This window comes from Podarcis liolepis (assembly GCF_965112155.1).
Source record: "Podarcis liolepis genome assembly, chromosome: 9".
Taxonomy (NCBI): Eukaryota; Metazoa; Chordata; class Lepidosauria; order Squamata; family Lacertidae; genus Podarcis; species Podarcis liolepis.
In genome coordinates this window covers 73,443,093-73,561,174 of record NC_139564.1, presented here as the reverse complement: position 1 = coordinate 73,561,174, position 118,082 = coordinate 73,443,093, and the positions used below count along the sequence as shown (strand labels likewise).

General features: G+C 45.2%; 3 protein-coding genes across 10 annotated transcripts; 1 reads left to right on the top strand and 2 right to left on the bottom strand.

The window, feature by feature from the left end:
* Nucleotides 1–2,394: 2,394 nt before the first annotated feature.
* Nucleotides 2,395–31,016, bottom strand: SH3BP2 (SH3 domain binding protein 2; the record flags this gene model as incomplete). Its single annotated transcript, XM_083460509.1, has 12 exons — nucleotides 2,395–3,408; nucleotides 4,378–4,437; nucleotides 4,549–4,630; nucleotides 7,059–7,114; nucleotides 11,913–12,042; nucleotides 13,724–14,309; nucleotides 15,247–15,312; nucleotides 18,432–18,520; nucleotides 19,491–19,561; nucleotides 29,093–29,210; nucleotides 30,062–30,164; nucleotides 30,881–31,016. The coding sequence occupies 12 exons, from the start codon at nucleotides 31,014–31,016 to the stop codon at nucleotides 3,271–3,273; spliced, it is 1,635 nt and encodes a 544-aa protein (XP_083316635.1). The 3' UTR covers nucleotides 2,395–3,270.
* Nucleotides 31,017–45,907: 14,891 nt separating this feature from the next.
* PPP2R2C (protein phosphatase 2 regulatory subunit Bgamma) lies at nucleotides 45,908–90,215 on the top strand. 4 transcript variants are annotated; one of them, XM_083460557.1, is made up of 11 exons: nucleotides 45,908–46,409; nucleotides 48,679–48,801; nucleotides 49,992–50,151; nucleotides 72,782–72,879; nucleotides 74,172–74,337; nucleotides 76,678–76,790; nucleotides 79,806–79,983; nucleotides 82,543–82,707; nucleotides 84,944–85,113; nucleotides 87,114–87,205; nucleotides 87,642–90,215. In XM_083460557.1, the coding sequence occupies exons 3-11, from the start codon at nucleotides 50,082–50,084 to the stop codon at nucleotides 87,931–87,933; spliced, it is 1,344 nt and encodes a 447-aa protein (XP_083316683.1). In that variant the 5' UTR covers nucleotides 45,908–46,409; nucleotides 48,679–48,801; nucleotides 49,992–50,081; the 3' UTR covers nucleotides 87,934–90,215. The 4 variants fall into 4 exon arrangements, with proteins under 4 accessions (XP_083316683.1, XP_083316685.1, XP_083316682.1 ...); XM_083460559.1 differs by lacking the exons at nucleotides 45,908–46,409; nucleotides 48,679–48,801 and adding an exon at nucleotides 63,896–63,979 and having other exon boundaries at nucleotides 48,937–50,151; XM_083460556.1 differs by lacking the exons at nucleotides 45,908–46,409; nucleotides 48,679–48,801 and adding an exon at nucleotides 63,885–63,991 and having other exon boundaries at nucleotides 49,075–50,151.
* A 608-nt stretch (nucleotides 90,216–90,823) lies between these two features.
* Nucleotides 90,824–111,064, bottom strand: WFS1 (wolframin ER transmembrane glycoprotein). 5 transcript variants are annotated; one of them, XM_083460450.1, is made up of 8 exons: nucleotides 110,618–111,064; nucleotides 108,147–108,242; nucleotides 100,693–100,775; nucleotides 99,061–99,205; nucleotides 97,533–97,703; nucleotides 96,569–96,652; nucleotides 94,181–94,326; nucleotides 90,824–93,194 (listed from the first exon to the last, which is right to left on the bottom strand). In XM_083460450.1, exons 2-8 carry the CDS (start codon nucleotides 108,235–108,237, stop codon nucleotides 91,392–91,394), a joined length of 2,523 nt encoding a protein of 840 aa, XP_083316576.1. In that variant the 5' UTR covers nucleotides 108,238–108,242; nucleotides 110,618–111,064; the 3' UTR covers nucleotides 90,824–91,391. The 5 variants fall into 5 exon arrangements, with proteins under 5 accessions (XP_083316576.1, XP_083316578.1, XP_083316577.1 ...); XM_083460452.1 differs by having other exon boundaries at nucleotides 108,147–108,239; nucleotides 110,618–111,007; XM_083460451.1 differs by having other exon boundaries at nucleotides 108,147–108,244; nucleotides 110,660–110,730.
* Nucleotides 111,065–118,082: the final 7,018 nt, after the last annotated feature.

Here is a 118,082-nt window from a genome sequence, read left to right as displayed (position 1 = left end):
GGATTAAAAGCCAGGGCAAAGAGGTGGGTCTTTGGCATTTGCCAAAAGCTGCGTAATGAAGGTGTCAGATGACACCTATGGGGAGTGAGTTCCATAATTTAGGGGCTGCCGCAGAGAAGGCCCAAACCCAAGCCGCCGCCACCCCATTGCATTTATGAGTGCAGAGGAACTACCAGGAGGTCCCTGGCTATTGATCTTAACACCCAAGAGGGTCTGTAAGGGAGGCGGTGGACTTTCAGGTATGTGGGGCTTGAGTCATTCAGGGCTTTAAACACCAACATAAACGCCAACATTCAAAAGCACGTCAAAGTGCAAGTAGATAAATAGGTACTGCTCTGGCAGGAAGGTAAACGGCGTTTCCGTGCACTGCTCTGGTTCGCCAGAAGCGGCTTAGTCATGTACGTCAGCTCCCTCGGCCAATAAAGCGAGATGAGCGCCGCAACCCCAGAGTCGTCCGTGACTGGACCTAATGGTCAGGGGTCCCTTTACCTTTATATGAAGGCCCAGCCACTAATCTGGCCGGTGCATTTTGGAACAATTGAAGTTCCTGAGTTGTCTTCAAGGGCAGCCCCAAGATGTGGGTAGTACAACAAAGAACCAAAGAAAAAGTAACAATTGTCATAATGAGCAGAACATTTTAGGCAGAACAAAGGATGCTATGCTGGCTGAGTAGTAGGAACTACCAAATCTAACCAGAATTGCAGTTCGTTAGCTCACTCACAACACATTAGTCATTGTTTTAGTGTTTTTAAAAGTGTTTAAAGTGCTTTCTTTCTTGCCAATTCAAAATTTCAGTGGATGGTGAGTATACATTGTCTTGATTATTACCCAATGGAAATGGACAGGGTCTTAAAGGATATAAGGTACCAGTGGCTTCCGACAAATTTTTCACAGCATCTGTCTGGCATCCTAGACTGAGAATGGAAGTCATGACATCTGCAGTGGAATCCACAATTGTCCACAGTATCTCAGTAACCATGGACTGCTGGTGGACTGATGGACTGGGGTGGCTGCCATTGTGGCAGTGGGTGGCAAAGACACCACACATGAGGAGGAGGTTGCTGGTTTTGTTTTAAAAGCACCTGACATGCAGTTTTTGAACAGGGCAACTAATATTTAAGACTGTAAAATACCTATACGTAATCCATTTGTCTTGGATATTGGTTCTCTAGAATGTGTCTCAACTATTTCCACATGGCTTCAAACATCAAGCCAACACTTCCTTTTCATTGAAAACTAATGCTAATACTTCTCCTTTCCTGTTTGGTCTATTCCTTTTGAATAGGTTATATGTCTGTTACCACATTCCAGTCATGAGTTTCATGCCACCAGGTTTCTATAATGCCTATTATATCATGTTTGACATCCTGTATTAAGAGCTCAAGTTCATCTTGTTTATTTCCTATGCTCTGTGCACTAATATAGAGGCAACTGTAACCATAAGCCATTCCCTCCAGCTGCTTCATTACTGGTTTTTTCTTGTATATTAGCAGGTTCCTGTAGCACCACCCCAGTTTCCTGTCCATCAATGAAGTTATTATTCCCAGTACTTGGTGTCCCCATCCTCTGAAATATTGTCTCCCTCATCCTGAGGATTCAGTTTAAAGCTCTCCTAATCATGATGTCATATGTTTGACAGGTGGCTTGTTCCACCCACCTGTCCTATTTGTCCTGCCAAAGGTCCTTCATCCTTTGCCTATTGTGGGGTGGGTGGAAGACTTGGTGAGATCTAAGGGGATAGGGGAGTTGGCAAGCTGTAAGGGGTGGGGATGGCAAGGAATAAGCTAGGAGTGGGTGGCTTTTCTGGGACATAGGCAGTTTGTGAGCAAAGTGAGTGGGAACAGCAGCCACTGGTGCTACAATTAATATGCTGGTCTTTAAAGATGCCACAAGGTTCTATACCCAGTGCTTAGGTAGCTGTGCTCCCTTGGGTTGAAGATTTCCAAAGACCTTCTTCAAAAAGGAAAAAAATGTGTTTCCTGAATATTTTATATAGGAATAGCATACAACAGTATTTTCTTTATACCTGAACAGGATTAAATTAAAGTTTGGTGCATATGTGGTTTGTGTACACATAACTACTATCTATGTTAAGTAACTCATGCTTGTTATATATGACCATGACTTGAACCATTTATTTAGTCTGATGCACCGATTTGGTTATAAGCATCTTTGAAGCATCTGCATTCAGCACTTGGTGCACAAAGTCTCCCTTACCTTGATACGACACAACTTCCACAGAAATGCCTTGCCTTCAAGACATACATGGCGCACATGTCTCTTGCACAGCAAATTTCTAATGAATACATTGTGAAGGATGTAGTATGGCACTGTTGACTTAATATTGAACCAAATAATTATACAGGAACCATCACAAATGTATCAATACAAATCACAGATTGAGAAATCTTTATATAAACCCTGTTCAGTAGAGTTCTTCTTTCATAAGAGCCATAGTTTGTTGGTATAGTTCTTACAATATAAAAATAATGAAATATAGGACATTAAAAACCCTTATTTTTCACATTAATTTGCATGTTAAAAACAAGTTGCCATTCTATTTATTCATTGGGTTAATACTTATGATTAATCATATGGTCAACACATTTCTTTAACTTAACTATTTGGTATAATATCAAAAAGTGCATATACGTCAATATTCCTGGTAGATTTTTCCAAAATTACAATTTGGCGTCAACTGAATTTTCACAGTTACTCTTGCACAGAGGTGCTTTGTAACTCATTAAGCAGAGCAAAATACAACAATATTGTGTGATGCGTGTGAGAGTGAGAGAGACTGGTGCTTACTTTGACAATTATAGTGAGGGTCTAGAGGCCTAGGGGGTCCAAATGCCCTTAAAATATCACAATTGTGACAAAGCAAAAGTGGCAAAGCACATTCATGCATGGTTTGTATTATGGTGGAGTTTTGTGTTATTTATAGCTAAATTATAAACTATTTAAAAACTTTGTCAAGCACCAGTGATGAGTCAAAAACCAGCCAGGAAAACACATAGCAAGAAGCCATTAGTACTTTGCTTCTAGACATGTCTCTTAGTAGCTCTGTTAGTTGTCCATATGACCCATTCAAGTTAGGAGGTGTCTTCAGCCCTCTTCTGAAATTGGTCCAGACTCTTTATGAAAAGCACAGGGGGAGGGGGGGAGGGATATCAGTCTATAACCATTCATTAATGAGGAAGGTCAACAGTTGTGTCCTAGGATTCCATAACTGTGCTTGGTGTTAGAGCGAGAGTGGATTAGGTAGGTCTGTCACCTGGGTCCAGAATAGCCGTAAGGAAATTTGAGGACCAGATTACGGTGGCTGGGCAAGACATGGCTGCCGTAGTGCTCAACCAGACTTCCAAGGCTTAGAAACACAACATCTGCCTCCAGGTAAAACTTTGAGTCCTGTTGCGGAAGTAAAATGGACATCTGAAGTCACTGACCACCGCAGGAACATTCCATGACAATACAACAGACATACAACTCAGAGCAACATACTGCAAAACATAACTAATTGGCTACACTCCATAATGTTCGCAAGCCTAATACTGGTTAATGTTCAGATCAGAATACTGTATTTCCTCCCTTCAAACATAAAAAAGGTAAAGGACCCCTTAAAGTTAAGTCCAGTCGCAGACAACTCTGGGGTTGCGGCGCTCATCTTGCTTTACAGGCCAAGGAAGCCGGCGTTTGTCCGCAGACAGTTTTTCCAGGTCATGTGGCCAGCATGACTAAGCTGCTTCTGGTGCAATGGAACACCGAAACCAAAGCAGTGCACGGAAATGCCGTTTACCTTCCCACCGGAGCAGTACCTATTTATCTACTTGCACTTTTTGGCATGCTTTTGAACTGCTAGGTTGGCAGGAGCTGGGACCGAGTAACAGGACGCAGGGATTCGAACCACCGACCTCCTGATCTGCAAGCCCAAGATTCAAACTGCCAACCTTCTGATCAGCAAGCCCAAGAGGCTCAGTGGTTTAGACCACAGCGCCACCCACGTCCCTTTCCCTTCAAACATACGAAGACCTAAATCTGAAAAATCAGATGAGCGCCTTGGAAGTCAAACGTTTTGGTTTTCAAACACCGAAAACCCGGAAGTAACTGCTTCGTTTTCGAACACTTTTTGGAAGCCAAACGTGCCACATGGCTTCCATATTGAGTTTTTTTGCATGTAAATGCTTCCAGAAATGCATGTTTCAGTTTTCAAACATTTCAGAAGTCCAACGGTCTTCCAGAATGGATTACGTTTGAAAACCAAGGTACTACTGTAATCCAAATTCTGTGGAGGAAGATTAGTTTAGAAGCACAGTGAATATTATTTTAATCAAACACATAAAATAGAAGGGAACAGTTGCAAACCATGTTTTTACCCACCTGTTGAAAGATTCTGTAGTTTCTCACTTTCCCAATAGATTCATCCCATACAACCAATACCTTAAAGGAGGAAGGAAAAATCAAGATAAACACCTTACAACACCAACCATGTCCCAAACATCTTCCCAGTTGGTATATTGCGAACAAAATTATTACAGTTTGGTTTATTACCTTGCCAGGATTTGTGGATGAATTCCTAATACAGAATAATCCGCTTTTCGGGTGTCCTGTGGGATTTTCTGATCTGAACATCCTAAAATTGTAGGAAAATACTGAATTGTTACTTTTTTGAAACAACAAAAACAAGCTTCAATATGGCAATCGCAACAAATCTGCCAAATGAATTCTCAGCAACAGCACTCATTTTCAGAACAGGTTAAAGATTTGCATAGCCACTCAGAACACGGATATTTGAGGAAACCACAACATGCCCATTATGGAAAACAGATACAGTAGTGCCCCGCAAGACGAGTGCCTCGCAAGACAAAAAACTCGCTAGACGAAAGGTTTTTTCGTCCGCGATTTGCCTCGCATCACGAATTCCCCTATGGGCTTGCTTCGCAAGACGAAAGCCCATAGGGAAATCTCCGGGGACCTCTTTTAAATGCTAGCGGTGGGGAGCAAAGCCTTTCCCCCCCCTCCGGCCTTCAGAAGAGGTCCAGGAAGGCTGGCGGGGGCCAAAAGGCTTTGCTCCCCAGGGCCAGCATTTTAAAAGCAGTCCGGGATAGCAGGGAAGCGCTTCCTGCTATCCCGGACGGCTTCTGAAGGCAGGAGAGATCCGCGAAGCCTGGGCGCGCTGCGCACAGGCTTCGGCATGCCGGCAAGTCTCCGCCAGCAGCGGCAGAGCTGCCGCTGCTGGCAGAGAGATCCGCGAAGCCTGGGCGCGCTGCGCACAGGCTTCGGCATGCCGGCAAGTCTCCGCCAGCAGCGGCAGAGCTGCCGCTGCTGGCAGAGAGATCCGCGAAGCCTGGGCGCGCTGCGCACAGGCTTCGGGATGCCGGCAAGTCTCCGCCAGCAGCGGCAGAGCTGCCGCTGCTGGCAGAGAGATCCGCGAAGCCTGGGCGCGCTGCGCACAGGCTTCGGGATGCCGGCAAGTCTCCGCCAGCAGCGGCAGAGCTGCCGCTGCTGGCAGAGAGATCCGCGAAGCCTGGGCGCGCTGCGCGCAGGCTTCGGGATGCCGGCAAGTCTCCGCCAGCAGCGGCAGAGCTGCCGCTGCTGGCAGAGAGATCCGCGAAGCCTGGGCGCGCTGCGCGCAGGCTTCGGGATGCCGGCAAGTCTCCGCCAGCAGCGGCAGAGCTGCCGCTGCTGGCAGAGAGATCCGCGAAGCCTGGGCGCGCTGCGCGCAGGCTTCGGGATGCCGGCAAGTCTCCGCCAGCAGCGGCAGAGCTGCCGCTGCTGGCAGAGAGATCCGCGAAGCCTGGGCGCGCTGCGCACAGGCTTCGGGATGCCGGCAAGTCTCCGCCAGCAGCGGCAGAGCTGCCGCTGCTGGCAGAGAGATCCGCGAAGCCTGGGCGCGCTGCGCACAGGCTTCGGGATGCCGGCAAGTCTCCGCCAGCAGCGGCAGAGCTGCCGCTGCTGGCAGAGAGATCCGCGAAGCCTGGGCGCGCTGCGCACAGGCTTCGGGATGCCGGCAAGTCTCCGCCAGCAGCGGCAGAGCTGCCGCTGCTGGCAGAGAGATCCGCTGGGAAGGAATCCCTTGGACCCCCGCCGGACTTCAAAAGAGCTTCGGGAAGTCCAGCGGGGGGCCAAGGGATTCCCTCCCAGCCGCCCGCATTTAAAAGCATTCCGGGCAAAGCAGCGAAGTGCGCTGCTTTCCCCGGAGTGCTTTTAAACGTGGGCGGCTGGGAAGGAATCCCTTGGACCCCCGCCGGACTTCAAAAGAGCTTCGGGAAGTCCAGCGGGGGGCCAAGGGATTCCCTCCCAGCCGCCCGCCTTTAGAAGCGCTCGGGGGAACACCTGCCCCCGCCGCCCCACTTCGGAATGCTGTTCCGAAGTGGGGCGGGGGGCGGGAACACCTTCTGAAGGCGGGCAGGGGGCGAAAGTCTTTGTCCCCCCTGCCTGCCTTCCCAGGGGCTTTTAAATCGCCCCGGACAGCGGAGAAGTCCTCCGCTGTCCGGAGCGATTTTAAAATGCCGCTCGCCAGCATTTTAAGATAGCCCCGCACAGCGGAGAAGTCCTCCGCTGTCCCAGGGTTTTTTAAAATGCTGGGGGTGGGAAGAAAAGCCCTTGTCCCCCCCCCCCCAGCCTTCAGAAGAGGTCCGGGGACAGACTGTCCCCGGACCTGGTCTGAAGGTGGTTTCCCTAGGAACGCATTAATTGATTTTCAATGCATTCCTATGGGAAACCGTGCATCGCAAGACGAAAAAACCGCAAGACGAAGAGAATTGCGGAACGAATTAATTTCGTCTTGCGAGGCACCACTGTACATACTGCACATCAATGAGAGCAACCTAACCTAATCATAAGTTGCCACAGGATCCCATCTTCAAAGCTCTCGGCACCCAATAATCAATATTACAATAGTACATATCAGTACGTATCAAGTGCCCAGAATTCTGGTTTTCAGCCCTTTGCCAGCAGCTATTTCCCCTCAGTTTTCCATCCCTTTTACTGACTGATTTTTGCAGCAAGCACTAGGAAATATCGACATACCACAACGGCTTGCAATAAATGTATTTTACCTTTCAACTTCAAGGGATTCAGAGGTGTTCACAAATACTGAATTAGGCAGCTCAACCTGTGTGAAAAAAGGGTTGTCAAGCCAAAAGAATAAAAAGAGTACAATAGGTAAATAGAATAGAATAGAATAGATTCTTTATTGTCATTACACAAGTGCAACATTGCACAAAGTGCAACGAAATTGGATGCCATCCCTTAAAACAACAAAAGCAAAACAACAACAACAACCAAACAAACCACATTCCATCCACACCCACACCACACCCATCAAACTCCCAGGTCACACTATCGAGTTACAGCATTCAAAAAGGCCACAGCTCTTGGATAGAAACTGTTTTTCAGTCTATTTGTCTTTGTCTTGATGTTTCTATATCTCCTGCCAGAAGGCAGTAGTGCAAACAGACCGTGTCCCGGGTGAGATGAATCCTGCAGGATGTTATTTGCTTTCCTAAGACAACGGGAACCGTACAGTTCTTCCAAAGATGGGAGAGGATGACCAATAATCCTTTGGGCTGTGTTTATGACCTTCTCGAGCACCTTCCTCTCCCTAGCTGTACAACTGGAGAACCAAGCACAAATACAGTATGTAAGAATGCTCTCTATGGAGCTTCGGTAGAAGGACACCAGCAGTCTCTCACTCAGATTGTTCTTCTTTAAAAGTCTGAGGAAATAAATTCTCTGCTGGGCCTTCTTCACCAGAGCAGTGGTATGTGCGCTCCAAGTCATGCCCTGATCGATAGCTACTCCCAAAAACCTGAATTCCGCCACCCTCTCCACCCGTTCCCCGTTGATATACAAGGGCTGAATGTCCGCCTTTTTTTTCCTGTAATCCACCACCAATTCCTTGGTCTTAGCCGTATTAAGAGCCAGATTGTTCTCTCCACACCAAACACAGAGCCGCTCCACCTCGTCCCGATAGGCGGACTCATCCCCTCCTGAAATGAGCCCTACCACCGTAGTGTCATCAGCAAACTTGATGATTTTGTTGCTGGAATAGATGGCTGTACAGTCATACGTATAGAGAGTGTAGAGCAGGGGACTCAACACACAACCCTGTGGTGAGCCGGTGTTAAGGCTAAGGGCTGTGGACATGTGTGACCCTACTCTAACCCTCTGGGAACGTTCTGACAAAAAATCCAAAACCCAGAGACAGGTGGAGTTGGAGAGTCCAATCGCCTCTAGCTTGGACACCAGTCTATGGGGGAGGATAGTGTTAAAAGCAGAGCTAAAATCCACAAACAGCAGCCTCACATAACTCCCCGGCTGCTCCAGATGGGACAGAGCAGCATGGAGAGTGGTATTGATGGCGTCTTCTGTGGATCTATTTGCTCTGTATGCAAACTGGTAGTTGTCAAAAGTTGATGGAAGACAGGACATAATGTGACGGCGCACCAGTTTCTCAAAACACTTCATGATGATTGGAGTCAGTGCAACTGGTCTATAGTCATTCAAACTACTGATTGTGGATTTTTTAGGCAGAGGGACAATAGTTGACGACTTCAGGCAGGGTGGGACAATAGACTGGTGTAAGGACTTATTGAAGATCTTAGTAAAGACCCTCGCCAGCTGATCCGCACAGCCCTTCAACACCTTTCCAGTGATGCCATCAGGTCCAGCCGCCTTCCTCGGATTCGCCATCCTCAAAACCTGTCTCACCTCATGTTCCTCTACCGTGAATGAGGGGCCCCTATGGGCTGGTGGCTGTAATACCGGCGTCTCAGGTGGCTCCTTCTCGAAGCGAGCAAAGAAGAGGTTAAGCTCCTCTGCCAGCAAGGGGTCACCGTCGACAGCGCCAAGGTTAGGTTTGTAGTTGGTAATATGCTGAATCCCCTGCCACATCTGTCTTGTGTTGTTGCTCCTTAAATTATCCTCAATCCTCAGCCTATAATCCAATTTTGCCCGTCGAATACCCCTCCTCAAGTTTGCTCTTGCTACACTGTAAAGCTGCACCTCGCCTGACCTGAAAGCCCTGTTCCTTTCCCGCAACAGGCACTGGACCTCTCTATTCATCCAGGGTTTCTGATTGGGGTAAAACCGGATGGATTTATTTACTGTGACAGTGTCTGTGCAGTGATTGATATAGCACAGAACTGCCGCCGTGTGCTCCTCCAGGTCTGAACTATCGAAAATATCCCAATTGGTTCTCTCAAAACAGTCCTGCAGCTGGTGAATAGCACCTTCAGGCCAGATTTTAACAGATTTTAATATTGTGGGAGCCCGTTTCCTGAGTGGGATATATGCTGGTACCAGGAACAGAGACATATGGTCGGACTGGCCCAAGTGTGGCAGCTGTAAAGCCCTATAGCCGTGATTTACATTCGAATAAACTTTATCCAGTGTCTTGTCCCCTCTTGTGGGACATTTCACATGCTGATAGAGCGTTGGGAGCACTGTTTTAAGTTCAACATGGTTGAAGTCTCCCGCAATGATGTGCACAGCTTCAGGATACTTGTCTTGCTGGCTGCCGATAAGGTCCTGCAGGCATCCCAAAGCCAAGTTGGCATTGGCATCTGGTGGCACGTACACACCAGTTAACATAACAGCTGTGAACTCTCTAGGGAGATAGGCTGGTCTACATTTAACAGCCACATATTCCAAATCCGGTGAACAGTGACTGCCCACAGTCTTCGAATTATTGGACCAGCATTTGTTCACATATACACACAGCCCCCCTCCTTTGGTTTTTCCGAAGTCCATGCCTCGGTCATGACGATGTACCGCACAGCCTTCCAACTGAATAGCTGTGTCTGGTATGGACGGTTGAAGCCATGTCTCAATGACAAATAAAACGCAGCAATCTTTTACAAGGCTGTTCTTTGCTGCCTGCAGCCTCAATTCGTCCATCTTGTTGGTAAGAGATCTCACATTAGCAAGAAATATGCTAGGGAGCGGTGGTTTAGATGGACTCCTCTGCAATCTTACCAGGACGCCAGCCCGACAACCCCGCTTTTGCCTCCTGTCTCTACGCCGCCTTCGCCTCCTCCCTGGAGGCATAGTAATCCATGGAGAGCCCGGTGGCCTGGCTACTCCCACAGGAACGTTATCTGGGCGAAAATAATCAGCTCTTACAGCTTGTTCACACTGTAACCCGACCTTCAGAAGTTCCTGCCTGCTGTAAATCTTTCTTGCCCGGCCAGACATACTCAGACCAAGTAAAAATAATAAAAACAAAAACAAAACGCTGAGGGAGAGCACTAAGCCACAGCGTCTATGCGCGCTGCCATCTTGTATATCTTGTATCTGGTTACTGGCTATTAGATTCCCATTAAACCACTCCTTTCCTTATTCGCTTGTTCAAGGCTGAATTAATTTTCGGTCCTCTTCACAATCAGGAAGGTGCAAATCCCGTGTAGACAAATGGCATCCCAAAGCCAGCGCCCTACAGCAGCTGAACTGTCAGTTGGACTTTAACTGCCAGTTGGACTTTACCTGGCTACTCCCACAGGAGCGTTATCTGGGCGAAAATAATCAGCTCTTACAGCTTGTTCACACTGTAACCTGACCTTCAGAAGTTCCTGCCTGCTGTAAATCTTTCTTGCCCGGCCAGACATACTCAGAGCAAGTAAAAATAATAAAAACAAAACAAACAAAAACAAAACGCTAAGGGAGAGCACTAAGCCGCAGCGTCTATGCGCGCCGCCATCTTGGAATCCCTATCAAAAGCAACTTTATGATCACACGTGACCACACCCATCTGTGGATCAAGCCCAAATCACACACATAGGGAAGCATATGTGACATCAGGGCAACATTAAAAGAGTTGAATTATGAGTTGGCAGTTCATCAACCCAAGTTTTTTATTACTATATGTCTTCAATGCCAAATTACAGGAAATGCAGAATACTGCCCCTAAGATAATAAAAGGCAGATGCCGCAGTACCAACAATTCTGTAACTTGACTTAGCACTCAATAAAAGCCTGGCAGAGTGCCCTCTTTGTGCCAGGCTTGCGGGAGGGTGAGGTGCCACCAAGCATGGGCTTGGGGCTGCTGCTGCCAAACTCTGTCCCTCCTCCCTGTTTCTTAGGACTGTAATCACCACGAGACTCTGTCTGCAGCCACTTACGGAATCAACATCCTGCACACATCTACCAAATGCTTGGCCTTCCCCCACCCCACTTGAGTGGAGCTTATGTGGCAACGGTTCACAACCGGACTTGCTTGGCATTGGTAGGATCTATTGTCCAGGGTGCGTAAGGGTGGGCTCCCTGCTTACCTTCTGGAGCTAGATCTTTAAGGGGCTTGAGGCTGTGGACTCAAAGCCTGAGAGATGGCTAGCCAGCCATACCCTTCAGGTCAACAGTGGCGGTCATAAGCCATTTGCCACTACTTACACTTGCGATTACTTTCTTGCCCTAATCTGCTACTTGCTGCAAGTACAAGCCCACATTTTCAAACACTATGGACTACATACTTGAATACTGTGACACACATTACAACATTCCTACCGCATCGATTTTCCAGATGTTTCTGGATTACACCTCCCATCATCCTTGACCACTGGCTATCCTGGCTGGGGCTGGTGGGAGTCGGGTGTCCAACAACTTTAGACTGTAAACTGCCCTGTGATCTTCAGATGAAGGGTGGCATATGAATTTAATAAATAATAATAAATAATACCACTGCATTTTTTTGATGCAAAGGCAATATCATGGTGAGCTGCATGTGAATTTAGTGTATACTTTACAAGTGCTTTTGCTGTAGCCACTCAGTAACATATGAAGCCGTTCTGCTTGTTTAAAGATCATTAGATGATTTGCCCATCAATTCCAAATACAAGGTATATCAGGGTTCTGGTACTAGCCAACAGGATAGGACTGTATAAAGCAGAGCAATCTTACGGAATGAGCTGCCTTACCTTTTCATAGTCACCATCGGAATCTTCTCCAGATAAGTCTGATTTTGAAGGCAATAGTGGATTCTCAAATGAGGCAACTCGGAAACTTTGTCCATCTGGAGAAGATCTTCTAGGAGAAGCAGAGTCTAAACTGAAATTAGAAAGGAAATATTACATCGTTAACAGATTACGTAAGGAGATTCACATATGCCCAGTGCTTCATATGAACTGAGCCTGGGATAGATCTACTGAGTCTTCATAACTGAAGCATATGAATTGAATAACGCAATGCAACCAATAAATACACATGTAACACTTGTGGCTGCACACAGCAGGCAAAAATTGGCAAAAGCAGACAAGTCGCTTTGCTCACCATTGTTGATCTTCCATTGAGAAACTCCCAGTAAAACTTCCAAGGGACCCTAGAATGCCTGGGAACAATGTCTGAAAGCTAATTATCTAAAGCCATTCCAGATGTTTAATTAGCATTAAAGGTAAAGGACCCCTGACAGTTAAGTCCAGTTACGAACGACTCTGGGGTTACGGTGCTCATCTCGCTTTATTGGCCGAGGGAGCTGCAGACAGTTTTTCTGGGTCATGTGGCCAGCATGACTAAGCTGCTTCTGGCGAAACCAGAGCAGTGCACAGAAACACCATTTACCTTCCCGCCAGAGTGGTACTGTCACGGGAATTGGGGTTGCTTGTGTGTAAACCTCTAGCTGTTCCAAACTGCTTAGGGGCGGTTGTGTCTTTCCCTGACTGAGCAGCTTGGGTGCTGCTGCTCAGTCGCTCGACGAATCCGTGAGTGGGCGTCTCCTAAATTTCCTCCAGCATAAGAATTCCTTAACGGACAACCTTCGCCTCGCCTCTCTGCGCGGAAGCCTTCTGCGCAGAGTGGGCGTGCCTAGTGGTGGTCCTCCACCCTCCTCACTGACTTCACTGCCAGAGTCTCGGAGCCTCTCCTCCGAGATGCTCTCTCCCTCTCCCTTCTTCCTGGTGTCACCTGGACATTCTTCCCCAGATGACGTTCTCTCTCTACCCTTACTCGTTCCCTCTCCTGCAGAGTCTGGAAGCCTCGCCTCCCCCCTCTGCTCTGATGTCAGTTCCCTGACAGGTACCTATTTATCTACTAGCACTTTGACATGCTTTTGAACTGCTAGGTTGGCAGGAGCTGGGACCAAGCAACAGGAACTCACCCCGTCGTGGGGATTCAAACCGCCGACCTTCCGATCGGCAAGCCCTAGGCTCAGTGGTTTAGACCACAGCGCCACCCGCATTCCATTAATTAGGATTAGGGGACCATAAATACAGTCACCAATCAATCAGGAATCGAATTCAGGCAACCAAGACAGGGGTTTAGTCAGCAGCCTGGAAAAACTGCAGTATTTTGCCATTTGTTAGAATCTGTGAAGCAGCAGCAGCAGCAAGCAGGGGCTTAAAAAAATTATGTTCTTCTGCCACCTCTGATGTTACATCAACAGAAAAAATAGTAAGAAAAAATTTTCACGAATGTTTTCCCTTTGTGTTGTGTTTTTAAATTTTGCATTCCTGGGACAACTTAGTTTTTTAATCCATTCCCGCCCCCCCCACTAAAATCTGAAGTTATAATGGGCTTTTAAAAGTTTTTTTATTATTATTCACTAGTTTATCTATAAGCAGACTGTGAGTATTATTTGTAGGCTGGTAACTTAGCAAATTGTTTGCAAGACTGCTCTGGCAGCTTTCCATTCCAAGGCAAGGATTTGGGGGAATGGCAAATGAATTACTACCACATAACTGAATTAACATCAGAATCTCCAACATGATCAATACACATTTGTTTTCCAACTTACTGTGGAGGCAAAGGATTCTCTGGTTTAGAAACAGGCACACGTGGTTTCTCACAAGGCACTTGAGGCTTAGCTGGTACTTTTGGTGTCAAAAGTCCAGGTTTCCTTGGTGCCTGGGTATTTACCAGTGGAGTCACAAGATACTGTGGTAATTTGGGCTTGGTGCTTGGCAATGAAGGAGGCACTTGCGCAGGAAGTTTTTTCTCTTTAAACCTCTGACTCTCTTCAGCAGTACGTAAAGTGCAGGTCAGTGGCAGACGTATACCTGAGGAAGAGCAACTCTCTGTGAGGTAGGTGGGCTTTTTGGCCAGAGGAATAGGAGGCACTGGTGGACCCTGGTTAGGGATTTGATGACGTGCTGGGTAGGGTCTCACATCATGCTCTGCTTGGCACTGAAAAGGGAATTCTCCTCTCCTGCTTAAGAGGACTTCAGACCTCACATCCGTTAAGCTTTTTTTCAGGGAGGGCGCTGGAAGCACCGGCACACCACACCTGCCAGAGAACGAGTGTGCTTTTGTCTCTGGAAAGAAAGCTTTTCCCGGCGATGGAACCGGAGGAGGCGGGTACACTGGTGGAGATACCACATGATCTGTGTAAAAAAGAAGCAGAACAAGCCCGTCATTTAAATGGAAGTGTCTTCTACTCAGAGGAGAATACTGTGTAAGTATACATTATATGCTTAATGTAAGTTGCAGCTGCATTGTTCGTGTTGTTAATAATTTCTTCTCCTTGTTTATATTTGGATTATTATTATTTTTTAAGTAATGTATTTCTTCAGCACAGAGGTGAGCACCCTTTTTGACCCTGAGGGCCACCTGCAGCGGTGATCACTTACAAACTGCATGCACACACTCATCCTTTGAGATCGCCCTTTAAAGTATAGCATTGCTGGAATGGAGAAGAGTAGACCCCTCTCCCCACCAGAAGGGAGACATCGCTCACCTCAGTTTGGCAGGCTGAGTGCAGCATGATTTACACAAAGAGGAAGGTGCATGAGGTGACTCTTCCTGTGTGCCTTCCTCCCCACTGGAATCAACATTTCTCTGGCATGCTAACCTGATGTTTACCAGTGGCAGCAAAAAGCAAAAGTTTAGAGTAGACAATGCTAGGATAGGTAGAGAGTTTGAAATCTGTCTACCCAACCCAGTGTCCTGATAGGTATGGGAATTGGCCCATTTGATAGGCAGGGAGGCAGTGATACACTGAGAATGAGGAGCTATGTGTTCATGCAAGTGTGCACATGTTAAAGTCTAGGGTAGTCACACCCACTTTCCACACACACACATTGCTGGGCTGTGGGTGCCAAACGGTTTACCAATGGTGAATGTAACTTTAGCCATTCCTGCTATAGATATTATTTTCATTAAACCCTCAAGGTTTTTCTCCTCTTACCAAGTACCAATAAATCTCTTCATTTATTTCAAGCTTTGCACCAACAAATTGCACTAATTAGTTACAGGCTGGCCAGATTTCTGAAACTCATCAATCTGGTTTCTGTGGAGATGTAACTTCCTAGTTCCACATACCTTCACACTTTATACCATCCGAGTTATCTGGCTGTAAATATTCATCATCTTCATCCTGGTCATAATCTGAAAATCAAGGTAATGCATTACCGTAAATAGCACAGCAAAGTTACTTGACAGTACATGTCAGGGGCTCTGCAGCAGCTTGCCCAGCCAGAGGAAAACATGATTGGGCTGGAAATGACACAAAGCCAGTAGCATTCTGCTCACATCCTTATACATGGCCTCTCAAAACTTGCTTTGGGGATGGTAAAACTGCAGTGCCCCTTTAAAAGGCAAGCAACCAACATAAAGACAGAAGAGAAGCCCTGCTGGATCAAGACAAAGGCCCATCTAGTCCAGATTCTTATTCTCACAGTGGGCAACTGGAATTCCACAAGGGGCCAATTACAACAGTGCTCTCCTGACTTGTGGTGGCCAGCAACATGCATCCTCCACCACTGGAAGTGCAGCATAGCCTTATCCTTCAGGAATTTGCCTAGCCCTCTTTTGAAGCCATCCACATTGGTGATCACCATCACCGCTTCTTGTAGAATTCCACAGTTTAAACTATGTGCCATTTGATGGCTTTTCTTTTTTTAAAAAAGTAATATTTATTACTTTTCCAACAATTCAAACACACACAAAAATAAGAAGAAAAAAGAACAACACAACACAATACAAAAACACTACACAACACACTAAACTAACAGAACAAAAACAATTTTTAAAAAATCAAACAATTTCCATATCTTATCTTTCATTCACTTATTTCAGTGACCTCCTCACACCTCCCTTTTTTGCATTCCACTTCTATTAATTGTTTCAGCAATTCCTTTCCATCTTCCTCTGCTTTCTATATTTTAATTATCTTGACAGATTCTAACCTTATTTTCCCCTTTAATACTCTATTAATCTATTTATACTTAATTCCTTATAACATTTCTACTAAAGCCATATAACTTCATTCCAACATTTTTCTAACATTCATTAATTTTACGGTGTTTCTGTAAGTAGTCTTTAAACTTTTTCCAGTCTTCTTCCACCGACTCTTCTCCCTGGTCTCGGATTCTGCCAGTCATCTCCGCCAGTTCCATATAGTCCATCAACTTCATCTGCCATTCTTCCCGGGTGGGTAAATCTTGTGTCTTCCAATACTTCGCGATAAGTATTCTTGCTGCTGTTGTTGCATACATAAAAAAAGTTCTATCCTTCTTTGGCACCAATTGGCTGACCATGCCCAGGAGAAAGGCCTCTGGTTTCTTCAAGAAGGTATATTTGAATACCTTTTTCATTTCATTATAAATCATCTCCCAGAATATCTTAATCCTTGGGCATGTCCACCAAAGGTGAAAGAATGTACCTTCAGTCTCATTACATTTCCAAAATTTATTGTCGGGCAAATGGTAAATTTTTGCAAGCTTGACTGGTGTCATGTACCATCTTTAAATCATTTTCATTAAATTTTCTCTTAAGACATTACATGCCGTGAATTTCATACCTGTGGTCCATAACTGTTCCCAGTCAGCCATCATTATGTTATGTCCAACATCTTGTGCCCATTTAATCATAACTGATTTCACCATTTCATCCTGAGTGTTCCATTTCAACAGCAAGTTATACATTTGATGGCTTTTCTTTTGCCTGTCCTGAATCTTCCAACATTCTTCATTGGATGACCCCAGGTTATGAGAGTGTTATGAGAGATGGAGAAAAGCTTCTCTCTCCTCACTTTCTCCACAACAGTCATAATCTTGAACGCCTCTCTCATGTACCCCCCATTGCCTTTTTCTAAACTAAAAAGCCCCAGATTTTGCAACCTTTCCTCATAGGAGCTCTAGTTACTTGATCGTTTTGGCTGTCATTTCCTAAACCTTTTCCAGCTCTATAGTACCTGTTTTCCAGGTGAGCTGGCACAGTATTCCAAGTGTGGTCTCACTATAGTATAACAATGCTATGATTTTTCATTTTCAACTTGTTTCTTAATGATCCATAACATGAAGTTCACCATGTTAGGGACAGCCATGATACATTCACGTTGAGCTTTGCTAATAATTAGGGACTCTGTCTGTTCTCTTTCCCTCCATGTACCTTTAAGAGTTCATGTCTTGGCAGTGGTACAGGTTCTCTGGGGTGAGCCAAAGGGCAAGAGCTCTAGGGCTCTTCTTTGCCTGGGGTTTGTGCACCTGGGAGGAGAGAAGGAAGCCAGTCCAAAGGGACTGTGGAAAGGATGCTCCTAAGCTTCTCGCATGGAGAAAAGATATAGACAATCTGGATCTTCTTTGGAACCTGTTGCCCCACCCTTCCAAAAACAACATCGTTTCTTTATTTGATCAGTTTCTTTATTTGAGGGTGAAACAGAAGTGGAGACTAAAACCTAAGAAAAACTAGCTGCCTCGGAAAGTGAATTCTCCCTTCCCAGAGAGAATATATCAACTGCCCCAGAGCTGGTGCCATTTCTGATATTTTTTTTGAATCACTACAAGTTCATATTAATGTGCATTAACAGTTTGTTTTTATGGTTTGTTTTCTGCCTTATTTATATGCTATCATGTTTTTGATATGGTTATAGTGATTGCAACAGTTGCTAATTTAAAACGTTATTGCTATTACTGTGAGCAGTTTGAGCTCAACATTGTTGTTGGAAAGGTGGAATGCAGCTGTTAAGTCAAACCTGATTTGGATAGGGTTGCCTTCCCACAAAGGGCATCATTCACTTCGGAGGTTTTCCTGCACTCACTGCTGTCTGTGGAAGTACAGGTGGCAGCTGTGCCTAAGGAGTGTGGCTGCCAACAAATGATCAGGAGACTTAACGTGTGCTCCTGTTTGTTCCTTGGCAGGAGAGGCTTGCTGCCACAGTCAATCAGCTGATCGCCAGTGAAAGAAGCCTGCGGGGATTGGCTGTGTTAGAGAGTTCCATGTTGGGAACTCCATAATGTGGAGCTTGAAGTCATCATCTGTCAACTGACCAGCAGTGACTGCAAAAGCAGCATTTGAGTCCTAGCTGTGCTGCAGAGGAAGATCCAAGGTGAAGTCAGGTGATTGATGGTGGGCAGGCCAACCCACCTGTCAAAGTAGCCCTGTTGGGGAACCTAGGATCTGGCCCAGCCACCGGAAAGGTTCTTCCCTCTGCCTCACTCCACAGGAAAAATGTCTACCAGCTGCATCACCTTTATGAAAAGGGAACTTCTAAATTATCTTCTTACCTGAATTTTCCACTGAATGTTGAGAGTAGTGTATATTAACGGGTCGTTCTACTGAGCCATAGAAACTGTCAACATCTGAACCAGAATCACTAGAGAGAGAGAGAGAGAAGTTTTAGAGAGGACACTTGTACATTGGACTTATGGGAAGAGCAAAACTAGAGCACATTGATTGTGGAAATACAAAGCAACTGGGAAACTATTTATATCTTATGTTACTGACAAAATGATATTGTATTAACAGGCAACATTCTTATTTTAGACTTTATAGCAGCCTTCTCCAACCCTGTGGAACGCCCTCCCACCAGATGTCAAGGAGATGAGTAATTATATAACCTTTAGAAGACAGCTGAAGGCAGCCCTGTATAGGAAAGCTTTTTAATGTGTACTGTTTTATTATGTTTTTATATATGTTGGAAGCCGCCCAGTGTGGCTGGGGCAACCCAGTCAGATGGGCAGGGTACCCAATAATAAAAAGGTATGTACAGTGGTGCCTCGCAAGACGAAAAGAATCCGTTCCGCGATTCTCGTCGTCTAGCGGTTTTTTCGTCTTGCGAAGCAAGCCCATTGATTAGCGCTACAGCGGTCTAGCGGCTTTCCGTGATCAGCTGTTAAGCGGGCTTTTCAGCGGAACAGCTGATAGGCGGCTTAGAAAAAGGGGGGGAGCGAAAAAAACCCGCGGGGACGCGCAAGATTTTTTCGTCTTGCGAAGCAACCCCATAGGGAAATTCGTTTTGCGAAGCGCCTCCAAAACGGAAAACCCTTTCGTCTAGCGGGTTTTCCGTCTTGCGAGGCGTTCGTCTTGCGGGGCACCACTGTATGTATGTATGTATGTATGTATGTATGTATGTATGTATTATTCTCCCTACTTTAGGGGTAGCCCGTGTGGCACCCTCCAGATGTTTTGGAATACAACTCAGATCAGCCCCAGCTAGCATGGCCAATGGTCTGAGAAAAAAGGAGTTGGCCCAAAGCTTCTGTAAGCACCAGACTGAGGAAGGCAGCTTAAGGCAAGTTCCTTGTCATTCTTCTGCCATGATGCCTGTGCCAGCATGTGCTGACCTTAAGTCAGTAACAGTTTCCTTCTTCTCATGGTAGTGATCTATTTCTCTTCTAAGTGAGGCCATCCAGTCCTGAAAGACAAATGATGCATTATTTGGTGGGATTTGTAAGGAACAAGCATTCTGAAACAGGTATGTTTCCAAGATATAACTGCACAAACAGCTATGAAGCATGTAACATTCTATTAACTAATTTGTATTTTCAAAGCAACTATTATACAAGATTTATACAGGGGAGTAATCTCACATGGGCCAAGCTCACCCCATGGCCAGATTTTTAATAGTACGAATGATACAACTGCACTGTGGTGCATGCCTGCAATGCAGCACAGACCCTAAGCTTTCATTTTTTAAAAAAAGAAGAAGTAAACCTCTCACCCTACTAGAAGGAAAGTGATGAAGAAAAATATGCAGGCACCCTTCTAAGCAATTTCTGTGGCATATGCCAGCCTGGCTGCTCCCATCTTTCAGTGTTTTTAGCCAATGAGTGAAGTTAGAACTGGGAATGATAAGTGAGTCATTTGGACACCCTACTGGGATCCTAAAGAGCTACTGCTTTCCCCTCCGCTCTAGTGCACTTCTCCTTCCTGCTTCTGTTTCATTTTCTAGTCTTTCGAATCTCAGTAGTTCTAAAGACCAACTTTTGCCCTTCCCTCAATCACCTCTGTTGATTTTGTTTGAGGTAAGGTAATCTCTAAAAGTATTTTTTGCAAATGCTGCTACATACCGTATTTTTCGCACTATAGGACGCACTTTTTCCCCTCCAAAAATGAAGGGGAAATGTGTGTGCGTCCTATGGTGCGAATGCAGGCTTTCGCTGAAGCCTGGAGAGCGAGAGGGGTTGGTGCGCACCGACCCCTCTCGCTCTCCAGGCTTCAGGAGAGCCCCACCGCCAGCCCCGCAAACTCGGGGGACAGCGGCAGGGGCGCAGCGCGCCTTTGCCGCTGTCCCCCGACTTGGCTACAAGGCTGGCGGGGGGAGAAGCCTGCTCCTCCCCATCGCCAGCCCCGCAAACTCGGGGGACAGCGGCAGGGGCGCAGCGCGCCTTTGCCGCTGTCCCCCGACTTGGCTAGAAGGCTGGCGGGGGGAGAAGCCTGCTCCTCCCCGTCGCCAGCCCCGCAAACTCGGGGGACAGCGGGAGAGGTGCAACGCGCCTTTGCCGCTGTCCCCCGACTTGTCTAGAAGGCTGGCGGGGGGGAGAAGCCTGCTCCTCCCCGTCGCCAGCCCCGCAAACTCGGGGGACAGCGGCAGGGGTGCAGCACGCCTTTGCCGCTGTCCCCCGACTTGGCTACAAGGCTGGCGGGGGGAGAAGCCTGCTCCTCCCCGTCGCCAGCCCCGCAAACTCGGGGGACAGCGGCAGGGGCGCAGCACGCCTTTGCCGCTGTCCCCCGACTTGGCTACAAGGCTGGCGGGGGGAGAAGCCTGCTCCTCCCCGTCGCCAGCCCCGCAAACTCGGGAGACAGCGGCAGGGGCGCAGTGCGCCCTTCCCGCTGTCCCCCGACTTGGTTAGAAGGCTGGCGGGGGGGGAGCCTGGTTTTGCGGGAGGCGGGGGAATCCCCCCGCCTCCCAGGAAAGCCAGGAGAAGCCGTGCAGCCCTTTTAAAAGGCGCGCAGCTTCTGCCGGTTTTGCGGGAGGTGAGGGAATCCCCCCGCCTCCCAGGAAAGCCAGGAGAAGCCGTGCAGCCCTTTTAAAAGGCGCGCAGCTTCTGCCGGTTTTGCGGGAGGTGGGGGAATCCCCCCACCTCCCAGGAAAGCCAGGAGAAGCCGCGATCTCTTTAAAGGGTTTGCACGGCTTCTGCGGGCTTTTGGGAGAGGTGAGGGAATCCCCCCACCTCCCAGTAAAGCCAGGAAAGCCCTGTGCAGCCCCTCCGCCAAGGAGAGGCTGCACGGGGCTAAAGGGGAAGCCAAAACAGCGAGCGGGATCCATCCCGCTCGCTGCCTTGGCTTCCTCCATAGCTGCGCGCAACCCCTCTGCCAAGGAGAGGCTGCACGGGGCTATGGATTCTTTAGCCCCACGCAGCCTCTTCCGGGAGGGAGAGGCTGCACGGGGCTAGGGGAAGCCAAAACAGCGAGCGGGATCCATCCCGCTCGCTGCCTTGGCTTGATCCATAGCTGCACGCAACCCCTCCGGCAGGGAGAGGTTGTGTGCAGCCTGTACGCTGCTCTTTGGGGCTGCGGGGGGGGGAAAAAGATTTTTTTTCTTGAATTCCCCCCCTAAAAACTGGGTGCGCCCTATGGTCCGGTGCGCCCTATGGTGCGAAAAATACGGTAATAGGTAGCTGAAGTCCAGGCAGCCCCTAAAAGTTCACCATATGGTTAACATACAATACAGTGGTCTACATGACTACTCAGAATTAAGTCTCTTTGTATTTACTGCTGGCCACATGACCCGGAAGCCGTATGCCGGCTCCCTCGGCCAATAAAGCGAGATGAGCACCGCAACCCCAGAGTCAGTCACGACTGGACCTAATGGTCAGGGGTCCCTTTACCTTTACCTGTAAGTGGGAATAGGATTGCAGGCCTTTGCTTGCTTGTGGGGAAGGAGCATAGGGTGAGGGGGGGTCAGTATCAATACAAAACAAACAGATCTTGCATAAAGGCATTTATTTAAAAATTATGAAAGAGGAGTATAAAATTAACAATAATTTTAGCACAATTAAATTATTAATAATTGTCAGGGGTTCAGGAGCAGAGACGCAGAGAAGGGAGGAGACAGAGAGCGAGGGGGAGGAATACGAAGGAAGGATGAGTGGGGATGACGACCCGAGATCACCGAGCCTGTCTAGCGAGTCCGAGGATTCCCAGAAGGGAGCGCCAGCAGTCAGAGCAAGGGGGGAGAGCAGGGGGGCACCCCAGGAAGAAGGGTCCAGAGAGGGATCAGAGAGCAGCAGTTGGAGATCGGGACCCACGTGCCCAGCCGGGAGTAGCGGGGAGAAAGGGGAACAGATATCGGGTTCCGGAGACTTTCAGAAGGAGGGAGGGCATGAGTCAGGAGTAGTCACGCCCACCTCGGGGAGCGAGGAAACGGTCAAGAGGAAAGTAGAGAGTTGGGCGCGCGCGCCAAGTTCAAATGTAGCGGAAGCTGGCGCAGTTAGCAGCCCAGAGAGTGAGCCGAGTCCCAAAGCCCGCCGCAAGGAGGCGGAAGGGACAGGGGGGTCCACGTCAGAAGAGAGGAGGAAGGGAGAGACCCAGGGGGGCAGAAGGACCCAGAGACGGAAGGAAAGGCGCAGGAGGTGGAGCAAGGCTAGGGTATTAAGCTGGTGCGCTAGAGGCGGAGACTCAGACGGGTCTTCGTCGCTCTGACCTAGAAGAGGTAGGGCTGCACATTGCAGTTTGGAAATGGAACCTGTAATCCAATAAAGACTCTTTTAAACTGAACGCTGGATGACTTGGTCCTATGTGAGCTGGGACTGGGTGGCAGCCCTGACAGTAAGACCCGTCTCACTAGCTTCTGACACCTGATACCTCGCAGCGGAGACAGAAGCAGCTGGAGGAAGAGATCGGTGTTTGGGAGCAAGCTCACGACGTTTAGCAGAGATGACGGAAGCAGAGAAAGTTGCAGCGCTGCAACAGGCAGTTACCCAATTGAATGCGGAGGTACTGGCATCCAAGAAAAGGGAGGAGGATGCGGCAGCCGCCTACAGAGATCTCCACGCCAGGTTTGAAGCATGGGTTAAACACGGGCAGCCAGGACCCCGACCGGAGGGGGTTGGGTTGGCACGGAGAGCAGGAGGGCTTGTGGCTCACTTCGATGGGAATTTACAACAGTACCCCAATTTTCGAGCAGACGTAATGTGCGCACTGCAACTGCTGGCAAAAGACTTTAGAGATGAGGAAGAGAAAGTGGGGTTCATACTGTCCCATTTGCATGGGGATGCTAAAGCGTGGCTACGCAATTTGTGGAGGGATAAAGATCCGGCGCTTCAGAGTGCAGATGCCTTTATCAAAGCGATGGATGGGTGTTTTTTATCAAGTATTGACGTGGATCTTGCACGGAAGGAGGTGCATGGGCTGAGACAAGGGAGGGCCAGCGTCAGGCAGTATCATGCCCGCTTTTTCGCCTTGGTCAGTGCCCTGGAATGGGACAGAGATTCGGCTCCGGTAAAAGACCTCTTTTGGGAGGGGCTGCACAACTCGATTAAAGATGAGATCGCGAGGGGGGAGAGACCCCGAACCACCCAGGAGGTCGTTCAGAGGGCACTGGCAGTGGGGGTGAGGCTGGAAGGACGTCCGTGGAGCAGGGACGAAGGGCGTGGAGAGCGCGAACCAGCCAGGGGCCCCTCCTTCCTTCCCAGAGAAGCAGCACGGGCGCAATCCACGCCTCCGCCAGGAGGAGGAGTCGAACCTATGGAGGTTGGAGGTGCAAGGGCTCAGTCAGCAACCAGAGCCCTAGCACCGGCAGCAGTGAAAGCGAAGCCTCCTAGAGGGAACAGGAAGTGTTACGTCTGTGAGGAGCCAGGGCATATGGCAAAAGAGTGTCCCCAGAGGCTCCACAAGCTTACTGCAGCCTCGGCAATGGTGACTGCAGCACCGCAGCAAGGGGAACCACTGCAGGGAAACGACGCAGTCTGGCTGGAGACAGAGGCACTGGGGCCCAGCCAGACGCATCAGTGAAGCAGTCCCCAGCGATATTGCAACCCATGGACCCCCTCCCACCCAAACCAGTAGTGCAGCTCACAGCGTCTCTCCAGCTACCCAATGGCGTCACTATCGAAGTGCCGCTTTCTGTGGATTCTGGAAGCAACGCAGACTTTATAGCACAGGATTTTGTGGAGCAGCACGCTATAAAGCTACTGCCTGCCACTCTGCCCCTGCAAGTCGTCACAGTGGATGGCAGAGAGTTGCTAGGGGGGCAGGTGGTGAAGCAGACGCCACCAATGGTGATGCAACTTGGTAACCACAGGGAAGTCATCAGTTTTAATGTCACCCGACTGTCGGACACGCCCATTGTGTTGGGCATGAGTTGGCTGGACGGGCACAGTCCAACGCTGGCTTGGTACCAGAGACAGCTGATCTTCGGCTCCTCTTACTGCGCAGAACACTGCATCCTGCCCAGACAGGAGGGAGAGGAGGAGGACTCACAACTGCAGTTGGGAACGTTGCAAGCAGTCCCCCACAAATACGTGGACTTTCTGGAGGTCTTCTGCGAGAAAGAGGCAGACAAGCTACCACCGCACAGGCAATATGACTGCAAGATTGACCTCCTGCCAGGGGCAACGCTGCCGAAGGGGAAGCTATATTCCATGTCTGAGGACGAACTACAGGAACTCAAACAGTTCATAGATCACAATTTGCAGCGCGGTTTCATCCGGGAGTCCAGAGCAGTGGGGGGCAGTCCTGTTTTCTTCGTGAAGAAGAAGGACACGCCCCAAAAAAGATTGGTCGTGGATTACCGCCTCTTAAACAGGATGACCAAGCCCTCCGATTTCCCCATGCCCAGGATTGACGACCTGCTGGCGACGGTGCGCAAGGGACGCGTGTTCACCAAGTTGGACCTGCGAGGAGCGTACAATCTCATCCGCATGAGGGAGGGCGATGAGTGGAAGACAGCCATGTTCACGCCTCTGGGCACCTACGAATACAGAGTGATGCCGTTTGGTTTGCAAAACGGTTCTCACTGTTTTCAAGCTTTCATGCATCACGTGTTGGCGGGACTCCTCTACAAGAAGTGCGTCTGCTTTCTGGATGACATCCTGATATTCTCTGACTCGCAGCAAGCACACGACCAGGACGTTAGGGAGGTGCTGGAGAGGCTGCAGCAGCATAGACTGTACGCCAAACTGGAGAAGTGCCAGTTCGACACGACGGAGGTGGATTTCTTGGGTTACAAGCTGTCGGACAAGGGGCTAGCCATGGACAGCGCCAAGGTTCGCGCGGTGTTGGATTGGAAGAGCCCGCGCAACCGGAAGGAGGTCCAGAGGTTTGTCGGCTTCGCCAACTTCTATCGCAAGTTTATCAAGGGGTTCGCGATGCAGACGGCGGCTATTACGGACACGCTAAGCTCCAAGAAAAAGAAATTCATCTGGACGGAGCAGGCGGAGCGGTCCTTTCAGACACTCAAGCGTCTCTTCGCGTCGGAAGAGCAACTGCTGCATATCGACCCCAGCAGACCGCTGCGGGTAGAGACAGACGCGTCCGATAGAGCAGTGGGAGCGGTGCTGCTGCAGAGGGACCCACAGGGGGTCTGGAGGCCGGGGGCGTTCTACTCCAGAAAGCTCAGCAAGTCGGAGCAGAACTACACCATCTGGGATAGGGAGTTGCTTGCCATTCATGCAGCTTTCAAGGCGTGGAGGCACTTCCTGATTGGCACCAAGCACACGGTGCAGGTATGCACGGACCACAAGAATCTGGAGCACTGGCGCACGGCTCGGTTCCTGAACCAGAGGCAGATACGTTGGGCGGAGTTCTTTGCTGACTTCAATTTCCGAATTGAGTACGTCCCGGGCGACACCAACATCATGGCGGATGCACTGTCCCGAAAACCGCAATACCTCGAAGAGGCGACGCCAGCGGCAGCCATGCACATCTTCGCGCCAACAGCGTGGGCGTGCGCTTCAGCCACAGTAGACCTGGATGCGGTGCGACGGGCGTTGCAGGACGACTCATTCGCGCAGGCAAAGATGGCAGAAGTGCACAAGGGCACGGCGACGGGCGACGAGTTCCAGATACGGGACGGCTTGCTCTTACGTAAAGGGGCCATCTACGTGCCGGGAGACGAACTTCGCGCCAGGGTACTGCAGCAGCTGCACGACGCACCCACGGCTGGGCATTTTGGCACAGAAAAAACGGTGGAATTAGTCGCAAGAGACTTTTGGTGGCCCAGACTGAGAGGGGAAGTCGCGGACTACGTCGCGAGGTGCGACACCTGCCAGAGGGCCAAGCCGGTGCACAAACCACCGACGGGACTGCTGGAACCGCTACAAACGCCGTTTGAACCATGGGAGAGAGTGGCCCTGGACTTTGTCACGGATCTACCCAGCTCGAGAGGCAAGACAGCTGTACTAGTGGTGGTGGACTTGTTCACCAAGATGGCACATTTCATACCGTGTGCGAAGGTGGCCACGGCAGAACAAACAGCCAAACTGTTCATAGATCACGTGTTCAAAGTGCACGGGCTGCCGCGGTCTATACTGTCCGACCGCGGCCGCCAGTTCATCTCGAATTTCTGGCAAAAGCTGATGGGCTTCCTGAACGTCAAGATCAACCTGGCATCAGCGAGACACCCGCAGACCAACGGGCAAGCGGAGAGGGTCAATGCCATCATGCAGCAGTACCTGAGATGCTATGCCAATCAACAGCCTGCGACGTGGGTGGATTACCTGCCGCTCGCCGAATTCGCCTACAACAACATGAAACACGTGTCCACAGGGGTGACGCCGTTCTTTGCCAACAATGGGAGGAATCCCAGAACCTTCCCGGGACTGGACAGGGTGGGGGAAGGGGAACCGCAGACGGCGGACGCTTTCGCATCTGAGTTGCAAGAGGTCCACGATCAACTCAGACGGCAGCTGGAGCTAGCGAAGCACGCATACAAAGTGCAAGCTGACAAGCACAGGCGAGTTGGCGAGGAGATCCGAGTGGGAGACTGGGTCTGGTTGGCAGCCCACGCGGTGCCGACCCGATCGTTAGCCAAGAGGAAACTGGGGCACAAGCAACTCGGTCCATACAGAGTCGAAGCGCAGATCAACCCGGTGGCTTTCCGGCTGGTGCTACCGGAGGGTTCCAGGATGCATCCGGTGTTCCACAGGTCGGTGCTCACTCCCTACAGGGCACCGCACAGGTTCCAGGAACCAGGAACGGCACCGAGTCAGTCTCCGGAGCGGACGGAGGCGGAAAGATTGCCACAGCAGGACCCCATTAACGAAGTCACGGAGATTTTGGACTCCAGATGGGGGGAAGACGGAGTAGAATATCTCCTAGCAAGGGAGGGCACCCGGGCCAGCGCGAATAGCTGGGTGCCGGACTACGCCTTGGAGGAACCCCTGCTTAAGGACGAGTTTCATGCCCTTTTCCCACACAGACCTATGCCAGCGGGCTTCTTTGACGACTGGTTGTTCACTCCCACGCTTTCCTCCAGCACGTTCCATGGCTTCGACTCGGACGGGGAACCCGCACAGCGCACACGTTCCCCAGAGGGGTCACCGGAGGGTTCGGCGTCCGACAACTCGTATTGGTGGGACGATCGGCCAGAGGAGCAGTGGCGCCGGAAGTGGCAGGAGATACCAGGTCCAGCGACAGACGCAGAGACTGACATGGACGTTTGCGGGGAGGATCTCGGTTTCGAGCACGGCGGCACCGAAATGGAGGCGGAGCAAATCACCGTTGACGAACGCGGGGAGGAAGACTCGGAGGTCTTCAGTTGGCGGCCAGCAACGGGGAGCGAACTGTATCCGACATTCACTCCCGTGATGACGGAGCACCCACCAACCACCCTTGAAAGCGGGGAGGGGGGAAGGGGGGGCTTCGAGGGGGGGATGGATGTCAGGGGTTCAGGAGCAGAGACGCAGAGAAGGGAGGAGACAGAGAGCGAGGGGGAGGAATACGAAGGAAGGATGAGTGGGGATGACGACCCGAGATCACCGAGCCTGTCTAGCGAGTCCGAGGATTCCCAGAAGGGAGCGCCAGCAGTCAGAGCAAGGGGGGAGAGCAGGGGGGCACCCCAGGAAGAAGGGTCCAGAGAGGGATCAGAGAGCAGCAGTTGGAGATCGGGACCCACGTGCCCAGCCGGGAGTAGCGGGGAGAAAGGGGAACAGATATCGGGTTCCGGAGACTTTCAGAAGGAGGGAGGGCATGAGTCAGGAGTAGTCACGCCCACCTCGGGGAGCGAGGAAACGGTCAAGAGGAAAGTAGAGAGTTGGGCGCGCGCGCCAAGTTCAAATGTAGCGGAAGCTGGCGCAGTTAGCAGCCCAGAGAGTGAGCCGAGTCCCAAAGCCCGCCGCAAGGAGGCGGAAGGGACAGGGGGGTCCACGTCAGAAGAGAGGAGGAAGGGAGAGACCCAGGGGGGCAGAAGGACCCAGAGACGGAAGGAAAGGCGCTGGAGGTGGAGCAAGGCTAGGGTATTAAGCTGGTGCGCTAGAGGCGGAGACTCAGACGGGTCTTCGTCGCTCTGACCTAGAAGAGGTAGGGCTGCACATTGCAGTTTGGAAATGGAACCTGTAATCCAATAAAGACTCTTTTAAACTGAACGCTGGATGACTTGGTCCTATGTGAGCTGGGACTGGGTGGCAGCCCTGACAATAATAAAAAACAATTATTCTATACATTTAAAAATCATGTTATTTATCCCAGTGGGTCTGCTGTTGGAGTAGAATATTGAAATGTAGGGCTTTTTGTTTTTTTACTGGGCCATTAGGAAACATACTATCTTTACTATCTCACCTATAAAGAATTAAAATAGTAAAAATGAAAAATAAAATTAAAAGTATATCACTCTGCTTTTCACAATTATTAGTATATAATTATGGCTGTGAGGGGGCATAACTGTGATTATCATGGAGGGACCCTAAACTTCTGAATTTGCCACTACAGTACTGGTAGACATGGCTAGGAATGTAGCATTGATTGCCTTTCAAATATTTTATTTCAATAATAAATTTTATTTCACCTTTCTTTCATCTTCAGAGGCGGCAGAAAAAAACCAGGTCCTATGCTTTTTGCTAATGTGAACCAACTTGAAAGGAAATACATTGTTTGATGTTGTTTCTTCTGCTGCCCGCATAACCCTGTGTAACAATGAAATTATATTTAAGCTAAAATCATGTTTATAAAGATAGCAAAATTGACAAACCACAATTGCAGATAGACTTTTCTGTCCCAAAGACCAACCAAATCAATGCACAACACAACATCTGTACTGCTTTGTCTAAAAGAGCCATAAAAATGTAACCCTACTAAACTACAGGTGGAAACAACCTCCACAAATTATGAGGACCACATGAAATAGTTTCCAAAGGGGTAGCCATGTTAATTGTTGCAGGTAAGAGCCTTGCAACCCCCTTAAAATACATTTATTATGGCATGCTTCTTTGTGGACTACAGCCGACTTCATCAGCAGCATGAAGCATTCTCCGAAATAGGCAAGTACTACACAAGCGTAAAACAAAATGCAAATGCAAAACAAGCCACACTGTGGGAACTATATTAAGGCTTAAATATATGTAAATAATTACAACAACAATTCATAAAACTATGCTGGTGAGAACACAAATAACCTTGTATTGCTAAGCTAATTCATGCATTATTAATTGAATTTATTATATAGCTACTCCATACCATAAGCTCTCTAGGCAGCTCCCAAAGCAAATTCAACAATTAAAATACATTGATAGACAGATGCTCCATGAATATGACTAATGCTCTTTTAAAGTCATCCACACTGATGGCCATCACTGCATCTTATTGGAGCAAATTCCACAATTTAGCTATGGGCTACGTGAAAAAGAAGTTTGACTCTCCTGAATCTTCCAACGTTCACTGGATGGCCCCAAGAGTTCTAGTATCATAAGGTAGGGAGAAAAACTTCATTTCTATCATGATGAAATACTGCAATAGGATAAACTATATTTCCACTTACCTATTATAGCCCTTCAGTGAGAAGGCACCCTGAGGAGCTGCCGAAGTGCTACTCTTAAAGTAGTAAATACATCCCTTATGGATAATCACAAACCTCAGTGGCCCTGGACCAGTATCAAGGACATGAAAAGAAGAGGGGGGGAAAGGGACTTCATGTATTATTAGATTACCAAAAAAAAATGTACTTGCTTACATCAACACTGATGGACTTCGGATCTATAGCATTTCCAGATGCCTATCACAATGCTAGGGGATGCCAGCGGTCTTCCCCCTTCCCATCCCAAATACTCCCTACGTGGGGCAAAGTAGTATTTTATAAAAGTTAGTGAAAACACAATTCTGGCTCCTTGTGAATGGTTTTGCAAGTCAGATACCTGCCCCTGAAACACATGCTCCCTCCTTCCTTTCCACCCTGGAAACTGCTTAAACAGGAATCTGGTTAAGTATCAGAAGTAGCCATAAGGCCAACTAGGGAAAGGAAGGGGACATTTGTGCCAGAAAAGGGACATGCTACTAACACATGTACCTGGTTTGCAAACCCTATTTTGCAGGGAGCTAGTGTTACATCTGCACCAGACTTCATTGGCTGACGACTCAACCACATTCTACACAGCTGCAACAAAAGCACAGCAATAGGATGTGGGGATGAGTGCATTTACTGCACTAAAAACAGATAGTGAAATAAGGCATGCCAGTAAAATTAAGTCTAGTCCACTTTGACCTAGTGCAGATATAGCCTCCGTACAAATATAAGCACATACTTTATCACAGTTTGGAATGAAAGCATTTGAGGTTGGCACATCCTTGTTTTCCAACTTACATTTTAAGAGCTGGAACTGCGTTCCTCCTTTTTTGTGCAGGTATCCTGACTTGGTAACACCTCCAGGCATTGTCAGTAGGTTCTGTGCGCCAATAGCTTTCATTGGGACAGGCCACAATGTCTCTTCTGAAGTCATTGTTCTGAAATTTACAAAATGAGCACATCAGAGATATCATTTCATTAACATACACCAACACCAATTTACATGTAATGCATTATCTAATTTGATACAGCCTACAAACACTGATCTATTTTCTGGAAACAGAGAAACTAGTCTAGCTTAGACTGCTGCAGTGTGTTGTAAAATTGTGTTAGCTCCATACAAAGACAGCACACTAGTAACTGGAATTGAGTACTGAGAACCATTTTGCCAGTACAGTGGTACCTCGGGTTAAGAACTTAATTCGTTCCGGAGGTCCGTTCTTAACCTGAAACTGTTCTTAACTTGAAGCACCACTTTAGCTAATGGGGCCTCCCGCTGCCGCCACGTGATTTCTGTTCTCATCCTGAAGCAAAGTCCTTAACCCGAGGTACTATTTTTGGGTTAGCGGAGTCTGTAACCTAAAGCGTCTGTAACCCGATGTACCACTGTACTTAAAAGCTCCACTGAATTCTGGTTTCTTTCCAAGCATAGTTCAGAGTGCTGGTGCTTACAAGATGCTACAGAATACTGTTAACAAAGGGCCTATTAAACTTCCCACCCTAGTGATAAAGAGTACCCCCTGCCCCATCCCAATATACAGACTGCAACTGTAGACATTACCAAAGAACAAGCCTCCCTGAATGAAGTGCTTACTTCTGAGTAAACAAACATAGGATTTAGCAGCAAAAGGAAAGTTTCAAGAACAGTGATGGGGTGGAGGGGGGAAAACAAAGATGACAAACAAAAAGCAAGGGAAGGAAGTCTTTCCTGTGGACCCGGAACCAAAAGCCAGCATTCATTCTCACCAAACAGTCGGGGCAGGGATTGCCTAAAACAAACCATAATCTCCTTCACTCACACCCTCCTCATACTGCACAGTCAGTCCACACCCTGCTCCATTTTGTTTTGGTTTCTGGTACACTTTCAATCAAAGGGGTAGCCCACTAGTCCTAGCTTACAACAGAAACAAACAAGAGTCCAGAAGCACTTTAAAGGCTAGAAAATGTATCACTGCATAAGCTTTTATGGATTACCAAGAATGGTGCATCTGACTCTAACCCAAGGTACTTTAGCCATAATAAATCTGTTTCCCATAAGTGGAGGTTTATGGGGAGGCCCTGTAAAGAAGTCCTGAGTGGCACCTTTAAGGCTAACCAATTCAGGCTACGAGGCTGTGCATAGTTATCATGGAGCAATTCCCATGGAATTCAGTGTCGTCTGCTTCTGAGTAATGTACAGTTACTGTACAGTAGAATCTCACACCCTCCAGCCTTTCAATGAAAATAGAGGCATTCAATCCGTGCCTCTTCTGAACCAAAGCAGGACACCTTTCAGTTAACTCAGGTGTAAAACTGCAATGCTGAACGTTCCACAATATCTTTGCAAGAGAGGAGAGGGGGGAGAAAACCAGAATGACTTCACCACACTCCTATGACCTCCATCAGGCCCAGCTACCTGGGAGTAAGGTAAAGGTAAAGGGACCCCTGACCATTAGGTCCAGTCGTGACTGACTCTGGGGTTGCGGCGCTCATCTCGCTTTATTGTCCGAGGGAGCCGGCGTACAGCTTCCGGGTCATGTGGCCAGCATGACTAAGCCACTTCTGGCGAACCAGAGCAGTGCACGGAAATGCCGTTTACCTTCCGCCGGAGTGGTACCTATTTATCTACTTGCATTGGCATGCTTTCGAACTGCCAGGTTGGCAGGAGCTGGGACCCAACAATGGGAGCTCACCCCGTCACAGGGATTCAAACCGCCGACCTTCCGATCCGCAAGCCTTAAGCTCTATGGTTAAACCCACAATGCCACCCAAGTAATCCCCACTTAATTCAATAAGAGTTTCTTCTGGGTAGACAATGTTTAAGTGTGTGCCACATATCAAAAACCATGACAACATGGCACTCATCTTGAAATTTTTATTTTTATTTTTGCTTTCAGTGGGTTTATTGTTCCCAGTTGCAGATGTGTGCTTTCAGCTGCTGAGTGGCATACAAATTCTTCTGCTGGTAGCAGAGAACATGCTTGGTGTCAAAACGAGTCAGAAATTCCAGGAAGTTTGCAGTCTATTTAAAAAACAACGACAAAGCAGAAAGTCCCAGTTTATTTATGTACTTCGGAAAACAGACAACTGACCAAAGCTGAAAAAAGGAACTTGAAATGCACACAGTATTTCCAAATGCAGTCTTCATTGCTTCTCTGCCCTTGCGTGACTCTGTATGATCTCTTTTAACAAGACACAATTATGATCTAATCAGTCTTCTCTGCAACAGTTCCATCTATTGCCATCTTTTTTTTCCACGACATTTTTCCACCTTCGCCGCATCAAGCAGTTGGTCCCTTACCTTTCCCGCCCCGACCTGGCCACAGTGATCCATGCGACGGTCATCTCCAGGCTTGACTACTGTAATTCGCTCTACGCGGGGCTGCCCTTGAAGCTGTCCCAGAAACTCCAGCAGGTACAGAATGCTGCAGCAAGGCTCCTCACGGGGTCTCTGCCATGGGAGCATATTCATCCAGTGCTTTTCAAGCTGCACTGGCTCCCGGTGGAGTACAGGGTCAGATTTAAGGTGCTGCTTTTGACCTTTAAAGCCCTTCACGGCCTAGGACCCTCGTACCTACGGGACCGCCTCGCCTGGTATGCCCCACGGAGAGCCTCAAGGTCCATAAATAACAATACCCTAGTGGTCCCAGGCCCTAAGGAAGTTAGATTGGCTTCAACCAGAGCCAAGGCCTTTTCAGCACTGGCCCAAACTTGGTGGAACGCTCTGTCTCATGAGACCAGGGCCCTGCAGGATCTGATTTCTTTCCGCAGGGCCTGTAAGACAGAGTTGTTCCGCCTGGCCTTTGGATTGGAGCCAATTTGATTCCCTCCCCCCCCCTTTCTTTTTTCTTTTCCTTCTCCTGCAATGAGGCTACATTTTAATATTTTAATGTTCCATTATTTTAATGTTGTATTTTATTTTTGTTTTTAAGTTGTAATCATTCATCTTGTTTTTATTATTGCTTGTAAGCCGTTCTGAGCCCGGCCTTGGCTGGGGAGAGTGGGGTATAAATAAAAATTATTATTATTATTATTATTATTATTATTATTATTATTATTATTATTATTATTATTATTATCTTAAGACTGAAAGCTAGCTGCATACAAGGGTTTAATGCAGGCGTAGGCAACCTAAGGCCCGGGGGCTGGATCCGGCCCAAACGCCTTCTAAATCTGGCCCGCGGACGGTCCGGGAATCAGCGTGTTTTACATGAGTAGAATGTGTGCTTTTATTTAAAATGCATCTCTGGGTTATTTGTGGGGCACAGGAATTCGTTCATTTCTTTTCATTCAAAATATAGTCCGGCCCACCACATGGTATGAGGGATGAGGGACTAGCCCATGACTGAAAAAGGTTGCTGACCCCTGGTTTAATGCATGGGTGTAGCCAAGGCGGGGGTGTAGCCCAGATCAAGTAAAAGAATAGAAATACTTAACCAACTGACCAATCACATCAGTTCTGTCCGCTCTAACAAAACTCCTGCCCTCCCCCAACAAAAATCCTGGTGATGCCCATGGTTTAATGCTATACCCTGTTAGAAATATTCTTTCCCCTATGAATTATTAGGTTTCCAATAATAAGTATATACAGAAGCAGAGTTAAGGATGCTAATGCAATTTCATTACACTGTTATACTTCCCCCACTGAACAAACAAACAAAGCATGCCTGCAACTTTCCCAGGGTTTATGTTCTGGCGATCGTGCCTAAAGCCAAAATCGTGTATAGTCAAAACACATTGGGTTTATTGGCGGGTGGGATTGCCAAAGTCATTTTTCCTGGGTGTCCACCCCCTTTTTATTTATTAATTTTCCCAAGCATGTAAAGTTGAATGCACACAAGTAAATTGTGTTTAAGTTGTGGACTTACTGTGCATGGAACCACTGTAAAAAATAAAGTAACTTAATTAAAACTAAATTCCCCCTCTCTCACCAACAGACCCTTCCAACTCTACAATTCTATGATTCTAAGTGTCACACAAATGTCCTCAACATATCAGTGCAGAAAAGAAATAACAATTTACATGCAAATAATAACATAGCAAAATATAATTAATCTACCAAAAGAGCAGTTTACTTCACTATGCCCAAACAGCAACTCTTCATAAATTATACAGTGGTACCTCGGGTTAAGAACTTAATTTGTTCTGGAGGTCTGTTCTTAACCTGAAACCGTTCTTAACCTGAAGCAACACTTTAGCTAATGGGGCCTCCCGCTGCTGCTGCGCCGCCGGAGCACGATTTCTGTTCTCATCCTGAAGCAAAGTTCTTAACCCGAGATACTACCGGTATTTCTCGGTTAGCGGAGTCTGTAACCTGAAGCGTATGTAACCTGAGGTACCACTGTACTGTTATTAACAAGTTTCACAGCATAAAAAACAACCAGCACTGGTGCGGGATTTGAAGATTAGATACATAGATAAGGTCTAAGGTCAAATCACATCAAAACAGATTTTCAAGTATAGTGACAGCAAAAGTACCTATATACAACAGAATCCCTCCAAAATAATCACTGAAGAACTAAATAAAAAAATTCCTTCCAGTAGCACCTTAGCGACCAACGAAGTTTGTTATTGGTATGAGCTTTCGTGTGCATGCACACTTCTTCAGATACCTTGCATGCACACAAAAGCTCATACCAATAACTAACTTAGTTGGTCTCTAAGGTGCTACTGGAAGGATTTTTTTTATTTTGTTTCGACTACGGCAGACCAATACGACTACCCACCTGTAACTGCAGAACTAGTAAAAGCCCCTCCCTATGAGTTAAAGTAAGTAAGAAAAGGGAACCACATATCCATAAAATTGTATCCCCCACCAGCTAATCTACACTGAGAGTTAATTTTTCTTCTAGAGCTAACAGCCACTCTACGATATGAACGCTCAATCAAGATTTTCTCTAATACTGTACACTACTCTTTTCAATTATTTATTTAAGGCATTTATATACCTATTAATCATTAGCATTTCCCACGATGCACAATTTCCATACTCACTGCCATAATGATCTCTATGAAGCACTTGATTGTTACTGACTCTGAAAATACTGAGAAGTGCTAAAACTGGATCTTAAATCCTTTATGTGGACAAAACATTTTCTCTACAAGAAAGAGCAAAGAGACTTGATTTGCAGAAAATCAGTGCAGGTTATTATAAAGAAAATATCCCTCATTCCCTAGCTGAAGATAAGCTTAAACAACTCTCACCATACCTGGCCAATTGGGGGTGTAATGAATATAGGGGTTGCTCGTGCGTAAGTTGCCGCCACTCCTGCCTATGTTGCCTTGTTCAAGACAAGTTTATTAAATTTGTGAGGTCCATGCCTTTACACAAAATAGCCCACTTTTATAATTTTATTGTTTATCTTTTAATAATGTTTTATGGTATTTTGTGTTGCCTTGTTAAACCTTTTCTGTCTGGACAGCCCTTCACTTCGTGGCTGCCTCAGTCGCTAGCAGAATCCGTCAGTGGGCGTTTCTTAAACCTTTTCCAGCATAAAAGCTGTTTGACACCAAGTCTCCTCCTACTCTCCCTGCGCGGAAGTCTTCTGCGCAGGGAGGGTGTGGGTAGCGGAGGACCCGTACTCTCCCCGCTGGTGTCCAGCGAAGAGCCCTCTCGCCGATTCCCCCATCTGCCCCCCTTTATCCCTGGTGTTGCGCTGATTTCCTCCCCCCCCCCGAGCTACCTCTCTCCCTGCTGGGTCCCTTTCCAGCATCACTTGTGAGCCTTCCCTCCGCCTCTGGCTCCGATGTCAGTTCCCTGACAGGGGGGTAAAGGGAGCTGATATTCAAAACATCTCTGCTGGGCACCAGGTTGAGGGAAGCTATCCTAGGCTACAGAATCACAAGGTTGGAAGGGGCTTCAAGGCCAATCTAGTCAGTGCAAGTAATTTTCTGGTACTGCATCCACCTCAAAGATTTTAAACTACAGGCTGCATGACCACCTGACAAACAAAAAGTTCACAACTTTCCAGGGCACTCTGTCTCACTGTCAAACTGCTCATACACACATGAAGATTTTTCTAATATTTAGTCAAAATTTGTTCTCCTGACATTTGAACCAGTTCCTTTGAAATGAGGCACAGAGGAGACTGTGGTGCCTTTATGATATATGGTTTATTTACACATATACAACCTGAGCCTACAGTGGAGGGGCTCGCAGCATTAACTCCTGTCGCCACAGCCTTGGATTCAAACAGACATCAAACGCTGCTCTCTGACTCTCTTCTGCTTGCTGCTTTATTTCTAAGTTCACATCACAGCCCCAAAACTCCATGTCAAATTCAGCTTTGTCTGTTGTGGGAGAGGCCCCCCACCTATTTGCTGTCTCGCACAGAGCCCGTTAATCATTTGCTCCCTTAAGGGCCAGGCGATCATTCGCCAGGAAGCAAGCTTGGCTTGAATAGATTTTAACATTTCTGGATCGAGGGATTAGAGGGGGCTGGCACCCAGTTTAACACAATGACACACACACATCTAAACTCATAACACCTTCAAATGTTGAAAGATAGCTATCAAATTGCCTCTTCATTTCTTTTTTAGGCCAAATGTATACAACTCCTTTAATCTTTCCAGGGCCTTCAGCAACCTTGTCACATTCCTCCAGACACTTTCCAGTGCCCCCGCACTGGTATCCGTCTTAAACTATGGTATCGAGTTTGGGCACAGAATTCTAGGTGAGATCTGACCAAAGCAGAATAAAAGGGTGTCATTACCTCTAAAGATCTGGTAGCTATAATTCTGTTGATGAAGCACAGAGTTACATTAACTTTCTTAGCTATCATATTGCCCTGGTGACTCACCTTTAACTTGTGGTGTACTAAAACCTCTTCCCACATGCACTGTTGTAAATAAAGCTCAGTATATTCCATTCAACATTTATCCACCTGATTCTGCCTAATCAAATGCAGAACTTTATATAATCTGTTAGACCAATCTTTACTTTTGGCACAGTTCTCCATCTCATCATGATAATTCTTAAATTTTGTTTCTGTCTTTAAGGTTGTTAGGTAGCTCTACCAGTTTGATGTCACTTGCAAATTTGATAAGGATCCTCTCTACTCCTTCATCCATGTCATTTATTAACTATGTTGAAAGCCACTGAGCCCAAGACCCAACTTGTCAATTCTCACCACAGATGGGCACTCTTACCAAACAGCTTACCATAGCTTACCAAACAGCTGCAAATTTACTTAACAATAGCACAATCTTGCCCACATTTTGCCAGCTCATAAAGAATAGTATGGGTGGGGAAGAAGACTTTTCACAAGGTATACCATATCTACAGCATTCTCCTTAGCTACCCGGGCTAGTAATTATATTTAAAAAGAAGACACAGTTACTCAGGCATAAATTATTGTTGAGAAACCCTAGCCAGCTCTTTGTAATGCATGTACTTTTCTGAGTCCAGCTTTCTTTCTTTTTTCCAAAGTTTTTAAAACTTCATTTTATGATGTACATAAAACAGAGAGAAGAATTATAACAGCAGATTAAAATTTGAAGGTGAAAAACAAAATCATAAAATAGGCAATATAATGAGTACAGTTGCACAATGCCTTAAAATGACAAAGTCCAAGTAAAGACTACCAGGGTTATCAGATCAGCAAGAACATTTCCAACTATTGACATTATTGACATTATGCTATTGACACAGCAGTTGCCTGGGTCCTCTTTCCCTCTTTTTGTAGAGGGAGGGATTTGCTTGCCTCTACTTCTCTTGTTCTCTAACAATTCTGAAAACTTGAATGGACAGAGGCTTTTGAGATTACAGCTTTAGTTCCTTGAGTAATTGTCAAGCCCTGGATTCATTTAGAGAGGCTGCTAGCTGCTCCCATACTGCTTTACCCAACTTGGACTGCAGCACTCTCCCTTGTCAATTTGCTATATTTTTGCTGGGTTAACCTGGTGGGAGAAAACTGAGGCAAAGTAGAAGTTATTATTCGTTAGTTTATTCATTACATTTCTACCCCACCCTTCCTCCCAAAAGAGCCCAGGGCGGAAAACGCACCTTGTATCACATTTCTCCAGCAAAGCTACTATTTCCTTGTTCTTTCTCTTGCGTTGAACACAGTAAAAAAAATCAGTCTTCTTATGAGCATCTCTCACACACCAAACCTCATTCTATGCTTTAGCTCTCCTGACACTCTACCTACAAGCTTTGCTCACTTGTTTCGTTGTCTGTATATTATATTTAACATGGTGTCCTACGAAAAAGATGTTTTTCATTGATGTCTACTACTCAGTGAAAGTATATAATCATTTCTTGGTTCTGTTCTACATGAGCCAGCCCCTCCCCACCCAGTTCTTCTTGCTCTTTCAACATCTGCCACAGTCAGAATACATCCACAATTTAATCTGCAAGCTCTAGCTTTCTCGTAATGATCTAACAAAGGGACTATTCGCCCAACAACTAGCAATTACAGCCCTCGAGTAAAACCTCCATGAATAGAGCAGAAACCCTTATCAAAAGGCTGTATTATCTCCAGGAACATTTCTGCCAAAAAGTTGGCCCAGTGTTGCTCAGTATTTGAAATTAAAAAACTATTTAAAAAATCAATTCATATGTAGTGTCTCATGTATTATTTATTATAGTCTCAAGGATCCGTACCATATAAAGATTCACTAGTTTAACCGACTTGTGGGCACAACAACCTCTTTCTCCACATCCACATGGAAAGTTTATACAATGCTAACGCTATGGCACTCCAGTTTATGACCAAAATGGTGGCTTAACAACAGACACCAAAACAGAGAAATAGAGTGTTATTTTATTGCCACCCCACCCTTTGCCCAACTTTATGGATATCACCTATCCATCTATAATCTGGGGCTGTATTTTGTAAAAGCAAGAACACTGATTCCCATCTACAGCGCTTAATGCAGTGGCAGCTGGTGCTTCCAAAATGTGGGGCTTGTCCAAGTCACACTTATCCTGCCAAGCTATTCAACCCTTCAGTCTCACCCACACAAAGTTCCTCTTAGGAGTCAGGAGACTGCAGTTGCTCTCATGCTTTGCTTGTAAGCTTCCTAGAGACATTTAACTGGCTGCTGCTAAAATGCTGGACTGGGCTAAGATGGAGACAGGCAACTTGTCTAAGTTAGTACAAAGCAGAGCGAAGGCCTGGGCACCAAATACCAAATGCCTATACCTTTTATTTGCTACACCACCACAGAATGCTGTGCTCTGAATTTCTTCTCTTTCCTTCAGCACCCCCAACCCGGCTTTCCATGGTTCTGGAAGCAAGAGGAAGGGGAATGAATGTAACTTTGTAAAACACTGCACATGTTATTTCTCTTCACTATATTAATATGACCACTATATTAATGGCTTTAAAGAGGATCAGACAAATTCATAGAGTATCAATGAACAGCTATTACCCATGTACACTAAATGAATCTACTGCTTTCAGAGGCATAATACCTCTGAATACCAGAAACTAAGGACAAAAAGGGAAATATTGTCATTAGCTTCACATCCTCCTTGTGAGCTTGTAGAAACACCGGGCAAGCTACAGCTGGAAAAGGCTGCTTGATGAAAGCAATGTATGAACATGCCTCAACCCTTCTGATTATAATTTACACTTTCATGTGGTCTTTGAATTTCACTGCAATTGCTTTATTTTGTGCAAGTCTGTGTTCTGTTGTGTGCGAAAATATATGCAGTTTGAATTGCAGTATATGTGTTATATTTTACACATATGATTTTTTTTTACATAGCACACAATAGACATGCATATCTCATATTAATTCAATATTTACAAATGAATTTATTTCCCTGCATACTCCCTTCAAAGTTAATGAATTTTCAGAAAGTAGCCCTGTTACTCTTTTTGAGGAAAAACAGCAAAGAGCCTTCTGACACCTTAAAGACACAGTTAACGAAGTGGTTAATTGCTCACCACAAAGCCATTTATGACTGTAAAGCTAATCTACTCCCAGGTAAGTGGGGATATTTTGATTTCACAGCTCACTATAAATTTGTCATCCTAGCTCACTTCCCTCACTTGGGCATCAGGGCTGGTCAAGTTTAGTTATGTCAAGAAAACTGCAAGGAAGGGGGAGGACATTTTAGATTTAATTATACTTTTTAAAAAAGTATACAGTGGTCAAATATGGGTAGTCAAATCAGGATGGTTCTTCCCACGCCGACAAAGAGGCTAGGACTTTAATGGAGGATCACAAATAAAATCCACAGATATTGAGAGATTATTCTTCTCCATGTAATAAGAAAAGCAAAGAGGCACCTGTATACAGCATTGACTTTCTTACATTTTAGAAACCCTTCTGTCAGCCAAAAACCAATACCTTGTGCTATTTACCTCCATTTGCATTCTGTTTTAAAGTAAATGAAGCAGCTAACGTCCAGCCATATCCCCTCATGCTTCTAAACCTCTGTTGTGCTTCATGATACAGTAATAGTGTTAGGAAACATCAAGTAAAGCAACAAGCCAAAAATTACCATATTAATTACATAAAATCTTCACTTAAAACAGTGTGGATGAATGAATGTGGATTCCATTCACTTCAAGGAAGTACATTCCTGAGCATTGACCAAACATGCAAACAGGGAATTTCTGTATCTGCCTCTACTTAGAGCGGAATTCTCCAGCATCCGTATTGATGACTCAAATGAATTTTGAACTGATTCAGCAAAGATCTTATACATAAAAGCCCAATTACAATTTCCTGTAATAAAAATATTTTCTTTTTACATATTCACCTTCCCCAGATTCCTTGAAAATTAATTTTCTGGCAGAATTCAGTTCTCACCAGATTCCTTCTTCTAAACTCTTACCTCCAAACTATTTCTGCCCAAATTACATTTTTCTTCACCTCTAGGAAAATACTGGTTTTCCCCCTCACCTCGCTCATGCCAGTTCCCACTTCAATGAAGCACAATCCTGTTATGCCTGTAGTCACACACACTTTATTTTTTCAAAACAGATATGGCAACAGGCAACAGTTATCCAAACAGCAGCCTTCCATCAGAATATGCTAGCTTATTCCCATTTCACATTATCCTGCATCCATGTTTATAGACTGTGCAAGTACTAGCATGCCATTCTGCTTTCAACCACAAAGACACGCCAGAAGCAAAACCTTTTGCATGATGGGTTGGAGTCTTAAAGCTCCTCTGCATTTATTTATTCATTTGCTACTGTTGGAAAAGCAGTGCAAACACATTCACTCAGCAAGTATATCTTGTTCAGGATTGCCACACACTGATCTGTTAGTGGAAGAGACTGTCCTAAGTAAGTTCATTATGCATCTCTCACTATTTAGACGTAGCATAATCTAATACTACTGAGTGGCTCTATGAATATATCAGGAAGCAGGGATGACAAAGGGCACACCTGCTTAGGACCCCAGGCTACTCAAGTCATCTTTTATCAAGTAATGAAGTCACAGGAAGTTTTTAATGTTTGAAATTTTATTTTATATTTTATATTTTGCTGGAAGCTTCCCAGAGTGGCTGGGGAAATCCAGCCAGATGGGTGGGGTATAAATAATAATACCAATACTAATACTAATACTAATAATACATATGGCTGTACTGGATGAAGGGGTTGCATACCAGCAATGTCAGAGCCAAAACATACAGACTTCCTACTACAAAAGGGACTTCCTTTCTTTGCTTCTTCACTGTGTGCTTGAGGAAAAACCCCTTTCTCAGCACAACCAAAGGAAATGCAGCAAACTGGAGATGCAGGAAGAGGAGAGCACTATCACATTGCATTTACTCCCCGTTTCCAACCAAGCTCTCGGCACTACACAGCTCCACTGGCCCTGCTTCTCAGCTGCCAAAAGCTCACCAGTCAAGACCGTCAATGGAGGGGATGGAACAGAGGCCAGTGGCAAGTCAGAGAGCCAGAATGGGGTATGGCCTGCAGACAGGCTGGGAGACCTCATTTCTGCTTTTAAAAAGGTATCTAGGGATATGATTCTGGCAGGGACTTCATAGACATTCCTCAGATATGCTATTCTATGTACAGAATTTGAGAGCTGTGAATTACAAATTCTTTTTCATATTTTAGGCTATATAGGTTGCAATAGTCAGATTGTAATGGCTTGACAAATCCATGTTTGAGAAAGGCAGCTTTCTTCAAAACTATACTCTAAATTGCCTACCAAGTACCCTCACAAGCACCTTATGCCCAAATGGCACATTTTAGACTAGCCAATATTTGCTCAAGTCATCTTGGTTTAATGCTCTTCTTCACCAAGAAGGGATTGAACAGCCACATATCCAACGCTGAAAAGCAGCATTGCTATCCTATTGACCAGGCTGGGCAGGCTTTCCAGCCAACAAGGGCCATACCTCAGATGTCTCCAAGACCTTTCCTGCCTCTCCAGGCAAAACCAGGAGAAGCAACCACAACTATTAGAAGCCATGGGGTCAACCAATGCAGACTTTGCTTGGTTTTCAGGTTACTGGTGACGAGATCGCTAATTCTCAGCTTTCAAAGCAAGGCTACTTACTAATGGAAATATTTCCTTGATTTGTAAGCCCAAGCAAGAGGAGGCTTCTCCTTGCTATCACCCGAAGTCTCAGGAAAGGAAGAACCCAGTGCTCTACAGCAAAGTCATAAGCAAGAGGACAGTTCTCTAAGCAGGTTTCTGGTCATGAGGAGGATGCTGAAGTTGTCAGGAATCCAGTCCAGATGTTAAGGTACTCCCTACTGGAGACCCATTTTCTTTTGTACCAGAGACAGCCTTCAAATACTGTCCCATGTCAAGAACACAGCAGTCGCTCAAATGTCAAGCTTATGCACAGACGCCTAAAAAGATCAAACCACATTTCTCCAAACTGAAGATGATGAATGCTTCTTCTGGAATATATATATTTTTAAAAGTCACAAAAGTTGAGCTATCAATATAATTTATTTTTATTTATTTCATGAAATTTATCTACCGCAGTTGCAGGGCGTTTGATTTTCGTCTTGATTTTCTATCTCCTGCTGTTAGGTGTGTGCGCGGCGGACACCCGCCCTAGCCTCGGGAGATCTCCCCGCTGCAGTCGGTCCCTCGGCCTTCCTTCTGGCCTTATCAGCTCGCACAAGCGGAAGAAACTTCCCCGAGCCGAGAGAGACCGAGGAGGAGCCGTTTCCCAAGTGTGAGGAGACGCCTTCAAGCGGCCATGGCGCGCAGCTCAAGGGCGCCGCGCCCACCAGGCCCGCCCGCCCGCCCGCCCGGAGAGAAGCGGAGCCCGGCGCCCGTCCCGCGCTCGCTTCCACACGCGGCCTGCCGCTTTCCGGGCTCGCACCTGGGAAACGCCGCCGAGGGAGAGGCGGCCTGAGCACCTGCTGCGAGCGCAGCCAACCCCCGTCGCCGCTGAGCAGCAGCAGCAGGCGGGCTGCGCTTGCCGCCGGTCCCCAGCCTCCGGGGGCGCAAAGGCCGCTCCAGCCTTCCTTACCTGCGCGCATAGCGCGAGTCCCCTCAGGGGCGCTTCTTCCCGCCGCGGCGCCGGGAGCCCCCCGGGGCCGCCATCCTCGCCGCCGCCTCCGCCTTCCCGCCCGGCTCCTCCTCGCGCGCGGACTTGCGCCTCCCTCGCAGCGCCCGGCGGGCCCGGCTCCTCCTCTGCGCGGCTGAGGGAAGGCGGAGGCGGCGCGGGACACCTTCGCCAGAAAGAAGCAGCCTCGAGGGGCTCCGGGCGCCCGTCGCAATGGCGCCCCGCGCCTGCCGGCCCAGCGCCCGAAACCGCCGGGCTGGGAGTCAGGCTCCCCGAAGCGCCTCTTGCCTCAGCCCGAATTGGAAACGCAACTGTGAAACCTTCTTCTCCTCCTTTCTTTGCTGAATTGCACGTTCACGTCGTAAATCCATCTCCCTCCTCCGCGTTGGTTTTCCCCCCCCCCCTTTTGCGCTACCAGTGACATAAATAGATGGAGGTTCATATGCTGAAACCCCTGATTCGTAAACTTTCAAGAGGGTCCAAGTCTGGGAGGTTTAAAGAGCGCAGTCTTGGTGACTCTGAAGAAAGAACTCGCACATTTGCTTTGCTCCATGGCGAAAGCTACCCTGGGGCGAAATGTAAATGGGTCCCTCAGCGCTGCCTCATTTGCAGTGACCCTGAAAATTCTGGCTACGCGGAATGGAAAACTGCTTACCAGCACTGAATTAATAGGAAACCGGCAGCAGCTTCAGTCATCCACCACCTGTAGAAACACCTTCGAAGAGCTATGTTAAATATGATTTCCCCCCCTTAAAAATAATCTCATACATTTTTATTAATCTTGACTTTAAACACTTTTGTGGATCTTTATTGTTCTGAACATTCTCTTTGAGGGAAACATGGCAAAAGGAATTCATGGTTTGCCTTAAGAACATGAGAAGAGCCTTCTGGAACAGGCCAGGGGCCCATCTAAGTCCAGCACTCTGTTCTCACAGGAGCCAGCCAGACCCCCCAGTGGGAAACAGGACCTGAGCACAAATAGTGCTTTCCCCTCCTGTGGTTTCCAGCAACTTGTATGCAGAAGCATTGCTGCCTGCAGTTGTGGAGGGAGGGCAGAGCATAGCCAACATAGTTAATAGCCATCAATAGCCCTCTCCTCCTCCATGAATTTGTCCACTCCTCTTTTACAAGCCATCCATCACTGCTTTCTGTCGAAGCAAGTTCCATAGTTTAACTACGTGCTATGTGAAGAAGCAGGGCTTTTATTCCAGGGGAACTCACAGGAACTCAGTCCCGGCACCTCTCAGATGGGTGCCATTGCCATTTTAAGAGAACAAGGGAGGCATTTATGGTGAATTCGAGCACCTTGTTCCCTAGAAAAATAGCACTGTGAATAAGTATTTTCTTTTATCATCCAGCATTCAGCTTCACTGAATGTCCATGAGGTCTAGTGCCATGAGAGAGGGAGAAATACTTTTCTCTTTAAACTTTTTTCAAATCATGCATAATCTTATACACCTCTATCATGTCCTCCTCCTTTACTTACTTTTTTCTAAACTAAAAAAATCCCCTTTTCACCTTTCCTCATAAGGAAGTTTCTCTTTCCTGCACATTTTCAGCTCAATAATATTTTTATATAGGTTTAGTTACCAGAAGTTTACAGATTATTTAAAAATGTAGTCATACCGCTGTTTTGTATAACGGAATTATGATATTTGTACTTTTATTTTCAGTTCCTTTCCTAAAGTTCCCTAACATAGAATTCACCTTTTTTCAGGGCTGTCACAAACAGCATTTTCAGGACAGATGAAAGAAAGTAGTGAGGTTCTGATCACATCAAAAAGGATATTGCAGAGTTAGAAAAGCTTCAGAAAAGGCCAAGCAAAATGATCAATGGCTAGAGCAACTCTCCAGAAACGAGCGGTTGCAACATTGGGGGCTGAGGGTTGGCTTAAAGAAAAGGTGAGTAAGAACTGACTTGATAGTACACTATAAAAGTATGCATGGCATTGAGAAAGCGGATAGAGGAAAACTATTTTCCCTCATAAGAACTCAAGTGGGCACTTATCCACCAAGTCCTCTGGTCTGGCAGTGGGACTATGAAATGCCAGGTCAGTACAAAATAAGGCCATTCTCAGCCATTCTTTGATCATGGATGAAGGCGCCAACTTGCCATGTATTACTGAGACCTGAGTGGGTCAGCTGGGTGGGTCTGACCTACTTGGTGCAGCACCAGGCCATACTGGAGAGCCAGGGCAGGAGCATCACCAATAGGAGTCCCATTTCCTTCGCTATAAAATGTCTAGCATTATGCTGGCGGACCTCAGGGCAATAGTTCATAATGAGTCTAACATCCATATAGAGGCTGCTGTTGGGCCAGCTTGGGACTTTGTGGTTTCCATGACAACCATGTGGCTGTCTCAAATGTTCATCGGTCTGACACACCAAGCAGATCATACCTTCAATGTAATCTCTCCCCTGAGTGATGCAAGTTGTGGTCCAACGGTACTGGGCCTGGTGGTCGTAGTCTGACCAATATCTGGTGAAGTTTGGGTTGGTGGAGGTAATTCACATTAGAAGAGTGGTGTACCGGTTTGAATGGTCTGCCCCTGGAGCCTGATCAATTCCCGGATGCTCCGGTGGATTTTACAGCTGAGAAAGCTTGAACATCCTGTCAAAGCCCTGATCTCACTGTGGAATCGTGAGTTGAAATCAGGGCCAAGCCGCTCACCCATGAGACAAGGTGAGGCAATTGCCTCAGGCAGCAAGAGCCGCAAGAGAAGCAGATCCAGCCTCCGAGGAATGCATCGCCGCCTTCTGTTGCTGTGGTGGCAGCAATGACTGCGACACGCTGCCAGGAAGCCAGACAATCTGCTTCCTTGGCAGCCCCCTGCTTGCCGCCTCCACAGTGGCCTCTCAGTGAATAGGAGGCACTAATGGCATTGATGGTCTCCTTGCACCCCTAGGGAGGAAATATTGGGGTATCCTGGGCTCTGCACATGCCCAGTGTGATTCACAGAAGAACCCTTGCCCATGATGGCCTTTGATTCCCACTGTTGGGTACGGTTGATTAGATCTTCACTCCCCACCCCTTCTTCCTGAAGTAGATCTTCACTCCCCCCTTCTTCCCTGGTGGTGCGGTTCTATTTTGTGGTTCGCCTCAGGTGCCAAAAATATTGGGCCAGCCCTAGCTGAGATGGGTGGTTGGCATAATCACCCCTGAGTATCTGCTCTGGCGTTGTGGAGCACATTTGGTTCCCTGGTATTCTGAGGAGCTGTGGGCTATGAAGACACATGGCAGCACACAGAGCTGGCCCACAGCTGAGGTGGGATGCAGCAGCCGCATCAGGCAGCGGAAACGCAAGGGGCAGCATCCACCCCACCCCACCACTTCTGCCGCTGTGGAAGAAGCTCTGTTTTGGCACTGATGTCCCTGTGACCCTAGAGGTGGAGGGAGGTCAGTGCCAAAGCTCTCTGGAATGCCCCCCTCTCACTGAGTATTGGCCAGAGGGGCGGTTCTGGACACCCTTGTGGATTTTGCCACACACACCCCAATCTTCCAGCGAGGCTTTCTAAGGTCTTTTCCTTGAGGGGAAGCCTTTGCAGAGCCTCACCCATTCCTATCACAAGGGTGGCAGCAGGACGTTTTGCTTTGAGCGCAAAAATGTATTGGGATTCCCTTGCTGGCAGAAGCCTTGCTTTGAAGTTGACCAAGCTCTGGTTAGTGTGCATAGTCATGCCTACCGTGCAGCAGTGTGGGCTGCTCAGAAGGCATGCTTCACAGCTTGCATTGCAGCCTCAAGTAGCTGACCACCAGGGCTCTTTTGGGTGGTTCTGAGGCTACTGCTAAGCGGGAAAGACCACCGCAGCCATCAAATACTTGCTGTGATCAACTGAATGCGCATTTTAAGGATAAAGTATAGGTGACTGTTTTTTAACAGACAGCTTCTAGCACTTGCCATGGAAATAATCCAGTCCAAATTTTAAATGGTTGGACAAATCATCTTGATTTTATAGATTATAGCATAGTTGAGACCGCATAGTACTAAAACCTGTTGAACCTCTCTTCCTTGCCCATATAAAGTTGACAGTGTTTGTGTAATTCAAATTCAGATTTTCACTTGGAAGTTACAGTGATATTTCAAAAGGCGATGTTTCAAAAGGTGATATTTCAAAAGGCACCAAGTGAAGCTTCATCCACTGCATCTTTTACTCTGTATTTCTCCTTCAGGCTCCAGCCTGATGACTTCTCCAGCTATGTTAAAGCTGCCACTGAACTGGGAAGCAAGAATTTGTGAATACTTACCTCTGCTGGTCCTTTTGTTTGCTGTTCCACTTGCAGAAAGGACTCCAGGTATGCTTTGAATTGATAACTGACAACCTACTTCCTCCACTGCTTGTGTGTTGAAAAGAATGATTAATTTTGCCCCATTACAGGTGAGCAAGATGTGTGAGACAGAACTGGTGGATAAATGGGGCAGGATGCACACAATCCTGCTCAGTTTGTAATATGGCTGATTCAGGATATTTGAGTTGTGTGATTGTATGAAACACACTGAATTTCAAAAATGTGGAATGCATCTATATACAATGAGTATTATAAGCAACACCCCTTTGATAAAACCCCCCATTTTTGCTGACTTGGGCCATACAGAAGTTGTTTATTTGAACTTTTCTGCCTTGGGTTCATCACTGGAGGTTCATCTTCATTGCTGTGTTGGAGATGTTGAAAATGCTATGAACTAGGGACCTATGGACTTGCACCATCCCTGACCATTGGCTATGCTGGCCGGGGCTGATGGGAGCTGGAGTCGACAACGTCTAGAGTGTGAGGCTTCTCTCCCAAGAAGCATGGGAAAGCAAATAGGGAGGGCCTCCTACCTTAGAAATCCAAGACTGCAACATAATGCAGAAGGAAAGAAGTGAGCACAGGAGAGCGCAATTGCTACAGCTATAACAAATAATGAATAAGATCAGATGAATTGTATCCTAGAATGGGATAATGCAGAGCAGGTTGATTTTAGTATTTTTGTTTTATTTTCTCCCTTAAATTTCAAGGCCTGGTTTCCAGGCACACAAGCTGAAATCCTCGCCTGCATTCTCATTTTTCAGTTTTACTTCCATGCAAATCTTTCCTGGTTGGATAGTGAGAGGCTGGCTGGGAGGGGCTTGCTCGGATGCAGCATAGGCAGATGACAGCAGTAGCTGCAGCAACAATCACTGAGCTAGTACCAGGCAGCGTTTGCTGCAGTCAGCTGCCTGCCACTTTCTTCACATTCTGCAAGATTTCTCAGCGGCAAGCTTTGGGAGCTGCCTCTGCACAGGAGCTCATTTAAGGAGCAGCTGGCTAGAGAATTTAGCTATGTCAGCAGGGCCTCTTTGCTTTGCATCTGGACCCCTTCTGGCATTTTGAGTTCTGCATTGTTGATTTTTGGAGCCGATCTTGTGCTTGTTCTTTCTTTCATTCACCTTCAAATCTTTGCTGCATCGCAAGCTCTCATTATGCTGTACATCATACCACAGTCTGTTTCTTGCCTCTGCTAGGCAGTGGCAGCATGGATGGTGTTCTTGTGACGACCTCTGCTGATTCTATCAGTCCACTGCGGACAGGCATGCTGAGTAATCCTGCTGTAAATGGGCGAGGACACAGACACACGGAAAATTAACCATGGCTTTCTTCGAGACCACAACTATGTGACTGAAGGTAATGCAGATGCTGACATAATTTATCTTTTTGTTTTTGAACGCTAGTGCATTATAATAAAAACCTGTATTCACTTGTTTGGGTAAGTTATATATAATGAAAAGCAAATTTTTTATGTTTAGCAGATGAAGAAGCCAAATCTCTCTGGTCTTGCTAAAATGCAAGGAAATTTGCTAGGTTCCTGTAAAAATCTGAAGTAAATGGAGCACTTGGATTAGCTTGTTGAGAGGAATGTGAGCAGCTGGAACTGCGTGCCTAGGAGATAACTTGAGAGATCAATTAATATGATAGGCTGAGCTTCCGTACATCTTTGGAAATATGTATTCTTTACCTTGCACCAGATCTCTTTTAAATGAGCCCTTCCTTTTGAGTCTCTTCTGACTTTCTGTCTGGAATGTTATGTAAAAAGCTTGTTCCTGTAAATGTCATGGATGCTAAAATATTTATAGTGAACAAATATATTTTACAGGCAAGCAGGGCTTATATCCATAACAATGTATAGCTGCATAGCATAATGCTGGAAATATGGTTTTAAAAACGTCGGTCACGACTGAGCAACATGCCTATCAGTCACTGTGTGACCAGGTTGTGAACTTCCCAAGCATGTCGTTGTCGTTGTGTGTTGCATGTAGCCTGTTTCTGTAGCATCTTCCGTGTGGTATTTTCTCAGCTAGGATGGCAGCTTACATAAATTTAATCAACTGGGCCATGCTCGATTATTGATGATCTGCATTTTTCTAGAAGTATAAAGCAGTTTTATTGCTGGAACTACAAAGATAATTTTGGGAGAAACCCCCATCACTTGCCTGCACTTAAGGAGCAATATAAAAATGAAGTCAAAACAGCAATTTCTACAGCATTGACTCCAAGGCCTTCTGCTTTTATGTTCTGAATTGTTGTTTGAAGTCTTGCATCTGTGCGCTTTTTGTCCTATGCATGTCAATTTTTGTTTTATATTAAATATTATTTACACATATTTTGCAATCAGGTGGTAAGGTCGTTTTTATTGGGGATGAAGGATGGCAAAAATTGTGCAATGTGACAACTGTGGTGTGCTGACTTTAGCCATGTAGGCTTGTACATGTGGACAGCTGTAGGTTAAATAGAAACTGAATTCTTCAAGGATCCAGAGCAGTATTTGGTGTCCTCAGTAATTACCACTGAAGAAAATAATTTGCTCAGTTATATCTTTATATATTAAAAATATCTCATGCCCAGAAAATGGCTATTGTTATAGCTCTTTTTCATTTTGCTGAGCATACTGCTGATTCATGGTGGCTAATACTTGAGTTGCATTTATTTTTAAAGTTTAGTCACTTTCCTGCTAGAGTAGCCTTGAAGGAGAATGTAGAGCTGCCTTCCCCCACCATACTGTTCATAGAAATATTACTACAAATTAACTGTTGTTTTCTCATGGCAAAACAGGTTCGAAGTGTCATATTCTTCATTACTTCCTATTTTATTTTAACACGAGGGGTGTTCATGCAAAATACCCTTCATGTGATAAAAGAGGGAATGGGTATGGTACCCAGCGGCCGCATCCCCCCCACTTCTGACGCACTCGCACACCGTGTGACCATGTGTCGGTGGCTTTACAACATACAACATGCATTATTATTATTATTATTATTATTATTACCTCGCCCATCTGGCTGGGTTTCCCCAGCCACTCTGGGTGGCTTACATCATATGCAAAATCTTAGTATAGATATGTAGAATCTCTTCACACACATGCCACAATTGTGTGTTTGGGTGGCGGATCTGAGCACCTTTAAATTGATGGCTGAAACAGAAGTTAATTTGGGAATAATTCACATGTCTCAAGTTTTCTTCCTTTTCTTTTGTTACCTCCACCTACTGTTTGGCTTGTTTGCCCCTTAAAGAGAACCTTAAATCTTCCTGAAATACCGTATTTTTTGCACCATAACACTCACTTTTTTCCTCCTAGAAAGTAAGGGGAAATGTCTGTGCGTGCTATGGAGGGAATGCCTATGGGTGGCATGCCTACGGATTTTCCTCCTCTAAAAACTACGTGCGTGTTATGGTCGGGTGCGTGTTATAGAGCGAAAAATACGGGTAAATAAATTGTGGTGCACATAAGTATTCTGTATGGAAAAGGAGAAAAAATAATGGAGGGCATCCACCATCAAACATCAGTGTTTGGCATCTCTGTTACCTCTTAGTTCTATCTGGAGATGTAGATGAAAAGTGTACCTAGGTTATGAATATAGAGCAGCTGATTTAATTGGACTCTTAGCGCCAGTCTTGCCACAGGAGTGCTTTGGGAATTATTCCTGTTGAGACAAAACATGGAAAATGTTGCATCAGAAACTAAAGCATTGGGGTCGGGGGGGGGGGCCTTTCCTGGGGGAAAAAACATAGATTCCTGCAGACTTTTCTTATTAGAATATCTCTCAAATTTTAGGAATTAATGCTAGCCCAAACTTACTAGGGATTATTTTATTTATTTGATGTACTGCTCTTTGTTCAGAAATAATACTCCGAGAGGTCTAGCAAAGAAGTTTGAAGCACTATCAAAGAAAAATAAATATGATAAAATAAAACATTATAATTCAGTAAATAGCAATGCAGATTGAAAAATAACATGTAATGGCTCTAAAGTCTGGGCAATTAAGAAGTTATGCACCTAGTGCCAAAAGAATACCAAATATGGTGCCATGTACAGCCAAAGCACTGGGAAAGGGGATAATTGTAGATAATGATTGAGGATATTTATGGAAACTTATTTCCCTGTAATTATGTACCTAACGTATCCACTGAAGCCAAACGTGGGAATTTTTAAAAATGCTGAGTGATAAATGCCAACTTCACTCTAGATACAGTGCCAGTACCAAAGCAGTGTTCCTCAACTTTTTCAAACAAGATGACCCTGGTTTTCTTCACAAGGGTCTACTGAAAGAACTGGACTGCGTTGGAAATTTCCTCAGCAAGCCTTAAACCACAATGGATTAACAAAAGGTGGGGTGCTGCGTATTAGTGCCAGGTCGATCACTGAAAATATATCTGCCATCTGGGATTTGATTGTCGTTTGTGGATGAGTCACAACTTCAGCAATAGTTTGGTGAAACTGGTTATTTAGATAGGGTTGCCACATTAAAAAAAAATTAAACAAAAATCGCCCTACTTGCCATACGAGTCCTGTCCTGGACATTTTGCAGATTCAGCAAAAATCTGCCCGAATGCCATTTCTCAGCCCGATTCCCAGATTTATGGCAGCCCTAATTTAGATCCATTCCAATCTGGCTTTTACTCTGATTTTTGTTACCCCAGTGGACCATCGTTACCCTAGTAGATCACCTGACCAGGCAACAAGCAAAGGAGATTGAAGCCCTGTTGAGTATCTGTAGTATCAACATAATATGCTTCTGGCTAGGAAAGGCACTACTTTGTTTTGTTGCTACCAAGTGGTGTTCAAGGTAGCTAGCAGCAGTAATGCAAAGCAAAATACAAAATAAAATGAATCAAATCATGAAAACAAGGCAGGTTAATCACATCAATAAAATCAGTCAAACTGGTACAGACAGCAGCCAAACCAATGGCAGCATGATTCCAACAAGTTGCCTTATGAGACAAAAGAGCCTGTTTGGATGAAAAAATATTTTTGCCTCAGATGAGGCTGGACAGCCTTCCCTTGGCAGGTAGTTCAAGAGCCTGGGAGTAGCCACTATGAAAGCTGTCTCTCAGGTTCCCGCTTCAGATGTCAGGTCCCACTCCCCTCGTCCTGGTCAAGCCAGCTCCCCACATTGGCATCTCATCAGGGCCCATGACAAATAAAAAAGAGTCTGTGAAGGCCTCCCAAAGAACCTCTCCCAAACTGAGTGAATGGGTGATAAAAATGGCAAATGCAGCTCAGTGTAAACAGGTGTAAAGTGATGCATGCTGGCACAAAAAAAAAAAAATCTTAATTTCACATACATGCTCAGGCCAGGCCAGATCAGGTACGAGACCTTTGGGTCATAGCTTGATGAAGATGTAGACCCCGCGTGCAGCAGCTGTGATAAGGACAGATTCTATGCTAGGGATCATTAGGAAAGGAATGGAAAATATGTCTGTCAATACCATGGCATTATACAAATCTATGGTGTGACTGCATTTGGAATACATGCAGGTCCCGCTAGGTGAACCTAATCTGTTCATGAGAAACAGTTCATAAGGTGAGTGTTTGCATAGTGAGCTGACAATTTCCATTCTTAATTGGGAAAATCCCAGTGAATTTCCAAACCCAGAATGGTTAACCCCCAAATGATTAAAAAAAGATTCTCCTATCCTTTCATTTCATTTTATTTTCCTTTCATTTTATTTTCACCGACCACAGTTCCATAGATTGCACTCAGTCAGGGCGCTGAACAACTTCTTGCTGATCTGTATACACACAGGTCCTGCTGTTCGGATATTTGAACCAGACATTCATTTAGTGACCTTAGAGTAAAGATCCTTCACGTGCAGATAACGGAAAGTTCATATAACAAGTGTTTGCGTAGCTGGACCTTCATGTAATATGTATGGTTCACATCACCTCACATCAAAAAGGATTCCTCCTCACTACTATGAGCTGAATAAAGAGCATGAAATCCACACTCGACTCCGAGTATATTTCAGGCAGAGTTGAAAAAGGTTCAGAAAAGGGCAACCCAGATGATCAAGGGAATGGAAGGACTCCTGTGAGGAAAGGTTGCAGCAATCGGGACGTTTTAGTTTGGAGAATAGGCAAGTAAGAGATGACATGATAGAAGTTTATAAAATTATGCGTGGCATAGAGGAAGTGGATAGAGAAAAGTTTGTTGGCTTTGAACGAGGATTGGACACTGGGGTGCGCTGGTGTCATGAGAGCCCGGCCCGGGGCGTGCTGACATTGTGCAGCATGCTCAATTGCGGGGGCAAGGTGGCGCGTGTGATCCACTCAAGCCAGATACAATATTAGGATAATTCCTAGTGTTGGGGCAGAGTAGTGTGCTTATGGAGGCCTACCATATTACTGGAGTTTCCAAGGTTCAGATAACAAGGACCGTATATACACGAGTATAAGCCGACGCGAATATAAGCCGAGGCACCTAATTTTAGCACAAAAAACTGGGAAAACTTATTGACTTGAGTATAAGCTGGTTCACCATACCACAAGCCTGGTGGTGGTGGCAGCAGTGGAGGAAGAACAAGCAGCCCGAAAGGGCTGCTTTTGGGCTTGCTCATTCCTCCGCCGCTGCCAGCGGCAAAGGCACTCGTCCCTCTACCACCGCCACCGCCCACCTCACTCAAGTATAAGCCGAGGGGGGCTTTTTCAGCATACAAAATGTGCTGGAAAAGGTCGGCTTATACTCGAGTATATACGGTACATACTGTGTTGAGTACATGATGTTAAGCACTGCTTTTTTCTAGGAAAAAAGGTGCCAGTATTCGCCATGATCCTCTCCACCCCCCTTCTCTCTCTCTCTCTCTCTCTCTCTCCCACCCCTTCCACTTTGCATGCCCCTCCCCCTTCCTTAACCTTCCCCCCATCTTGCTCCATCTGCTGTTCAAACCCACCCAGCATTCTGCCTTTTTCCTTCTCCCTTCCCCTCCTTCTAGCCACACTGCCCATGCTCACCTCTATGGTTTGCCCCAGCCAAAGAATGGAAGGTGGTGGCACTAGCAGCACAAGATTTAGCGGGGGCGGGGGGAGGTGCCAGTACTGTGTACCATTGAGCACCGCCAGGAAAAAAAAGCCCTTAAGATTTCTGGCTGCTATCTTTCATTTCTTGCTAATAGGGATTACAGTGGTGCCTTGCAATACGAAATTAATTCGTTCCGCAAGTTTTTTCTTCTTGCGAGTTTTTCGTCTTGCGAAGCACGGTTTCCCATAGGAATGCATTGAAAATCAATCAATGCGTTCCTATGGAGACCGTCCGGGGACAGAAGGGAAGCGCCGCGCGCCTTCCCCTCTGTCCCCGGACCTGTTTTAAAGCAAGACAAGGGGCAGCGGGGAGAATCGCTTCTCCCCGTTGCCGCCCCTTGGTTCAAAAGGGGTCCGGGGAGAGAGGGGAAGGCGCGCGCGCGCCTTCCCCTCTGTCCCCTCTTTTGAAGCAAGGGGCAGAGGGGAGAAGATCGCTTCTCTACATTGCCGCCCCTTGGTTCAAAAGGGGTCCGGGGACAGAGGGCACGTCTTCCCCTCTGTCCCCGGAGATTGCGGGGCTGGCAACGGGGAGAAGCGATCTTCTCCCCGCCGCCCCTTGCTTCAAAAGAGGTCCGGGGTGCGGGGGCAAGCTTCGTTTTGCGAAGCAAGCCCATAGGGAAATTTGTCTTGCGAAGCAACTCGAAAACGAAAAAACCTTTCGTCTTGCGAGTTTTTTGTCTCGCGAGGCGTTCGTCTTGCAGGGCACCACTGTATCCGTTGTTGTTTCCTGAATGACTGAAAATCCCTTTAGAAAATGCCACCTTTCAACTAGCGGAAGGGTTTGCAGTGTGAATTAAAAGACAGAGTGGGGCATTTTAGAGCTTGGTTTTATCTGGACTGGAAGCAGTCGGGGCTTGGCTAAGGATCCCACGCACAGTTGGGGAATCTGATGCAATTTTGCATCTGCTTTTAGAATGCATTTGCTTCCACTCTGGTGTGCTCAGCTATGGCCCTACAGTTACGAAGACTGAGACAGCCTCTTTGAGTGCTGAATGCTGGGGAGGGCGGATCTTGTGATGGATGCTGGGGCTCCATTCCTCCTGGGCCCCCTGGCCATTTCCTTCTGTTGGAAGACAGTCATGGGTGTGCCACACAACCTGCCCCGTGTCCCTAAGTTAACTTGCTGATCTCAAGTGTGGTGAAATTGAAATTATATTCAACTGTCAGATTGATCTGCCTCTGTATTTAAAACTGGGAGGTGTGCCATCTTGTCCTTTGTTTTAGGCAGCAAAATGTCTTGGCTCAGCCCTGGTTCTGCTCGTGTATTTGTAAGCAGAACAATCTCCAAATCTCCAAACCTCTCACTATCAAATGAGACCTTATAGCATCAACCTAGACAGGTGGTGGTTCAAGAAAGTGTGAAGCACTGAACTATATTGTTGAAATCACACCAGTTGCTACATCTGAAGGGTGAGGTCATTATCTTGTCTAAAATGCTAATCTCTTTGTAATTGAAACTGGCAGATCAAAAGCATTGAATAATGCAAAACGAAAGAACACACAGTTCATGCAGAACACTTCCTGTTGCTCCACTGCAGGGGATTTTTATCATCACATCATTCTGAAAGGGAACACTTACGTTTTGTATCATAGTCATCTAGAATATTTTTATTTGATAACCGGGTCTCCTTCAGAATGGATAAAGAAATTAGAGGAAGACAGACAAGTTGTCAATTCACGTCTGTGACTGTGAAATATGGTTGAATAATACTGAATATTTTATGGTAGAAAAATTAGAAATGACTGTATTTTATTAAACTCATAAAAAGAAAAGCCATCACTACTGGGTGTATCACATAACTTCTCATCTTTCAAAAAAATGAAAATGAAAAAGGCAATTCACATACTATAAGTTATCAATGTACAAGGAACATAGCTGTCAATGTTTCCCTTTTTTTAAGGGAAATTCCCTTATTCCGAATAGGATTCCTCGTAAGAAAAGGGAAAATTGGACAGCTATGACAAGGAAACATCCTTCCTTAATGCCTGAGTGAGGGAAATAAGTTAGGTTGGTGTGTAAAATCAAGCTGGTGAGGCTGGGGAAGAAATTTGATTCAGTTGAGAGTTAAATTAAGCTGAATTTGTCAAATTTGCAGTTTCCAAAACAACATGAGAAGTGAAACATAGCCGTTTTTGCACTTACAGTACCTGAATTTTGCAGTGCAGTTTTCCAACCAACCAGTATTTACAAAAAATCACAAATTAGGTAAACGTATACATAAACTTGAATATATACAAGGTACAAAATGCATTATAAAGGTAGAAAACACTTGCAAAAATGTGTACATTAGTCAAAACTGCATTACAAAAATGTGTTCTTAGGAGAAATTCACTCTAAAATGCTGAAGGCATTTCATTAGGATTTTAAAAAATTAATAAATGGCTGCAGAAATAAGGAAAACTGAATTTAAGATTTGAAAAATGGGCAACAGAAATTGAGAACAGAAATTGACAGATCCTTCTATCCCTGTCTGGTAGTAAACCCAACTTAATTCATTGGGGCTTACTTCTGAGTAGACATGCAACTGTAGATGGTTTTTGAAAGGCCATTAGCCACTGCATTTCATTTGTGTTTAAAATTCCATAAGATCTTTTGCTGCGAAAGACTAACAGAGCTATCCATCTGGAATGTCATTAACTTTGAAAGGAAGGCAACTGATTTGTAAATAAATAGTTGAGGGATATATGTGTATTGTCCAATATATGTAAAAAATATGTTTATTTCCTCATCAGCAACGAACTGGAAGAAAGACTTGTACAAAATATACCAGTTGCAGTGAAACAGAAAATACTGGATGAAGGTGCAATTAATTAATTAAATTTCTATACTGCCCTTCATCTGAAGAACATGGCATGGTTAACAATATAAAGACATCTACAGGTGATACCTAACACCATGTAAGCTAGCGATGATACATCCAGGAACTTCACCTAGGTGCTGGGGAGGCTGCACCGCCAAGGGCACAAAACTCCACATACGGTGGGAATGCTCCAAAATTCAATCCTTCAGGATATCAGTTTTACAATAGATCTGCAAAATAACAAAACGGGTAATAGAAGCAACTCCAGAACTGGCCCTACTAAATATCTCCCAAGACAATATCACACAGTCACATGACCAAGAACTCATTAGTCAGCTCCTATGCTCTTTGGCAAAACATGCAGTAAATAAAAGTGTGGAAATACAGGCTTTAAATCCTTAAAAAGTGCTCCTTTCAGTTAATTCCAAAGTATTCCACATTAAAATCTCCTTCCAAATTTCCTTCTTCCCCTAGCATAGAAGAAGACCACACATTTGGTAAGTTATAAAATGGTTTACTTACAAACTCCCCAAAGATCATATTCACGTACTTTTCCATACGGCAGTAAGCAAAGTTCTGCAGGCAGTAAAATGTAGCTTGGTTACAAGATGGTAAAAGTCCCTATACTATTGGTATAGGAAAACACTACTTTCAGATTCCATTCTTGGTCTGAAGCAAAAGTGACAGGTTGAAGTCATCTCCCCCTTCAGCCTGCCTGCTACATTTTTCGCCACAGGAAGTTTCTGCATTGTGTTCAAGGGCAGCCCCGCATACAGTGCATTACAATACTCCAATCTGGATGTCACCAGAGTATGGAGCACAGTGACCAAGTAACCGTTGTCTAAGGGGCAATGGAGCCAGCAAACCAGCCAGAGACGGTAATAGGCACTCCAGATGGCATTACCACTTGTTGCAAATAATCTGAAAACATATATTTTGTTTTTCTACTACACAGTTTGTGCTGGTCCGGGGGGGGGGTACCATGCGGCGTGGTCTAAGTCCGGTCCTAGGTCGAGGGCAAGGAGGCTGTCCATCAGGGGTGAGGCGAGGTCCAAAGCGAGGAGTCGGGCATGGTCAGGAACTCTGGCAGGAGAGCGGGTCAGGGTGCCGGCAGGAACAGGTTACCAGCGATGTTGCTCCCACAACCTGGGACTGGGCTGACTGGCCTTTATCTCCTCTGAGGTCTAGGGTGGTCCAGGCCCACAGGTGACTCGCCTCTCCTGGCCTTAAGGCGAGCACTCCTCCTGAGAGAACTTAGTTCCCTTCGCCTCTCTGCCCTGAGCCTCTGCAGCTCAGGAGAGGCTGGAGGGTTACTGGACCCAGAGGCAACCTCACCTTCTCCTGACAGGGCTGGGAGAGGAGCACCTGCAGGCAATGGGTCCTCGATCATCTCCGGAGCCAGAGCGGATTCAGCTGGTGTCTGCTCCTGAGGATCCGGCACAGGTGCGGGCCCTTCAGATTCAAGCCCCTGCCCCGGCTCAGCCGGCCCTGGAGGCGGGGACACCTCAGGTTCAGCCTCTGAATCAGATTCCCAGGCCATCACACGGTTGCAACTCCTGGACCTACTCCCAAACTTCATACATTGACCAGGTCTTCTGCAGACAGCCTTTATGCCCACTACCTGTAGGCTGTGTCTGTGTAATCTGAGTAGAAGTGTGCACAGGCACCGTGAAGGAGCTCTGAACAATGGGTGGTGAATAATCATGCTTCCTCTTCCACATATTGAAGATTGCCACTGTTAAGTTGTGGGTGAACATATCAGACGACACAGCGATTCTTCAAACAGCTCTTCTTTATTCAGAGGCCAGAACAGAACTGAACTGAAGGGCTCAGTCAGCCTGCTTATATAGAGCTCCAGTACAACGTTACTGTAGCAACTTTCTAAAACTATCCAATCACTGAACGTCACTTTCAATCCTTCATTTGCATAACTATCTACAGTATCCCCCTGCTGGCCCAGGGTGAGAACTTCAGTACATAACAGCCACACTGTAGTCATCTGCACAGGATTAGTAAAAACTCTGTGTAAGACAACCGAGTGCATAATTGATACCTAAGGCTCAATACACCCATGTGTCGTACCTCAGTATACAAACTGCCCTCACTGAAGAATATTATGCTTGAGGTGATTTGAAAGTTGTCTCTGTTATTTGAGCTTCTAAATGACATAGCATCACACCTTGTGATTCAGTTGCCAGTATATTGCCAGAAACTATCAGTACTGTATTATTTCTAGAAATCCTTGAGAGATACATGCAAACATGCAAGAGATAAACAAAAACGTGTGTAACAATAGGAATTATCAGACTTTGTTGCTTGAGGACAGCTTCTAGCTGTCTTGTATCATTTTTTTTTTAATAGCACGGGTGGGAAACATTTTTCAGTCTGAGAGCCCTGCATGCTCAGGGGGTGGGGGTGGTAAGAGGTAGGCAGGGGCAAAAGCCAGGGAATCAATGGATGTACAGCAGACAACATTTCACCCATGCAAAAGTCAGACGGTCACCCCCACCCACTGTTCCCCATCTTTGTGCAGGCAAGGAAGAGGCATTCAAAGACACAGTCCAAATGGGGGGGGGGAATCTAAGGAGGGTGTGGAGCAGGACTGGCGAAGGGTGTGGCTTGGGCAGGGGGGTTGTGACCTAGAAAGGCCTGGAGGGTTGAATTCATCCCCCGGACTAAGGTTCCCCACCCCTGATTTGCAGGCTTAAACATAGCATACGAATTAAATGTTGAAATAAAACAGAGGATGTTGATTACAAGAGCTGAACATTCTCATCGGGATCACGGAGAAAATCACTTTGGACTTCTGGTGGAATAATTTCTAGTGCAATACACAAGGCATTTTAGATTAATTTGTACTTGGACTGTTACAGGGACATTATAATTGGAAGATTTCCCACAGACCTAAGTGCACTTTTGCATGATCTTTGAAGACTTTCAGAAGCAACACTTCAACCATTTATTTTGTTGAGGTCGGAACTGACAAAATTGTGGGAGAGGGCTTGGAGTACATCAATTAGTTGGCAGAGCAATCCTACCAGGGGGTTGCAAGAGCCCCAGCATCAGACAATACAAACCCTTGCCAGGCGCAAGGTGGAAGGAAAGGAGGAATGGCATTTCCCCTTATCTTATTTCTTTCTGGGGGCAGATCATACCACACACTTAAAGCACACAACTTCTGCCAAAGAATCCTGGGAATTGTAGTTCTCCCCCACAGAGCTACAATTCAGTATCCTTAACAAACTACAGTCCCCAGGATTATATTGGGGGGGGGAAGTCATGTAGAATCATAGAATCTTAGAGTTGGAAGGGACCCTGTGGATCATCTAGTAGTCCAACCCCCCGCAATGCAGGAATATGCAGCTGTCCCACACAGGGATTGAACCTGCAACCCTGGCCTTATCAGCACCATGCTCTTACCGACAGAGCTATCCAGCAGTGTACTATCAATGTGTATTACATGTGCTTTAAATGTTTAGTGTGGAACTGCCCTGTTGTTGTTTTCTTTAGAAATGTCTCTCTCCCATGGTTTCCAAAATATATATGCCATATCCTGGGCTTGTATATATTTGCCCCGGTTTTGAGAGTGTGCTGCGTTGAGTGGGGAGGTTTTGTGTCGAGTTACAGCTCGGCATCCAAAGAAAAATCAGTCTCACACCAAGATAGGTTCCGAAATATGGCTGCCTCAGGGCTAATGCAGCACAGCTTTTATTGTGTGAAATCAGAAAGATACAAAATACAAGCCAAGCAATTTGTTCTAGCCAGCAGATAAGGACATTCGCACTAGACTATGCGAGCATCAGGCCATGCTACGTTAGCCAATCATATAGGACAGCACGAGCTGTTCACGCGCTGTTCATGCTCCAAGGATGCTTCTAGCTATGAAATCACCCTGCAACAATAAGAACTTTGCTCATGCTCCAGTTTTGGATCCTTCAGATTCAAACCTTCCCCCTAATACGCTTCCTGAGACGCTCAGCTTTTGTTTCTACTGATGCCAGAGCTCTGGTGTTAGTGAGGCAAGGGCCACTGAGGTTTCTGAGGCAGCGGGGAGAGACCCTACACAGTCAGATCACCCTCTCAGAGAGGCAGGTCTTGAGCATTCAATGACCCCCTGGGACACTCTTCCAGGGACCATAGGAATGCGGTCTATAAAATATTAAATAATCAAGGCAAGCTCATGAGTTGTCTCATCCTCTTTTAAAGCCAGGGGCCACCACATCCTGTGGGGGTGAATTTTATGTAATGTATAATTGACTTACAAGATCCACTGCCACAGCCACAGGATGTGCTGATAGCCTCTAAGTTAGAAGACTTGAAAGGGAGATAATTAAAGAGGCGTGTCATTTGCAGTGGTGTTAAAAGGCTGATCAGCACATGCTAGAAACAGAGAACAGGGCAGGGCATTTGTTTCCCTGCCCTTTTGTGTAGGCAGCTCTCTTGGAAAAAGGAGGCCAGACAAGGTGGTGCCTCTGTCTGATCCACCAGAACTCTTTTGATGTAACAACCACACATTTAAAGGCCTCGAGTAGAACCCGGGACCAGAAAACTTGGGTTTTATCTCCTTAGAGCAAGCATGGCCAAATCTGGCCCTCCAGATGTTTTGGGACTACAACTCCCATCATCCCTGACCACTGGTCCTGTTAGCTAGAGATGATGGGAGTTGTAGTCCCAAAACATCTGGAGGGCCAGGTTTGGCCATGCCTGCCTTAGAGTATGCCCTGCATCTCCTCATTACAGGAGAGTCAGTATCAAAAACAAGTAAGTCACGCTAGCAAACATGGCACATTAATGGGTCAAATCTGCTTTCTGAAAAGGCAAGTCACAGCTGAGGTTCATGTAGAAATGTGAGGATTAAGCTTGTCATATTTGTTCTTTGTTCTTAGAAAATCATATATATATATATATGAGGATATATATATCCTCATCCAAAGATTTTACTGGAAGAGTTCATCCCATAAGAAATATTTTAGGGAAGGGGAAAGGCACAAAGTGCCATTTTCCTTATTGCAAACAGTTTCCCCCAACACATCCTTTGCAAACACATGTTGCAAACTCAATTCATTAAAATAATGGTGTTTGCAAATATTTTGCCTAAATGTTGTTCAAAAAAAGAATAGTGCATATGAAGTTAAGGGCTCTTCATCGTTGTTTCTAATGAAGATGGGGCTAGAGAATTTTGTTTGTTTTCTTTTTCTGCACATGTAACCTGACAGGTGCTGAACTGGCAGCACTGGAAATTGAAGTCCTCTATTTCTCCACAGGACTGGCATAGCATGGGCGGCGGCAGCCATGCAACCTTCCCCACACTGCCATGCCAATGTGTCTGAACCCTCTTCTGAAGAGAGCACCTCTGGAGGTGAGTGGGAAGGTCAGTCTCTATGTCTGTCCAGTCAGTGGCCTGCATGCCAGTGACTCATGAAGCTGCCCAATGTGTTAGTATTCTGTGGACACTTATCCATTTGGATGAGAGGAGGGCTGGCCCTCCCATGAGGCAAGGTGAGGTGACCACCTCGGGCGGCAGGATCCACAGAGGCAGCAGATCCGGCCTCCGAGGAATGCATCACTAATAATAATAATAATAATAATAATAATAATAATAATAATAATTTTTATTTATACCCCGCCCTCCCCAGCCAAGGCCGGGCTCAGAGTGGCTTACAAACAATAATAAAAACAAGTTGAATGATTACAACTTAAAAAAGTAGAAGATCTTTATTCCCTGCTTGCTCCCAATGTAGAGCTTCGCTCCTCCCTTCTTCCCTGGCAAGGGGAGGGCGCCATTTTGTGATTCGCCTCAGATGCCAAAATGTCTTGGGCTGGCCCTGGATGAGAACACCACCTGTACTGTGTGAGCCATGTAATGGGCTTGGCTTATGGTGACAGTATAGTCAAAGCTTTTTGTTGCTGGGCTACAAATGGTGGGGGGGAGAACAATATTAATTGACACTTATTGTATGGGCTGCACAAGAGTTGCACTCACTCTCTGAGTGCAGCTTGCTTGCAGCTAGCCCGGGCTTTTGTCTCCTCGCTATCTTGCATTATAGCTGCCAGTAAGTGATGTTGGGCAAATTCCAAATTCCATTATTGTGCATATATGCTCATTAGAGCTAACTAAGCGTCTCTTCTGAGGAAGAACCTGCGAGTTTGCATAAATCCTCAAGGCTGGATCACTGCAATGTGCTCTATGTGGAGCTACCCTGGAGGTTCGTCTAGCGGGTGTAGCGAGTGCAGAACATGGTACCTGGAAGGGGGAACAAACTACTCAGTGGCATAGGAAGGGAGGTGCGGTGGGTGCAGGCTGCCCCTGGTGTCATCACTGAGGGGGTGACAAAATGGCAATAATATGTGTTTTTGGGGAAAAAATAACTCCCACCCCCACCTACACCACTGCAGGAGCCCTCTCCCCTCAAGTAATTTCCAGAAGCGTTGCTTCCTCCAACTTTGCAGGCAGAGCACAGCCTTTATGGCTAGTAGCCTTCGACAGCCCTCTCCCCCATGAATCTGCCTAATCCAGAGGCATAGCTAGGTGAGGCGGGGGGGGCACTGGGTGCCACACCGTGGGGCCTGCAGCGTGCCTGAGCCACGCATCTCTCTTGAGGGGGAGGTGGTGGGTGGACTGCCTGCAAGCTCCACACCGCTTTTTTGAGCAGCACGGGGCTTGCATCTGTCCACCACCTCAGCCACCCTGCAGTTGAGGGGGAGGTTGTAGAGAGGCTCCACGCAGCCCTGCCTTGGCTTGCCCTGCCCCATGGGTGGCTCGCTCCGCCCCCAGCTGCGGGGTGGTCACTCCACCCCAGGCACCCGCGCAGCTAGCTATGCTGCTGAAACTACGCCCAGCATATAGCATCTTACCTGGGGACTTACACTGACTACCAATATGCTACTGGGTCAGGTCAGGTTTAAGCTTTGGGTACTATCCCATACGCAGGTGGCGCTGTCGGTTAAACCACAGAGCCTAGGGCTTGCCGATCAGAAGGTCGGCGGTTTGAATCCCTGCGACGGGGTGAGCTCCCGTTGCTCAGTCCCAGCTCCTGCCAACCTAGCAGTTCAAAAGCACGTCAAAGTGCAAGTAGATAAATAGGTACCGCTCTGGCGGGAAGGTAAACGGCGTTTCTGTGCGCTGCTCTGGTTCGCCAGAAGTGGCTTAGTCATGCTGGCCACATGACCCGGAAGCTGTACACTGGCTCCCTCGGCCAATAAAGCGAGATGAGCGCCGCAACCTCAGAGTCAGCCACGACTGGACCTAATGGTCAGGGGTCCCTTTACCTTTACCTTACTATCCCATAAAGTCCCATTCAGCTCAGGACCAGGTTACATGAGGGACTGCCTTACCTATTATATACCCAGCAGATCACAGCAACCCCTGGGAGATTTTTCTCCTAATAGTTCCAAAGAGATCAGAATCCTCCACAGTAACTCGGAGCAGGGCTTTAGATGTGGCACCCATTCTGTGAAACAGCATCCCTGCCGAGATACAACAGGGGCCCACTCTCTGCATTTTTGGAAAACATCTGAATTCATTTTTGTTTTCCAACGAGCTTTCCCAACTGGATGAATAGGTCTCTGGCATGAGTGTCTCATTTTATTCTTTTTTAAATTCATTTGCTGTTACAGTATTTTCTGTGCTGGTTTTTAACTGATTTTATCATATTGCATATGTCACCTTGAGACATATATGTGGAAGGTGATTAATTAACATTTAATAAGTTGTCTATGTGCACTGTACACAATTATGTTTAGTCATGTTAATCTTTCCTTGAGCACATTGGTGTTCAAGGTCTTTGGTATTACGAGGTGACAGTCTCTTGCAGATGGGAGCTGTAGTCCAAATATCTGGGGGGCATCTTGGAAACTCCTTTTGCTTTACACAAATCATTTTGTCCAGGGTAGGTTTTTGTTACTTAAGCACGGGCAGCATACATGGTGCCTACCAGGGTGTTTGGGACTGCAGCTCCCATCCACCCTAGCTAGCCAGTAGTCAGGACTGATGAGAGTTTTAGTCCACAACGGCACTACATCACCTGCCCCTTTCATAAAAGATAGCCGTAGGTGTGCTGTCTTTCGTGGGTGGAGGTCACCATTCCACGGCTGGCCTGTGAGGGAGCTAAGGCAGTCCAACAAGGAGATGTGGCTAAAGAGCTTGGAATCCCTTGTTTTCGTAGGCAAGGAAGATACCCAGCCTGAATTCTGATGGTACAGCCTGTAGTAAGTTCCTTTGACGTTTCCGTTAGGCTCCCTGTGTCCACTGAGTGTTGCACAGACTGAAAGTCTTCTTCTAGATTTTGGCTGCTTTCATGTATTGTGTTATGCACCATGTTTCCCTCCCTTATTGTGTGTGTGCAGTCTTCAGATTATGGCAAGTAACTCAGCATTAATGTAATCTATTATACCGAGCAATGATAGTGGTTGCAAAGTGGCAATATACCAAGTGCATAATGATCGCTTGCAGATCCTGTATACTTCCGTAAGGGCTCAATAAATCTTAGCAGACACGACTGATGCAAAAACAAAGCACACAAAAAAGAGTTCGGCTAATACCAGCATTTAGCATTTGCTGCTATGATATCTCTTGCATTAGAGATCTACCTAGGAGTCTTGGAAATTAATCATGTTGTGTAAAGAAGCCATCACACTGTTGACATAGATTCTGTAGTGATGAACATCTGTAATGCAGGAAGTATGGGTATTATTAGTTTATTTGGGTGGTTGAATAGCTCTGATAAATCTGTGTTCTCATCTCATGATTTGCACACTAGGTTTCAAAAGGCAAGTGTGCTTTTGTGAGCGTGAAAGAGAGGTGACTTGTTGGGAGCACTTTGTTTCAGCTGCTCTGAGAGAAATAATAACCCCGAGCTAATTGAAGTGATGCTATAATGTCTTGTCAGGCTATAAAACCTGAAAAGTTATGATTGGGCAGACATACATAGAAGGTTGGATTTTGTCTTGGAGACTTGTGATCCTCAGTGAGACATGGTGGGTAGTTAGCTCAGTTCCTTTTTGTTCTCTTCCTTTGGACAAATTAAAGTCTTGTTCAGTTCTAGTGACCCGTCTCAAAAAGGGTGTTGCAGAGCTGGACAAGTTTCAAAACAGAGCAACCCAATTGATCAAAGGGATGGAGCAGCTTCCTTATGAGGGACGGTTACAACATTTTGGGCTTTTTAGTTTAGACAAAAGAGTAAGAGACAAAATGATAGAAGTGTATAAAATCATGCATGATGAGGAGGAAGCGGAGAGACATCCAGTGAAACTGAATGTTGAAAGATTCAAGACAGAAAAAAGAAAGTACCTTTTAACACAGCACATAGTTAAATTATAGAATTTGCTCCCACAAGAGGCAGTGAAGGCCACCAACTTAGATGGCTTTAAAAGCAACAAATTAATGGAAGACAAGACTATCAAGGGCTATTAGCCACAAGGGCTGTGTTGGAGGCAGCAGTGCTTCTGAATACCAGCTGCTGGAAACAGGAGAGTGTGTGCTGAGGTTCATGGGCTTCTCATAGGCACCTGCCTGGCCACTGTGAGAAGGTGGTGTTGGACTAGATGGGTCACTGGCCTGATCCAGCAGGATCTTCTCATGTTCTTAAGCTACAGTCCAACCATACAGAAGTCAGAATTCCCAATTTTTCTATCAAGAGAAGGAAGATGTATTATTTCAGTGAAGAGACAGATTTCAACAAAGCAAAAGCCCCAAACCTGGATTTTGGCATCCAAGGATTCTCTACTTTTAGACCTATTTTCACCTTAACTAACCAAATTCCAATATTTTGCAAGCTTGGCCACCTCACTGAGGGAACAGCGGGTCCTGGGGCATCTAGGTGCTGCGTTGCGGACCCTGGTACTATGATATTCAAGCTAGATATTAAAGAAGAAATTGAATGAATGAATTTATTATTTCGGTCACAGACCAGTTCCAGCTCACATACAAAATCAGGGGAGTCATGAACCACAACAGGGATACATTTAAATTAGCAGAAATTAAGGAGGAAATTACATACATGCTTCTGTGGAATCCAAGGACATAACCACAGGTTTACCTGGCATACTTTTCAGGCCATAAAGAAAAACCACAGGACACAAAACCAATAGCTAAGCCATTATCCTTCAATTCTAATACTGACTTTTTTGTACAATCTCATTGGCATCAGTCACTTTGGTGCAATAAAGCTGTGATTCAGGCATGTGGTAGCTGGGCCACTGATTGGTTGCTATGGCAGTGTGCCTGTTCAGACCAACCAGCCTCCTCATTCATTTTCACTTGAGAAACACAAAATACGTGTGTGTGTGGCATATCACTTTTTGTTACTGGAATAAAAACATCAGCCCATTACTTTGGGAATCAGAATGATGTTAACTGAAAAAGAATCCATGTGGCTATAGTACAAGTAAAACGGGACACCTGTCTTGCAGAATGTAGTAGTTTATTTTTCAAAATAAAGTACAAGAATACTTTGTGGTTTTTTAACAAGCAAGCGATGTATAAATTTTATGAAACAAACAAACAAATCACAGCTCTAACTTCACATAATGGCTAAAAACACTGAAAGGCAGGAGGAGTCAGTCTGAGGTAAAAAGGTAAAGGTAAAGGGACCCTTGACCATTAGGTCCAGTCGTGACCGACTCTGGGGTTGCGGCGCTCATCTCGCTTTATTAGCTGAGGGAGCCGGGTACAGCTTCCGGGTCATGTGGCCAGCATGACTAAGCCGCTTCTGGCGAATCGGAGCAGTGCATGGAAATGCCGTTTACCTTCCCGCCGGAGTGGTACCTATTTATCTACTTGCACTTTGACATGCTTTCGAACTGCTAGGTTGGCAGGAACAGGGACTGAGCAACAGGAGCTCACCCCGTTGTGGGGATTCGAACCGCCAACCTTCTGATCGGCAAGTCCTAGGCTCCGTGGTTTAACCCACAGCACCACCCTTGTCCCTCAGTCTGAGGTATCTCCCAGAAATTGCTTAGAAGCTGGCCTGTGCATTATGCTTCATAACTTTCTTTCTAGAAGGGCTCGAGATACGTTTTTTAAAGCTCAGAATCTGGGGCACCTGCTGGCATAGGCCTGGAAAGAATTGCTGCAATAGCACTGTCATAAATTCAGCCCCAGTAGTTACCACTCAAAGTACTGTGAGCCCAGGGTCCTGTGGCCATCAGGCGGCTGAAAGCATTTGAAGCAGAGATGGAGAGATGGAGAAAATTATGACTTAAACACCTTTTATATTGATCGGAACCCGGACCAGGAGGGTGAAATCTCCTATATTTCACATAAGTTTCATGACTTATATAGGCTAGTCTATTTAAGAAGTAGCCTGTGGATGACTACAATCAGTGTAACTGGGATACATTTTGGTGCATTCATTTGAAACTTTAACAGTCTTTATAATTTCATATCCAGTGTGACACTGTCATTCTTCTCTTCCTGTTCTTTAGCATCTTTTCAAAAGGTTACAGTGATGGTATGATGTTGTCATTAATCTTATTGCCATCCAAGTTGCCAGGGTCTCATGTGACTGTTACTGAGAGTCAACAGTCGTTTCCACAGGCCCACACAAGGGTGGTTGAGCACTGAACCTCTCATCCATGGACATCCATCATGGCTGCTCTCCTGCTTCCTGAAGTCTGTTGTAGCTGGTAGTTTGGCAGGCCTAGCACAGTCCAGATTAGCAAAAGTGACTGTTTGTAGCATCGGGAACATATATTTTGAGAATGTTTATTATTTATTTTACTGATACCATTGGCCTGTAAAGTGTTGAACAATACTAATAAAATACTTCACTAATCCATAAAAGCAGCCCCTTTATTGTCCAGTAATCCAGAAAAAAATAGCCTACGATGACATTTATGCTATTGCTATACAAGCAGAGAAAGATCTTGCCTTAACACTTCTTTCCAAGCTGGAACTCATACTATGCTGACATACAAGGATCATCTATTCAAATTAATGGTAGTGGTGCTCATGGAAATAGTGGTCAACTGGAAGGATGTGCGCAGTCTTTCTACCCACAGGTGTTGCGCCTGAATATGGCCACTAGTATTTGATGAAAAACTGACTAAGCAATGTAGGAAGGCATGGAGTGAAACCCAAAGATGTAGGTTTCAGGACACTTGGTTTCAGTTTATTAGTTATGTCAACTTTAGTGATCATTTGATCCATTGTCCTCGCTCTCAGTGTCCTCTTTGGAGAAGATACCCTTCTTCAATATGATCTCTTTAACGGTTTGCAGTGTAAATATTTTGCTGTGCTTGAGAATGATTATGTTTATTTCTTTGTGCAGGACACATGTAGTTTGAAGTTTTGTTGTTCAGAGTTGGAAAAATTAATAAAAAGTATTTTAATAAATGCAAAGTAGTTGTGTTTGATGTTTTTGCCATAATTCCACTGCTGCTCATTTTATGTGTACATATTTCTTTAATATTGAAATCATGACCGTATGAATTTAGATGTGCTAATTAGCTTTCGGTGATGTCGTGTCAGCATCTGGGTCCAAGCTGTTTTATAACCATCGTCTCTTAATGCGCTTCATCAGACGTTCACCTCCTCTTGATCCAATTACTCTCAAGGATCATTGGGGGTTGCGCCAATGGGTGTCAGAAGCGATAAAGAATAATGAAAGTGGCTGTGCATTTAAGTGAATGTGGAATACTATTCAGATAATTAAATTCAGAATAATTTGCACTGTTCTTGTGTTGTATAGCATACAAAGTATTCTCCATCAGTTACAAATAGATTAAAAATTATTCCCCTATAGCTAGAGTATTCATAGCAAGTGAGTGAAAATATTTGACCTTTTTAGTGCTCTGAATTAGTCAGGGAGCTTGATATGGAGGAGTATTTTGGTGGTTTAGTTCCTGTTACCATTTAGTGGCCTGTATTTAATGAACTGGTTTCTAGATGGGTGACATCTGGCTTCTCAGCAGCACAAGTCAAAAGGATGTCAGTGTTTTAGAAAACAACAAGCTAAGCATGAATCAGCTGTGTGATCTGGTGGCTTAAAAGGTTCAAGCAATTCTAGACTCCATTAACAGAATTATAGATCACAGTAGGTATCACTCTATTCTGCTTTGGTCAGACCTCACCTAGAATATTGTGCCTCCTTCTGGGCACCGTAGTTTAAGAAGGATATGATGCAAACAGGAATGTGTCCAAATATGGCAAGGTCCTATAAAGAGAGGCTGAAAGAACTGAATATACTGTATTTAGAATGAAGGAGGTCTCTTTGGTGCCTGCTAATGCAGAGGTTTGACCCCCAGAGGCGTACTCCATTGTCTCTCAAGATAGATGCCAACAATTAAGAGGTAATAGGATAGGTAAAGGTAAAGGGACCCCTGATCATTAGGTCCAGTCGTGACTGACTCTGGGGTTGCGGCTCTCATCTTGCTTTACTGGCCGAGGGAGCTGGCGTACATCTTCCGGGTCATGTGGCCAGCATGACCAAGCCGCTTCTGGCGAACCAGAGCAGCGCACGGAAACGTTTGCCTTTTCGTCGAGCGGTACCTATTTATCGACTTGCACTTTGACGTGCTTTCGAACTGCTAGGTTGGCAGGAGCAGAGACTGAGCAACGGGAGCTCACCCTGTTGCGGGGATTCGAACCACCGACCTTCTGATCAGCAAGTCCTAGGCTCTGTGGTTTAGACCACAGCGCCACCCATGTGGTTTAAGCTACAGCGCCATCCTATCCCTAATAGGATAGCCATCTTCAAATACTTGACATACTACAGATACATAGAGGATGGAGCAAATATGTTATCTGTTGCTCCAGAGGATATCACTTGAACTAATGGATTAAATGACAAAAAGCATTACTTCCTGACAGAACTCCATGAAGAGCTGCATAACAGTGTGAGCTGTTCAAAATGGAACAGATGATTGAAAGGTGCTGGGCTTTTCTTCACTAGAGGTTTTTACATAAAGGTCAACTAGCCATCAATCAGGCGTGCTGTTGGGGATTTTCTGCATTGGCAGGGGGTTGGACTAGATGGCATTTGAGGTACCCACCAGGTCTGTAATTCTGTGACTTAAAATGCTAAAGTTCTCTTGTGGCGGAATGAAGGTGGGGCTCAGGAAAAGAAAGAAAAAAAACCCCAAGTAACTCATTGGGAAATAATTGGTATTTTGGATGGGCGGTTTTTTCTGTAATTTGATTTTTCTACTTTTTCTTTCACAGCTGACATTATTTCAACTGTTGAGTTCAACCACACAGGAGAGTTGCTGGCAACAGGGGATAAAGGAGGTCGAGTTGTTATATTCCAAAGGGAGCCAGAGGTATGAATTTTTAAAAAGGTGTTCTGATTGTTGAAGGAATGTCTCTTACTACAGTATTCAACAGCAAATAACCCCACCCTCTGTTTGACCATACTGTTAGCTTCCATGTCCTGATCCATAAGCCCTGTGCGCACACAAAATGCTGATACAGTATTCTCCAAAGCTACTCTAGCCGCCCATAAGTGTTTATTGTGGCATTGGTGCTCCTTGCTTTTGCAAGTTCTTTTTTGCAGCATCTTCATGATGTCACTGGCAGCAAAATGCCAGCTCATCTGTGCGCGCGCACACAGACACACGTCTACGAAAATCTGATATCTACAAAAACCCTCTTTGCCAAACACCTGTTTGCAAATTAAGCTGCTGACTGCAAGCACCCTGTGAATATTTTTTAAAAACATCATGATACACAAGCTGCTATTCCCCTGTTGTTTGCAGGACAATAGATGTGACTGTTCTGGGCTTATTTTAATTGCACACTGGCTATTTTTGTCGTGCTCAAATGCATGCTTGATAATGTAATGGTTACATGTAAAGGTTCTTATTTGTGGTTCAAATCAAAACTTTCCGAAAACATTGCTTGCGATTGCTGGAAAGAAAAACTATGTTAAGCCCTAGGTTTAGAAACAGTGAAGCTAAGGCTTGGAAGGCATTGGTGCCTTGTATTTTTAAAATTTGGTTTGTCCTCTCAAAGTGAGATAGTATTGGCTTTTCCACTAGCAGTAATTCTCCCTGGTGCAGCTAGGTGATGCTGCAAGGCAACATTCAGAATGGTGGAAAGAGGAATTTTCTCCTTCTCTTGTAGAAGCTTTGTGCAAATAAATTGATTTGCAATAGGTTGAGAACAGTCAAGAGAGTGGGTGATATTCAACTAAGTTTTACTCAGAATACACATAACTTAGTCATGCTCATTGATTTCAGTGGGTTTGCTTTGAGTACAGCATAGCTGAATGCCAACCTGTACTTTTCCATATAACAAATTACCTTGCAGAATGCACCACCACAAGGGGAGGTGGTCACTAGTTTAGATTAAAAAGAAATTATTAGCTAACGTCATGGAGGGCAGATCTAGCAGTGGCTATCAGCTATCAGAACTAAATGGAAATCCTGCGTTCTGAAAGCAGATGCCCAGCGAAAGCCATGGCCTGACCTGTTGCTGTAATGGTAAGTATATTGGCTCCCTTCCTTCTTGGTTGCCACTGGACATATGGTTTATTTGGATCAAGTCAACTTGAAAGATCAGATAAGCTCTGAGGTCAACAGTTCATTTTTTGTTTGTCCTATGTTCTTCACAGAGTAAAAATGAGCCTTATAGCCAAGGTGAATACAATGTTTACAGCACCTTCCAGAGTCATGAACCAGAGTTTGACTATCTGAAGAGTTTGGAAATAGAGGAAAAAATAAACAAGATAAAGTGGTTGCCGCAACAGAATGCAGCCCACTCTCTTCTGTCCACAAATGGTAAGACAGCAGGAACAATACAGGATTGACAGTTTTTCCTTGTCTCTGGCAGATGGGCTTCAGCTGAAAATTTGATGAATTACATGTAATGTTGAATATAAATTTTTAGTGTAAAAAAGAACCTTGGAAGTGGCAGCAGGTTATGATGTGTCTTCACTTTATGGGAGTAAAGATGGGCACAGGGGCGTACGAAGTGGGGGGCGTGTCACCCCGGGTGCTACTCGGGGGGGGGTGACAAGATGGCCCCTGCATCCCCCCCCCAGCTGTAGAGCGGCTGAGGATGAGCAGTCAGTATGGGCGCCGCTTGCACGGTGTCCTTATGGGCTGCTGCTCTCGCGCATCATCAGTATGGGCTGCCGCTGGCACGGCGTCCGCACATGGGCAGCCCATATGGTTGCCGTGCAAGCAGCAGCCCGTATGGCAGGAGTGCGCACGCGTGGCAGCCCGTACGGTTGCTGCACATGCGCAGTCCGTACAGACGTCATGCAAGCGTCACCAGGCAGTTCACCCCGCCCCGGGTGCCGGAGAGGGTTCCTCCGCCACTGGGTGGGCAGCCCTCATGCACCTGTAAGGCCATCTTTTCCCCATACTGTTATGCCCCCTAAAATGTTCCATTTTGATGCACATTTACCTACATAACATAACATAAAAATCATGGGTTATTTAAGCCCAGGATGAGGAACCTATGGCCCTCCAGCTGCTCTTGGACTCCAGGTCCCATCACCTCCAGCCAGTATGGTGAATGGCTAGGGATGGTGGAGAGTTACCTCCCTTCTTTTCATGGACTCAGCAGGCAGCGTCCCTCCCCAAATTAAAGAAGAGCTCATTCAAGCACTCACTGAAACACATGTGAGTTTGAGCTGGGAACACGGAAGCCGCTTGCCACAATAACAGATGTCATCAGTTAGACCTTTGCACATACAGTCAAACCTTGGTTTTCAAACGTCTCGGCAGCTGAACGCCCAAAAACCTGGAAGTTAATGCTTCCGTTTTCAAATGCGCCTTAGAATTGAATAGCTTCCAAGGTGTGTTTCTCAGTTTTCCCCATTAAACTTGCTGACAGCCCTTTGATCCTTGGTTTTCAAATGTTTCGGAAGTCGAATGGACTTCCGGAATGGATTACATTTGAAAACCAAGGTTCCACTGTATAGCAACAAGGTCTAAAGAGGAGTCAGGCTAAGGGTGAGGCAAGGAAATGGATCAAAAGTGTGTAGATTAACTTGGGATATGTTTTATATAAAGTGAGAATCTTAGGACAGGAAGAAGTGCTCAGAAATGTTTGCTGCTGATAAGAGGTGCAGGAACAGTTGCCCTATCTCATGGGTAGGCAAACTAAGGCTCAGGGGCTGGATGCGGCCCAATCGCCTTCTCAATCCAGCCTACGGATGGTCCAGGAATCAGCGTGTTTTTACATGTATAGAATGTGTCCTTTTATTTAAAATGCATCTCTGGATTACTTGTGCCTGGTGTTTTTACATGAGCGGAATGTGTGTTTTTATTTAAAATGCATCTCTGGGTTATTTGTGAGGCATAGGAATTCATTCCCCCCCCCCAAAAAAAATAGTCCGCTCCCCCCCCCCCAAGATCTTGGGGACAGTGGACCGGCCCCCTGCTGAAAAAGTTTGCTAACCCCTGCCCTAGCTCAAGATTTTCAAAATTTAGAACCCTGGGGCTCATTGAAAATTACTGAGGCCCACTATTAAAACAGTGGCACATGGGCAGAACCAGTCATAATATGGCAGTGGAGCCAGTCACAAAATGATTGTGCAGAAATAAATTGTATAATCTCTTCCTGTTTCCTAATAGTGGCTACACTGGTTATACCAAACAATTTGGGAAGTGATAATTTTTTTTTTTAAAAAAAGAATGAATAAATAAAAAGTTTGGCAAACAGCACAATTGACTACATTAAAAGTGTGTGTAATATTAAAAGATGGAAGACATGGGGAACCATCTGGCGCAGATCTGGGGAAAGCATAGGGGAAGAATGAATCATACCCCCTCCCCAATTCCATTGAGAGGTGCCTTCTGCTATATGGGGAGCAGCAGTCCATGTGTCTAAACTAATACATACAATATACATGTTGTTCCTTTTGTAGAACAAATACTTCTTATACAGTGGTTTAGGGAAGCTTTTAATGTTTATCAAACTGCTGTATTTTAATATTTTGTTGGAAGCCGCCCAGAGCGGCTGGGGAAACCCAGCCAGATGGGTGGGGTATAAATTTATTATTATTATTATTATTATTATTATTATTATTATTATTATTATTATATTTTGAAATGAGGGGAAATGTGACAGTTACTTCTCATAACAGTGCTGATGTCTTTTTTTAAAAGATAAAACTATTAAACTGTGGAAGATCACTGAACGAGATAAGAAACCTGAGGGGTACAATTTAAAGGATGAAGAGGGGAAGCTTAAAGATCTTTCTACGGTGACATCACTTCAGGTGGGTAGATGGAGAGTTGTTTTCTTCACTGAAAGAACAACTCGTGATGTTCTAATATTTTATGTGCTGCGTAGCTTCAAACAATGGAAAACACTTGAAATGCCACACAACAACATGGGAATAGGCATGTGAATGCACAACAGCAGCCAGGGAAGCTGGGAGCTAAGGGTGTCAAATTTCTCATGGTTCCCATTAGCCCCTGGATGTTACCATTTCCTGTGTCTAAAGCCTACCTGAGGTACCTGTGCAGACACAGAGATGAACCAGGCAATTTGGTCTGTTCTATTAGTAAAACTTACATCTTAGACGCCATCTTAGGCTCCAATGCCTGGAAGATGAAGGGTTATAAAAAAATCAACAGGAGATAGTCTATTTTAAGGCCACACATAACCAATGTTTGGAGAGTAAATAAAGACACTTACCCATCAGCCATATGCTATGATAAGAAGCACAGGAATGGGGGGAAAGATAAAATCCAGACAGATTAGGGAAGCAAGATTGGAACATTCAAAGGAAGCTGGCATTTTACATGAAAGAGTGGAAAAATTTGTGGCAGACCCTAAGTAATGAAGCCAAATTTTGGAGACTTAGGACTGTAGGAGAGGGTGAAGGGAGAACCATAAAGGAACCCTCGATTTCCCCACATGAATGGTTTCTGCATTGTAGTAAGGGTTTTGGAGAACCCTCAAATGTCTATTCCCCTATTCTTGATCTTCCTATGGAACAGGGTTACATTAACTCAACAGGCATTTTAATTCCAGGCTAGTCATCTAGTGGTGTTGTTCCAGTCTTTTAAAAAAGGTAACAGACCAATAACCTGCTGGATGTACCTTCTAAACGTTCTCCAGATACCTTCTGAGCAAGCCAATAATATTAAAAATTATTTCCGGCCTTTATAGACCTGACCACAGCTTTCAACTCAGAAAACAGGAGCCTTTGGGAGAAGCTTGTTATTACCAATTTTGACGGAAAATAGCTTTGGTGAATTCAAAAACTCCATCAGAATAATGTTACCCATATCTTAGTGGGTTTAAATGGGCATCTTATGGAAGATAAGAATATTTGTCAGGGAGTCTAGCAAGGATGCATTTCTGATTAATTACCCCTCCCTTAAAACAAGCACGGTTCCAAACTTTATGTACATGAGTTACTATACTTTTTCGTCCATAAGACGCCCCCTATTTTGGGGGACTCAATTTTAAGAAATTGAGGGGAGATGGCCCAAAGTTGTTGAGCTTCTCCCCCCCCATGCAGCTGCGGGCAGAAAACACTCCCTAGATTGTTTCCCGCACCTAGTGGCCTCGGGGGAAGTTGCGTTCCTGCCAACTGGCTGGCTGGCGTGTGCACAGCTTCTCCCCCCCCCCCATGCCACTATCCGTGTATTGGACGAACCCAGTTTTTTTACACGGTGTTTGAGTCTTAAAACATCATCTAATACACAGAAAAATACGGTATGTAGTTCTGCTGTCGGTCAGTTAGATAGGATTGTGACGCATGCTAACTAAGCTCTTTTGCAATAAAGGACATCACTTAGCATTGATTACCGGAAAACTAATATAGTTGTTTTTGGGAAAGGACACAGAAAGCATAAGTGCACCGTGGATGTCTCTGCTGTTGAGCAGTGTAGCTCTTTTATATAAGCAGTCAAAATGACGGTATGCAGAACTAGACAATGGATGTTAACAGCTTTTATTTCTAAAGGCGGCTGATTGGTGGAACATATTTGTAGGAAAAGCAGTTGCTCAAAGGTGTTTTGGTCCAAGATCTGGAGTGAAGGCAGTGTCACTTCACTTGAAATACTTCAGAATGGGTTCTTGAGAAAACTACTTCCTTTAATCCTGAATACACCAGCAGCTTTGGGAGCAGAGAACGCTGTGTCCTCTACTGAATCAAGAGTTATAGCAGGTTGATCCAGTATTGGTGCAGACTGAATGAAATGGGCAACTCAAGACCCCCAAAGGAGAGTTGGGATGAACAAGTGAGATTGTGGGGGGATAGGCGAAGATCTGCCAGGGCAAAATGAACATGTATTCAGAGAATTAGAAAATTCAGTTTATCCCGGGATAAGGAAGTGATTAATGACCTTAATAAAAGCCATTTAAAAAGGGCCATCAAATACAGAGATATTTCTCTAACATTACCTACCAACAACTGAGAAAAGTTTTTACAGAATTAAGATTTCAACAGATGCTTTCCACAGATTTGACTAGCAGGTGTCATCATATTCCTGTAAGAAACAGACATAGTACAGTATTTATTGCATTACTGAAGAAATTGTTGTCTTGTGTTGCAATGTAGTGGGTAGCCAATATACAACGTAGTAATTTACCATTATCTGAGGAATATGTGATTATCTATATGCGGGTGGCGCTGTGGGTTAAACCACAGAGCCTAGGACTTGCCGATCAGAAGGTCAGCGGTTCGAATCCCCGCAACGGGGTGAGCTCCCATTGCTCGGTCCCTGCTCCTGCCCACCTAGCAGTTTGAAAGCACGTCAAAGTGCAAGTAGATAAATAGGTACTGCTCCGGCAGGAAGGTAAACGGTGTTTCCGTGTGCTGCTCTGGTTCGCCAGAAGCGGCTTAGTCATCCTGGCCACATGACCCGGAAGCTGTACACCGGCTCCCTCAGCCAGTAAAGCGAGATGAGCGCCACAACCCAAGAGTCGGTCACGACTGGACCTAATGGTCAGGGGTCCCTTTACTTTTACCTTAATATCCCGTCAAGTTGTTTACAACTGCAGTGAAAAAAAATCCAAGTGAGAATCCTTGAATTTGTCAAGGTGACTTGTTCATTTGAGCAAGCTAAATACAATTGGCTTTATGATTCAAATGTGTGTTCATACTTGGAATTTTTTTTAAGCTTTATGTATTGTCTTGTATGTTGTATGTATGTTTTGAGAAGTTCTCAAATAGTGACAAATGTTTTAAAATATACCAAGTTCAACTCACAATTCACAAATCTATGAAGTTTGAAATGTTGTTTAAAACACATTTATTCATTACTTTTTTATGTAGGTGCCTGTACTGAAACCCACGGACTTGATGGTAGAAGTCAGCCCCAGAAGAATTTTTGCTAACGGCCACACCTATCATGTCAATTCAATTTCTGTCAACAGTGACTGTGAGACATACATGTCAGCAGATGATCTTCGGATTAATCTCTGGCATTTAGGAATTACAGATCGAAGCTTCAGTATCCTTTCTCATGGTTACGTGCACTAGTCAGCTACTACGGTTTTTTGTTTCAATGCATTTCAGACATCTCAGTCTCTGGCTGGTTTGTAACTAACGTACTAAGCAAACAGACCAATAACAACGACGCCTGGAGACTTCTGCATTGCCAGCCCACTCAAGCACACCCCCTCGCCCCCGTGACTGAAGGGGGCAGGGCGCTGCTATGTGCATCCACTGTGCGCACATGCTGCAGGGCATGCTGACGCCACTCACACACGAGAGCATCACACGGTGTGTGCGCACAGCCGGCGTGAAATTTTGAGGGGCCCCGGCCCCATCCTTGAAAATTTGGGGGGCCCTTAGCTCCCCTCCCCCAGTTGGCACCCCTGACCCCACCAGAATATCCACTCTCTGCTGGAAAGTACAATGAGATATCAAGTCTTTTTCACTACTAACCCTCTTGTCAGGGCCAGCTCAAGAGATTTTGCCACATGAGGCAAAATCACCAGTGCTTCTCCCTGTCCCCCCTCTTGATTTTTGCCCCCTGCCACCACCAGGCACCCGCTGCTTGCAACAAATGGGTGCCTGCTGCCTCCTCTGCTGCCCAACCAAGGCCATGACCCCCGGCTGCCTTCAGCACACCAGGGCTTCCCCTGGCCACCTCCAGGACAGCACAGGAGGACTTGGCCATTGTGGCAGAGCGCAGCCACCACAATGGAGGAGGAGGAGGTGGTAAAGGCTCTGCCATGGTAAGTGGCAGGTGCCCAAAGTCATGAGACAGTGGCAGTGCTACCCTAGGAGCCTGCCACCAAGGCCACAGTCCAGTGGCGTAGTGTGGGGGGTGCAGGGGGGTCGTGCGCACCGGGCGCAACATCTGGGGGGGGGCGCGCTCGCACTCGCAGCTCTCTGCCCCTACCTGGATCACTCACTCTCTCTCACTGCAGTGCTGGCTGTGCGAATCCGATCCGAGCCACCGGGTCGCCGCCCACTGTGGAGGGGGTGGGTGCCAGGCGTGCGGTGCGGAGAGAGAGCGAGGGACTATCTGGGGGAGGGACAGTGCAGCGGCCGCCCAGCACAGCGCTGAGCACGGGAGAGCACCACACCAGACCAGCCCAGGCAGCAGTAAGAAGAAGCTGGCAGCGGCGGCAGGTTAGGGGTTAGGGGGCGCAAATTCCTTGCCTTGCCCCGGGTTAGGGGGCGCAAATTACTTGCCTTGCCCCGGGTGCTGACAACCCACGCTACGCCACCGCCACAGGCTCAGTACACCTCATGGCACTGCTTATGGTGACACCCTCCCCCCCATCTCACAAAACACCATTCCATTTCCCCCAGAATTTAGCTAGCAGTGGATAATATCTCAAGAAGCAGCTGACCTTGTATAAAAAAATGGGCAGTCATGCCAAAATGACGTTTAGGTCCACCATCTTGATTAAAAATGACATCCAGTGTCCAAATGGTGACAAAGTCTGCCACGTTACCTTGGGAACCCTTGTTCCAAGTTTGATGATGATATAGAGAGAAGGCCAAACCTATGCTGTGATAGAAAACAGGTAAAGTCCCACCAAACTCACATTTTGGTCTACCATCTTGATTCAAAATGGTGCCTGGTGTCCAAGCATCAGCAAAGATCATTGCCTCCACTCTGGGAACCCCCGAGACAAATTTGGTGGCAATATCTCAAGAGGCATCCAAAGGCAGAGAATACAACCAAGCAGACAAACTATTTTCTAAAATATCTAGTAGATAGTGTCTGACGGTTATGGCCAAAGTGACAAATCAGCAATTCTCTCTAGAAGTCTAGGCCAGCAGAAGAGTTAATGTAGCTTTCTCCTGGCAGGTGCTATAAACTGGATTAAGGTCAGAAAGATATAACTAAATTGGTCAATGAATTAAATCCCTACAAAAATACAAAATAGGTTGCTGATGTGGCCTTATTAAGGACCCATAATGTTTGAAAAACTACATTTCTCAAGGATGTTGAAGCTCAAAGCAGTAGCAAAAGGTTATGACAAAGTGCAATTATAGTTCTTCTCATTGTCACACACAGATAATGGCAGATATATATTAGCAAATAATGGGATGAGTGCTGGCGCCTACGGCAGTGGTAGGAGGTTCCTGCTGAGTCTGAATCAGCCTAGGAGTTCTTTCAAAGAGGCTGATTGTGGACTTCAAAATCCCCAAACAGAACTTGGATCACTACTTCACAGACAAAATCATATTTATCTGAACATTGGAGGGGTGAATTTCACCCTGGTTGCCAAGGCAATACTTGATGCATAAAAGGCCCAGTTTTTCCTCCTCTTTTTAACGGGTTTTAATGGAGTTTTCAAACTCTCAGATTTCACTGTCAGTCCCATAACTGTATCAATTGAATCCTCAACAGCTTAGCAGAACAAGCGGTTTTGACTAATAAAATGTACATAGCCGATATGATTAGCTAATAAAAGGTATTTTTAGCTTCCTGGCTGTAATTCAGTAGTGTTTTCAATGAGAAATCAGTAATGTAGCATACATGAAAAGATGGTAGAGAATAACAGTTTGTCTCTGAACATGTTCCTTACTAAATATTTCCACTCAGACATTGTAGATATAAAGCCAGCCAACATGGAGGATTTGACAGAAGTTATTACGGCATCTGAATTCCATCCTCACCACTGCAATCTCTTTGTTTACAGCAGTAGCAAAGGGTCTTTGAGACTTTGTGACATGAGGGCATCAGCGCTCTGTGACAAGCATTTTAAACGTAAGTTACCGAGTGAGATTGTCATTAAAAAAACGTTGACGTCTGCATATGGCAGACTCGAATGTGGAGGTTATTGCTTATGCGCTCAGTAGAAGTAGAGATGGCTCACTAATAAGCGGCATGACCATTCCAGCCCCCCCCCTCGCCACAGCCACCTGCCCAACAGCCAACAACACTGGGGCAAGAGGACAGGTTTACCGTATTTTTCACCCCATAAGACGCACCAGACCATAAGACGCACCTAGTTTTTGGAGGAAGAAAACAAGAAAAAAAATATTCTGAATCCCAGAAGCCAGAACAGCAAGAGGGATTGCTGCGCAGTGAAAGCAGCAATCCCTCTTGCAGTTCTGGCTTCTGGGATAGCTGCGCAGCCTGCATTCACTCCATAAGACGCACACACATTTCCCCCTACTTTTTAGGAGGGGGAAAGTGCGTCTTATAGAGCGAAAAATACGGTAAATCCTGCACTGGCTATAGGTGAGACTTTTCTCAGCATGATGAGTGGGAATTGAATCATGCTTAGTTCAAGCAACCCAGGAAACTAGAGGCTCGCCATGGAGAGTGTGGGCTGCCTGAAAGCCCTTGTGTCGTGTCAGATCTGACCCCTCCTCCCCCCCGATGGGCACAGGGGTGAAATGGACGAGGAACACAAGCTGAGCTTGAATCCTGGCATGATGGAGGCACGGTGGGTGAGTAGCTCCCATCTCCGAGAAATTGGCCCATTCCCTACCCTGAATGGAATTGCACTCCCACTGAAGGAGCAGCTTTGCAGTTGGGAGTGCTTCTGGGCTCATGTCATGGTCTGGTTTACGGGCAGTTGAAGTCCTGGTGGAGGACATCGGGACCGGGGGCAAGACGGCAGGGTGGGAGTAGGAACAAGAATCTGGAAGCCAGGAGTCAGGAAGCCAAGGGTCAGAGAGCCGGGAGTCCAGAAGCCAAGGGTCCGAGGATCAGGAAGCAAGGAGTCAAGAAGCCAAATGTGGCAAGGCAGGAAGCATGTTACTGTGGCAAAGAGCCAAAGGGAAATGCTGACCTTATATCCCTTCCCAGTTCTTGCCACCAGGTGCTACGAGTTACCAATCGGCCTCACCTGTGCAGCCGTACCTTGCCTCTTGAGAACAAACTTAGGAAAGCCCCAGTCCTGCAAAGCCCTACCAGTCACAGGGCCTGGCTCCTGCACGCACTCCACCCCTGGAGGCTCAGGGAGCCTCAGTGGCTGGAAGTGCCTTGGACCAGCAGCAGCTGGTTTGACAGCTATGGCCATTCCTGGACCAGGAAAGCCTTGCCACAGTAGTCCATGCGCTGGATACTTCAAGACTGGGATTCCTGCAATGCGTTCTACGTGGGGCTTCCCTTGCGCTTGAGTGCAGAATGCTGCAGCACGATTGCTGACAGGAGTGAGGCCTCTCCAGCATATAACATCCATGCTCAGAGATCTGTCCATTTGCTACTGGGCCAAGTTCTAGGTTTTACTATTAGTACATAAAGCCCTTAACAACTTGGGTCAGTTTACCTAAAAGATTGCTTTCCCTCACAATTACCCACTTGACCAATTTGACTGGAGAAAATGGCACCTCTACAGGTGCCTCATAATACACTTCTTGCCTTTGTAAGTATTTGTTTAATGGCAGCACCTGCACTGCGGAACTCCCTGCCTATTGGTACCAAGCAGGCGCCTTCACTGAACTCTTTTTCAGCGCCTGCTAAAAACATTCTTGTCTAGACAAGCCTAAGCAGGTGCTTAGAAAGTTGGGGTAATTTTAGTCTATTTTGATATTTTAACTTTTGTATGTTTTAAAGTAGGGTTCTCTCCCCACCCCTGGTTTTAATGATTTATCATTTTGTAAACTGGTCTGAGTTACTTTGCAATTAAACAAATAAGTAATAAAAAACCAGAACCTAGGCAGTGATTAGGCACCTTGGAGGCACTGTGTGAAATGTTAGCATTTTAAACATTAAGTCAGTTTTACATTAACAGGACAATTCTATAGATATATGTCTTGTTTCGTTTGAGTTAGCAGAGCTGTGTTTGTTATTTGAGCCAGCTATTAAAAATACATTTTCAAAAGACTTTTATTGTGCCTTTTCTTTTGAGAATTTCAAGATGGATAACAAATTTTAAAAATCAGATAAGAAATTACAACGTAATATTCTGATCAATTTGAAAATGCCATGGCAAAATAAGTGACGTGTACTTCTTAATAGGCATATTTTTCTCTTTGTTTCACCTCATCAGTTTTTGAAGAGCCGGAAGACCCCAGTAGCCGCTCGTTTTTCTCCGAAATTATTTCTTCTGTGTCTGATGTCAAATTTAGCCACAGTGGGCGATATATGCTAGCAAGAGATTACCTCACTGTCAAGGTTTGGGATCTGAACATGGAAACAGTGCCAGTAGAGATATACCAGGTAAGTGTTTGTTGTTTCTATTAGACCATGATGGTCTAATAAATGGCAGTCTAGGATAAAATCTTTTCAAACTCTGTGATACAGAGGAGACTGGAATACCTTTGACATGTACGAGAATGTTTTTAAAGGAAGGGATGTGGTAGCAGTAAACTCTTCCAGGGCCAAAAGTCAGCGCTTTTTCTGACATTACTTAAAAGTAAGTAGCTACAACTGCTATATAAACCGTTAAATAAACAGAAGGGGGTTACATAAAGAATTTATAATGATTCAGAGCCACTGAGAAGGAAAGCTAACTGACAGATTTTGCAATTTTCCCATCACTCCCATGCAAGAGGCAAGTGAATCCTCTGGAACAGGGGTAGGAGTTGTGAATGTGCCTGTCATTAAACTCCAACATATATCCAATACTATCTTTTTAATCCTAAACCTAATGCCTCTTTGTTGCTGTTGTTGTTTAAACTGCACCTGTGATGTCCTTCAGCTCGCAGGGATGCTAACTTACTTCAGTCTCCTCTCGTCTGTTAAGCCAAGCCTGGGAACATGCCAGTAGGGCTTGAAATATATAGAAACGCTTTGAGAACCATGCAAGCAATAGGGGCTTTGGGATCATCCACACTTTTGCTTGTCCTGCCACTTCCCCTTGGAGGAAACCTGCTCTTTACTACTGAAGTGGAGCAAACGTCCGTTGGGTTTCCTGCAGATTAATGTTTGTTCTGATTCAGCAGTAAAGAGCAGGTTTTCTCAGGGAAAGCAGCAGGGCAAATGGAAAACTGCTTTCTAGGCATGCGACAAGTGGAAGTGCAGACAAGCCAAGAGAGCTGCTATTGCGAGTGTTTTGTGTGGGAGAACATGGCTATCGAGATAAGCACCAGCAAACTGCAGTGGAAACTGCACTTCACATTGCCCCTTTCCCTGGGAATTTGGGCTGAAATCCTGTAGCTACTTTCCTAGGTGTAAACCCCACCTACCAGGAGTATTAGGGTTGTGCCATTACATTGAAACTGAGCTCAGGCCTCTTCTAATTTCACCTCTGAAGCAGGGATGGCAAGGACATTGAGCTGTGTAATTCAGCTTATTACAGAAGTCTCTTTCAGGGAAACTAGTGCCATATCCCAAATAAATTAAATATAGTTCAGAAAAGATATGGGATCTGGCTTCTTTTATGTAGTACTGGTTTAAGTTATGTGCAATTTTTCCACAAATAATGAAAAGTTGGTTCAAAGATTAAAATATTAATTTAGGTCTGTAAATCTATGAAGAGTCTTTAAAAATTATCCAAAATGTGCCCTCCTTGTTTTTAAAAGATATTCATTTTAAATGTTGAAGAGAAAAACTTGTTTGGAATTAGCAATAGCACAGCTAGGAACTTAAACAAAATAAATTAATCAGCAATGTCAGGTTTGCTGCTAGGGACATTGCTTCAAAACAGAAATAAGCTCACAGTCTCTAAAACTAAGATAGCCTGGGAGCAGGCCCCATTGAACTCAATGGGCCCTTCTTCTGAGCAGGCAAGAATAGGATCAGGCCCCCAAGTGCTTAATCACATATATAATTTTGTCCCATCTAACTCAGTGGGATTGACTTTGGCTCCGTTGTGCTCAAAATAATATTTTTTTTTTAGGGGTCAGAGGATCACTGTAGGTAAGGGAGAGTCTTCTTCACGTTCACTATTTATTACAAACGTTCTTATGCAGTTAAGGCCCTAAGACTAATGCTCCAGTTCAGGGCTGCAGCCAGCCTGGAAGACCAAAGCTGAATGAAAGCATATGTAAGTCCTAATAGCGAGACCAAAGCACGTTGAGAGACATGTTTGGATCTCTTAACATAATCCATCAATAAAGTTACTTCAAGAAAGATGTTCTGTTCTCTTAATTTTATTATCAATGCTTGTGTACAGGCAACATTTAAAAAGCTGTTGGCAGTGGTGTTCTTTGAGGGCAAATAGAAAAATAAAAGGTCTAACCCTGAAATAACAAAGCTGCTTTTTGCTCACAAAACAGGTTCATGACTACCTTAGAAGCAAGCTGTGTTCCCTTTATGAAAACGATTGCATCTTTGACAAGTTTGAATGTGCATGGAATGGATCTGACAGGTAATATAGCCACCCAACTGTCTTGTTTACCATACAATACTACTTTGATAAGATGAGCCAGTCAAGAACACCATTATAGGAGAAAGGCTTCTCTGATGTGCTAGAATATGAAGAGGAACATTTCATGCTCTAAGAGATGTTTGGAAAGTCCGAAATATATTGCTGCTCCCTTCAGTGGAGGGTGGGGGCAAGAAGAGTGGTGCTGCAAAGCAAAAAAAAACCTCCACATATTATCTATTCATATAGTTAATTGATTTTATATCCCCCGCCCTGCCTCTCAAAGGAGCTTAGGGCAACAAACATGGATAAAATAATGAAAGCCATCTTCGAATGATCTTAAAAATAATTCCAACACTGATTTCAGTGGTTCCTGCGCAGAGGCTTTCCCTACTGGGTTCTGCCCTTCATAACGTTTCCCGTTTTCCTTCCTCTGCAGTGTCATTATGACAGGAGCATATAACAATTTCTTCCGAATGTTTGACCGGAACACTAAGCGCGATGTTACCTTGGAGGCCTCCCGAGAGAGTAGCAAACCCCGAGCAATTCTCAAACCTCGGCGGGTGTGTGTCGGAGGCAAGAGGAGGAAAGACGACATCAGCGTTGACAGCTTGGACTTTACCAAGAAGATCTTGCACACGGCATGGCACCCAACAGAGAACATCATTGCTATCGCGGCTACAAACAATCTGTACATATTTCAGGACAAAATGAACTCTGAAATGCACTAGGATTCCTCTTTGTAAACAGCCGTCCAAGAGGTGACAGGTGTGGTCGCTGTTTGAGATGTGATGCTAACCCTTTTACTTGGAAGCAAACACCACTGAATTCAATGGGTCTTACTCCCCATTAAGTGTCTGCAGGTGTGATGGAGATGGATTTGCCCTTTTAACTACCCCTACCACCCCTTGAGACAACCACTCAAATGTTTTAATTTATTGCAATTGCTGCAGATATGTTTCAAAATAAATTCTGTTAAGAAGGGCCCTGTGTCCCACTCATCACTAATTATTTTATATTGTTTCTAAAAGACTGCCCACAAGAATTGGACACCTACGTAGTTCAAGGTCCTCCGTGATTCTTTTTAAGGATATCCCCCTTGTGGGGGAGGGGTTTAATCCCAGTTTTTATATTTTTTGCGTTAGCCCACTAACACAGTTGTAGTTCCAAGAGCAAGGGGTTACTGAAGCACAGAAATGGCCCCAAAGATGCCTTAAGCCAGAATCTGGGGCATAAGGAAACCTTGCAAGAAGCCACTGCTTGGGCCAGGGCAGCTAACAGCACACATGCAAGCAGAAAGAGATGTGGTGGAGATCAAAGGTAGGTAAGAAGGCTTTTAGACTAAGGACCGCATGGTTGGCACTATCATAAGGTATCAGCTAAGGGGGTGGGACCATTAAGGACACACACAGAGGACCGCTTGCAGCCTGTCAAGCAAAACTGCTGCATTACTCTTTCAATCCGCAGCTCTCCCCCACTATGCAATACCAGAGTAGGTTGATGGAGGGACTGGCAATTATTCTTTAAGGAGAACTATTTTCCGCTCAATTTGAGTAAGGTGGGTAGAATATGATAACAGCTATCTAATGACTTTTCAAAATATCTGCCATTGTTACACCTGCAAGTTTCACTCTGAAAGTTCAGAAAGTAAAAGGGCCAGGACGACAGGCACGAGCTCACCTAGGATACACAAAACAAATAAATGACTATCCCAATTAATGTCACAACGCAGCCATTTAAATCACTCTTCCTTCAGAACTCGGCTCTTCCTGCCAGAACTCACTGAGTCGGCAATGCTTGCCCCTTGGACACCAAATGTGGAGATTTAAAAACCTGCAGCATGCTCAATGAAACCTCCAAGAGTGAGTTGTCTCATGTCAACCATCTCCAAGTTATTTCTTGGCCTGACTGAAATGGAAGAAAGCACAATCACCTAACTGGCCAGGCTGCCTTTCTCAAGATCCCTCTGCTGTTAATTAATTTTGCACTATTCTGCATAGACCTTTCGATAAATGAGAGGAGGGCGTCATAAAGAAACTTGCATGCCTTTGCACTTTGATTTGGAGGGGGGCGGGGAAAGAGAAGGGGAGAAAGTGAATCCAAACGGATTCTGTGACACCATGATTTTAATCAGAAGCTTTGTTAACACTACATGAAATGAAGGACACCTGCCATTTTCTTGATGCTGGACATTGTGTACAGAAGCATCAATTCCAATAATCCACATACAGTATGAAATGTATACAGTAATTTTACCTGGGAATGAATGTTTGTTTATAAAGCTACTGCATACTCTAGGAGACACTGGCAGTATTTACGTACACTGTATTCTAATTGAAATTTGAACAATCCAGTCTTCTTGTAAAAACTTTTAGGAATATGAATACTGTATAGAATTCTTGTTAAAGCCAAATAACCATTTTTCTTTTTTTAACAACAAAAAAAAACATTTTGGCTTTATTCATTAATCAGAGTAATTTAAAAAATGATAACTGCACACTGGAATTTTATGTCTAAAAATTGTATTTTGGGTGGGGGGTGGCGGGGGCACTGTCTGGCAGTAACCAATGATGCAATTGTTCTTCACACTCTTTCCCCCAGTTTCAATTCTATTATCTTATTCATCAACTACCGAACTGGTTTATGCAGGGATTATATAATATCTTTCTAACTACATAAAATGGGTTTTCAGGCCACATTAATACAAAGTTTTCCGTTAAAAAGGAGGAACTAAACTCAAGACAGTAATGATCTATCTGGGTCCCCGATATCACCATTATAATCTAATTTTGTGAATGTAAGAAATGAATGTCACTCATTCCAAATCCATGAAGAACATCTTTTTGCTTTGGTTTTGAACTTAAGAAGGTAAATAATGATACAGTTGGTAAATCCAGTTAGTTGGAAAGCTTCATGGCTGTATTCTTGTGTTGCACAAATTAGCTGACTGTTGTTGGAACATATATATAAATATGTTGATACTGGCTTTTTCAATAAACACTTTCTTTAAAAAGCTGAGCTGTGCTTAATTCTACTCCAGCAGTTGCTCCTTTACTCCTTTAAATCAAATAATTGCACCTTTGATTCAATTATTGTTATCAAAGCACTTGAAATGTACATTTAACGACAAGATCAACCCTATTCTATTCAGAAGTATGTGAGGAGCAAAGAAGTTGCACTCACACACGCAAGACACTTCCAAATTTAATAATTATGCTCTCCACCAGCTTCCTCTCATCTGTCCCCACCGGCAGAAAGAACACCCCACCCAATCCTTTACTTGGAAAGTGGCAGCAGAAATGGTTTTGAGTAAAGGACAGGTGCCATATTTCTTGAAGCACAATTTAAAATGCTGGGCGTGGCCACACTGCTATCCAAATCTGTGGAGTTGCCCTCTAATTGTGGATTTCCTTTTGGCATATTCAAGAAGTTCGCACAGAGCAGGAGAGAAGTACCTGTTAGTTCATACTGGAAGGCAATAAGGAGGGAGAGGTGCAGGCCTCTATAGTAGTCCATTATTGAACGTAGTCTGGGATACTGCGCTTATTAAACGAAAAGTGGTGTAAAATCTAGAACGGTAGTTGTGTGAGACAAAAGTTCATTCAAATAAGACTACAAATCTTTATAATGTAGATTTTGAATCCTTGTTTAATTTTGTGTTTGTATTCATATATACAGACCATTAGCCAGATGTCCATTTCCACCTTCAGTGCAGATTCCGACACATTAGCCATTCAGACTTTCCACCATGATCACACAAAGTACTTTTCTTTCCTGTTCAAGAATACTTTCAGCAAAACTGATGACTGATTTAAAAGTCTGTCATTCTCCAACACCGAATACACGATTTCTATCTCACAGCACAGTTAATATTTTTGTATGAATCACTACATAACTGGCACTAGACAGTTGTCACCCATGAAGTCAGCTTTAAGTACAGAAGAGTGGAAGAGTGAATTATCTAAATAAAGTGCTTTTAATATCTCTGACTGATGTTAAAAATCAGCTCTTGTAGAAACTTTTTCATGCTTTTAATAGGCAAATAATGCTTTTCACATACAGACATGTCCAGCACAGAAATTACTAAGATGGCATTGTGCATTGTACTCAAAACTAATTTCATTCCTTTGAAACATTTTTATAACTTGTTTTTAAGCCAAATCTTTGGTTGTGCAGATATGATTAAAATTCAGCATGCAACTGACAAAAATGGGGAGAAGAAAAAATCAAAGGCAAATCTGAGCGCTTTCTGGACGGTGCTTCGCCAGTCATGCTCTAGTTTCACATGCCTTCCTGCAGGAGAAAGTTTAGACATGCAATTCAAGCAAGAAATGGCTTTCAGCTCAAATACAGGCCATTTGCTGCCAAGACGGCCTTCCAGGATGGTACTGAACTCAATGACACTCCCTTGCCTCAAGTTCAATAACACTTTCTTAAACTCGTTGCTTGCCTTCAGCACAATATCTTTGGTTACATCGTCCTCTTCCATAACCTTGCTTCCATTGAAAGGCATGCCTACCGTTATTTCAAATTTATAGCGGTCAAACCTCTTCATGTGGCAGTCGTGTTTCGTCAGATACTTTAGACGACAGAGTTCCTCCTCTTCCAGGGTTACATTTTGGGGATCACATGCTGGATATGTTTCACCGTACAAGCACCTCAACCAGTCACCAATAAGAAAAGGAAGCATATTTACGGCTGATTCCGCGCTATTGTCGATGTCAGTAACTCTCACGTATTTGAACCTTCCCATCCAAGTCACTCTATGGCCCTCCAGATGACTACATAAGATTTGGGTGCGCGCCATGTTAGTTTCCTTCCAAGCCCGGGGACCACACAAGAACCCATACTGATTCCATGTCAAGGTAGAGTTATACACCTTCATCCCCTCTGAGCGGTACACATAAAACCAGCAAAACAACACTATGGCAGTAATCCACACCAAAATAAGCTTAACTATAGAACTCTTTGTTAGGGATTTCACAATTTCAACCACAGAGATGCTGGCCTTTGTCCACCATCGGAAAAGCAACGGAACAGCACATAACAGAAGAGTTACCACAATTTTCATGAGCTCTAATGTTATGAACCATTTTATGAAGTGGACGAGGCACATCAGTGCAATGCCTACCATGAGAACAGGAAGAGCAAAGAGGAAAAGGAAGTAGCCAACGGAGGCACGAATTAGCCCAATGCCAGAGGATTCTTTCAAAATCACCACTGACAGTTCACACCACATGAAGCACACTAAATAAGGAACCAGGTAGCAATAGGTGCCTTTGAAATTCCTCATCTGTGCCATTCTGAAGAAGAGATAAAACAAATACAAAAACAAAAGGCAGGGAACGCTCACGTTCAGGACAAAGAAGTGGCCAACAGGAATGCTGTAAAAGGTTTTCCCCAGTAGCTTCAAATGGCCCAAATGAACAGGTATAACCGGCAATAAGGAGAGGGAACCTGCCGCGACTTCTGTGAGTAACGCTCTTCGTGTGTAGGGCTCGGCACTTGCGCCCAAACTCATGTAACTTGTCACCATGAAGAAAACAGAGATAGTGGCCAACTCTGAGCAGGGGATCCAGTCCTTACTAGCTACAGGGAAGGAGAAAATGACAAAGAACACCGAGAGGAGGAAGTACAGGTAGGGTTCTAAGTGGTTCCAGCCAAAATTCACTTCCGCTTCCTCGACATCTAGGTTGGGTTCAAAGCGAAGGAGCAAGTCGGTGAGGGTGCGGAAGTTTTCCCAGGCTTTGCTATCTTGGAAGACTTTCAGGGTGCAAATCACCATGGAAATGAAGGACAGATAGAAGATAACTAGTGGGATAAAGAATGCAAAGAAGTCAATGGTCAGGTTACTGATGATGAAGAAGAATATGAGAGCATTGAAGTGGTGTGTTGGGATAATAGTGGACAGCCAATGCATTCCTGCTTTAGATGCAAGATCTATAAGGTGCTCTTTGATTTCCATAATGGCATGAAGTGGAAACTTTATCACCTGGAAAGAAAGAAAATGCAGTTCACGCAACAACTCTTTAGTAGCATCGCGTATCACCCCACGTCCCCTGGACAGAATGGACAATCAAGCCAAACCTGATCAGCTGTTTCAGAAGTTTCTTCTTCTTTTTAACAAACAAGCTGATTGTGATAGCCATTGTGTTGGGCTCTCAACTAGTGCCCACAGACATTGCAAAACCTGTCACCATTTCATCCCATTGAAATGGTGAACTCAGGTGATCCAGGTACATACGAGATGGAAGTGAAATGAGTCCTTTTAAAAATATATGTTTTTGCAGAGACAACCTGTGTTCTACACACTGGGGAAGGGGGGGCTCCCCAATATGAAGAGGTTTGCAAATTAAAGGAATTTTTAAAAACCCAACCCCCAAATGCCTGACAAGGACCAGGTGGTAGAAAGTCTATATAGAGAAAAAGAAAGAGTGTAAAGAAACCAGAGGCAGATTCTATGAGTTTATCAATTACAGTGGTACCTCGGGTTACATACGCTTCAGGTTACAGACTCCGCTAACCCAGAAATAGTGCTTCAGGTTAAGAACTTTGCTTCAGGATGAGAACAGAAATTGTGCTCCAGCGGCGCAGCAGCAGCAGCAGGCCCCATTAGCTAAAGTGGTGCTTCAGGTTAAGAACAGTTTCAGGTTAAGTACGGACCTCCGGAACAAATTAAGTACTTAACCCAAGGTACCACTGTAAATGTATACAGTGGTGGGAAACAGATGAGACACAGAATTTTGGCTGCCAGTAGAAAAGCAGCCTCTTCAAAAGGAGAATGAAAAGTGTAGAAATGGACCTGCTAAAGCTTTTTGCAACAAGTATCCTGGAATGAGAGTTGTGATTGGGGAAGGATGTGCGCACACACATGCGCGCGCACAGAGCAATTGAAAGGAAAGGAAAAAATGAGGCTACATTCAATTTTCACACTTTAGAACCTTGGCCCTCCTCACTTATTCTTAAACAAAATTTCACCTTGAGTCGAAGAGGAAGGTCTTCTGGACTCTTTCCTGCCAGTTCATCGTCATCGTCATCCTGCACCAGAAGGTTGGTTGGGATGATGCCTTTTGCATACTTTTTGGTAATTTCAACAAAGTCATCCAAGGCAATATAATTCTTAGCTGAAAGTTGTAAACACAAAACGCATTACTAAAACATTTTTTAGGGGGGGGATTTTTCTTGAGAGAAAATGGTTAACGGTGGATTATTAACCAGTGACAACACATATAAACCAGCAAGACTAGATTTAAAGTTGGTTCCGATATCAACATTTTAAACGTGGCAAAACTCTCTTCCTTTTGACTCTCCCATTGAAGTCATGAGTTCAAGATTATAATGCCCTTAACTATGCAACTTTAAGCCTACTGTATGACTGCCGCAGGGGCCTGTGGAAATAAAATTCTAGAAAATATTCAGAATTATCATGGCGATCGAAGGATGAAGAGCAAAATGAAACTCTGCAAAGCCAGCCAGTCACATACAAATGCAAATCCTGAACGATGGGCCTGAACTGCTGATCTCATCAACCAAAGATGGGGAAGTTGTGGTCCTCCAGATCTTGGACTCCAGCTTCCATCAGTCCCAGTCATCATGGCCAATGACTAAACTAAATGTAGATGAGCCCGTGACTCCCAAGTTCCAAACAGATAATTAAAATACTGCTATGCCTTTATTTTTAAAAAGTGGATTTCAGGAACTCTGAATGAACTAGCCCTTTAAACATCCTGAGAAATAAACAGGATCTTAGTCTTTTTAGTTCTTGTCTGTTTTTGTTGTTGTTGTTTACATTTAGGATCCAAGTGATAATCCTAAGGAAGTTTCTCGACTAGTAATTATGCCTTTCTTGTCAGTCAAATTGGAAGAATGTATAAAACTAAGTTTAGGACTAATAACTTTATGAAAAAAGAAAAAGAATTGCAACTTCAAACTTAACAGTTATGGTGGAAAATATTGAGCAACAGCTGTCTTTACACTTGGAATAAAGAAGGCTAAGAGAAAAGGTTCATCTCCCCCTTTAAGGTGGGGGGGGAGGTGGCCCTTTCCCAGAGGCTTAAGGATCCTATTGGTGGGTCCCGATGATTATCCTAACCCTTAAATGGCTGGAAAAGGGCAATGTGCACTGCTCAATGAGAATGACATTCCCTGCTTAGCAGCACACAACCCCCTGAGGGGGTAAGTGGCAGGTCAATTCAGATACTCAAAAGAAGCTATTTGCTCATCCTCTGCCTCAGTGAATGGGCACAAGGCCCCTCCCTCTCCCTTCTGCCCTTCCTTCAAGAAGCAAAGCACCTGAGGTTTCCCCCATAAGAACCCTGAGAGGTAAGGTTATGATGCTATTCTATCGTATGCAACAAATAACTTCTAGGAGACGTGATCATGGTTTATTGTATTTGCAGTGCCTGGTGTTTTTATGTACAGATAGGTAGCTGTGTTGGTCTGCCATAGTCAAAGAATAAACGGACATAAATCTGACATCAAGAATCACAAAACAGAGAAACCAGTAGGAGAACACTTCAATCTCCCAGGACATTCTATACAAGATCTCAAAGTAGCTGTTTTACTACAAAGGAATTTCAGAAATAGACTGGAAAGAGAAGCTGCTGAATTGCAACTCATTACCAAACTTAAAACCATGGAGAGACCTGGTCTGAACAGAGACATTGGATTCTTATCTCATTATACATGACTAAGCCATTTTTCACCTTCTCACCCCTTGCCTTTTCCTGTAAGACCTATTGCAGTCGTTAAGAGACGTCAACAGGCTCATCTCAGCTATCTGCCAATCACCCATTCCCACCACCCTTCTGAGTAATACCCCTCCCCACCTTCTCACTATATAGAAGGATCTGGCAACTTCTGTTTCAGTGTATCTGAAGAAGTGTGCATGCACACGAAAGCTCATACCAAGAACTAACTTGATTGGTCTTTAAGGTGCTACTGGAAGGAATTTTTTAATGGTGTTTTTATGGTTATTGTTGCTTTTCTTTTTCTTCCCTTTGTGAATGCTGCCATGCCAGTGCAATAAAGTTGATGATGATGATGATGATGAGAGTGTGAATGGTCAAAGGTCACTCAGCGACCGTGCACCAATTCCCCCAACAAAGTCTCCCCCCCTGAACATTGCTGGCTCTTTATGGGAAGTTTTTGCTTCCCCACTTTGGAAAAGGCTCAAACGTGAAGGACAACAATTTGGAGCAGCGCAGCAGGACACTGAAGGGCAACCGTTAGAAAACCGCATCCTGAACCCAACTGAAAACATTCTGAGGACATGATCTCCAACATCTTTCTCACAAGGTAACTGATAAAAGAATTAGCCCGAACCGTGTATAAGATCCAATTTTAACAGAAGAAATGCTTCCTTACATTCGCTGCTCACCAGCCGTTCCAGCATCCTTCTTTGCTTCTGTACGGCTTTTGGAACTGGGCCGCCAGTCTGTTCCTCGCCACCTGTTTGTTCAAGGTATTTCACACAGCATCAGTGGGAAAATTCAAAGAAAGAGAAACTCACCCAAATGATATACACACTGCACCAGTCAATTGTGTAGCATAGGAATCTGCTCTTTCAAAATAGCTGTGGCCCCCATGTTTTAAAAAAAGCAATGTAAAGGCTGATTCAATAAACAGCTTTCAATGGATTAGAATGTAAAGTTGATTAATTATCCAAAATGCCTCTTGTTTAAATGGAAACCTTTTTGCCACAGGAAGGAGCAATTTTTGAGAAATCAAAGAGAGCGAAGATAGTGTGAAAAACTAAAGACTGTCACTTAAACTTTGAGGGCCACTTTATATTACAGTAACGCATCAGAAATAAAATACTGTGCCTAAGCGTGCTACCTGCAGTTTCATAAGGGTTTGGGTTAAAAATAATAGGGTTTTTTTAAAAAAAAAATCCCAATTAATGAAAAAGAATATGTAATTTACCTAACAGATCAATCAACTAATTCTTATGATTCCTGGGCATCTCCAGTTCTTGGGAAATAGGACTGGGAAGGACCTGTCTCTTCTTGAGAACCTGGAGGAGTCCGCCAGACAGGGGCGAAAATACTAGGCTAGATGGATCATGGTCTTACTCAGTTTAAAGACTGTTTCTTATGGCCATAATAGATAAGGTACTATTGTTTCCAGACACTTTACATTCTCAGAAAGCGCAGTGGAGTTCATGTGCTCTTTTACTTGCATATTTTAATGAAATAATACCTATGACTATCACTGCAACGTTTTTTTCTCTTAAGCAATTTTCCCTACAGCAAAGGTTTAATCACACCATTCTAATTTTGGAAGAATTATTCATGTTCAGTACATCTTTTATACTATATTGGATACAAACCTTCACTGTCAACTTGGCCAACATTTTCTAATAGTTCTGAAACAGCCAACTGCTTTTTCTTCTTCGGGTTTAGTTTCCAGTACATGACTAACGCAGCCTTTCTCACGGCTCTTTCTAAATCAGTCTCTGATGATAATTTCTTCACTTCTTGTTCATTCTCTGAAGTGATGCCTCAAAGAAAGAAAGAAAATGAATCTGTACGATTATCCCACCTTCTAGGCTGGGGGAAGAGTTGACACCTTTTAATAATTTGTCACTTCAAAAGATATCAAAGTGCTTGCAAAAACTAACTCACATTTCAAACCAGAGTTAGGTTACTCGCATAGACTCTAAATTCACATCTTATACAGCTAAAGTAAGTAGGCAACTCCTTAATTCACACTGTATTTTACAGAAGGCATCTCTACATACCCTTTGGAACAAAGACTCTTCTTAATGAATTACATACCCAAAAGAGTTTTGTTGATGAGTAGAGAAGTGAATTTTGCCATTTCATGACATGGGGCTGATGCCAAGTCTGATCATGAGGGCGAGGCAAATGGAGTTGCAAAAATCACATGCACTTTCTGGTTCTCATTGTAGCCAAGACCAAAAACCCTTCTCCAACCTTATGCCATTAAAAAAAAACCTAATTATTTTCTTTCTCTTGGTAAATACTAAGTATTCCTCTGCATACTGCTCATCTGGCCTTTAAAAGTGTATACAAAACTGCGATTCTTGGAATAGAAGAATCTCGTCTTCCCCTTGTTAGTGGCTGCGCACAAAGAACAAAAAAGTAGCCAAGCAAACCACCAGCCACACACATTTTCCCCTGGACTAGAGGAAGGTCAAAAGGGTGCTGATGGAGGGTGGTTCGTCTATTCAGGAATATGTTGTTCAATGACTTGTGCAAATGGCTTCACTCCCACCATAACCACAGGGTGTGCAGCTTGGGAAAGCTCATGGATCTATAACTGTTGCTAAAGGATCAAGTGGCTTCACTGTTATGGATTGCCCTTTGTTAGCCAAGGCTAATATACTAACTGTGGGCTTTCCTGAACAAAGACTGCATAACCTCAGTTACTCAAACTCTGTCTAGTAATTTGCAGGCTCAGATGGCTGCAGTGCATTCTTGCTGGGTTTTGCCTTTGATGAAAACCCACATGCTCCAACAAGTTCAAAACAAAGCTGCTAGACCGCTAAACAGGGACTAGGGACTCAGCTATACAGCTGCAAATAAAACGTTTTAAGTGTGTTGTAAAGTGCAATATACAAATGTGACATTAGATGGCAATGGTGAGCTATGGCAAATTCAATATATTTTACAAAACTTTTTTTAAAAGCATTTTCACAGCATTTTTAAAATCTGTGTGTAGATTCCACCTAGCAAGGAGGATCATAGCAGACAGGATAAATATTATAAAAATAAATAGAATAAAAATAAATCTTGAGATTTTTCTAACATGCTTATCCTTGAGGAAGCTCAACAGAAGTCTCTTGAAATTCACAATGGAGATGTTAATTGTCAAGGACCAGGAGGGATGTATACCTCTTCTTTCCGCTAAACATCTCCTCAGCAGTTTAACAGCTTCCCTTCGTCCCTGCTTGGCAGCAAGGATCAACCACTCCACCCCACTGCAACTGTTCAGCTCCTCATCCTGGTCTTCTGCAAGCTTCAGGTAATGCTTCCCCACCTATGCAAACATAGAAAAAAGATTTTTATTTTTTGTTTTAATTTAAATAGGGTTTCTTCCACCTCTACAACTCTATGATCCTACAATTCTCTTCTGCGTTCAAATCAGGGTTCTCCTTATGAACAGCCATATTCCATAGCATACTTCATATTGAAAGAAAAGTACCAGCGAACCAAGGATTCCTTTCAAAACGAACCTGGCTGACATCTATTCCTGTGTTTGATGTAACACAGCTGGGTAGGAGTGACCAAATATGTTGCTCTAAGTCAAAGACAGGATGAAGCCCTGGTCAGCCCTCACCTGGGCAGTGGGGGAAAAGACTGGTGTTACCCCACAGCTGGAATAGATGCTTTCCCTCCTGTGTTTCACATCATTCCAAATTGCAAGCTTCTGTAGTAAAAATGGAATCTCTGAAAATTCAGCGCAATGCCATTTATAATCCTATGAAGTTACACCTACAGCGTAAGACTTTAAACTATAATTAGAAAAAGGGCATCCAGCACTATTTAAAGAGAGCTATACAGGAAAGTTAGAACTGGATATGGAACAACTGATTGGGAAAGGAGTATGACAAGGCAGTATATTGTCTCCCTGCCTATTTAACTTATATGCAGAATTCATCATGCGAAAGGCTGGACTGGATGAATCCCTAGCCAGAATTAAGATTGCTGGAAGAAATATCAACAACCTCAGATATGCAAATGACACAACCTTGATGGCAGAAAGTGAGGAAGAATTAAAGAACCTTTTATTGAGGGTGAAAGAGGAGAGTGCAAAATATGGTCTGAAGCTCAACATCAAAAAAACGAAGATCACGGCCACTGGTCCCATCACCTCCTGGCAAATAGAAGGGGAAGAAATGGAGGCAGTGAGAGATTTTACTTTCTTGGGCTCCATGATCACTGCAGATGGTGACAGCAGTCACGAAATTAAGAGACGCCTGCTTCTTGGGAGGAAAGCAATGACAAACCTAGACAGCATCTTAAAAAGTAGAGACATCACCTTGCCGACAAAGGTCCGTATAGTAAAGGCTATGGTTTTCCCAGTAGTGATGTATGGAAGTGAGAGCTGGACCATAAAGAAGGCTGATCGCCGAAGAATTGATGCTTTTGAATTATGGTGCTGGAGGAGACTCTTGAGAGTCCCATGGACTGCAAGAAGATCAAACCTCTCCATTCTGAAGGAAATCAGCCCTGAGTGCTCCCTGGAAGGACAGATCCTGAAGCTGAGGCCGCCTCATGAGAAGAGAAGACTCCCTGGAAAAGACCCTGATGTTGGGAAAGATGGAGGGCACAAGGAGAAGGGGATGAGATGGTTGGACAGTGTTCTCGAAGCTACCAGCATGAGTTTGACCAAACTGCAGGAGGCAGTGGAAGGCAGGAGTGCCTGGCGTGCTCTGGTCCAGGGGGTCACGAAGAGTCGGACACGACTAAACGACTAAACAACAACAACAAAAATACAGGAAAGTGACAACCATGAAAAATTACCTCTGTTTGTGCTTTAGGTTCCCCAGCTTTTGCTCTTTCCAGAAGTTCTTCAAAGAGCTCCTCTGGTTCCTCCATCACAGTCTCTACAGAAGGCAGGCAAAAGAAGACTTGCGTTTACTAAAGGAGTATTGAGACTGGCCCCATCTACCACCACTGGGCCACCTGCACAGCTTGAGCAGATCATGTACTCACTGGCGCTTGAAATTGAGTTTTTCAGGAATGCAAGTCAAATCTCCAGCTGCAAGAACGAGTCTTTACAAACAATGATGCTAATAAATTAGTTATCCCAAACCGGATCTTGGTCACAGGCACACCACATATTTAAAATACTCTTTTTAAAAAATATATATTTTTATTAACAAAACAAATTATCAGTCAAAATAACCAATTACTGTATTTTTGCTCTATAAAACGCACCAGACCACAAGACGCACCTAGTTTTTGGAGGAGGAAAACAAGAGGAAAAAAAAATCTGAATCTCAGAAGCCAGAACAGCAAGAGGGATTGCTGCGCAGTGAAAGCAGCGATCCCTCTTGCTGTTCTGGCTTCTGGGATAGCTGCGCAGCCTGCATTCGCTCCATAAGATGCACACACATTTCCCCTTACTTTTTAGGAGGGAAAAAGTGAGTCTTATAAAGAAAGAAAAAAGGTACTTCCCCCCCTTTTATTCCCCCCTCCCTCTCCCATCCGCTAAAGACTTCCCTCAGCTCCCCACTCTGATTTATTTGAACATATTCTCTGCATGTTAAAAATTGTACATATCTTTGCCTTATCTGTCATATATTCTAGTAATAAATTTGTGGTTGTTTATTCAAAACCTGTCAAGGAGTCCAAATCATTTTGTTGTTTTTTTAGATAGTTTGTAAAAAGATCCCATTCTTCCTTGAAATCACGATTGTCCTTCTCATGTAATTTATATGTCAACTTTGCCAACTCCACATAACTCATCGGTTTTTCTTGCCATTGTTCTTCGTTGCGGTTTCCTCATTCTTCCACCTTGTGCTAACAAGACTCTTGCCGCTATTGTTGCATACATAAATAGATTATTTGTTTTTCTTGGCAGGTTTCGTCTTAAAATCCCTAACAAAAACGCTTCTGGTTTCTTTACAAATGTCATTTTAAACATTTTTTTTTCAATTTGTTATGTATCATCTCCCAATTTTTTTTAACTTCTCTACATTCCCAACACATATGGTACAAAGTACCTTCTTTTTCTTTCCATTTCCAACATGTATTTGACCCAGTTTTGTACATTTTTTCTATTTATACTGGTGTGATATACCATCCATAGATCATTTTCATATAGTTTTCTTTCAAGAGAGAACTATCTGTAAATTTCAAATCCACCTTCCACAACTTTTCCCAATCCTCAAATTGTATATTTATGTCCTATATCTTGCGACATATTTAAAATACTCTTGTGCCACTTTAAGATTTATGCAGAATCCTGGAAGCTGTAGTTTGTCAACGGTGCTGGGAATTCTAGCTGTGTGCGGACAGCACCATTAAGAATCTCCCCAGGATCCTATGGGAGAAGCCATGACTGTTAAAGTGGTCTAAGTGCTTTAAAGGGATGGTGTGGGTATGCAACAACAGCAGCAAGAATACTTATTGCAAAGTATTGGAAGACACAAGATCTACCCAACCTGGAAGAATGGCAGATGAAGGTGATTGACTACATGGAATTGGCAGAAATGACTGGCAGAATCCGAGACCAGGGAGAAGAGTTGGTGAAAGAAGACTGGAAGAAATTCAAAGACTATTTACAGAAACATTGTAAAATTAATGAATGTTAGAAGGATGTTGGATAGAAACTAAGCGGTTTCCAGCTGTAATGCTTTAAGAGATGTGATTTTTTTTTACAAATGGGTAAAAGTTTAATGGTAAGGATTTGCTGAACTAACAAATCGAATTGGAATACAAAGAAGGGAGGTATGAGGAGGTCCGAGGAAATAAGTGTATGGAAGTTATGTTATTGAAAATTAATGTGTGTTTTTTAACTGTTTTTTATTTTGTATGTTTATTTTTCTTTTTTCTTTTTATATCTTAAAAACTTTCAATAAGTATATTTTAAAAATAAAATAAAGGGATGGTGTGGATCTGTGGATATGGTACTAGCTCTGCTACACTGGAACAGCAGCAAGTGAGTCACCATTTCTACTTCCTCTCTAGGCCAGAAAGCGCCATGGTTTGTTTTCGTAAGAACAGTGCAACGCGCTGAAAAACTGTCTCAGGACCACCATAGCTGCTTGTATATTTTCATTTTCTCTCTTCCTCCATCTCCTCTGGAAGGCAATTCATCTTTGTTTGGATGATAAGTTTATGTTCAGCATGAAACTGGGCCTTTCGAAGAGCTCTGACTCATGCAAATGCACAGCCAGTCTTCAAAACAAGCACATACTTTACAAAGGTCACCTTCTTAATTCTTGGAAGGGAAGAAACCGGCTGCAGTATTTCTTCTTAACTCTTTAAAAGCAATACACCTTCCTGCAATTTAGTGGACGATGAAGAAACTCTTCTTACACATTCAATCTGAAGCAAGTCCATCAGACGTCCTCATCTTTTTCTCCCTTGGTTCTATGGCTAGTCCCCTTATTAGCAGCAGCTCTGACAATTTCAGGAAAACTAAGCAGTACTATCACATTTTTATGCAGAAGTTATTTTCAAGCAGATTATCTAATTAAAAAGGCAAAGGACCCCTGACAGTTAAGTTCAGTCGTGAACGACTCTGGGGTTGTGGCGATCATCTCGCTTTACTGTCCAAGGGAGCCAGCATTTGTCCGCAGACAGTTTTTCCGGGTCATGTGGCCAGCAGGACTAAGCCACTTCTGGCGAAACCAGAGCAGCGCACAGAAAAGCCGTTTACCTTCCCACCTATTTATCTACTTGCACTTTGACGTGTTTTCAAACTGCTAGGTTGGCAGGAGCTGGGACCGAACAACGGGAGCTTACCCCATCCTGGGGATTCGAACCACCGACCTTCCGATCGGCAAGCCCAAGACTCAATGGTTTATAATTCCCAAGCAAATCAATCTGCTTTTGAAAAAACAGTAAGGGGGTGAAACAGCTGGAAAGAGGGCATTTCCTCAGCCTCCAACAGCAGCAACCAACAAAGTGGAGGGAAACCCCTGGATTACAACAGGGAAGTAGGTGCAAAGCTTTCATTATTAGTGCCAGACATGCCTTCATCACACTGGCTATTCGGGCCCTCAAGCCCTTTGCAATTAACATAGAAACTTCTGCTTTCGAATCACTGGTAGATATTTCATCTAACAAGGACAGGCTCTTAGCTTCTCTAGAGTCTATTTATACTCCTCAAAGCGAGTTCTGTGGCTGAATAAATATCTTGCTACACATGGAGGGACCAGGCCACATCCTACGTATCAAGTCCCGTTCCATTCTTAAACTACACTGATCAAACTGCAACTTGTACCCAAACGAATGTCACCAGGGTTAGTATGATGGGCACCTGCTAAAGCCCACAGTAGACACACCACGGATCTGAGATGCTGGGGCACTCGCTTACTTCTTGCATGGTCAGATGCCTGGCCACCACAGAATAAAGAGGGTGCAAGGTTCCACTGCTACTTGCTTCAGGCCCCCCTCCCAAAGACCCTTGAAAGATATACCATTTGCAAGAGTTAAGCAGAACAACACTACCTCAAATTCTTTTTGGGCCTGCCAGTTCTGTGGAAGGAGAGTCATGCTCCGTTACCACCAGCAAACAGATCTCAGGGGACATTGTAAAATCCAGTCAGAGATACTCTTAGAGCAGGCATGGGCAAACTCGGCCCTCCAGATGTTTTGGGACTACAACTCCCATGATCCCTAGCTAACAGGACCAGTGGTCAGGGATGATGGGAAGTGTAGTCCCAAAACATCTGGAGGGCCGAGTTTGCCCATGCCTGCCTTAGAGGGAGGAGAGTAGCCAAATTGCTCAAACTAAAAAAAAAAACCCAGGTTGTTGCTCCACTACCTCCATCATTCTGCCCAGACACTGAGGTCCAGCTGCGAGGGCCTTCTGGCGGTTCCCTCACTGCAAGTAGCCAAGTTACAGGGAACCAGATAGAGTGCCTTCTCGGTAGTGGCACCCGCCCTGTGGAACACCCTCCCACCAGACGTCAAAGAGAAGAACAACTACCAGACTTTTAGAAGACTTCTGAAGACAGCCCTGTTTAGAGAAGCTTTTAATGTTTATCAGACCACTGTATTTTAATATTTTGTTGGAAGCCGCCCAGAGTGGCTGGGGAAACCCAGCCAGATGGGCAGGGTATAAATAATAAATTATTATTATTATTATTATTTTATCCCCAATGAGGTAAAAAAAAGTGTTTTTTGTTGCTCCTTCAGGTCTCTCTCTAATCAGGAAGTAGGAAACTGCCCCAAAAGTGTCCTTGTCTCTGGAGCCAGGTTCCATATCCCACCTGCTTTTGGCAATGTCCTTCAGCAGCCCTCAAATAAAAAAATACATAAATAATCTTCTGCAAAGTAGGAGTCAGCACATGCAATAAATGTGTTCTCCCCCCTAAAAATGATGAAGAGATTAGCTATTTACTAGACTAAACAAGAAATGCAGTTGATTTTGCTGTAACTATGAAAATGCGAAAAAAGAAAGCTACTTAACTAAAGTAGATGTATCTACTGGTCAGCAATACTGAGAGTGAAGAGAGAAATCCACACAGTATTATTAACATCTTATATTCAGTTTTCAGCAGCAATGACAAACATGCCACCCCACTACAGAATGGGATTTTGTTTATGTTTGTGTCAGGAGGAAAGTATCCATAGGTGTTTTGGCATCCTTAAAATCCCATTCTAAATGTGTTACACGGAAGCAAGAGTCACTGAAAGAATTCTGAGATATTGCTACGCAAGCATCTGTGATCACTGGAGAGTTAGTCACACCTCAACTAAAAGCTATCAGGCACACTAAGTGCCAAGGGGATGACATTTCTACGCCCACAGTGACAGTAATAAGAAGCACATTTAAGATATGTAGGTGGAGGAATAAAAGGGCCAAATCACTTGACACTTCACAAGAATGAAATAAAAAAGACATGTTACAAAGGATAATTTGATTTTTTTTTATGTGGCACCAATTATTCAGAGAACAATGAAAGTCATTTACATAGAGTTTGATCCAGATTTGGAATCATCACAATTCCGCTCACAGAGGAGGAAGGATGAGGGGAGGCAATTCATCCATCTCCCCGTGGCCCCAAGAAAATCTGCTCCAAAGGGTTGCAAGATGGCAGGCAGGAAAAAGGAAATGTGGCAAAAATCACTTCCTCCGCTCCCCCTGCAGGGAATCCTACTGGATCTGGGGGCCTTCCATGAACTGAAGGCATTTTGTTTACAGGTGGGAAACTCTGGATCCAACACACAGAGTATTTTTAAGCATGAAAGGAGATCTTCAGCCCTAATCAATATCCAAGAAAAAAGCACACCAAGAACTCTGGCCAATGTAAGTTTCAATAGTGGGAGTGGTCCCTACTCGCAAATCAATAGTCAGTTGTAACAAAAACTAATCCATTCAGAAGTATGTATTCTGACAAGGATTACAAACTCAAACAGAGACTACAAACTCAAACTCATAAGGATATGTATAACACAATAATTCGTTACAGTATTAAAGATAAGAGTTTATGAGTAGAGATAAATTCATGTTAGTCCATAGTAAGATTTGATGTGAAGATCTTAGTTTCAATCATTGAGCAGAAGTCAGAAGTCAGTTATGGATCAGAAACCAGGACGGGCCCCTGTTTCGATGTATTCACCTAATCAATATACAGTCATACCTCGTGTTGCGTTAGGTTCATTTTGCGTCTTTTCGGCTTGCGAACGCAGCAAACCTGAAAGTGTATACTTCCGGGTTTCACCCCGCACACGTGCGCAGAAGTGCTCTATCGTGCCACCCGTGTGCACAGAAGCGGTGCTCTAGTTACTGACTTTTCGGGGCATGAACGGCAGCCCAGAACGGATCAAGTCCGTAACTAGAGGTACCAGTGTATAGCAAGACCCAATGTAAGCAAAACTTTCAAACAATCTGAAGACTTTATAAGCACATCAAATGCCTGCATTGATGGACACTGAAGAGTAGATTAGACCAAGATCCACACTTTCAACAGTTGCCATCCAGAAAAAAAACAGACTAATTAAATATTTACTAAACAATGGCATTTGCTAAATATTACTTTATTATTTTAGCAATCTCAGAATAGAGTAGCTTTAATGGGACTCCTAGCAACTGTGATGATCAGGTCTACACTTGCCACGTTTTCCCACAGCTACTGGATTAGGACGACCAGACCAGATACTGGTCCCCAAGGGTAAAGTCTCCCTCGGCAGGACTTGAACCAGCAAACCACAGTAGTCTTGCCACATGCCACCCAGGCTGCTCTGGAGGGCAGGGAGAGACATTTGGGTGAGTGGAATCTGAGCATGAATACTTCTGGGGGGGATGGACCACTGCCTCCCTTGACACCCCAAATTCAGAGCAACTTTTCCATTCTAAGAAACGTGATAAAAAACCCTCAATATTAGACTATGAGGGGATAATTAAGAGAAACAATGATATTGATGAGGTCCAAGATTTTTGACTGGCCTTTGTAGACCACCCCAAACCTGTGTCAACCTGTCCCTCCCCAGGCTGCTTTGGCCACCATGAGGCTGAGGTGCACATGGCAGCCACAGGAAAGAGGTGCAGGGTCTGTCCAGCTGGCTCCTGCTTGGCCAAGGCACTCTGGGTGTTTTGGCTGGGCAAGGAAGCCCCTCACCAACCTTTCCTCCTTCCAAGCAGGAAAGTTGCCCCTGCGCCACAAATATACTCCAACCACCTCAGCAATGCTGTGGCCACACTCCTCCCAGGCTTCCCCCTGTCTTGGGAATGCCAGGATGATCTTACTACTACTTGTAAAGGTAAAGGTACCCCTGCCCGTACAGGCCAGTCTTGACAGACTCTAGGGTTGTGCGCTCATCTCGCTTAAGAGGCCGGGGGCCAGCGCTATCCGCAGACACGTCCGGGTCACGTGGCCAGCGTGACAAAGCTGCTCTGGCGAACCGGCACCAGCGCAGCACACGGAAACGCCGTTTACCTTCCCGCTATAAAGTGGTACCTATTTATCTACTTGCACTTAGGGGTGCTTTCGAACTGCTAGGTGGGCAGGCGCTGGGACCGAGCAACAGGAGCTCACCCCACCGCGGGGATTTGAACCGCCGACCATGCGATCGGCAAGTCCTAGGCACTGAGGTTTTACCCACAGCACCACCCGTGTCCCAACTATTACTTGAGAAAGTGACAAAACCCTATTTCACAGCAAGTACAATCCATTTCACGCTTCACGCGTCCTGTTCATCTCAACAATCCCTTTCTGCCTGTTTGGCAAATTGAGGTGGAACTAAGTAGACAAGAACTAAATCCCCAGAAGACGATCAAGGTTTCCGATTCCCCTCACCTTGGCCTTCAGCACCAGCAGCTGCATTTAGTTGGGATCTTCCAAGCTGAGTGTAATGGATGCCTGAAGCAGGATCTTGTTTGGAATCCATTTCTGCTACAGATTAGAAATAACAGAGATTGGAGAAAGTTTATAGCCACTGTGAGCTGTTTTTAATTTTTTAACCATGAACATAATAAAACAGTAATGCATATGGAAATGATCAAGGTCTAATGCTTATCTTTTGAGAGAAAAGCAAACTAATTACAAAATGTATTTCATAGAGAAATGCGGCAATCCTATTCCAGTTTACCAAGGAAGCATGCATAGGATCATGCTGGAAATTGTTTTCCCCCTACTTCTTCAAACAAGAGCCCTGAACTGGCCCCCCTCCTTCAATAAATATGGGTCATATTACACCGGATCATCTCTAAGCATTCGCTCTCATTCAAGGTACATGTTTTTACTCAGCAAGAAGCTCATAACATTGACTGCTGCTCATATCAGGAGGTGTAGTAAGTTCTAACACAGAGAGATTTTGACCCACTCGATATCTGTTTACAAGGATCTGCATGCAAGAAGAGGAAATTAGTAGTCACCCTCTCCTCCTTATGAGGCTTCGCATGCCTGTCAGCTGCTTGACCAAATACACTACAGGCAGTGACCATTTTGTGCCGGGGATAAAAAAAAGAAGGGGAACCTAACAGAGGAATCCCCCAAATAGCCCCATAACGGATCAGTGGTATGGAATGTTGAAATCAAAGAAGCAGCAGCAGCCTGTAAACTGGGTGGTGAGGGGAATGAAATGGAGCAGTTGAAATGCGAGCATGGAGAACCATAGCTATATCATTCAGTATTTAGATATCCATGGGGGGGGGGGATCTCATTGTCTGGAGAGGGAGCTGCCTGGTTCACAATGAGAAGCTATTTTAAAATAATGCCAGGAAGAAATAAATGTCCATAAACATCAGTGGGGAAACTGAGCCAGGCATAAATGTGTCTTGGCCATAGAGAAAACAGCAACAAAAGCAGTCAATGAGGACTGAGCATGTTCACCAGGTGTGGAGCTAGAACCCCGAACGGATGCACTCCAAACTGAAACATTTTGTTGCATTTAGCTAACTGCAAGTCTCAAACCAGCTGATGATTGTATTGCTTCTAGTGGCTTATATAATCAATATTATATATTGATTAGATTGATGCTTTAAAAAATACTTGACTAACCTCTACTGCCAGTTAAGATGGATCAAGGAACACAAGAGGGACCTACAGAAAAATGCTGCAGTATCCTATCAGGAGTGTTCTTGCTCAGGATTCCAGCTAGACTACAATAATAGTACTATCCAGGACACAATAAGGAGCTCAAAATGGGCAATTTCCTTCTCTGCCCCCTGCCCAACAGAAATGAGACATTTTGTTGCCCCTGAAGACCCTAAGCATTCTCAGTCGTCAGTGGATTTTTCTGGGGTGGGGGTGCCCCTTTGGGATTAAAAAAAGAAGTTTTATACTTCCACATACCTCAGGATCCACCCAAGCCTGCCTCTTGCTTCTCAGTCACCCAGATCTGGCTCCAATCCTGCCAGCACTTAGCTACTCATGTTGGCAACTAGAGGGAAGGAGTCTTGTTTACAAGATTCCACAGAGATAACTATGGGCAAAAACTGGAGTCTGGTTATCCCAGGGGCATAATTATTAGTCTGACAGCCAGTTTTTCCTCTAGGATAGGCAGCCTCAAATGCAAAGAGCAAACTACAAGTTTCAGAATATGCAAGTTTCAGAATATCCATCGAACATTATTAGGTTGTTACAAGCAGGATTGTTTTTACAAGGTCAGTTCAGCGGACACTGTTCCAAGTTTTCCATGCTGATACGGAAGCTACAAAAGCCGCCTTTGCAGCTGTCCGGTTTAGTTCTTGAATTTCTCGCAGGACACGGAGCCAGCTCACTGCGCCCGGGAGCCAAGCGCAGAAAGGCGGCGCAGAGACAGAGCTCCGGCCAGCAGCTTCCATTTCTGCTTGTGGCCCAAGCAGAGCTCCTGCAAAGAGTTTCCAGAACTATAAAACAAGGGCAAATTCTCAATACAAGGGGAAAGCTGAAAGGAAGGTTTCCCCGTTTATCCTCCCCCTCACCGCCGCCAATAAATAAGCAGCTCGCTCTGCGTGCCAAAATGAACTAACCGCCTCGGAGCCAAAGATTTTGCAAAAAGGCACATTAATTTTAAAGTTACTGTTCAAAATGAAATCGGAACAACTGTCTGTTCAGACAGCAACCCCGCTAAGAGAGGTTTCCACAAAAGGCGAGGAGGGTGAGATGGAAGAAATGCCAACCTTCTGGTTCTGCGCTGGGAGAGGGGAATCCAGCGAGGGAGTGAACATGGAGAGCGGAGGGCGCCCGAAAAGTCGCGCTGGGAAATGTGGCTTCTCATTAATCTAGCAAGCGCGGCTTGAGAAGCGCCAGGCTCCGCTCCGAAATATGCTGAGTAAGAGACATACATTACGCGGTGAGCCTTTTCCCTCGACGCGAAAGAGTTCCCTCGCCCGGCAGAGCCGCCTCTTCGGAGCAACTCCGGGTCGCCCGGCCTCCACTCGGCGCAACCTCGCCCGCCGCCGCCGCCGCCGCCGCGCCCTCGCTCCTCTGGTCGGCGAGCAGCAGCTCCCGGAGCGAAGAGCAGCGCGCCCAACCAGCAGCAGCAGCAGCAGCAGCAGCAGCGGCGCCCCGAGCGCGAGGGGGCCGCCTCCTCGTCGCCAAGCGCGCCCCGCCCCGCCGAGGGGAAAGCCGCCGCCTCCTCCCGGCAGCAACGCCGGCGGCGGGTGGGGCTTACTCCCGAGGAAGTCTTTGCGCGAGGCGCTCTCCGCTCCTCGCCGGGAAGGGCCAAGCGGGGACGGGGCGCCGGGGCGAGTCCCCGCGAAGCTGGCCGCGCGTCCCCGCAGCCCCTCCCCGTCCGGCCCGGGAGGAGCTCCGCTGCCCAGCTGCTTCCTGCCCGCCCCTCGGCCTGCGCACCCCGGGGAAGGCCGGGAGGCGCGAGGGCGGCGCACAAGGCCGGCTCTTATCCCGGGAGGTTTTCCTGCTGTATTAACTTGGAACCCCAACATCTGGGATCCCCCGCAATAGCTTTGCAAGCATTTCCAGCCCAAACCTTGCTTTCTGCTGCAACATTCCCTCCCCCTGAGTAACTGCTACGTCCAACCAGGGTTCATAGTAACACCACGTAGAATTCAGGATTCTCACATTTACTCCAAACCGGGCCAAAGTTTTGCAGAGCCCAACCCTCATGTTTTGCAGCGCCCCCAAAATGCGCATTTCAGTCATACCTCAAACCCGGGTTGCTAATTAATACCACTCAAAATCTTGTGTTGTTGCATAGCATTTGAAATTGTTTCTAATGGAAACTAAGGCCGCCAATGCTAATGCTGCTTTTTTTAAAAAAAGCAAAATGTCATTGCTTTGCCTTCTGTGTGCAACTTTCATTAACATCTGCTATGGGAATACTGTAGTACTTTCTAACTCAAAGATTAGCAGCTATTACTATTCATGCATGCTTCAACCTCTCGCTTTAAACTGAGAAGAATCATTTCCAAAATGGTGGATAAAAGAAAAATTCTGAATTGCACAACTGTCACTGAAAAGCCAGGTTTCCATGCAATGCTTAGCCACACCATAACTTGGCAAGTAGAAGCAATCATGTTGGTGCACAGAACCAAAACCGCCACCGCTCCACTCCACTCCTTCCTCAGTCTTAAAGGTAAAGGGACCCCTGACCATTAGGTCCAGTCATGGCCGACTCTGGGGTTGCAGTGCTCATCTCGCTTTACTGGCCGAAGGAGCCGGCGTACAGCTTCCGGGTCATGTGGCCAGCATGACAAAGCCGCTTCTGGCGCTCCAGAGCAGCTCATGGAAACGCCGTTTACCTTCCTGCAGGAGCGGTACCTATTTATCTACTTGCACTTTGATGTGCTTTCGAACTACCAGGTTGGCAGTGAGGCATCTGTTCATAGTCTGCATTTTAATCAAGGCTTATATTTTGATCAAACACCTGTATTCTTAAAATGAGCTTAAAATATATTTTAAAATATCTGTATCTCTCATGCCAGGCAGCATCTCTCATGCCAAGCAGTGAGTGCATCGGCAGATGTGCTCATCTTAAAGAGGGCCCCTGGTTTATTGCGGTCATAAAAAGGCTGAGAAGCGAGGTCACTGACCTTACAAATTACAGAATAATCAAGTTGCAAAAACAATTATTATGCCTCCCATTTTAGACTTAAGCCCAAAGGGTAAATTGAAGAAGTTGCTTTTAGAACAGCAGCTGTTTTAGCAGCAAAAGGGGGCTGTAAACTAAGAGGCTTCTCTCGGAAGTTGCTTTTGGAAACTGGTTTTTTACTAAGTTCCCTTTCTTCTAAATGTATATATATATTAATGTATTAAATATATAGGCTTAAATGTAATTATGCAAAGGATTTAGAAAGCATGAAATTTAGATGTTAGATTCTTATTTCATAGAGACATAGAGTCCTAGAGTTGGAAGAGACCACAGACCCATGCCAAACGGGAGGCACTATCGGAGCACTCCTGACATCTGGTTGCCGAGCCTCTGTTTAAAAATGAAATTAAAAACCATCTGGTTTGTAGGGAATAGGGAAAGAGAGGCCAAAGGTTATCTGGTAATTAAGGTGCCTTGTAGAGGTTAATGGCTACTTGTTTGCCATTTATAAATAGAAGAAAATATAGCTCTCTGTCTCCCATAAAAGGTAATAGGAAATGGGTGTATCTGATATGATTGGTTCTAGCAATCAGCCAATAGGAAATTCAACCAGGCTGATTGGACAGAGGCAGCCAAAGGAGGAGCAAGGGGACTGGGCTGAGGGAATATAAGTGCTGGCCATGAGGGCTGGCAGGCAGAGCATTGGTAACCATATACCACTGTGTCTCTCATTTATTTGTCTGACAAATAAATAATTATTTTAATTTCTCTATTGCTGCGTTGAATATTTCATTCCAGCTAAGCGTTAACCACAAGCAGGGTGCTACATTTTATGGTGCCGTGACTCGGATAAGTGGTCTGCTGGAACGCAGCCCCTTCGCCTTACTGGGCGGGGTACAAGAGAGAGGACCACTCACTGCCTACCCAGCGCGCACTGGAAAGTCTTTTTCCAGGGGAACGCAGAAGTCTCGTCTGTCTGATACCCTGCCCACTGACGGCGACGGACCGGGGGGAAACGGAACCAACCAAGGGTAAGTGCACAAAGGGGTTTTTGGCCCTCCAATTAATTGGGAGGAAGAGAAGTCTTGATCAAACTTCTGCGTCTCAGTAAGTGGGAACTGAGTACGCTAGGTGGTTGGGTACATCAGATGTTGATCTGGTGTAGGGAAAGGAAAGTTGGGAGGTAGTGTGTGGTAAAGTATCCAGCGCATTGTATGTGTGAGAAAGTACAGTCTGCAGCTGACCTGAGTGTGAAAACGAGTGTGTGAGTGACTGAGTGGATACTTCACAGGGCCATACAATGGGAGTTGGAGGTTCAAAGGGGAAAATACACCTCTTGAATGTATGTTAAATAATTTTAAGAAAGCCTTCTCAGGGGCATATGGAGTCAAAATGACGCCAGAGCACTTGAGAACGTTATGTGAATTAGAGTGGCCAAAACAAAATACTGGATGGCCATCTCAGGGAACCTTTGATATAAATTTAGTAAGTAAACTTTGGTCTAACATCGCCAAAGAAACTGGAGGGTGCCCAGAACAATTTTCATATATAGATTCTTGGCTGAGCACATTAAATAAAAATCCTCCATGGATAAGGGAATGCAAAGTCCAACGATGCAAATTATTGGCTGTAAAAGCCGAAGCTAGGAAAGGAATCTTGCCAAATAAACTCAAACCCATTTTTGAGGGACCAGAGGAAGAGGTGCTTCCACCTCCACCCTATGCTCCACATCGAAGGGAGCCTAATCCAAACACTCCACCAGTTGTAACCCCAAGGCAAGAAAGTGGAATGAATAATGGGGCTGGAGTCACAGAACTTGATTCCTTGATAGATTATGATAAATATCTTCAGGAGGCATTGGAGGCCTATAATAAAGCCCAAGCAGAAGTGGTTATTCCATCTGTGAGTCCCAGTAGAACTCCATCTACAGTCTCCTTTAGTGAAACAACTGATTGCCCACCCCAAACCCCTGTACATCCAAGTCCTAGAGAAATATTACAGAAGTTACAGGGAGACCTTAATCGGTCAGCAAGCAATACAGCCAGGCGTATAAGGCTGCTAAAAGAACGCCTTGGGACAAATACCATCCCCTATGATTTGAGGCCTCTAGAGCAAAGCGAAGAGAAAGATCACGTAGTAGCCCCTCTCAGAAGAGTATTTGATGCACTTGAGGAGCCTGTGCTGGTTAACGGGCAACCCGGACCACGGCCACCTCGAACCTCGACCCTCCAGTACATTCCATTCACAACTACGGATCTGATGAATTGGAAAACACACACCCCATCTTTTGCAGAAAAACCTCAGGCTATGATGGACTTGGTGACTTCAATAATAAATACTCATAGTCCTACTTGGACAGATTGCCGCCAGCTCCTGAATACTCTGTTCACCACTGAGGAAAGGAGAGACATAATTGAAAAGGCACAGATATATTTGCGTGAGCAGGCCAGAGTGGGAAATATTTATAATATTGACCGTCATCTCCAAGACAACTTTCCCTTGGAAGATCCCAATTGGGATCCAAACAATGTAATTCACCTGGCCAGGCTTACCACCTATCGCCAGACGCTTGTGCAAGGTATCCGCAGGGCATGCCAGAAGCCCACTAACATGTCTAAAGTCTCAGAAGTAGAACAGAAACCAAATGAGAGTCCAGGAGACTTTTTAGAGAGGCTGCAGGAAGCCTATCGTATATGGACTCCTTTTGACCCTGAAGCCCCTGAAAACAGCAGAATGATTACTGCTACTTTTGTGGCCCAGTGCGCTTCTGACATTCGTAAGAAAATTCAGAAATCAGAAGGATGGGAAGGGATGCTGATGAGCCAAATTATGGCCATTGCACGCCGAGTTTATCGGAATAGGGATGAGGCTGAGAAACAAGAGAAGAAGAAGTGGCAGAAGGAAAAGATGGTAATGCTAGCCACAGCAGTGAAGCAAGACTACCGCCCCTTAAATGGAGGGAGAGGGAGGGGAAGGAATCCACCACTGGGAAGGAATCAATGTGCGAATTGCAAGAAGGAGGGTCATTGGAAGCGGGAGTGTCCTGAACCCCTGAGGTTGGAAGAAGTACGCCCAGGCCCAGGCCCAGGCTCCGGCCCAAGAAACCAGGGACGGGGACGGGGAATGACCCGAGATGGAAGATATCAGAGACCTGGACAAGGACGGGGTAGGGACAATGTCATTGGACTGGCAGAGGAGGATTTTACCCAAGACTAGGAACGACCGGACTCCATAAAGTTAGGCTTCCAGGAGCCCACGGTCACGATTCAATTAGGGAGCCATTTAATAGACTTTATGATTGATACTGGGGCTGAATACTCAGTACTCCCAGAACTATTGCAGAAAAAGGCATCCAAGAGTGTAGTCATTAAAAGTGCCACTGGTCAGTCAGCTAAGAGGTCTTTCCTCCAACCTTTGGAATGCCAGATTGGGGGACATCGTTTAATCCATCAGTTTTTGTATATACCTGAGTGTCCAATACCTCTCTTAGGTAGAGATATGCTGTCCAAATTGCAGGCCCAAATCACCTTCACTCCTCGAGGTCCAGAAATGAAACTGCCATCAAAGGCAGCAGGAATAATTTCCCTCTCAGTACCTAAGGAACAATCATGGCGCCTAATGTCAGCCCTGCAAGTCCAACCCACATTGGATACAGAGTTAAACAAGCTCCTCCGAACCCTACAGGTGCCACCAGGAGTATGGGCCGAAAATAGCCCACCAGGAATGGCCAAGAATATAGCTCCAATTGTAGTAACCCTAAAACCTATGGCTACCCCTGTATCTGTAAAGCAATATCCTTTACCCCGGCGAGCAGCAGAGGGCATCCAGAAACATTTGGACCGCCTATTAAAATATGGTCTGCTTAAGCCCTGCCAATCAGAATGGAACACACCCCTTTTGCCTGTTCGAAAACCTGGGACAGATGAATACAGGCCAGTGCAGGACTTGAGGCTCGTAAACCAGGCTATCGAGACCTTGCACCCAAATGTACCAAACCCATATACCTTGCTGAGTTTGATCCCACCAGAAGCAACATTTTTTACTGTATTGGACTTGAAAGATGCATTCTTCTGTTGCCGGCTGGCACCACAGAGCCAACCTATATTTGCCTTCCAGTGGGAAGACCCTTTAACAGGAACAAAAGGCCAGCTAACTTGGACGAGATTGCCACAGGGATTCAAAAATTCCCCAACTTTATTTGGCACTGCCTTGGCGAAGGATCTAACAAGTTACCCCTCAATACCTGGAGAAAAGGTGGTTCTGCAATATGTAGATGACCTTATACTAGCAGCAAAGGATTTTGAGACCTGTAAAGAAGGGACAGAGGAACTGCTCCACTTGCTCTGGCAAGCTGGCTACCGAGTTTCCCAGAAAAAGGCACAGTTATGTTTAGAAAAGGTCAAATATTTGGGCTTTGACATCTCACACCAACAACGAGCATTGAGACCAGAGAGGAAAGAAGCTATTTGCCTTATCAAGGAACCTACCACAAGGAAACAACTCAGAGGATTCCTGGGAACAGCAGGGTTTTGTAGACTATGGATACCTGATTTCAGCAGTCTGGCCAAACCCTTACATGAAAGCACTCGAGGTGCAGAAAAGGACCCATTCGTATGGGGACCTGAGCAGCAACAAGCCTTTTTAGTTATCAAACAACGACTTATGGAGGCCCCAGCCCTTGGACTGCCTAATTCGGAAAAACCCTTTCAGCTGTATGTACATGAACAGAATGGGATTGCAGCGGCAGTCCTGACCCAGAGATTAGGAAGTTGGAACCGTCCAGTAGCTTATTTGTCAAAGCAATTGGACTCAGTAGCAAAAGGATGGCCTCCATGCCTAAGGGCAGTAGCGGCCACTGCAAGCCTTGTCAAAGAAGCTGACAAATTTACCTTCGGCCAGACGATGTATGTGAATGTACCTCATGCTGTTCTGACACTCATGGAATATAAGGGTAGTTATTGGCTAACGAACCCAAGGATGGCTAGATACCAAGGCCTATTGTGTGAAAATCCCAGGATTCATCTACGAGTAGTGAATATGCTCAATCCAGCAACTTTGCTGCCCCTACCAGAGGTAGATGATGAAGAATCACATGATTGTCTCCAAATAATGGATGAAGTTTATTCCAGTAGACCCGATCTGAAAGATGAACCATTGAAAAATCCAGATGTTGTATATTATACTGATGGTAGCAGTTACCTGCATGAAGGTGCCAGACGAGCAGGATATGCTGTGGTCACCAATGAGGAAGTTGTGGAAGCTGAAGCTTTGCCTGCTGGCACCTCAGCACAAAAAGCTGAACTTATAGGTTTAACTAGAGCTCTGCAATTGGCAGCCGGATGTAAGGCAAACATCTATACTGATTCTAAATATGCCTTCTTAACCCTGCATGCACATGGTGCTCTATGGAAAGAAAGAGGTCTAATAGGAGCCCACGGGAAGGCCTTGAAATATGGACCTGAAGTAGAAATCCTGTTGGAGGCAGTATGGGCTCCAGAACAGATTGCTGTAATGCACTGCAAAGGTCATGGACGAGGAAGGGATCCAATAACCAGAGGAAATCATGCTGCTGACAAAGCAGCCCGAGAGGCAGCCCAAAAGCCTGTGGGAGGATTTATAGCAGCCCTCATACCAGAGGTAGTTCCAGAAGAAGTTAAACCTCACTATACCCCAGAAGAGAGGAAGTGGGCTGAACAGGAAGGAGCAGTTGTGAAGGACGGTTGGATGATCCTGCCGGACAATAGGATTTATGTACCTCA

Bases quoted from the DNA above. Each gene is read 5' to 3' on its own strand.
- WFS1 (XM_083460450.1), bottom strand. From the start codon at position 108,237: ATGGATTCCAAACAAGATCCTGCTTCAGGCATCCATTACACTCAGCTT. The intron at 99,206-100,692 runs GTAATTTTTCAT...ATGTTTGCATAG, and splicing joins AACCTAAAGCACAAACAGAG to GTGGGGAAGCATTACCTGAA. The intron at 93,195-94,180 runs GTGAAATTTTGT...CTTTCTTTCCAG, and splicing joins ACCTTCCTCTTCGACTCAAG to GTGATAAAGTTTCCACTTCA.
- PPP2R2C (XM_083460559.1), top strand. From the start codon at position 50,082: ATGGGCGAGGACACAGACACACGGAAAATTAACCATGGCTTTCTTCGA. The intron at 72,880-74,171 runs GTATGAATTTTT...TGTTCTTCACAG, and splicing joins TATTCCAAAGGGAGCCAGAG to AGTAAAAATGAGCCTTATAG. The intron at 85,114-87,113 runs GTAAGTGTTTGT...CTCACAAAACAG, and splicing joins TGCCAGTAGAGATATACCAG to GTTCATGACTACCTTAGAAG.